General features: G+C 41.8%; 4 protein-coding genes and 1 long non-coding RNA gene across 33 annotated transcripts; 3 read left to right on the top strand and 2 right to left on the bottom strand.

Annotated features, from left to right (window-relative positions):
- Positions 1-20,246: 20,246 nt before the first annotated feature.
- Positions 20,247-43,150, top strand: atp1a3b (ATPase Na+/K+ transporting subunit alpha 3b). Of its 4 annotated transcripts, none has more exons than XM_044208882.1 (23): positions 20,247-20,465; positions 20,605-20,697; positions 31,152-31,226; positions 31,861-31,920; positions 32,180-32,383; positions 32,645-32,758; positions 33,275-33,409; positions 33,510-33,627; positions 33,891-34,159; positions 34,540-34,738; positions 34,854-35,098; positions 35,217-35,409; positions 36,249-36,424; positions 36,560-36,696; positions 36,776-36,926; positions 37,565-37,733; positions 38,019-38,173; positions 39,166-39,289; positions 39,540-39,685; positions 39,783-39,913; positions 40,672-40,773; positions 40,873-40,964; positions 41,581-43,150. In XM_044208882.1, the coding sequence occupies exons 2-23, from the start codon at positions 20,692-20,694 to the stop codon at positions 41,607-41,609; spliced, it is 3,030 nt and encodes a 1,009-aa protein (XP_044064817.1). In that variant the 5' UTR covers positions 20,247-20,465; positions 20,605-20,691; the 3' UTR covers positions 41,610-43,150. The 4 variants fall into 4 exon arrangements, with proteins under 4 accessions (XP_044064817.1, XP_044064816.1, XP_044064818.1 ...); XM_044208881.1 differs by having other exon boundaries at positions 31,113-31,226; XM_044208883.1 differs by having other exon boundaries at positions 20,247-20,697.
- A 1,866-nt stretch (positions 43,151-45,016) lies between these two features.
- rabac1 (Rab acceptor 1 (prenylated)) lies at positions 45,017-50,422 on the bottom strand. Its single transcript, XM_044209138.1, has 6 exons — positions 50,266-50,422; positions 48,885-49,020; positions 47,226-47,438; positions 46,903-47,000; positions 46,300-46,401; positions 45,017-46,026 (listed from the first exon to the last, which is right to left on the bottom strand). Exons 2-6 carry the CDS (start codon positions 49,004-49,006, stop codon positions 45,938-45,940), a joined length of 624 nt encoding a protein of 207 aa, XP_044065073.1. The 5' UTR covers positions 49,007-49,020; positions 50,266-50,422; the 3' UTR covers positions 45,017-45,937.
- A 317-nt stretch (positions 50,423-50,739) lies between these two features.
- On the top strand, positions 50,740-64,460 carry dedd1 (death effector domain-containing 1). 8 transcript variants are annotated; one of them, XM_044209051.1, is made up of 6 exons: positions 50,741-50,861; positions 51,902-52,409; positions 52,575-52,703; positions 53,143-53,292; positions 62,524-62,892; positions 63,191-64,460. In XM_044209051.1, the coding sequence occupies exons 2-6, from the start codon at positions 51,935-51,937 to the stop codon at positions 63,202-63,204; spliced, it is 1,137 nt and encodes a 378-aa protein (XP_044064986.1). In that variant the 5' UTR covers positions 50,741-50,861; positions 51,902-51,934; the 3' UTR covers positions 63,205-64,460. The 8 variants fall into 8 exon arrangements, with proteins under 8 accessions (XP_044064987.1, XP_044064988.1, XP_044064986.1 ...); XM_044209048.1 differs by adding an exon at positions 51,616-51,690 and having other exon boundaries at positions 50,797-50,861; positions 62,524-64,460; XM_044209050.1 differs by adding an exon at positions 51,178-51,267 and having other exon boundaries at positions 50,798-50,861; positions 62,524-64,460.
- Positions 64,461-70,330: 5,870 nt separating this feature from the next.
- Positions 70,331-136,489, top strand: pou2f2a (POU class 2 homeobox 2a). Of its 19 annotated transcripts, none has more exons than XM_044208899.1 (16): positions 90,595-92,000; positions 119,722-119,787; positions 119,955-119,989; positions 120,515-120,571; positions 121,501-121,614; positions 121,844-122,167; positions 122,512-122,617; positions 122,732-122,823; positions 122,949-123,098; positions 123,211-123,352; positions 123,497-123,645; positions 124,112-124,309; positions 124,439-124,641; positions 126,091-126,159; positions 126,528-126,601; positions 128,650-136,489. In XM_044208899.1, the coding sequence occupies exons 1-16, from the start codon at positions 91,901-91,903 to the stop codon at positions 128,976-128,978; spliced, it is 2,208 nt and encodes a 735-aa protein (XP_044064834.1). In that variant the 5' UTR covers positions 90,595-91,900; the 3' UTR covers positions 128,979-136,489. The 19 variants fall into 19 exon arrangements, with proteins under 19 accessions (XP_044064841.1, XP_044064837.1, XP_044064834.1 ...); XM_044208900.1 differs by having other exon boundaries at positions 90,596-92,000; positions 126,528-126,574; XM_044208901.1 differs by lacking the exon at positions 90,595-92,000 and adding an exon at positions 114,972-115,109.
- LOC122882115 lies at positions 87,576-88,765 on the bottom strand. The gene is made up of 2 exons (XR_006379284.1): positions 88,625-88,765; positions 87,576-88,518 (listed from the first exon to the last, which is right to left on the bottom strand). It is a non-coding gene; the product is annotated as an uncharacterized LOC122882115 (long non-coding RNA).
- Positions 136,490-140,485: the final 3,996 nt, after the last annotated feature.

Below are 140,485 nucleotides of genomic sequence, written 5' to 3'. Positions count from 1 at the left end.
CTGTGCAGTTCCAGCATTATGGGATTAACAGACTATGTGAATTGCCAGGTAATGAGTGAGGGAGAAGGCAGAGAATAAACCTCTCATGCCTTCAGTGCTGCTAAGCTGGTTAAAAATAGAGGCAGAAGAGAAGGATTGACAGAAAAGATGGGGGATGGAGGAAACAACTGATTTGACTCCCAGCAAAGTAGGTGAGGAGGGATTTACCAGGTGACCTTGACTGTCGAACAGTAGAACAAATGTGTGGCAACATATGTTAAAGACACACAAAGAAACATGCATTATGCATCCACGTTGGTCCTGAGTGCTCTCAGCAACCTGACCTGATGGACAGATCCTGCTCAGGCTCATCATGTGTATGACAATGATGAGCATGTTTGGCTGCATGCTGTTGGCTTGGTTGGTGAGTACACAGAGACACACACACATTTATAAATACAGGCCAGTTTTAGCCTGACAAGGCTGAGGACACCTTGAATGACCTTGAATATCTATTTTAAGAGCTGGGAAGAAAAGAGATTAAAGCAAACTAAAATTAAGCAGCAAGATGGATCATATTCTCTTCAAAGAGAATAAAGACAATTTGGTTCAGTGCTGCAGCACTCTTTACATGTAGATCTGAACCTTCAACAGCATATAAGAGGATGAAATTAAGACATGACTGGACTGGACTAGTAGTTGTTTAAGTAGATTATAATTTAGGAATCCATGATTGTAGCCTTGTTTTCCACTGTTTTTTCAGAAAGCAAACAAATGCTTCTCACCTGTTCAGCTTCATTTCTCTCCATCTCTCTCTTTTCTTTTTTCATTCCTTCTGCCATCATCTCTGAACGGGGTTAATTCTCTAAACACCAGGCCAGAAGGACACACTTTGTGAGAGGAGAGCAAGAGGACGAGGGAGGCATGAACACTGGCACCATGGTGAGTGACACTGTCGAGACGCCCTCGCAATAGGGAAGGCATGTGAGTCTGGAGAGGAATGGAAAGAGACAGGAACTGATAGAGCGGGTGGAGTTGATAAGGGGCACAGGCTGTGAAGGAGGCAGAGAGAGAGAGGCTTTGGGGATTAAAGAGGAGATGAAGGTGGAGGGCAGACAAGGCCAACTGACAGCTGGGAGAGGCCTGGCTCAGCTCAGATTGGTTGAAATTTGTATGGTACTTGTTTTCCAATGTTCTCACTTTGAAAACATACACATTGGGTCATTGAAATTGGTTAGTTACATGCTATGCTATGAAAACAGATATGTATGAAAACATGCGGAAAATAAGAAATGTATTTACCTAAACATAAACAATTCATATAAACACTTTTAAATGTAGAGTCAAGTAAGGCCATAAATATCTGTAAAAGGACTGTAAGTGTTGGAATGTTGAGATATCAAACTATCCAATTGGCCTATGTTGCTGTTCCACGCATGCTTTGTATCAGAAAAAATAACAGCCTTCTTAATGTGAAAACTTCACACAATTATACAGTCCTTGTTAAGTGTTGTATTTGATATTTAAACAAAACACAATTACGTACTATGACTGAAACAAAAAAACAGAAAAAACAGTGTCATCCAGCAGACACACTGATGTGATAATGGTCCTTCAGTGCTATTCAATATTACAGCACTTCACTCTCTACTTGCCTAAGGCAAGACCAGCACTGACAAATAGTGAATGCAGCTGCACTATGTTTTGTATTTCTCTACATAGTAATGTAACTCACAATGGTATTTACTGTATGATTATAAAATGATCTAATTTGTGATTAAAGCAAAGGTTTTCGAATTTTGTCACGAAGAGTTTTAACCCAAATTTAAACATTTGTGTCTAGGAAAAGGTGATGACACTGTTTACAAGATGATTGCTGTCATGAAAGAATAATGCTTATAGTAGCATAGATTAATTATAGTAACAATGTCAACATTTGAAATATGTTTTATAAGATATAATCATCTATGTCTCTGAAATATTGAGCAAAGATCAGGCAAATTATCTAAAAATGGACAGTTAAAGCGAAGCAATGTAAATTTTGCTGAACAGCGCCGCTGTGGCCGCTGCTGAAACATTATGTAACATAGCACAAGTAGTACAAAGATCAATCTATCTAATGTTTGCTAACATTAGCTAGCATTAGCCACCATAAGCTACTGGTCGTACCAGACCAAGTAAGGCTGTAACCAGTGTGTTTTATTGTTTATGAATTTACCTTTAATTTGTCAGAGGAAGAATGTGTCATTTCTTCTTTCAAAAGTTGCACAGTCACACTTGAAAATATTTTTTTTCAATGACAAAAAATAAGATTCTGAATGCTGAAATACCTGTAGAGAATATAGTCTATTATAACACATTTAATCCAGGTATCAATGCTGAGAGAATATACATTAAAAATAGTAAGTAAAAGACAAATTAAGCACAGTATTGCCTTTTGTAGGTGAACAGTGAGTGTGTTTGCATGGGTGCAACCGTATATGTGTGTGTGTGTGTGTGTGTGTGTGTGTGACATTTGCAGCTTGTTTCCCTGGGGCAGTTGTGATGCCAGTTGGTTTAAAATGATGGTTCATATTTAATTCTATCAGATCAGATTGCATCATTCTTCTGTACCTGCTGAGTGACTCCCTTTAACTGTATCAACATTTTCTCATTTTAAGGGATGGGATGTCCAACATGCCCTATAAATGTCTTCCTTGGTGAGCTCAGATCTCTTGAGCTCACAGCTAACCCACAAATCATGTGATCCACAATTGTAACTACTAACTCAGTTATTATCAGTAGAGGGCAGTTGGCTTGTGCAGGACAACATCCTTCCTGTGTTGAAATGTAAGTGTGTGAGAGGATAGTGTGACAGAGAGCGAGAGACAGAGAGGTGGCTGTTACATTACACATTCTTCGACTCAGTACTCTGCTGATCTGTGATGTCCTCTGCCTACAGTACTTTCTCGTAACACCTCTCAGTTTTGTCCCCACATTTTTCTCTCTTTTCATTTTTTCTTTATTTTTCTTTTTTTATGCTTGTGTTAAAAGAAACAATGGTCATTTTCAACAAGTCCAGCAACACGAGAGTCATCTTAATCCAATGCTGAGTCTCAGCTCTTGTCCATTCAAACAGGGGAGTGCCTTCTCTCTCCTTCAATCACAGCCATTAGGCCTTCACTGCAGATGCATGCAGTGGGCTGATGCACACAGATGTGGATGTTCGTGTTACATTGTTAACCAGGTGCTTCACCTGGACAGAATGAGGTAGAGAGACAGAGGAGACGGGGTTTTACGACCTTTATTATTTATTATTATCACTTATGAGCAGAGGAGAGATATGCTTCAATCAACAGAAAGAGATGGCAAATGATGCGGTCATAAACTACCCTTTAGGTTTTCATATTCTTGGTGGTAATTATTCCTTGTATGATGATCATCATTAGTCATGTGCAATTGAAACACACGTGATAATACCATAAACACAGCACTGATCCAGCATTAATAAGAGGATTCTGTATAAATCACAAGGTGTGGTACAATGGGTAACACTTTGTAGTGAGACACCCTTGGAGGTTCATTGTCTTTTGGGTTGCCAGTTTGTTAAACATCCTCCTGGTGTTTATCTTTTCTATTTAATAATAATAGAATTATCCAGGGGTGCCTCAGTAACCTAATGGTTAAGGCATATATCACATAACTGCAACATCTGGTTCGTTTCTGGCTGGGGGACCTTTTTGCATGTCATACCCCTACATCTCATAACCTCCACGTTTCCTGTCTAAACTGTCAACTGTCAGATAAAGCCAAAAATGACAAAAAGATCATCTAAAATATAAACATAACTATTGGTTATCCATTAATAAATGCTCATGGGTTTCTCACTTTTTTAATAAGCCATCAAGTTTGCAGTTAAAAATGTTGTCATTAATTAAAAGTTAAGTCTCCAGGTTTGCTGAAAAGTTCTTAATAAATGGACTTTTGTCCTGATGCTCTGCAGCTGTTTTCCAGAAGTTTCCTTGATGAACTAAAGAACTAATTTACAAATACAAAGCATGTCTTCTGCTGGAGGATGATATAAATCAGTCAAAGGGATGCGTTCTGCCTAAGTACATCCTGCATGTTCAGTTATTTTGCTCACTGAACGTTGGCCATCACCTGTCTCAACTTTTATTGAAGTATGCTTGTTGGCCATTTTGCATACCCTAACAAAACAGTAGTAGGTTATTAGGGTATGGAACATTGTTGGGATTCAATGGTTAACGGAGCACCAAATTGTGTAGGTGCAATCAATTACATTTGGCTATCAAGATGATCAAATATAATCATAAATAATAACTATAATGAATAAAGTCCTTGGGGGAACCACTCTTAAAGAGAAATGATAGCCAATTAATTGTCTCATACAATACACTAAACTATCAATTTGGAATTCAGACTAATAAAATTAAATTAACAAACTATAACCAAAACTACCATTGATAGCTAGTAGGTTTAAGGATTTGGAGTTGAGGTTGGCAAATTACTCACTTTTGTGAAACATTAAAGAGGCAAGCATAATTATACACAAGCATTTATTTAAAAGATAAACAAAGCAAAAACACAGAATATGAAGACTAACTCTAAATACACTAGACTACAGAACAAAGGTTGTGTGTGTGTGCGTGCGCAGGTCTGGGTTTGCGCCAAAAGGAATGTGTGTATGTTTCTTTGTTCTGCCTCCGTATGTCTCGCGTGCACGAGCATGAACCCACGTGGTCAGAAACAAAGGAACATGTGAAGCTGGAGCTTTAAAGTTACTCTCTGCTGTGTGTGTGCAGTTGTGTTTAAGTCAAATTAGAGGTGTATGTGTATGATCTGTTTAGGATAACGGTGCCAAGTTAAAAGGAGTACAAAGACTGTCTGTGTGGAGCAGAACATCACTAAGAACAACTTAGCATGTGGCTACCAAATTAACCTAACAGATAAACATGTCACAACAATAAAACCTCAGAAAAACACATCAGTACATGTACATCATTAACTAAACAGTCTTGTGCTTAGCCAAGTACACTATTACTCTATGCTATGCCTAGTTGTTACATTACCCGTCCATCGGGAGGGAAAGAGAGGTGGCTTTGGTGCTGCTATTAGCTGGTGGTCAGTCTGTTGTAGACGAGCCAAGTTGGGATGAATTGTGGTTCCGCTGTGGAAGCGTCTTTTGCTGTGCAGTGTCCGCTTGTAGAGATCGGAAGAAGCCGGTCGCTTGTCTTTGTTGTCCTCACAGAGTTAACAGCTGTGCTTTAACTTGCTTCTTGCTTCTTAAAGTTAGCTGGCAGGCTCTGTGCAATAGCCGTTAGCCCTAAACTTTATTGCAGAGATCTAACAGGCCTTCGCAGCACTGCTGTAGATCAGGAGAGTTCCGGTCTGCTGCGTGTTTCTGCTCCGAGCAGATTACACGGCGGTGGTAGAAGACGATGTCTGCTGCATGCTGGAGGCGAAGCCAAGAGGAAAGAGACAGTTGGGTGTCTGCTGTTGAGCAGGCCTAACTGAGCGGGAGACAGCCACTGCTGTCTGCCGCAGTGAAGGATTCCAGGAGAAAGAGAGAGAACAAATCATCGCTGACCTTTTTATTGACCTAGTGACATCTGGGTCAGAGGTCAGACTGGCAAATGCTAAACCATTCATGACCCTTCATTCTCTGTATGGAAGCATCTGATGTCATTACTGTATGTTTCTGCACTCATTTATTCATCCTTCAATTTGTCACCTGTCTGTAGCTACAGTAGATAAACAAATAATCAAAACAATCAAAACGACCAAAATCAACTTGTACACCTCATGTTATGATGGATAAATAAGTGCTGTTCATTCAAATAAAATGACACAAAACAGAGCATTTGTTTAATCAGGACTACTTATAATAGAGCTGCCCGTGTGCTAAGAGAGACAGCCTGGGTTACGCTATGCTTGATTGTAGGTGTTTGTGACTGAGTGAGTAAATGAGTAAAACCAGCCAGTCAAGGCCAACACACCACCACAGTGCCAGATGTTTAATTCCTCAGTGATGACACAACATTTGAACGACTGAGTGCCTCTTGGGTACTCATCCAAACTCCCTCCCCTTCATCGTCCCTTATTTCATTCAATCAAAAATCACATTTCTGGGCACACGTGCAACCTTGCCGTCTCATACACAAACACACACACACACTGTGAGATAGACACAGCAATACATTCAAATGGCTGCCAGGGATACATTTGAATAACAATGTGTTTTCACAGAGTAATGAATGGCCCGACTGATCGATCAGTCCAAGTTAACAAGCCTTGATTTAGTAGCACGACATGTTAGCATGTGCTAGCTAACATGGCATTCTCTAATGAATCCTGACTTATTTGTGGGTTAGAGCTACTCAAGTTAATGAGATGTGTGTGCTTGTGTGTGTGTGTTTGTGTGTGTGTGTGTGTGTGTTTGCCCCCGCCTATTAGCCTGCCAGGATGTGTCCAGATGTTTGTTTCAATTTGATCAAGCTTGCAGCCACACCCACAGTTCTCCATAATTCTCATGGAAACAGCATGCCAAGGTTTGAATTTGTCAATGAAATCTACAAGCACAGTCAGCTGATGTCACAAGAACACAAAGACGTCCATCCTAATTATATTCATGTCTGTTCCTCAGTGCTATTGTCACACAGATTGAGTTTAACTTCTTAACATTAGTGGTCCATTGTAGGTCAGCAGTATGTGATCTGGCAGAATTGAATCCTAATTGACCTCTGCAACTGCCAGCGTCCTCAGGCTGAATAATGTGGCTATTGCATTAGCATTAGTTAAACAGCTGGACAGAGCTAACAAGTAATGCTGCATTGTGGGTTGTCTGGCTGAACTAAGTGTTGCTAAGCATTCAATATGGGCTGTATGCATAGATCCATTCTTGAAAATATCATCTGATGTTTCTAATGCATAGCAAAAATACATAAAAAATAAAAATCCTAACTCAAGGTCCACTTACTAGATTTTTTCCTGTACCTTTCAATTGTGTCACATGGTCTTCATCAGTAGATGGAGTTTTCTCACTCATCATGGAGATGGCTCATGTTGTCATTTGTTCACAGTTGTCATTTGCGAACAAACTTTGTCCACTGATGAACACCATGAAATGTGGTTGAAGGTTCCAGGAAAAAAACCTGGAGTGGACCTTGAGTTAGGATTTTTATTTTAATTATTTGTCAAACGGCTATTTCTACAGTCAAAAATGAATTGATTCGATCGATTATTTGAATTGTTGTTGGTGATTTATTTTCTGTCAATTGATGTTTCAGCACTATTTTTGTTCAACACAAAACAAATACAAAAACCAGGTTTGCTTTCAAGAGCATCTGTTTATAGTTTAGCCATACTGTCCTCTATCTGTCTCTCACCTTGCTCTTCTGAGGATGTGAATGACCTGTGATTTACTGCTATAACGTGTCTGTAGCAGTTTAAATGGAAATGTGACAATCCTCCAGGCTTTGCCAAGGAGATGGCTCTGCTTCACTTGTCTGTGCCTTTATGTGTGTGTGTGTGTGTGTGTGTGCAGTTGTGTTGCGAGTTGCATGTTCCCCCATGTGTTGGCATGCATAACCTTGGGAGCTCTCCTTCCTCTAAGCAACATGGGATGGCTCAGAGGACAGGGTATTAGCCAATCAGCCGTTAGGGTCACCCCAGTCAAATGACCCTGGAGACTCTCTACCCCCCCGCCCTTCATGTCACTCCTCATCACATTACTCATCTGTTCACACATGCTGCACTCAAGATGGTCTATGTGAAAATGCATATGTAAGACGGAAATATCGAGGCCAAAAAATGTTGAGTGTAACTGACGTGTTACTGCTAAAATTAGACTCACCATTGAGTCCGCTCGCAAGGGAGAAAGAGGGAAAGGAGGAGAGGAAGAAGAGAGGGAGCCAAATGTGGGAGAGGGGTGAGGACAGAGGGAACAAATAGAAGTCTGTAGAGGACAAAAGATGGGGTGACATTCCTCAAGAGTAAAGTGCAAGTTGCAACTTATGCTATTTTCCCCCACAGCACTTGTAACTTCTGCCCAGTTGACATTCCTCCTGCATATAGCAAGTGACTCAATAATAATAATAATAATAATGATAATAATAATAAATATAATAATCAGCACAATAAATACAGAATTAAAAAAACAAAGCATGCCCTTGGAAGCAAGGGCATGCAGGATGAATTCAAAATAATAAAGAGCCTACCATAAATAATTGCTATTATAATAATGCTATTCATAGATGTGGGGAAGTTCACTTCAGAGGTTGGGATGCAGTAAAGCTTAATGTCTGATTTCCACTGGTCCAGAGCTCAATCAAGGGGGTGCAAAATGTCAAAAAAACATCTGATAAGGGGTTGGAAAATCAACAATCTCTCCTAGAAATTAGATATTTGGAAATAAAAATGTGAAGTATATAAACATAATTTATAAAGAGACAGGTAGGCAGGTGTATGTCTGTAGATACAGTACACTGATTGGTTGAAGGAGACAGGTATGTAGCCAGTAAAGTGTAACCAGTCTCATTAGTATCCAAGCAGCAGGCTGGAGGCACCTGGCAGGAATCCAAAGGTATAGTACATTGCAGTAATCCAGCCTTGAAGAGATGAATGGATCAGCTTCTCTGCTTCAGGGAGGGAAACATGGGATGTTTGGCAATGTTTTTGAAATGATTGAGAAAATTGTACAGAAATGTTTGTTGCAGTTTGCATACATCATCACATTTACTTCTTCCCTCTTTTTCCCTCTTTTTCCCTCTTTTTCCCTCTTTTTCCAATGCATGTGGAGTTATGGTGTGTTTAATTTTGGCTCTGACCCACTGAACGTTTAGTACATTACAGACTTGTATCCTACAAATGCCTCTGTACTCTGAACATCTTGTGTGGATGTGTGTGTGCCACATTTGTTACAGATAAGTAATGTGATGAAGATAGAAATAAAAGGGGGATGGGAGGGAGGAGGGCTGGTAGTTGCCAGGGCAACCTCCTCCACTCTCCAGGGTCACTTGACTTGGGTGACAGCCCTATTACTATTCAATACTACACCTTCTGTAGCTGTTGAATGATGAGTGCTTCAGTCACGGTCAATGTCATATTTACAGTACCTGCCAAACAGACGACATGGCTCTCACAGACCATCAGCTTACATTTGGGCTACAGCCTGTAACTGTACGTGTGAGTGCACACAGAGGGGACGAAGCAGTGGCCAATGGAGAGCCAATTACCCACTCACTTACATACGCTCACATACACTCCACACTCCCACTGCGGGAACAATGTCTGCGAGAGTCTTACAGTAACGAGCACACAGCAGCCTCTTTCTGTCAGAACAGAGCTCAGGATAAGGGCACGAATACACATCCGGCGGACAAGCCTAGGGGACAGAAGACACAGAAACAAGTACATGGACACACAAACACACACACACACACACACACACACACACAAAAGCTACTTATCCACACACAGCTGACACACACTTAGAAGACAAATGAGCTGCCAAAATTAGCAAGCAGAATAGAGGCATAATTCTTTTTCTGCAGTCTTTACCTTTTAGTTATATTTGTGTGTGTGTGTGTGTGTGTGTGTGTTAATGTGTGGATATATAAGTGTGCTTGTTACTTGAGACGTCCAGTAGACAGGGACTGTGGGACAGCGATAATGAAAACATTGCTGAGGTTGCCTAGCTAGCATAGCGTCTGGCTAGCACTCCATCACACTGACTCATTGGGCAAAGCAGCAGCAGGCCCCCAATCACACACACACACTACTAGTCCCACAGCTAGAGAACACATACAGACGCACATGGTGAATGCACAATTATGCTGACGCACACAGGCACCAACATATTAAGACACACCGTGCACCAGTCTTAGTGTCTTAGGTACTATCTCTCACTATCACACACAAAGGCAGACACACACACACACACACACACACACACACACACATGCAAACACACACAAACATACTCTCACTCTGTCATCTGGAACAGAATGGGGCCACACACGGCAACACATCTGGTGGGGCCACAACACTGCTGTGCCTGCTGCTGACACCACAGGGAGGAAGCCTGGAATCCTTACTTGGCAGTCTGCAAGTGAATGCATCATTAGGCTGTTGTCAGGATTAACTAGGTTATAATCAACTGCTGTTAAATACTGAATGAAAGAATGTGTTTAGAAGCGTAATCCCTCTTGTATCTCACTTAAGTTTAAAAAGTTCTGTCTAAATTATATTTTGGAAGGAATAGTTAGACATTTTGGAAATGCACTTATCTGTTTTCATGCCAAAAGTTACATGATAAAATCAATACTACTGTCATGTCTGTAGGGAACATATGAAGCTACAGCTAGGAGTCGTCAGCTTAGCTTACCATAAAGGCTGTAAACGGGGGGGGGGAAGCTAGCCTACCTCTCTCCAAAGCTAACAAAATCCTAGCTATGGCAGTTTTACAGTGGGGTTGTGTGCCAGACTATTTCTTCCTGAAGTCTTGTCGACTTCAAGTCACTGCTCCCGGCCAAGAAATAGTCTGGTAAATAAACCTTGTAAAACCAAAACCTGTCCTTTTTCAGTTTGGTTTTGTATGGATTAAAAAAATAAGATATTATGTGTGAGTGAGTTTTAGAGGTTCTGGTAGGTGGATTTTTTACCTTTGGACTGAGCCCGGCTATCTCTTTCCCCATTTCCAGTCTTTATGCTACCTGGCAAAAGAGTCTCAAGAAATCTCAAAACTCATTTATCTTCTTCCCCCAACTTCAACCACAATTTTTGTGCCCCCATTATTACCACCTCTAAATCTGAACCCTATTCTTATTCCTCTCTTTCATCCCTTTCAGAGAAATTCTTATGCAATGTAAGAGTGTGGCATGCTGTCAATTTAATCTGGACAGGATGACGTCTACATGTCTGCCACGGAGGGAGAGAGAAAGAGACAGAGAGGTAGTGTGAGTGAGGCAGAACTACGCAGCTGAACTTTTAATCCTCTTAGTGTCCTCAACTATCTATCTCTCATTCATCTGTCCGCTATCTGTCTGTATCTATCTATCTTATCCTATCCTTAATTGTATCCATCTGTCTGTTTCATGTAGTAGTAAATTTACCATTGTGGTAGAGAATACATTTTCCATCTTTCTTGCTGTGAATTTTCTCTCGCTCCCTACTTCATCCATCCTCCCTGCACTCTGAACCAACCCCTCTTTTACTCTCCTTTATCTGCCCCTGTGTGCTCTTCCCTCTCTACCCTCGCCATCCCTCGGCCCCCCCTGCAAGGTCATTCCCAAGGACGGCCTGCTCCCAGCATCCGCTGCCTGATTGGCTGATGGGTATTAAAGAGCCAGTACCCCTGCCGAACACATGGCTCGACTCCAGCTCTGCTACGACACTGTCATAATTCCCACCACTCCTAAGGCTGTTTACTGTACTTGCTGTCCACACATTCACACATATAACAGCTCACATGTTCATGCAGCAGTGAATCCAAAGACACACTCAGCTAACACAAGATGCTGACAAAATATCTGACATACTCACATTCATGGACTATCCTGTCTCTTAAATCAGGTTGGGGCTACTTGCTGCACTCTACATGACAGGTCACTTATCAGAGTGACAAAGGATGCTTGCTTGCAAATACGCCAACGCATGCAGGCTATGAAAAAAAACACTTGACCCATGCTTACAGACAGCCAGCACTGTCTGAACCAAGCAAACCTTTTCCTTTACAATAAGTGAGCGTGACACACTACAAGCTCAGCAGACCTGAAAAACACAAAGCAAACAGCTTCAAAGCAGTTAGAGCAGATAGACAGTCAGCAAAATGGCCACCACAGTGAACAAATTTAGCAAAATGTGCTGTCTGGAATGGAAATAGGATTTAAGGGTGATTGATAAAACATAGCAAGAGTACAATTTTGAAAAATAAAAGTATTTTTATAAGAGTCCATCACTCCCCTCTTCTGAATAGTCATAGTACTCAAAAGCCATTTCCCCTCATCCCAGTGACCTCAATTATAAAGAAATTTGACATTTGTATTAGATACAAATTACTTTAAGCATTTCAAGAATTTTGTCTCATTATGAACAATATTTTCATGTGAGAACAACTTGGCCAAACATAGAAATGGTTAGCTTAGCGCAAAAACTGGAAACAGAACAGGGGAAACTAGCCTGGGTCTGTCCTAAGGTTAAAAAAAAGTCTGACAACCACCAGCCCCTCTAAAGCACATTAGTTAACATGTTATATATCGTTGTTTAATCTGTACAAAAAGTATAAAAATGACACATTGTGTTTTTGTGCCGGGCAACTTCCTGGAGTCTTGTCGTAACCGTGAGGTTGCCAGCCAACTATCAGAGACTCCAGGAAGTTAATGTGCCTGGCCAAGCAATACTCTAGCACATAACCCCTGTAAGACCACAAATTGTCATTTTTACACTTTGCTTTTTGTATGGAATAAAGAAATGAGACATAATGTTTTAATTAGTAAGCTTTAACAGTGCTGGTAGACAGATTTTGTAACCTTTGGACAAGGCCAGGCCCTCTGTTTCGAGTCTTTATGCAAAGTTAAGCTGACCAGCTGCTGAATGTAGATTCATATTTACCATACAGACATGATATTGGTACAAATCTTCTCTTGTAATTAAGCAAGAAAGCAAATAGACGTATTTCCCAAAATCTCAAACTATTTCTTTAAAGCCCCTAAAGGTGTTTTCACTTATGTTGCTTAATTAGACGTCTTCTCAGGACTGTGTTGGTGTGTACAAACTGATACTTCCTTACATACTTGATTCACATCTTCCTCACTCTCCTGTTAGCTATGTTGCACTCTTTAGGGTGTGGTAATTACACATTTGTCATTTGTATTTAGTGCACAGTAGAGTTCGATGACATCATGTAATACCCTGCCTAGCACCCAACCTCAACTTGAGCAGAGGTCTCATCAGCCATGGTATCTGACAACACCTTTGTTGGTGTGCAGGACCTTTAATAAAATAATCAAAGGATTTTACTGTGAGAAATAAAGTGTTGAAAAGGCAGAGAATTAACAAATATTGAAAACATGTACAGTATGTTAGGTGAAAACCTGTGGCAGAGCATTACATTTCAGCTAATTAAAAATAAATAATGAACAGCTAACATTTTACTAAATAACCTTGAGATTTTTCTCAAATGCTCATCCCTTGGCTGAGAGGCTTCAGTGAAAAGAGACCTTATAGTTTATTTATTGCTGAAATCCTTATTAATGAATTAACAAATCTATCTTGAGCGCAGTTTGCAGTTCATTCCATTTAAAAGGTGCATAGTACCTAAAACTAGTTCTGCCAAGATTAGTGCATACATATGGAGTATCTAAGGTTACGTAGTTACTGGATCGTATACGATAGTTGCAAACTTTAAATAAGAGAAGAGATGTGAGGTAGTTTGGCAGCTTTAACAGTAGAGCTTTTTAGACAAATATCATGATCTTCTTGTCAGTAAGGAAGTCCATCCAACTTTGTGATACAGAGAGCAGTGATGATTAGATAAAACATAATGCACTATGATAAACAGGGTTTAGTTGCTGAAGTAATGATGGGGCAGCATGACAGTACAGAATATCTCCGTAATCAAGTGCAGATATTGAAGTTGACTGAACAATAGTTTTACCGTTAAGAAAAGGCACAGACAGCCTTTGATTGTATGCTTGTTTAACTTAAATTTTTGAGTCGAATATTGAACATGAATCTTGAATGTTGCTGTCAAGCCAGATTCCTAAGTATTTTCATGACTCAGAAAGAGTGATATGAGTACAATTAGTCTTAATGGCAGAATATTAGCATATTAGCGTTTATGAAGTCTTAATGGAAGTTTAAGTGTGCTTTAAGTGCATACTGAAAATAAATACCTACTAAAAGGCAGTCAAAATGGAAAACAAGAGGATGGATGTTTTCCTTCTAATGGCCTTGCAGACTGAGAAACTTCGTTAAATGCTCCTTTGTTTCAAGCGTAAGTCTTTCAATCATTACTCTGTGTTTCTAAAAAGATGTATTGAAACCACTGACTTGAGTGCAAGAAATTAGCTGCTGTTGATCTTTCAGGGAAATGTATCAATAAAACCGCCTGAAAGCAACACATTATTCAACAATCAAATCCACTTGAATCAGAAAGCATTTTTCGAAAGAGCACAGATAAACTGCAACTTAACATTAGGAGCATGGTTTTTCCAGTTCTTTGTTTGCTGTTTGCAAAGATTACTCAGACTGCATTGTAAGTGGTATTACGTAGCTAAGATGTAGGTGGAGTAGTAAAAAAAAAGAATACATGGTGAAAGGTAGAGTGGAGCAGGGTTTTGCTGCAGTGGTGGTGGTGAGTCTGAAAGGACAGCTACCAGAGGAGGAGGGGTCAGGGAGGACGGAGGGAGGAAATGCTATAGAACCAAGTGTACAGATGGAATGAGAGAGGAGGTGCCTGAAAATGATTTACAGTAGCGGCAAGTTGAAGTCATTTGTGTTGTTTCATCACATGAATTGCCGAATAACTCTAATATGTATATGTATGTGTGTCCATCTATGTGTGCACTCAGGTGTGTAAGTGTGTCCTGAAGAAGGTCCGGGATGTACCGAGAGCACTTTTTGTTTTTTTTTTAGACTTTACTTCTTGATGTCGATCAGCTCCCTCGAACAAAACTTTCTCTTCCTCCTTTATATGTTTCCTCAATTTGAATCTTTTACTGTCTCTTTCTCAAATTCAAATTCAAATGGGCCTTTTTCATGGCAGAAATTTTATCATGTCATAGCAGGAAAAGCACAGGTGTAATTAATAACATGATTAAAAGCTGCATTAGGTGTCCCAGGTGCAGGGCGCTGTGCATGCAGGTGCTTGATGGCATGGATTACTGGGACATTCAAATGGCTTGGAGCTATTGTTAATGTTATTAGTAACACCTGCTGCAAGTTTTCCTGCTATGACATGTTAAAATGTCTGCTGTGAAAAAGGTCTACTCAAATTCAGGTCAGATGCCAGTTTTTTTAAATACTGAAGTCATGAGTCTAAGTCTCTTAATGTACCCCACAAAGACACCAAAAAGTGTGTTTATTTAGATTTTTCATATTTTATTTATTCATTCAACATTTATATTTTCATTAAGGTCTAAATGCTGTTTCCAAGCCATCTCTACACTGCCAGAAATAAAATTCTGGTGGAGAAATATTGAATCTTTAAAGGCCCAGCCACACAGGTGATTTTCAATTCTTTTGGTTGATTAGATGTCCTGTCAGCACTGTGTGGGTGTGTATAAACAGTCCTTGATTGACATCTCCCTCATTCTATTGTTAGCTTACAGTATTGCCAAAGCACGTTGCACAAGGTTTATAATGTAAGTATAATATTTAGCTTTTTTAAGGAAAAAAAAGACAACAAAATGTTAGACACATTGCAATATAGTATACTGTAGTGAAAGAAAAAAGGACTATATATGTTAACATGAAATATAGTTCAACAACTGAATGTAATGTTAATGGTGAAAATAGAATAAAAATCAAAAAGAGCAGGCAGAGGCAGAGCTCAGTACAGTTTCATGTGTTGTTCCACTTGTTTTTCCTTTAAGTTGTGACTTCTGACATATTTTGTTGCTTTCACTGAATCTTCAGTTTTTTCTCCAAGTATATATTAATAGAAATGATAAATATAAATCTGTTTTCTCTTTCTTTCTAGCTGCCAATCATCTGCCTGTATTTTCACTCCTTCTGCACACATAAATTGATTTGAATTTCAGACACACCTGTATTCCATTATATTGACAGATTCCTGTTTTCAATTCTGCTTTTTTGCATTCCTTATCACATTTCTGATTACAGACTCTGCCCTACCCTCCATCTCTCCTCCCTTGCCCTTTACCACACATCTGCCATTTTATGATAACTGAACCTTCTCTGACAGCCCTGCATCACTCTTTCCACACTAAATCCCAGAGGAATTTTCCACCACCCACCTACCTCTTTCCTCCTTCATCTCTCTTATATCTCGTTCTCTTCAACCCTTTTCTTCTCTCCCTCCCTTCTCACGCCTCATTTCTGTCATCCTCCTTAACCCATCTGCCTTTCCATCATCTATCCCCTGCAATCTCAGCCCTCTCCTCTTTTTGTTCCTGTCACTCTTTCTCTCTCTCCTCTTCACTTCTCTCTGTCTCTGCCTCTTTTCCTCCTTTCTCCCTGTTCTGGACACTGTGAGTGGAACACAGATTATGTCAGACATTTATAAAAGCGGATTAGCTAGGATCACCTTCACACACACACACACATGCACACACACACACACACGCACACATTCACATGCATGCACACACACAAATACAAATGACTCCCCATTGAAACCCTAATGTTGATATATATATATATATATATATATATATACAAAAGTATATGGACACCCCTGTTTACATACTTTTATGTACTATTGGCCTGGTCCTGTTTTTTGTAGTTTGGGTTAGGTCTCTGAGTTCCAATAAAAAAAAAAAAATCTTAATGCTATAGCATGAAGTGATCCTAACATTGTACAGCAACAGTTTGGGTAAGGCCCTCTCCTTTTTCAACATGGCGATGCCCACATGCACAAAGCAAGGTCCATAAAGAAATGGTTTCTTCGGAATTTGGTGTGGAAAAACTTGACTTTCGTGCACAGAGCCCTGACTTTAACTGCATCCTACTCCTTTGGGATAAACTGGAATGCAAGCCAGGCCTTATCACCCAACATCAGTGCCCGAACTCACTTAATGCTTTTGTGGCTGGATAGGATCAAATCCCTGCAGCCAGGCTTCAAAATGTTGTGGAAAGATGTCCCAATATAGTGGAGACTGTTATAACAGCATATTAATGCCCATAGTTTTGGAATGAGTTGTTCAATCACATATGAATGTAATGTATGGTTGTCCACATTATTTTGGCCATGTAGTGTATGTATATATAGATACACTAACACATGCTGCATGCATACTCTATTTTAGTCTTGCTCACACATATTTTCCTAAACCATTCACACATAGCCCATTACACTAAAACCTCATGACATACAATATTCATCTGCAGCTCTGAACAAAATATGCTACACCTTAACATCATACTTTCCAAAATGACTGACTACGCATACTATCACACATGCACAGGGCTCTCTATCTCTCTTGGTTGCATGGATGGATACTCTTGAAGACACACAAATCAGCTTCATGTAAATTAGTATGACCATCACTGTGTACATGAGCAGCATCCACAGAGCCAGAATCAGTTAGAATAACAATAAGTACCATCTTTCTCTCTGTGTCATCTCTCTCTCCGTCTCTTTCTTTCTCCCTCCTATTCTTTCCTCCCTGCATCCCCCTCACCCATCCCTCCAATTCTGACTCAGCAGAACAAGTCGGAGACAAGGTCATCTGACTGCTGTTGCTGTGGAGACCGAGAATTGAGGGATTTTTCCCTCCCCTCCTTTCTTGTACTGCACGGTGGGGTGTGTGTGGGGTTGGGGTGGGGGGGGGGGGGAGTCATGAAGGTATGACAGAGGTTAAGAAAGGATACTACTGGCAGCCATTTTGGTAGAGATGAGATTGAAAATAACTTTATTAGCAACAGCACGGTGACAAAGTCACCCTCATGGGCAGCACTGTGGGCTTCAGGATCAAATTCTATCTAGTAATCCTTACTGTGTATACATGTCTCAACACTTCTGTGATGCAAGGATTTTGTAAAGCTATATAAATCAAAATGCATTAAGGAAATTCGTTGACAGTGACAGGAAAACAGTCACATTGTAGACAATAAGGTGGGCAAAACAACAGATTATTGATACAATAAATATCAAGTTCAAAGACATTTAATGGGATTTTTGTTTATGTTGCAGCCTTAAAACTGACCACCGAATTAAAACAAGACCACTTACAGTCACAAAAAAAACAAACATTATGAGCTTCACCAAACAGTTGTTCCTGAAAGGCTATTGAATTTCATTGGTGTTTCTGGTATTTTGTGCACCCCTCGTTTAGCTTAATTTAACCCTAACACCCACCCCCACATTTTTGGGGGTTGGTCCACATAAATGAAAACAAATTGACTATTTTATATTGCTAGAACCTTGCAATGAATTTGGAAATTACGTCTCCAAGAATTCATTACATTGTTGTACTGCCAAAGTGCTTTGAATTTAGGAAGCCACCAGATGTGTAATATTTCAGCTGTATACTATACTTTTACAACAAAGGCGTTCTTTTTGAAAGGGACCACAAGGACTGAAAATACAAGTACAAGTACAATACAAGAGTCTTATCTATTGATACATACTGCGTATTACATGTGCATAGTCATGTTATTTTTCATAGTATTAGCAGTGAAATTTCTACATAGTGTCTGCCTCTTGCAGACAGAACAGGGTGGTAAAAGGTTAACAACAAACACTAATCTAAATTTACTTGCAGTAGCCTGCCATTCATATAAGCTGTGCAAATAGTTTTTTAGAAACCAGACCTGGGTCAAACAGTAATGTACATAAAAGTGTAAACATTTGCTTTCACGTCCTAGGATTTGGGTCGGATTTGCCATAATGGAAACAGAATGTGTACTTGAAACGTTATCCCACCCATCTGGTAGTTCAAGAAGGTTACAAAACATAAACAAAAACACCAAATAACCACAAACATTATTACTCACTGCTAAATTAAATTTTTGCTATTTGCTAGTCATCTGCAGTATTTCAGATAGCTTACATAATAAAACCAATTGCACTATAGCAGCATGTTTGAAGACAGTTGTAGCTGACTGTCCTCTAACCCTGAGCTAACCCCATTCTGATGCTCTGGGGTTTCATGGTGCTGCTTGGTCATCGTCTGGGCCTGCAGCAAGGAAGGCAGTGAGGCATGGCAACAATCTGCTGGAGAGACAGCATGCGTGACTCTCAGCTTTCCCTTGCAAATCAGGCATGGCTTTATATGCATGCATGTGTGTCTTAGTGTGTGCATATACAACTCAGTGACTCTGCGTGTGCGCTCCCACTGCTGCATTGTCCCTTCAGTGAAAAGCACGGAAAAAAAACGTGACCAATTGCCAGCAATGGCAACTCACTGCTGCATATGGGCCAGTTTCCTCCTGCTCTTGCATGTCTTCTGTCTGTTTCTCTTTCACACTCTCTGTTTTTGAATCTCTTTGGCATTGGTACAGAAAAATAGATAATCTGTCCATCTACCCATTTTCTTTCCTGTCCTCATATTTTGTTCTCTTTGTGCACACTATCCTTGTCCTTGGTAAACCTCCCTCTCTGTTTTCTGCCATTTCCGTCCCTTTCTCTTCCTGATTGTCCAGTGTTTAAAGAATGCAGTCTGATTTGATAGACTAGTTCATTTCTCTCTCAGTTTGTGAATATTTGTAGAAAACATTTTTTATAACTGTGCTCATAAATTTCAAGCAGCTATACAGCTCCAGAGGCCCCAAACTTTGCTGAAACAAGACAGGTTTGATTATTTGCTTTATTTCCACTAAGGTACCCCCTTGTCAGTATTTTACCTTTGCCACTAAGTGCAAGTCTCTCCACATCAGCTAAAGCTGCTGACTCTGCACTGTCAAAACTGTTGACCTGCTGATGCATTGGCAGTGAAGTTGATGTCTGTAGCTGGCCATGCCCCTGATGTGCACTGATACACTGATGACTGAACTATGAAGTAATATGATCAAATATGATTCTGACTTCACCCTATTTCTTTTTATCTGCATTTCTCGCTCTCTCTCTCACACACACACCACACATTCACAACACTGACTGTATGGCTGTCTCCTCTGTCTGCTGCACCCTGGGTTCACTACTGAAGTGACATATGGGGGTGCACAACATGCTCATGACAGGACCAACACGACCGATGAGACATCCGAGGGTGCTTATCACATGCAATAATGCACACAAATCAACTATTTTATCTTACATAAATACATTACATGATGAACAGACACAACCACGACAACTACAATCTAACCTTGTGCGTCCATTTATACAAAATTTCAGCCTAGAGACTCGCGACGTTGCTGGCTGCAGGCCTCGGAATTCTGCAGTGAAGCAGGAGGGGCAGTATTGGCCTTCTATTGGCCCGCTTGGAGGCTGAGATGAAACCAATTGGTCAGCGATTTCTTCACCGCTGAGACGCTCCGAATTATGATTGGACAGCTGCGTGAGCGGTGGGCGGGTGTAATTGGCTTCTCGGTTCACCATTTGCTTGAGGCGGCGCTTCTTCCATTGGCGGAGTGTTGCGGTTAGAGGAGCGGTGTACTGCGGCAGCTGGCTGAGCCGCGGAGGAAGATCAAGTGCTGAAAAGGTAGCAGTGCGGCTCGTTAGATTCGCCGGTCTTTCACCGCAAGTATCAGAGAGCAAAGGAAGGAAGCGCATCCCCGCGTGATGCTCCGCTTGAGACCGCAATATTTCATTTGAAAGACGTCTCACGGGGGGAAAAGATTGTAGCCTAATCTTTTTGAAGGTTTGAGAGACCGTTTATTTAAGCCTAAGAAAAATCTTTTGTCAGACCTATTGATAACATCCCTGACGTCGTTTTCCTGCTCGTTTTTCATTAACAAGCAACCCTAAAAAACTGAGCATATTCTCTTTTATTTTTCAAGGCAAGGCATTTTGATATAATTCAACGTGAGGGGCTGACACCTCTCAAGCCGTGCATCACCTGAGAGGAGAAGAGTGACTGCGCCAACATGGGGGTAAGACTGACGATCCCAACTTCCTAACTGCGTTGTAGCCCACCTGAAGTGGCCTGGGAAGTGAGCGGTAGCCTGATACGCTATATTATTCCTGATGAGGAAGGGCTTCAAGCTGAGCCGTGATGTCATTATTTTTTCCTTTATGGAAATCCCGTTTGTCTGAGTGACATTGACTCTAATGCGGAACCTGTTTTACGCTGGTCTGCTAGACTGCGACAGACTGATGTAGCCAGAAGCTCATGTCTAACGCAGCAATAGAATGCAGCGGCATTTAACTGCTTTGATTAGCCTGGTTTTGACTTGAATAGAAAATCCTATTATTGGCTCGTGTCCTTTGCTCAGATTCACTCGGTCAATTTAAATAGGCCTCAAGATTGAATATCAATGAAAACTGATGCCAGTCTCATAAGAAGAGAAGGTCTGTGTGGTTTAGGGGTTGTCAGTGTGTCATATGTATTTCAGGTCTCTGATAGGCCTTAGGCTACTTTGACTATAACCTTGCCAGCCATGGTAGGCCTAATCGGTTTATTCTTACCGAGAGCTCTAGTGTGAGAGAGAGGGAGGGCGGGGGGAGGAGGGGGGGTGCACGTGTTAGAAACCTATTCTGTTCACCCATCATTAACCTGTGGTTTTAAAAAAACGGTGTTTTGTTACATTTGAAGGCACAAACGTACATAGTTATGCTCTATGACGTGATGAATGAACACGGTGTACTGTGCCCCCACCCCCCATGTCCTCTCCTGCTTTAAACCCTGTCACTGCCGTCTCTCCGGTCGGGTCCCACACAGAAGAAGCATCTGGCGATGAACCGGGGAGATGCTGAGCCCATCGCGTCCTTACAGTGGACGCTAGCAGCGGAGGAGTCTCATCATCAGCACCCTCAATGACCCATGCGTCATAATGCGGTTACTGGGAGTAAGCGCCTCAACAGCTTATTTCCCCTTTAATTTGTGACATAACAGGGACTCGATAAACGCCAACAGTGCCAACGCCAACACATTTACACACACTACAGATTAAAGAAACGATGCGTTCAGTACCGTAAGAGCACGACGATGTTCTCGATAGAATTTTTCACTGGCCTATGGCCTCAGAGAGTTCCCATCTGCTGTGCGCACCGTTAAACCATTGAAAACATCTGATCTGTTTCCGATTATCAAGAAGCAAATGAATAAGAGGAGGCTGGTGGAAAAACACAGCGACTGTCGATATGGGCTATTGCGCAATTTCTTCTCCATCATCATCCTGCGGGAGTAGCCTAGTTATAATTTTTAATCTCTGACCACGGTCTGTCTGCTGAATGATGCGGTGGTGTGACGCTGCGGAGACCATGCGGTACTGAGAGATATCTGCCGCTGTAGAGGCAGTGCAAACCGGTGTCATCGCAGTAACACCAGCTGATGTGACCCCCGCAACATCTGACATTTCTCTGCCGGGAGAGACGTTCAAAATGTAGGACTCGGGGGGTGGGAGAGAACCTCCGGTCCGTGTCGGAGTATTCATTTAGATGTGAAAGCCAACCCGGCAGCATTGGTGGGCACTGCGTCAAAAGGGATGAGAATGCAAAAAGTGCTTACGCATGTAGGCCTACTGCTGCTGTGTGGAAGGTAAAGCAGTGTGAGGGAGAGACGCTGAGTAGAAGTGGTGTATCATTTCGGAGGATGCCACGGCTCTCCAGATATTGCCATAATAAAAGAGAATATGAGCGCCCCTGGCGATCTGTGAAGGTTGTTTCCTTGACTTTCCCTCGCTGCGCACTAAGGTCACCCTGAATGGGAAATGGGATGGATAGATGGATGAAGGGATGGAGTGATGGATGGATAAGTGTACCGAGTATCTTGTTATCACGCTTATTACTCGACTACACTTCCTTCTCTCTCTTTCTGTCTTTCTTCCGCGAATTTCGCACTGGCGCACTGTGCGATGGCACTGCCAGCTGTCCTTTCCCAAGGCCGCAGGGGGGCATCTCTTGCGACGTACCTCGCTTGCAACGTGCATTCTGCGTCAAACCGGGGGCGGGGCCTCTGGTGTGGAAATTCCCTGTAAAGAGCTGCGATAGGCTAAATGTCTTAGAGGTCTTTTCACTCACACACCTTCTCATCTTGCTCATTGTCCTGCTCTTCACATTGATACAGCTACGATGCTGTGATGCTGATGAAACTGTAGGATGAAGGTAAAGCCAGATGTTGATGAAGGGCTGCTGGTTTTCACCTTCAGACACGTGACACTGATGGGGGGAGGGTGCCACTGCTGAGAGAGCAAGAGGGACAGAGAGAGAGAGGAAGGGCAGATAAGTAGTTACTGGTCTGCAGGTGAAGAGAGAAAGAGAGAGGGATTTAAAGCGACGGATGAGGTGTATGGAGGGGGAGAGCTGCTTGGCTATATATCCTGTTACAGGATAATGACCTGAGGCTCACATTACTATGGCTCTTGTTTCCTCTTGCTGCACCTTGTTTGATTGGTTATCAGGGGGACAGGAGGCAGATGGCATCGGGAGAGGATGGATGTGGTTGGGCGGATGATTTTCATAGGATATTGACTGAAGTGTGGTGATGGAGAGGTGTGGTGTAGGTGGGCTGGTGCCCCAGGAGAGATGGGGGAAGATAGATGAAGGTATAGTAGTTGCACTGAGGCATTGTCAGAAGGTCATACAGGCTGGTGACGAGGGGTGTGGTTGAGCTGCAGTATGGCTGAGGAGAAGCTCCTGTTAGTGTTGAGTTCCTTAAAAGACTTTGATTAGACTTACTAATTACCTGTCGTGATATAAAGCTTTGCAGGACAGTGTGTACTTTTATATTGGCACTAGTGTGAAGTTAGAAGGTGTTAGTGGATGGTAGTTCAGGATGTGTGTGGCCTCTGCAGAGGCCCAGCCCTCAGTTTGGTGCAGAGTGCTGCACATCCCTCCCCACTGCACCTGCTGCCTGATGCTGATAGGCTGCACTGTACCTCAACTGATCTGTCCCACGCGTTGCAGGGACCAATAGAAAAACATGTCCATACAGGATTTGATGCCGCATGATCTCTCTGACCGCACAGCCAGCTGGCATCTTTTAGCCCTGTGGCCTAGGGGTCAATTTAGGTCAATATGGTGGACCTTTAAAATGCTCCTCCATTGTCCCTTTCAAGCCTCTTGAGGGTCTCTGATCAATAGATATCCACTGGTATGAGGACAATGTCCTTAGTGAGAATACTGCTGAAGGACATAGTCCAGATTTCTCTAGTGCCTCAGCCAAAAAAACCTGGAGTTAGCCTCCTCGCTAGTGTGAGACTAACAGGACAAAGCCTGAGCTGTGAGCTCAGTAGCAGTTTGTGTAATGCTAATAAAATCTAAAGGTCAGTGCTGTCTCCTTCATACATTGCTTTAAAACAAGATTACAGTGGACATAGTGATTGCTAACAGTTTTCCAACATTAACGTGTTGATGGTCTCCCATAATGAGAGCGATTCAGAGGGATTAGGTTGCCTAACTACAACGACATGACTAATTCAGGGTGTTGTCCTGGAGATGTGTGTGTGTGTTTGTGAACTGTGTGTGATTGTAAATGTGTGTGTCCCTGTGTGAATAGACCAAAGCAAAGTGTAACACTGGGCGGCCACAATGGACAAAGGCTTGTTAGAATCAAAAATAGATCATTTTACATGTTGCTGCATTTGATTTGTATTTTGTTACCGCATTCTTCAAGTAGTTTTAAGATTTACAGTAATTATTCTCCTGAATAGTGAATGGTGAATGATTTCCATTCATTCAGACATACTGAACATAACAGATCCTGGTATGTAAATGGGTATTTGGTTTAGCTGGTTTGGTTGTGCAGTCAGCAGCTGTGTCTATGGATGATCTGCACAGCTGCTCTGTGCGACCAGCTGCCTGCTGAGGAGCTCTAAGGTGCCCTCTCTCACACCATGGCGAGATGCCATGTTTGCTATGGCAAGATTTACAATGCTAATCTAGACCAGGCCACATTCACACACACACCAAGACACACAAACTACACTGCAAGTAAATATATCCCTCAGAGCTCACAGGGGTGGACTGTGCCTTATATAGAACTAAAGCTACACAGTTACGCTATTGTCTCTGTGGGATGGACATATTAAGATGATGACAGGACAGACAGATGGACAGGAGGGAACAGAGTATGGGTGGGTGTGTGTGTGTGTGCGGGGGGTGTCAACTTAAATTGGGATTTTCAGTTTGGGTTGTTTTTAGGTTTTGGAGAGAGCACAACACAGATTATATGAGAGCTAAAGAGAGTTAATCTCTCTCTGTCTCTTTGTGTTTATGTGGTTTAGAGATTAAGATTTTCTCTTACTGCTCTTAAACGGCCGCAACCTTTTCATTGTACATCTATTTACGTATACTATTCCATCGGATCAATCTATTACATGTACTTGTACATGTAGTGTTTAATTTTAACTGCCACTTTAGAAACAGAATGTCCCCTGGGACTGTTGTAGTCACTGTCTATTTCTTTCAGAAACGCTGAATGCCATCTTTTCCCTTTCCTCTTCATGTCTGATATCTGGAATCTCCCCCTTTTGAAGTCTATCCACTTTGTTGAATAGGAAGATAAGGAACCTTCATATCACTCTCAAGGCTGATACAGATAATCGAAACAAATATCTCTTTTACAAGGGATTCAAATCCTAATCATCTGTTAAAAGTAATCATCTAATTCACTTAGTACTGTTAGAAGCCATTCACCAAATTATTTGGCACCCAGACCTAATGATAAATGTGGAGAGTACATTTATGCGTTTGATTTTCCTGAGAGAGAATGGAAGAGAAAGAAGAGAGAAAGAGAGAGAGAGAGAGAGAGAGAGAGAGAGAGAGAGAGAGAGAGAGACAAAGAGACAAAGAGAGGAAGAGGCACAGTGGGCTAATCGAGTGTAGTAATCAGACAAGCTAATCCCAACAGTTATGTCCCTTGGTCCCTGGCCTGAGCTCGCCCACTGTGACCCTGCCATCCTGCTGCAAGAAACAGCAGATGGCCCATTGACCTTGCAAGGTCACACAGACACGCACACACACGCACACACCACACTCATAGTAGCAAGTCTACAGATGCAGAAATAAAAGTACAAACAAGCACCCATTTTAACATGAAGTTCTCAAATATATATATTAAAATTGTGTGTGTTCGTACCTTTTATACCTTTTTGCATTTTCATAAAAGTGTCTTTTGTTGTTTGAGAGGGACAGCGAAGAGTGGTGGAGATCAAGTTTTAATAAACTGAGTCTCAAGGATGTTTTAATAATGCAAATGCAAATAATAATAATAATAAAAAACATAACATGCAACATACAACTATTTATAATAATTTCATTGTGAATGTGCATCCAGTTCCCATGTGCCCAGAGCACATGTGAAACGACCCTGTGTAAGACAGCTGTACATTCTACAGTCATCGTCATAGTGACAAACACGCAATGAGGCCATGATGTAGTTCTCACATGGTCAGTGCAAAGGAGCTGATGTGATCCTTGCATCTGGCTGTTCCATTCAAAGAGGAAGTGAAGACTCATATGTAGGTATGATGAATACTGTGGTGTTCTTTGCCCTACCAACCACTTCCTCATGTGAGTTACTCAAAAAGGGAAATATAATTGCCCAAAAACAGCATTCCTGCCTTTTGCATTTGTGTATATATGCGCATCAGTTCCTCTTGTTGCAGGAGTCTGTATGCATGCGATTAAAGGGGAAGAAAAAAATGCTACACAGACAAACTCACCATCAGTGGGCATGCCTCGACCTGTTGTCTTTAACGTGCTTGACATAGTTCTTTCCTAACTTGAACATTTCACTTAGTGGGTACACAGATGTGCCAAAACCATGTCTGCCAAAAGAGACTACAATTGTCTAGTTTTATGGTACGTAAGAAATCCAAATATGCCTTGAACATGCCCAGTGCTCATTCAAGTTAGAAAATACACTGTTAACTGCCTTGCTACATTTTGAGAAGATTTTGACAAGCTCTTTCCTTCTAAGAGCTCTCTGACTATAAGTTTTAAGTTGTGTCTCATCTTTGTGTCTAATCATATTATTTCACAATCACTAGGTCTCTCTCTCTCTCTCATTCACTCCCTCACTCTCGCTGCCGCAATGCATGCAGACGCTGCTCATACGGACTGTAGCCAACATAATGACTCACTTCTGCTCACACAGACCCAAGCACACACGAACACACACCAGTTCCTTGAATCAATTGCCTGTTTGTGTTATACAGCAGTGAATACAGTGTCCAGTTACATATGCATCAGTATTACTCATCCCGGATCACATCAGGGGATTCTAGGAGTACTTGGCCACTGCTGAGTTTCGTCACCATGTCAATGGCCGTGCCGGTCACCACTCATTCGTCAGAGTTGTTCATATGAGGACAAAATTCAAGGTTTAGTCTGGTTAGCCAGAGTAGGCCTGCAGGATAATTTATGATTAAATCAAACACACAACCAGATATGTGAAGCATTGGCTTTATTGAATTATTGATTTTTTAAGCAGAATTTTATAAGCCAATATGTAACTGATGTGAGTGGTTGCACTATGTAATCCATAGAGGAGCATCCGATGTTTCCATTTCCTGATGATGTCAGAGATATGTCTGTCCATCAGTCTGTTCGTCTGTGTGCTTGTGGGAGAGTGGGTGTCTGTAATTCTAGCCACGAGTCTCTGTTTCCTTCCTCTGAACAGAGGGGGCTCATTACATTACCCAGAGCTGTGTGAGACAGCTGGGCACCCACACAGACACACACAAGCAGGGGCAATTTGACATTTTCTGCAAATGAAAAGATACTCAGATTGTATAAGCACACAATATGGACTTCATCGTTCTCTGCTGAATAATTAAACAATAATTAAACAATAATTAAACAATCAAGATGCAGATAACAGAGATGGATATATATATATAAAGTATTTCTGATTCTGATATATACAGATGAGTAACAACTAAATAATACAATAAAAACAGACTTAAAAGTAGACAGACGTATAGTTTAAAGGCTTTTACTTGTTTCACATTTTTGCAAAAATGTTAGCAACCTACTGTAGGTGCAATGTGGTGCAAGACACAACGTATCAGGTAGCAGGGTGTGTATAAAGGGGGAAAGGAGAAAATAAATGATTGAGTGGCAAGCACACTCACACACACAAAGCAGGTATGCACTTAACATACTCAACATACTGTAAACACAGACCAAAGATAAATTAACAACCTGTCTTTTCTCTCTGAGTCATGCTGATAACTACTCATTCATATCCGCAAACGTACTATATACACTTAAGGACAAACACGGACACCCAGAGTGAGAATATAATCTAGTAGCATATGAGAACACATACTCAAAGTGACACACACACACTCTAAGTGAGGTTGTGCAATCTAATAGAGTGGGGTCACTGCGGGTCAAACGACACAGAGCCAGCAGACAAAGAATGCTGGTCTATATCTAATTAGAAGCATGAGAGAGGGGTGACAACAGCTCTTCTCTCTTTCACTCTCAGTCCCTTTCTCCACCTGCCTCTCTCGCTCTTTATCAATTCCCCATTCTCACCTCCCACTGATGTCTCCCTTTCCATGTGCCCAATCCTGTCATCCACCCCCTTAACATCCATCTCTCCGTATCTCTACTTTCACCACATATCGCTTTGTTTGGCACTCCTCTCTACCTCCCTACCTATTGTCTGGGCATTGGTGTGTGTGTGTGTGTGTGTGTGTGTGTGTGTGTGTGTGTGTGTGTGTGTGATAGGGAGAGATAGAGAAAGAACTGTGTGTGTACATATTTATATTATTAATTTCAGTGTGCATATGCTCAGAAGAGCAGGTGTGCTGTGGAGCTGACAATGCTCCCTAAATGTGTATTTGCAGCGTTCCTCGTTGCCTGTGGAAAAACTAGACACTACAACAATATTATACCTGCAAACGCATACTTACACACCTGCCAGTCTGTCATCTTTAAGATTATGGTGCCTATTTGACACCTGATTAGAAGGTAAATCTGTAACTTTCCATGTTATTCAACACTTTTGATCTCTAAATAGAGATATGAAGCCTTCATGTGTTCAGTTAATCTCCAGTGAATAATACATACATGTATGTGCCAACACACCCTCTTTCTCAATCACAGACACACACACACACACACACGCACACACACACACACACACACATATATACTGGGTCTGTCTCAAGAGGGGATGTGCAGCAGTACTTTTCCACTGCATCAGTCTCTGCTTTATGCAGCCTCTGCCTCGTCAGGCCTGCCTGGTCTTGCTACGGCAAGATATTTGCTCACATGCTCTTTTGTTGCAGAACTCTGCATATGTACGTGTGTTTGTATGCATTTGTGTGTGTGTGTGTGTGTGTGTGTGTGTGTGTGTGTGTGTGTGTGTGTGTGTGTGTGTGTGTTTGTGTGTGTGTATTCGCAGTCAGGTCAAAGAGCTCCCTCCCACTGACATGCTACTCTCTGCCTGACATGCTTGAATGAATGGTTTCATTGTTTGCTTTGAATTCAGAAGCGGTCATTGAGCAGCCCGTGCTCCACTATTAAGTGAGTGAGTGAGTGAGTGAGAGTTGTCATCCACATGTTGTTTCACAAAGCCTTTTTTTTTATGACGACAAACCAGAAACACAGGTCTTTGTAACCACATACAAGAGTTTCACGCAACAGCTAAATTACAGCTCAAGAGGGAAGTGGTGTTTTGAACTTTGGTAGTCACATTTTGTCACACTGCAGGTGTGTGTGTTTTGGTGTGGTTTGGTTTTGTGAGTTTGTCAATGGAGATGTGTGGAGGACTTGGGATCTCAATTCATACGTCCTCCCTGGTGCCTTTGTAAATATGTACGTTTGATTAGTGAATTTTAACCGTTTACTTTTAAAGTAAACATGCTTTTAAGCATTATATCAAAGGGCAGATCATTTTGCTTCTTTGTAGTTCATATCTGTATTATAATATCAGATGCAAACAGTATTCAAGCAAAGTATTCAAGCAGCAGTTTCTTGCACTCCTGAAAATGTTACTACCTGGTTGTACCACTAGAGGGTGCATACTTTATTTCAGTGAATTTCAGCACACAGTTGGTTTTTACTATTACCTCTTATCTAATTTATCAGTGAAATCTTAACCTTTAACATAATCTTCTGATCTTTTGACACACATACCTTAATCTGAAATTTGGATTATTGTTGTCATTGAGTATCAGTTCATAGGTATCAGTGTTTCTGTCTGATTCAGGGTAAATGATGTGGTTTCCATATCAGATGAGACCTTTACTTGACATGCTTGTAAACCCCTGCTTCGCATCATCAGTGTATATCTGATTATGTTGATCTGCCACCAAGGGCAGTTTCCTTGATCTGACCCATTCACACCTCCTGTGAGGGATTCTTGCCTCTGACCTTTGATGAGGGACATTTGTATTGATGCGGCCCAGCAATCAGGCTGCTCTCCATCCGGACAACAAGCTAGAGTTACAGTTATAGACCTAGAAGGAGTAGAATGTGCAGTGCTGGAGACAATCTGGGTTATTAATAGACCACTCATGTCTAGTTTAACAACATAAGCCAATTTCTGAGGGGACAATTATAGTAAGGAGGGTACCTGGAACAACAGGCAGTGCAGTAAAGTCGACATAAGAGGACAAGGACATCTGATATGTCTCTGATGTATAGTGTAGAACATACTAGAATCTAATCAGAAAGCCTTTGATGAATATAAACTCTGTTTGCCTGCTCTCTCTCATGTCCTTAATGCTTGCTGCTAGATAAATGAAAAAGACTAGGAAGCGATTAGTTAAAACCTGTAGGTTAAGCCATTTGCACTTGAGGATGTTTTGATGTGTCCATCAGGCTGCTGTGGACATCAGAGTGAGAATAATTTGATCAATGGAGATCAAATCGATATGGCAGAGCAGACAGCAGGCACATGCTTTAATGTGTGGTGATAGTGCACTCTTAATGTAGATGTTTTGTTGAGAAAAGCTACCAGGATAATGCATCTACCTTTGACGTCTTCAATAATTCTTATGATAACAGGTTTTTATATTAATGCTCTTCATCTAACATCTTCCTCATAAACTGAGAATAATTGGCGTTATTACTTTCTGAGTAATACAGGCTACCTCACAAGGCCACTTTACAAGGATACAACATTATTTACTGTATAGTGAAAGAGAGAAACATCAAGGTCAATTCAGTAAAGCCCACTGGCTTTATTTCTGTTGCCAGGCAAGACTTTTCTCTGAATAATTAAAGCATTTCATGCATTTTCAGAGAACAAAAAGTTTGGTTTTAGTTAATATAATGTACATGTACAAGCCCAGAGAACAGTTAAGATTATACACAAAGGCGTATGGGCTACTATCTCCTTTATCTAGTCCGAAGGCATGTATAAAACATGTGTGTGTGTCTGTAGTATGGGCGGTCAGACAGTTACCGCGTTGCCACCACACAGGACAAAAGTGACCGATCCCCCAAGAAGAAGAAGGGGACCAAGGACATGGATGACCTGAAGAAGGAAGTGCCCATTGTAAGTAAAACCTTCTCTTATCTCTGAATACTTGTGGAACTGAATGTTGACATAAAGTATGTTTGAAGCCAATTCACTTTTGATCCTGTCAGTCAAAAGCTGATTAATTTGATACTTAAATTCCCTAATTGTTTCAAAAGATTTATATACCATTCATGCATTTTAACATGTGAGTAAATGATGTTCTACTTTTGAAGAACATCTCTCTTGGAGCTTATAGTAAATGAAAGTGAATTGACACCAACTCTGTTGGAGAGAAGGGAAATCTTTCTCATACAGGCCAAACATTTTTATTTTTGCTGGTAAGAGGGGTGACTTGTTGTCAGGAGGTGGTCACTTTGATCCCACATCCCAGCGCAAGAAACAGACACCTGGGACGCCATATCTGGCTGCCCTGATACTCTTATCTCTCAGGTGAACTGCATGCATGGAGTAAATTTCTAATTACCTTGTATGCTATTAAGTTATTGGATGTTCTAAAAATACTAAAAAGCTTAAAACTTTTTCATTGCATATTAGCATACTTCTACGACCGCTTTATACAAATTTTCCTTGCATGCAAAAAATGGCAACTACTAAACATACTGAACTACGCAGAGTACTCATTATCTCTGTATGTTTGGGTTTTTTTCAGACGGAACATAAGATGTCCATAGAGGAAGTATGCAGGAAATTCCAGACTGACATTGTCCAGGTGAGTTTATGATATTATGTTCTCTCAGTATGTACAGCTATGGTTTCAGACTGCTTTTCCAGTTGGCCACTAGGTGACATAAGGGTACTTGTCTTGGTTTATTACAGTTAATTGACAATCTAAGCCAAAACAGTCCCCTTAGACTCCAAAGTCATACTAAAGAAATATGAGAATGTTAATGTTTTTGTTGGCTTTGCATCAGTGCAGACTCGCCTTTCTCTGCTAACTCCACATCCCACTTCCTATGTGTTCTCTCCAGGGACTGACCAATGCCAAGGCAGCAGAATTTCTGATTAGGGATGGTCCCAATGCTCTCACCCCTCCTCCCACCACCCCGGAGTGGGTCAAGTTCTGTCGCCAGCTGTTCGGTGGATTCTCCATCCTGCTGTGGATCGGCGCCATCCTCTGCTTCCTGGCCTACGCCATCCAGGCAGCCACTGAGGACGAACCTGCAGGAGACAATGTGAGCAATCCACACACACATGCACACAAACAGTCACACAGATTTTGCACATGCACACATACACATATATTCACATCTGCACCATCTACACCTCATTAACACGTCCGTCACACTTCTGACTCTGAAGTACAGACTTAAATAACACCTCAGCAAAGCAATTTTAGCATCACACATACTGTACCCAATGCCTTCCCACAGCCCACACTCACATATGTTTGACTTTGCCTCTCTGTCTCTCTGTCTCTCTCTCTCTCTCTCCAGTTGTACCTTGGTATTGTGCTCACAGCTGTCGTCGTCATTACTGGTTGCTTCTCATACTTTCAAGAGGCCAAGAGCTCCAAAATCATGGAGTCTTTCAAGAACATGGTGCCTCAGGTAAATATGTGTTTTGTCAAAAGCAACCAACTTATATGTGAATGCTTATTTTGATTCCCCCTGGAAAAGGGACCTAGAAAGTGAATCTTTTTAGGATTTTTGGGAACAATTAGCAGACACCAGAAATTATAGGTCATAAATACCCAGTTAATGTGACTTTATGTATGTGGACACTGAGAAGCAGAAACACTGTTGCTTCTATTCATGTAAGTCTTCACTCTTTACCTATTTGCTTGCCACTGAAATAGAGGGTAAATACTGTATATTGCAAAATGAGGTGCCACAGGTGGTGGTTGCCACTCTCAGTTTGCAAATAGTTATGCATACTGTGTGTTTTCATTAAATTTGATGAATTCTTTGTTAACAGTGTGTTTAGTCAGACAGTTCTTTTCACATGAAGGGATGGAAAAGGTCTTTGCGTTCTGCTGTAACTCCCCATATTCTGAGAGACTTTGTTTCTCTAAATGATGTCCAATGAGTGTGTATTTTCTAACCATCCCTGATACCTCCCTGCAGCAAGCATTGGTGATCCGTGAGGGTGAGAAGGTACAGATCAACGCTGAAGAAGTGGTGGCCGGAGATCTGATTGAAGTGAAGGGAGGAGACAGGATCCCTGCTGACATCAGGGTGGTTTCTGCTCATGGCTGCAAGGTAAACACACAGACACACACACATACATATACACACACATTCAAAGTCTTGCTTCTTGTCGTATGCAACTACATGTTTTACTTTTTCTGTTTCTCATTAGGTTGATAACTCCTCACTAACAGGCGAGTCAGAACCTCAGAGCAGGTCACCTGACTGCACTCATGACAACCCCTTGGAGACCCGAAACGTTGCTTTCTTCTCCACCAACTGTGTGGAAGGTATGGTCACCATGGCAATAGTATTAATTCAATTCAGTTTTATTTTATTTATATAGCGGCAATTCATAACAGAAGTTATCTCATTACATGCTATTATTTTCACTTGTGTGTCTGTGGTTGGATTTTCTTTGCTCTTAGACTAAAATTTAATACATAATAATACATACATCTGATTTTAAATGAGAAAATGTGTTTATAGGACTAATCACACAGGAAATAATGATATTTTACAACATTATATTTCCGTCCTTTTTCCTAACCAGGCACAGCGCGTGGCCTTGTTATCTGCACTGGAGACCGCACAGTCATGGGTCGCATTGCTACTCTGACCTCTGGCCTGGAGACCGGCAAAACCCCCATCGCCAAAGAGATCGAGCACTTCATCCAGATCATCACAGGCGTGGCCGTCTTCCTGGGTGTCACGTTTTTTATCCTCGCTATCATCTTGGGTTACACCTGGCTGGAGGCTGTCATCTTCCTCATTGGTATCATTGTGGCTAACGTGCCAGAAGGGCTGCTGGCCACTGTCACTGTAAGTGGACACCTATATTAGCATACTTTGGTATCATACAGTATCTTTTTTACTATCTGTTGTTGTTGCTCATTAGTTTCTTTTGGACACATAACATTCTTTTATTTCTTTCCTTTATGTTTGTCTGATTTTAGTGCTAACCATGTCTATACTTCTTTTTGTTATTGTTTGTTCTTCCATTTCATTACATGTAGTATTATTGTATTTCTCATTCATTTTGAAAGATGCTATAAAAAATTTAAGTAAAAAGATTTACTTGGTTGCTTCTTATTTAATTGTACAGAGAAACAGAGAAATGCTGTTTTGGAGCTTCATAGTTGATACATCCAAACACAATGATAAGTAACATAGTTTAACATCATGAATGTATTTGCCTGCAGGTATGTCTGACCCTGACTGCCAAACGTATGGCTAAAAAGAACTGCCTGGTGAAGAACTTGGAAGCTGTGGAAACCCTGGGCTCCACCTCCACCATCTGCTCTGACAAGACAGGCACCCTGACCCAGAACAGGATGACTGTGGCCCACATGTGGTTTGACAACCAGATCCACGAGGCCGACACCACCGAGGACCAGTCTGGTTAGTGAGGAGAGGGCATACACCACTGATGAAATATGTTACCACTGTAATAGGGAAAAATTATTACTAGAAATCATGATGGTTAATAATACCCACTCTTATGTTCTTTCTGCAGGTGCCGCTTTTGACAAGAGCTCAGTGACATGGTTGTCTCTGGCTCGCATCGCTGGTCTGTGTAACCGCGCTCAGTTCAAAGCTGGACAAGACTCATTTCCCATCCTGAAGCGTGACGTGGCCGGCGATGCCTCAGAGTCCGCCCTGCTGAAATGTATCGAGCTTTCCTGTGGCTCAGTCAGGATGATGAGGGATAAGAACAAGAAGGTGGCTGAGATCCCCTTTAACTCCACCAACAAATACCAAGTAAGTAACGGGTTGGGTTGGATTATAGCTGTGTACAAAGATGAATACCTATGAATGATGACCTATATATGCACAAACACCCTATTCGCTACATCAAATTTCCATTCTCCTCCTCTAGCTCTCAGTGCATGAGACGGAGGATCCCAATGACAACCGCTACCTGCTGGTGATGAAGGGAGCCCCTGAGAGGATCCTAGACCGTTGCTCCACTATCATGATACAGGGCAAGGAGCAACCTATGGATGAGGAGTTGAAGGAAGCTTTCCAGAATGCCTACATGGAGCTGGGAGGATTGGGAGAGAGAGTACTGGGTAAGGACAGATAGAACTGGAAAGAGGTAAAGATGGATGGTCAAAGAAACAGAGGGAGAGAGAGCGACAGGGTAAGTACAGTATGACCATGAGGTTCAAAAGGAGAAAATAGGGATTAGAGACAAATCATTGGAAAATGTATTTGTTTAGTAATTCTTCATACCATATTACATTTACAAAAATTACAACATTCCATTAATTTTACTTTCAGAGGAACATTTTATTTTTGGTCATTACTTAATAGCTTATTTGAACCTTCTAGTGCCACTACTTTTCCTGTGAAAACCATGTATCTCAAAAACATCAACTTTTCATTGGCTAAGAAAAATGGCTCTGTTTTCAGCTTTGTGACAATGCCTTTTTCATATTGTCTAACAGGTTTTTAAATGGTTCCTGTAACATAAGAGGTAGAAGAATGTTCTCAACCCAAAGAGAAACATCTTTCAGTATGAAAAATCACTCAAAAATCACTCAAATCAAATTTGGAAATACATGGCTTTCATTGGACAGCGACGCTATGTAACTTAAAGGACATCAATTGCAGTATGTCTAATAGTGGTGTACTTTCATTGGCTCAAAACCCCATACTTGCATTAGAGGTGACTGCAATTAATTAATTTTGACAAATCCCAAAATTTGCATACAGGTCAATTCATACGCAAAGCATTTTTTTTCTCAACTTAAGATCTGTTGAAACAAGGTACTATTGAAATGTAATGTCTGAAGACTGACTATTGAAAGTTATGTCAGAGGTGAAGTAGGGATAGGGATAGAAGATCTGATTTGATTCTTAGACATCACAAATTAAACACTAAATTGCACTTTTCTTTTCCCTCCAGGTTTCTGCCACCAGATGCTGCCAGAAGACCAGTACCCCAAGGGCTTTGCCTTTGACACAGAGGATGTCAACTTCCAGACAGACAACCTTTGCTTTGTTGGCCTCATGTCCATGATCGACCCTCCTCGTGCTGCTGTGCCTGATGCTGTTGGCAAATGCCGATCTGCTGGTATCAAGGTGAGCTTTTTTAACATGCCTAATAATATGATCTCTATGTTCCTTACACTGTTTTATAGTACGGTTCTGTATAATAATAAGTACCTTTGAGATCACGTGATGAAATGTCATTTTTGTTGCTCTTGTTATTATTAGGTCATTATGGTCACTGGAGATCACCCAATCACAGCCAAGGCCATTGCCAAGGGAGTGGGCATCATCTCAGAGGGCAACGAGACAGTGGAGGACATTGCAGCTCGTCTCAACATACCTGTCAGCCAGGTCAACCCCAGGTAAAGACTGTTCACAGAAAAACAAGCACACAGTACTTGTCTAATTATGAGACCTGCATCAATGTGTGTCTGTTTTCAGGGATGCCAAGGCCTGTGTGATCCATGGTACAGACCTAAAAGATCTATCTCAGGATCAGATGGACGACATCCTGAGGAATCACACAGAGATTGTCTTTGCCAGGACCTCCCCACAACAGAAGCTCATCATTGTAGAGGGCTGCCAGAGACTGGTTGGGGCATTTTGAAATTGTTTTAATAAAATGCCCTATGCACAGTAAATGTGTGGAAATTACATTGGGCACATTCAGTGACTATACTTTTAAGTATCAGTATACTTTCACAACAGCAGATGGCGCTAGTGATCTGTTGAATGAGGATTCCCTGACTGATGCGTAAAACGTGTTTTTTTCCCCCACTGTGAAATGGTTAGATTGTATTTGAAATAACAAAAGGCTTTATTTTAATTTGATTAAAATTAAATTCACTAATTTTAAATGTGACAGTTTCATTTAAAAGATGAAAAAAATGGTGTATGGTGTTTTATTTAATGGATTATGCTCTAAGTCTTTATAAAAAATAGATTTGGCCTTTGACATCTGCTTTCCCAAATGCAGGTCTTGAAAATATTGAGGTTGTTCTGTGATCAGGGTTTTTTTAAAACACCATTACAATTTATTCATGAATTACTGACCCATTTAATGATGGCTTTGGCATAGATCATGCCAAAATCGGTCATAGATAGTTACAATAAGAAGGTCTCTCTTAAAATGAAGATACCTGGGTAGATGAGGGATACATACATTTAACAAATATAACTTCTTCTATGTATTTATGCTATATAACCTGATCCCTCCTTCTTCTCTCCCAGGGTGCCATTGTAGCTGTTACAGGTGATGGTGTGAATGACTCCCCTGCGCTGAAAAAGGCCGACATTGGTGTTGCCATGGGAATCTCAGGCTCAGATGTGTCCAAACAGGCTGCAGACATGATCTTGTTGGATGACAACTTTGCCTCTATTGTCACAGGAGTGGAAGAAGGTGAGAAGACCCAAAGGACAGGACCAGAAGATAGAGAACATTTAAAGCAATGAAGAGATTATAATGAGAGAATCTGTGAAAATATGTAAGAAGAAGTGAATGTAAAATAAGATTTTTTCCCTGCAGATTAACAAAAAAAAAAAATTCTGACACAAAATCAGTGCTCAGAACAGAAAAGTTGAGGTTCTAGAAAATGTGTCAGGTCTAACTCTCCAGTTTTTTGCCACAAGAGCCAAACAGTAGGACTTAGTACATGATGTGACCTGTCTGATTCTCTCTGTTCAGGCCGTTTGATCTTTGATAACCTTAAGAAGTCCATTGCCTACACCCTGACCAGCAACATCCCAGAGATCACCCCGTTCCTGTTTTTCATCATTGTCAACATTCCCCTGCCACTGGGAACCATCACCATCCTCTGTATTGACCTGGGAACTGACATGGTGAGAGGTTTTTTTTTTACAACAAATACAGCTTGCACTCGCACACAGGCATCAGCGAATACAGCTTTAGATTAGATTAGATTCAACTTTACTGTCGTTACACATGTACAAGTACAAGGCAACGAAATGCAGTTTAGGTCTAACCAGAAGTGTAAGAAGCAAGTGCAGGATATAAAGTATGTGCATAAATGCAGGATAGAGCAATATTATGAAAATATTTTACAAGTGGTACTATGGACATTATATACAGATGGCATTACTATAAACAGAAGTATACTGATGGATATGTACAATAATGAATTGGACTGGGCAGAACAGTAGTGCAATGAATATTAAGTAGTGCAAATTATGGACAGAAATAAGTAGATGAGTTATTGCAGTATTCAGTACATAGTACTGGAGTGCAAATGATGCAGTATATGTATAAATAAATAGTCCGGTAGCGCAAATGAACATGTGGTACATGTAGCAAAAACAATAAAGCAGCAGCAAAAACAATATAGCAGCATTTAAAGTTAAGGTATATGAGGGGACAGTGGAATCAGCGGGGGGCAGAGTTCAGTAGAAAGACAGCTCTTGGAAAAAAGCTGTTTCTCAGTCTGCTGGTACTTTCCCGGAGGCAGCTGAGGCGCCTGCCGGAAGGCAGTGAGAGGGGTCCTTAAGAATTCTGCAGGCTCAACGCAGACAGCGTTTCCTCTGGATGTCCTCAATGGCTGGAAGTGGAGTCCCCTGTGATTCGCTGGGCAGTTTTCACCACCCGCTCCAGTGCCTTGCGCTCTGCAGCAGAGCAGTTCCCATACCTGACTGTGACACAGTTGGTTAGGATGCTCTCTACTGTGCAGTGATAGAAGTTCACCAGGATAGCTGAGGACAGTTGGTTCTTCTTCAGTGTCCTCAGGAAGAAGAGGCGCTGGTGAGCCTTCTTGACCAGCTCCTGTTGATATGACACGTCATGCTGTACTAAAAGTTCACATTTCTTTCTCTTCCCCTAGGTGCCAGCTATCTCACTGGCTTATGAAACAGCTGAGAGCGACATCATGAAGCGTCAGCCCAGGAACCCATTCAGGGACAAGCTGGTGAATGAGAGGCTTATCAGCATTGCCTATGGACAAATTGGTAGGTGAAATGAAAATTGCTACTGCTGATCCAGGCTGTGAATTGTCTTTGATCTGGATTGAAGTTTTATCTTGGTTGCCTGAAAGTAATTTTGTGATAAAATCAACTTTATCCCCCTTTGTTGTTCACAAACAACAACAGCTGGATTATCTTTGAACCTATCTGCAATGTTTTTGTGAAAAATACATTAAGGAAGTTAGAAAACTTAAAAATCTGTAACTTATCTTTCTGTCTGTATGTTTTTCCTCAGGTATGATCCAGGCTCTGGGAGGCTTCTTCGCCTACTTTGTCATCTTGGCTGAAAATGGTTTCCTGCCCAGTCGACTAGTAGGCATCAGGCTCAAATGGGATGACCGCTCTGTCAACGACCTGGAGGACAGCTATGGGCAGCAATGGGTAAGTGTGTAGTTTTTGTGTGTTTAAGTGAACTTGTAGTGTGTTTCCATGTTTTGTTACTTTATCTTACTGTCTGTTTGTCCTCTCCTGCCCTCAGACATACGAGCAGAGGAAGATTGTGGAGTTCACATGCCACACCGCCTTCTTTGTTAGTATTGTAGTAGTGCAATGGGCTGATGTCATCATCTGCAAGACCAGACGTAACTCTGTGTTCCAGCAGGGCATGAGGTGAGTCCAGATGTGGAAGAAGTACTCAGATCCTTTAGTGAAGTAAAAGTACTAAAACCACAGTGTAGAAATACTCTGTTACAATTAAAAGTCCTGCATTCAATACTTTACTTAAGTAAAAGTACAAAAGTACTAGCATGAAAACTTAAAAGTACCAAAAGTAAAAGTATTCATTATGCAGAATGGCCCATTTCAGAATAATATATATTATATTATTGGATTATTATTATTAATGTATTACTGTGTTCATCACTTTAATGTTGCAGCTGGTAAAGGTGGAGCTCATTTTAATTACTTTATATACTGCTGGGTAGCTTGTGAATTTCCCCCTGAGGATCAATAAAGTTGTATCTTTATCTATAATAATACATCATCATTTATTTGATAATCTGAATCTGCAAACTAAAGTTATTAAATAAATGTAGTGGAGTAATTCCCCTCTGAGATGTAGTGGAGTAGAAATATAATCTAGCAGAAAATTGAAATACTCAAGTAAAGTACAAGTACCTCAAAATTGTCCTGAAGTACAGTACTTAAGTAAAGTTACTTTCCACCACTGGGTGAGTCCAACAGCTGTACTGTGTTACCAATATTCTTACATGTGTCTTTTCAGGTGCTGGGTTTCCAGAACCTATCTTGGCACTTAATTTATCTTTTTTGCCAACAATCATTAGCATTAAATGATCTAAATTAGGGTGAAACGTATCTCAATTTCTCCATCATCATTTCCCCAATATTTGTTGTGTTTCTCAACCCAGGAACAAGATCTTGATCTTCGGCCTGTTTGAAGAGACAGCCCTGGCTGCCTTCCTGTCCTACTGCCCAGGCATGGATGTGGCACTCAGGATGTACCCTCTAAAGTGAGTGCCATTATGCAGTCACTCTGATATGAAGACATATCGTGTTATCTGTTTACTTGATTATTTTTAATCCTTGTGGTTCTCTTGTCTTGCCCACAGACCTACCTGGTGGTTTTGTGCATTCCCCTATAGTTTTCTCATCTTTGTTTATGATGAAGTCCGAAAACTTCTCCTCCGCCGGAACCCTGGAGGTGAGTATATTTTTGTCTCAATAAAGTGCGTTACCTGTTAAGACCAAAGTTTCTTTAAAAGAATATTGCGACAACAACACGTTGTGATTTTACAGGGGTAATGTGCTGGACTATTTTTTGGCTTGGTGCGGTAACTTGCTGGAGTCTCCGCTGGTTGCCTGGCAAACTCACAGCGACGACAAGACTCGAGGAAGTCACTGCACCCAGCCAAGAAATTGTCTAGCACATAAACCCTGTGAAACCACAACATGTAGTTTTTACACTTCAGTTTTTGTACAGATTAAGCAAACAAGATATAACGTGTTAATTAGTGAGCTTTAGAGGTGCTGGTAGGCAGATTATGTTATCTTTAGACAGAGCTAGGCTTGCACTCCCCCTGTTTCCAGTATTTGTTGTAAGCTAAGCTTACTGACTGCTGGCTGTAGCCGCATATTTACCATTCAGACATTAAAGTGGTTTCAGTCTTTTCATCTAACTCTCTGCAAGAATAAGCATATTTCCCAAAATGTTGAACTAGTCCTTTAACTAATGCTCAGAAAATATGACTTGTAAAAAATTGTTAAACTAACTGTGAACTTTTCCTTTGTGTTTTTTTTCTCTCTCATTTACACTGCAGGTTGGGTGGAAAAGGAGACATACTATTGATCGATGGAGCATCTTTGCTCAAACCCCCTACATCTTTCACTTATTTCTCCCCTCTGTCACTCCATCCCTGGCAAGACACACCTCCAGATGCCCCACCCCCTTAAAGACAAAAACCGCTTTGAAGCAATTTTCATCACAACTGCCCCAAAGATTAAAAACAGCAAAAGCACCTTTACAACTTTCTACATTGACCCGCCCCACCCTTCTCCCCATCTCCTATGATACTCTTTGCATGTGTTCTCTCACTGCTGTGTACATAAACCAATATATCTACCAAACGGCAGCTGCATATTGTGTATGTAGATTTGAATGAGCTAAGGATACAAAGGGAGTGTCTATGCTCTGCAAAAAAGGGCCATCCAGCTCCTTCCCCTTCCCTGTTCTTCCCCTGCTCTCTCTTCCTCGTCTTTCTCTATGCCTTCGTTCCTCTCTCTTTTCCCTTTCTCGCGAACCCTTTGCTTGTCCTCCAATCATACACAGATATAAAGATCACACAGTGAGATCCCAACGCCGACACCACTTCGACTGCCACCTCTCGCCTCCGTCTCCTGTCTGTGGAGGACCAGCGGAGTGGTCATCTCCCTGCCGTTCTCCCTGTGTCCATTTTCCTTCCCTTCCGTTCTTGACGGCCACAGTGTTGTTGTTTTTTAATATGTGGGGTACGGGGGGGTTTCAATGATTTTACTTGTCTTTTTTATTTCTAAGGGGGGGGGTATGTGAGAGCTGCTTTCCCTCATTTAGGCCTAACAAAGCACACCCCATGGCGTCCTGTCCCTCCTCTCTCCCCCTCTGTCTCTCACACCCCTCCCTTCCCCTCCCTCCTGCTCCACGTTTGTCTCTGTTTGTGTGCACTGTGTGAACCATTGTCCTTGTTAATAACTATTACAGTACAACCCCCCAAGTTGGTAAATACAATTCAATCTTTCTGTGTGCTCTAGGAAATCTATATAATTCTATACTGAATTTAAATGAAACAATAAAAAAACACATGTTGAAAAACAGCTCAAGAGAGACATTCATGTAGAAGAACAACAACAATATTGGTGAAATAGGAAAAAGCAAGAGATATGTGTCTCTCTTTTTGTTTTTTGTTTGGTTTCAGTTATTTTTGCTGGATTTTCAGGAGGCTACTCTAAAACAGTAACAGCAGAGCAGGGTTTTAGGCTGTGTTTTTACCACAAGACACAAGACACCAACCAAGGCTTTCAGGTTCCTGTCACTGCAGGTGTGCCAGTATGATGTGGTACAGTGTGCTGTGATGTGGTGAGTGGTGATGATAAGTCCACATGCCTGGGGTCTCTAACCGGATAGGGTCCAGCTCTGGTTCAGTCTAGGTCCTGGTATAGCCCGGTCTGGTCCGGTCCGGGTCTGTGTGCATGTATGAGTTGGAGACCAGTGAAGGGCCAGCGGTCTCAGGCTGGATCTATCTCAGATGGCTGCAAGAGTTGAAATTCAAGAAGAAAAAAATACACGACTAGTAGAACATGTGTGTCAAATAAATGAAACCAACACCAATAAAACATCTAGAACATTTAATACAACCTAGACCTGTCTGTGTGTCTTTCTGTCTCTGTTTTTACTTGTGGAAAAGTACACTTCACTCTAATTTATCAGAGAATATAACAATTTTCTTATCTTTTATATCCCTCAGTCTTTCTTTCTTTACTGTTCTTTCTTGAAAATAGCATATAATATGCATCACTCATTAATGTTGCATATTATGACAAAATATACGCAGGAATTGTAATGTAATTTCTTACAATAGACCTGCAACAAATACTGCCTTCATGAAGCTTTGTTAAGACTGCACAAAAGAGGTGTTGATTCATCCCTATGGTAAAATTTAATTTATCATATTAGTTAGGCCTTGAAAAGTATTAATGATATTACTCTCTCACTCCATGTTTATGGGATAGCTTCCCATGTCAATTGAAACCTTAAAGTAATTATTTGTTGACTGCAATATCCTATATATCAGACTATTATTCCAACTCATACATATTCAAATATGAGATTAAACTATCTGACATTATTTCATCACACTTCTGAACTGATGCACATTGACAAAATGCGTATATATGTGATGTCAATTTGTTGATTTCAGTCTTCAGTGGTGTACAACACAGCAGAAACGATAAATTAGAAATATGAGGATGTGATGCCACCTAGTGTTGTGAATTCATATGAACTTCAACCTGCATACTGCATAATGTTAAAATGCCATAGGAGGAAGAGTTGGCAGAAGCCCAGGGTAATGCACCAAACCACTCTGTAAATGTGTCAGCTTTGTCTGACATCAACACTGATGAGCTACAGGATGAGAATCACTGTCAGCAGGAGAGTCTTACAAAGGGAACACTGTCCTACTATTTCCCTAAACTCATATTTCAAGACTATAAGAAATCAGAAACAGTACATCAGTGATGTGTTCAGGAAGGAAGAGCAACTTTGTGATTAATACAAGTTGTTACATTCCTGCAAATAAAAGCAAGGCAGTATATCTTTTGTCTTAAGGGAACAGACTGTAATTGTGCTACCTCTCTGTGCCACAAGGGTCATCTATTTTAAATGAACCTCTTACCTAGTACACAAATCAAATAAATTATACACAATATACAGCTCTATAATGTGAGTCATAAGGATTGGGTTTTCTGAGAGGCCACTTTGCCACATCCTGTGAAAATTTAGGACATGTCCCTTTGAGTGAGAGACACAAAAACTTTCTGGCACCGCTCGACTCCACTGTCCAGTGACAAATGCAGTGTCTTCCGCTCATACGTACACACACAAACACACATGCACACCCACTTTCTGTCACTCTCACTGACAAACACACTCATACTCTCTCCCTCTCTCTAATTTCCCCTGTGTCTCTGCAGTGAGCTCACTGCAGTGCGACTCTCCTCTCTCTCTCTCCCCCCTCGCCACCCTCCGTATAATAGAATATCGATCGCTCGCCTTTGCCGCAGTGTGTAAGTGAGTTTGTCTGTGGACGAGTGTGTCTGACTGGGGCCCTCCAAGGTCATTGCCATGGCAACCTGAGCATGGGGTCCTCTTGCTGTGCTGTCACAGAGCACAGGTCACAGGGGTCACATGAAAAGGGGGACAAGAGGGGGACGATAGGGGGGGCAAGAGGGGGTTGGTGAGTGCTGCAGTGTTTGGTGTACTAGAGATAAAGAAGAGGAGCCATGAGGGTTGGAACTGTCCTATTCCACCGTGTATTCAGGCCGGACCAGAATAATGAGAAAATATACAAACCAAGCCATTGCTAAGGGCCACTGAGTTCAGTACAACTCCTTTCATGGATGCACAAACAGGAGTCAACTGTAGTTGCATAGAAGAAACTACCTGAATTAAAAAAACAATGAACTGGACATCAAAAGCCTTAAGAAACCTGTGACAAGCTATCTTTGTGTCAGGGGTTTATTGCACTTCCAAAATGTAATTTAAATACAAACACACAGAGGCAACTTAGCATTGAAAAGTTAACAAAGGAATAATGAATTTCAAGAAAGACATATCAGGTTTATAGAATGACCTTCACATCTGAATGTTGTAAGTAGAACTGATAAATATGCATACAGACAGTCAGCAAAGTACCATATTATCCCCAGTACAAAACATCATTACTACAGAATGTATCAACCTTTTAAGATGTCTTCTCGTCAGCCTATCTATGTTAAGTACCATAAGCACTTTGCTTTATTGGAACATCGTCATTATAAGAGACATATTTTTAAAGCTTTAAATTGCACTTTGGAAAAGAAAAGAAAATATTTTTAGCAGTTCAGAATTGCAAACATTGCATTTACTGTAAACATTATCTTTCCATAAGAAATCGTCGATTTTGTCAGACACAGAAGCTATTTCTGAAGATATCTACAGCAGAGAGTATAGCACAGATAGTGCTAAGAGATTAATAAATTGAAAGATATGTCACTGTATAAGGGACATTGCAGGGAGGGAGAGGCTATTTGACACAAACCAGAGGCATCTAGGACATAACATATGTAGACCAAGGCATATATCCTGTATGACAATGTACTCATTAACAATTAGTAATTATTGTGCATATGGCAAGTCATGTGTATGAATGAGTTCCAAAAAGGCAATACAGTCTGTATGTAACAACAACTACTTCAAAAGGCAAGACAAGGTGCTTTCTTGGTACACTGGCATAGGTAAGATACAGGGAATATGGGATGTACACATAGATAAGGAACATATCTAAGAGCAGTTTTTCCTCAACCCCATGGGCTAACGTGATTACAGGGTCAAAGTGATGACTGATCCGTCAACCAGCACCTGCTGAGAGTTCAGCCTGTTCTTCACACAGACTCCATGAGGAGCTCTTCCATGTCAGATCCCTCCAGCTCCCGGAACGCAGCATGAGAGCCAATCACAAACAGTGTCGCTCCTGAGAGGAGACGTAAAGGGGAACGTGAAGGGAAAAATAATGAAGAAGAAGGTTTTTCTTAGACAGAGGGTGTCCATATGCATTAAAGTAATTTAGCTGACACTCTTACACAGAGACTTTCATTGAATGTAACAGTAGAATATGCTTTAATACATAAATAATATCACAAAAAACACATAAGAGTTAAAGCACCCAGATGAGGATTGCAACAAATATTTCTGCATGCCCAGAATAATAATTGATGGCAAGAACAACTAATGTGGTTTGGCTTACCCAGAACCCAAAAGACTGCAGCTCCAGCTCCGGCCAACCAGAACACAGGTAGAGAGACAGCTCCAGCCAGACTCATCTGGTGAGGGACAGTCAGCTCCCTGCCTGGTAGACAATAAAATTACAACACAAAAATATTGCCACTGATTAGAAATGTTTTTTGTGCTGCCTCTTGTAGATCTGGTTAAGTTGACTGGTAATAAATATAAAAAGCTCAAGGATATATTTTATTTTCTTATACTATACGCGGACATGCATTTAATCTATTCTTGAATAAATTAACTTGTTTCTTTACCTGTCAAAAATCACAGCGAGGTAACATGCAACCAATTTCATTTAAAGCAAATCAAATTTATTGTCACATACACAATCATACACAGTACAACGCATAGTGAAATTCGTTCTTCTTCGTCCCGTGTTAAGTAATGGGACCAACTCCAGTTCAAAGCAGGAGAATTAACCTAATATACATGTTTTGATGGTGGGGGAAACAGGAGCATATTACTTAGAATATGGTTCCGGTGTGCCTGGAGATTTTAAGAATTCCCTATATTTAGCAGGTACACAATTAATGGATTGCAAGGCATACCTGACAGCTTTACTCACCGAGGACAACAAGTTTGGACTCCAGTGACTTGAGGTGAATTATGTAGAAGGCACCAGCGAACACAGCCAAGGCAATCAGTAGCATTGGAGAGCTGATACTGAGAAGAAGAAACATCAACAGTCCAATCAATTTGGGGTAAATTACAGCAGCATTTTTGGATTTAGTTTAGTCTTAGTTTAAAGATTAAATTATTGTACATTTTAATCAAATCTCACGCAGATTGTTCTGCTTCTCCAAGAAATCCTGTGTTGCTGGGCAGCAGGAAGAGTAAACATTCCCACTGACAAAACAACACATATTATTTCCTGTTTGTTGGCCTTACATGCAGTAGAGGATGAGACCCAGGAAGATGAAGGTATAGTTGCTGTTGTAAATTTCCACGTTTTTCACCACCCTCTGACACATCTCTCCAAAGTTGCGGGGTTTTGAAAACTTGCGTTGGTCCACGAAGCTGGCCCAAGGTCGAATGGACACTCGACGCCTGTCGATCCACTCTTTAGCCATACTGGCTGAAAAGCCTTTGGGGAGCCAGAGCCTATGAAATAAGACAAAGACATTAAGAACTGAATACATAGAAAAGTATTAAGAAATTCAGAATTCAGAATCAGAATCAGAAATACTTTATTGATCCCCGAGGGGAAACTCTTTTGTTACAGCTGCTCACTATCACGTCAATGCACACAGAAATAGAAGTACTAAGCAAATCAAAATCTAATACACTATAATACAGGTAAAAGCTAAATTAAATACAAAGTGGATAGAAGTATCAAAGCTAAAATAAGTGTAAGTACCAAAGTGGATTTAGAGGTTGATAAGTATGTACGGTATAATAATACAATGTAATAATATAAGTAATAAGTAATAGTGCAATAAGTACTGTCAAGTTAAGTTAAGTCTAGCTTATTAAGATGATTATGAGACGGTGGATATTGCACAGCAGTAATAGAAGTATGAATAAATATCAATAAATAGGGAATTTTAAACTGAAAACAGTATATTTCACAGCAGTTTTAAACAGAGAATATTGCACAATTATTTCAAGTATTGCAGAGATGTTAATGGTCCAACGTCCAGTTTATCGACTTAAGGTCATATAGACTAACACTCAGAGGGAGGAGTTAAAGAGTTTGATGGCCACAGGCAGGAATGACTTCCTGTGGCGCTCTGTGGTGCTTTTTGGGGGAATGAGTCTTCCGCTGAAGGTACTCCTTTGTTTGACCAGCACGTCATGGCCAGCATCCTCCTCTCCAACACCACCGCCAGAGAGTCCAACTCCACCCCCACAATGTCACTGGCCTTACGGATCAGTTTGTTGAGCCTGTTAGTGTCCGCGACCCTCAACCTGCTGCCCCAGCATGCAACAGCATACAGGATAGCACTGGCCACCACAGACTCATAAAACATCCTCAGCATTGTCCGGCAGATGTTGAAGGACCTCAGCCTCCTCAGAAAATAGAGGCGGCTCTGGCCCTTCCTGTAGACAGCTTGAGTGTTCTTAGCCCTGTCCAGTTTATTGTTCATGTGTACTCCCAGGTACTTGTACTCCTCTACAATGTCCACACTGACCCCCTGGATGGAAACCAGGGTCACTGGTGCCTTGGTCCTTCGTAGATCCACAACCAGCTCCTTAGACTTCGTCGCATTGAGCTGCAGATGGTTCTGCTCACACCATGAGACAAAGTTCCCCACCACAGCCCTGTACTTAGTCTCATCAACACCGCAGATACATCCCACCACAGCAGAGTCATCAGAAAACTTCTAACCCTAACCTTGAAAACAAGCCAATAGAGACTATTTGCTCTGTTTATGTTAGCTATAATAAACAATAGTAGCAGATACTTCTATATATTTCCACAGGGTAGAAGGGAGGAAATTTGAGCAACACAGCATCACAAGCCCTCTTGATAATAGCATTATAATTACTATTGTGTAATGAATTTGGTGCACATCACACTAAAAATAAAAATATATAGGCCCTTACTTTGCCAAGATTCCAGCTCCACCTGTGCCAGTTGGATGAGCATCCTCAGCACTGAATAGATCTCCAGCCTTGCTGTCCATGTCTACAAGACAGTTCTCCCCCTTTGGAGCTCCAGATGGCATCTACAGACTGTCTACTGCAAGGCAATAGTAACAGCACAAACATAAAAATGAATACTATTTGAATATCATTTTCATTGCTAACACCATTTTCGTTTGGCTAGTCATTTTTTTTTGTCTACAGGGATAGGTAGGCATGTAGCAGATGCTTTTATCAGGCACCAACAAAGTACCAAGATAATTGTAGTGCTGACTAGTACTGGGTATCAACAAAGGCTTTTTATTCACAGCAAAATAAATTATTTTCTAAAGCACCATTTTGTTGGTATCAAACATTTCAAACAACCCCAGCGCTACTTCTGACACACCCGATAAATCAAGTCTTTATCAACAGATAATTCATCACTTCCAATTCAGATAAATAACTCAATTAAAGGTATTTAATAAATACAAAATATCAAACATTTGCTGGTTATAGCTTCACAAAGGTGAAGAGTTGATTTCTTTATTAATTCCATTCCATTATAAATTGTTTTTTTATTATTATTATTTTTGTTTAATTCTGGCAAAACTAAAAAAGCAATATAAAGACATTACTTTGAGATCCTGTAACTTGTGATGACTATTTGTTATTACTTTACATATTTCATAATAGACTAATTCATCCATCAATTTATTGAAATCTGTATTGATAAGAGTAATAGATTATGAATGATTATTAGGTGGAGTTGCAATTTTAAGTTTCTTGAAAAAGAGAGCGCCACAACATTTCACAAGAAAAGTAAAAATTGTACGCTAACTCAATAAGCAAGTGTTACTAGTTAGTGACTATTTTGCTCATAACAGTTAAATGTTCACAGTCACTACACTTCACAGTCATGCAGACTGAGAATACTAAAGAGACAAAGCTTAGCTACAGTGCAGTATTTGAGTAGTGGAACATTTTAGTCAACAAAGGGCTTGGTCGCTGCCACATCGCTAAACACACAGAATATTCAAGAAACTGCTGCCAGCAATCGCATACATCCATAAAGTATTCATGTATAAAGTAACTTAGATAGCGTTACTAAATTCTGTACATATGTACAGTTAAATAAAGATAATGTAACGTTAGAGCAAAGACAACTTTGCTGGCTGTCCTAAAGGTTGTCACAGCTAGCTTCTCTGCTAACGTTCATGTCCACCAACTGTAACAGGTCCAGGCAGATAGATACTTTTTAAAAGACTGTACACGCCGGCGGGTGGATGTTTCAAACAAACAGAAAGACGACCAGATCAGTTTGAACTGTCAAAACTGTAATCGTTTAACCAAATATACTCACAGCAGAACTTTGGTGGGACTGACTGAGACCTTTTGTTGCTCTCGTTTACGGATGTGATGTGGATGCTATTTAACTTCCTGCTGTTCAGGCGCAAAATACCGTCACCTAATGACAGCATCGGGGACTGCCCATCCTCTGCTGTTGCGGTGTTTAATGTCATGGTTTAATGTAAAAGGTGGCAACTAAAGGTGCTCCCAATCCTTTAATATTCTCTATGTTTTTGAAGAGATGTATATTTTCGTTATTCACAGTACCCAATGGTAGTGAATGGTAGAGTGGAAAGTGATATGTTATGGGAAGAAAACTGGGAGGACATTTTATTTTTTTAGCGATACAGCTGACACAATAGAATTAAAACAGCCGACTTGGGATCGGCTGTCTTTTTACAGTTGTGCCGACTCGAATAGAAGCTCGTAGTGAGAATCTGACTGCAGATCAGTGAAAATGTAACGTGACCTGACGTCATCGAGCAGGCGGAGGTCTGTGATTGGTCAGTATTGGTCTCTGTTGGTCTCTGTGTTGTTGTGTTGCTGTCAGTACCGCTGTGGGAGTTGTCAGAATATCCAACGCTAATAACTACGACCGTGAATTGTCAGGTACATTAAATGTTTAAGTATCGTTTTCAAAATGCATTGGTCACTTTTACACCCGTTTATTTTACGTTATCATCAAGATCACCCAGAGTCCGTCTTTATTAAGACCCGTGTATAGCTAACATCAGTTTACCACGTTCTTAGCTAGCAAGTAATATCCGTTAATATCCGTTATCGTTATTTTCTGTCCATAGTTAACGGACTAATTGTTATATAGTTATATCATATTACACCAGGTTTGCCACTCGTTTGTAATTTGTGTGTTGTTATTTAGCTAAACAACTGTTCGAAGTGCGATTTTTTTTATGCTTGTTGCTAGAGAAACGTGATTGCGTAACGAGTAATTTGCTCAACTGGTTGCTGCTGGGCGTCTGAAGAACGCCCTCTTTGGCTACAAGCTGCTTTAGCGGTTAGTAGATAACGTTATTCTTGGAAACGACAACACATTCACATTCACAGCTGATACTTTGCATTGCATGTTTCAAGACAGCGTCGAGTTGACACCGAAAATAGGTAGGATTGTAACATTGACAGGAACATTGTACACTAGAGAACGAGCGTAACGCTGAAATGTTACGATGACATCAGCTAGACTTTAACTAGCTATATTCTAAAACACAGACGGCTTGCTGATGGTTTCTGCTAACTAGTTTACGAAGAATGTAGCTTACTGGTTTTGCCTGCCGTTTGTCGAGGCATGTTATTTTCAAGCTTTTCAAGAAACCCATCTCTTAAACAACCTCTCTATACGGAATAGAATTTAGGAGTACACAATGGCAGGAAATGGAGGTCAACCCTATGATAATTAAGGATGTAGTCTCTACAGGAAAAAGCAAGTACAATTTAATTTACTTACAGTAGAGTACAGCATAATTGTATTTATATTGGTTGTTGGATACCTCATAATGCTAAGCGACTGGACACTAGAACTATATGCTGTTATTTCCTAACTTCACAGTTGGAGAGTTAGCGCTTTACCTGTCTGTTAAATGTAATGTTTGTATGTGTGGGGTTTTTTTTAATCTTGAACTGTCTTGACACAGGTGGGAAGGTGGAGAGGGGCTATAGGCAGACCCATGGCCGCAGTGCGTCACCCAGGTTACCCACTCAGGGACTCACTTTACTGGGATGAAACAGAATGCCTAAACTACTATGGGATGTTGTCTCTCCATGAGGTCTTTGACATAGTTGGTTCTCAGCTGTCAGAGACTGACATTGAGGTGTTATCATTCCTTCTGAATGAAACCTGTCCTGCATCACACCCTCTTGATCCAGCAGGCTGGACAGTTGAGCCCTGTGTGGGCGATCCAGATGACTCTGGCGTGTCCCCGAGTCCTGAGCTGCTAAAGGCCTGGAGGAAGTTAAAGCCTCAGAGCTCCCAGGGTCACTTAGTGGCCTCATATAAGCCCACAAGTGGCCTTGAGCTGTTGTTAGAGCTGGAGAGGCGAGGATACCTCAGTGATGGCAACCTGGAGCCACTACTGCAACTACTGAGAGTCCTCACTCGTCATGACCTACTGCCTTTAGTGTCCCACAAGAAAAGGAGGACAGGTAAGGATGAATCACAGGGATGCTCATTATCAGATTTTTATTAGAGATTATGTTGAGTGCTTTGGCTGTTGCCTCTCTCTACGATGGCCTGCTAGAAGGTATCAGCCATAACTGCATTCCTGTCCTAATAGTCATGATTACTAATCTATGTTTTATGGCTTTCAGTATCTCCAGAGAGAATTGAACAGAGTTATGGAATAGAGAGCAGGGAGTTTTTGTGCGCCTCTGGAATGCCACACAGCTGCAGACAGACAGAAATACCTCTTCCATCTTTCACACAGCAATTGAGAACCAGTAAGTGCACTGTAGTATAGTATTTAGCTCATTGGAAGTACAGGCTTCAGTGTTTCCACAAACCTTTTTGTCAGTCAAGGAGGTGGACTGTCCAAAATCAGTGTTTATCATGCCTTACTGCATGTAACATATTTACACTACACTTAATGCCAGTACCTAGTTTTTGGTGAAGAGGCACTGGCATTCTTTCTGACATGGACATTTTGTTTGCTCCATCATTGTGTTGTGCTAGGAATGTACATCGTTTAAGGTATTTCCCCAGGTCAAAATTACAATACACTCAGTTATAAAATTAAGTGTAATTTTGGTGCCTGGTTACATACACCATATGTTTATGGTGAACCTTCCATGGGGGGAAAAAAGGATGTTTTGATCAGATATCAGCAGAAACAGAAACATGGAGCAATTAACAGAACTAATTCCATGCGTGTTCTGTCAGGTAATTACCCTCCTATGCCTGGGCCATCCACTAGGAGGAGGAGGAAGAAGAGGGGAAATGGCTGGAGCCACAGGCCCAAGAAAACAAGCAGACAAGACCAGCCAATGCCTCCACCACCACCACCACCACCACCACATAAAGTGTCCTGCAGTAAGTGCAGCCCCTGCATTCTTAACCTGTCTCTCTTTTAGCTTTTCATCTCTTGCCTTCATATCTTCATCCCGCCATTTTCTCTCACAGATAATTCATAACGTTATAAACTCCAATTTAATTTCTAATCTATTAATATCTTCTCCTGCATCACCACATTACCTGTTTTGTCTCCTTATTTCTGATGTTGTTTGTCTATGCTGAACCTTAGCTTGAGTTAAGGAGTTTGCATATCAAGTACATTTTTTATTTATTTTTAATTTTTTTTCAAACCATCATCCCAAAAAATCTTAAGGGACAGAACCCTTGCACGTCCAATGTTTTTTTAACTCCTTGTGAAAATTTGCGTTAAAAAGTAAAGACTGTGTAAACTGTGTTTATTCGCCCTCTGTTGTGGAAAATGAAAAGTGTAAAGAACAGGGAGAAATTTTTACAAATTACTCACAATTCACCAGCCACACTAACACTGTTAGACAAGCATTCAATGAAGGGAGTTTGCCTACAAAATGTCAGCACACTTTGCACAGAATCAAAATGAAAGACACCTTTGCCAGGTGTGCCAGTGTTAAAGAAAAAATCCCAGTGTCACATTCACTGAAACACTAAATATTGGAGAACTTAACTATGAATTTGGTGATATCACCAGGGTATAAAATCTGTCTGCTACATAGGCCAAAACTGTGGTATTTTATTGTTGAATACAGTATGAGATTGTTGTGTAAGCACTTGTACCAAATGCTACAATTATGTTTTGGTCTGACAACTCAATTGAGTGTCTAATGGCACCAGAAATTCAACACCTCATTCACTGTCTTTGCAGCAGATGCTGACTTTACATCTCAAACACATCAAAAATTCAAGGGCTCTGTCTGATTTACAACTTCAGCGAAAAATGGTCAAAACATTTGATTCAGCTGTTGGACACAGAAAAAAAAAATGGCTTGCACTTCCCTTTCAGTTGACTGACATCTCCTTTATTACTGTTTCACATGGTATTCTCATGTCACACTGACTACATTTAGACTTACAGTATCTCCTTAACTGTCTCAATGGGAAAATTCTGCATTTTTTATGTGGATGTCCAGTCAGTGTTGATGGTAAATGTAGTCAAGTGAAGCAATAAATTCCAGTGAGTGCTACATTGACAGAGAAAACTGAGTTCGCCAAGTAGTTCTTCCTGCATCCAGCGCTGTCATTTGACAGGACAGTGACATAGTTGAAGGCAACGAAGAACTACAGGCTACTTCAGCTTGGATTTCTAGTCTCTGCCTGCAGTGGGGAAGTTTTTAGTTTAGAAGCGGTTATTGTGATATTCACGGTAGAAGTGCTGCTAGACCCGGTTAGCTTTGTTGTTATAAGAAAGACCGCTGGGTGAGTGTGGATGTCAGAAGCTTGCGTGCAATGCATCCTGGTGCGTGTAGGCACTTACAGTGCTGCTGAGGAAAACTCAGCTTTCTCGTCAACATAGCAAGCACTGAGAAATTTATTACTTAAATTGGCTACATTTACCATCAGCACTGACTGGACATCCACATAAAAATACAGAATTTTCCTTTTAATTAAACATGCAACATCAGGGAGATTTTGTTGCCCTATTAATTTCTCCATCTGGCCCTTCTTTACTTTCTTTTCCCCTCATTTCCCCTTTTCTCTAACCCACTGGACTATGTTCAACTGCTGCTATTGATAAGAGTGCAGACTGGTAGGTTGTCTCCTGTCCTTTTTGTCTACTCTATTTGAAGGAAGTTGTCCAGTCACCACTAGATGCAGCACTTGTTATGCTTTATTGTCAAGCTTGATACAAAGTTGTCACGAGTCAACTGTCAAACCTCACATATCTTCTTTGAAAAATTATTTGAACAGTTGTTTGAGACAATCTAACTCCACTGGAAAGCTGCACTATGTAATCCATTTTCAATGTTCTGTTCCACATTTCAACTCTTGTCTGCAATCAATGCTAGTTTCTCTCCGCACATTAAGATTGAGATAACACTAACAGTAATTGTCCTTTGTGTGAAGTTTGTTTAGTCATTCATGCAGAGCTTCTCAAACATTACTTTTGAACGCCCATCATTGCCTGTTGGTCAGAAATACTTATTACAACAAAGGACTGATGATTCTGACTCGAATAAAAAAAAAAATCATCTAACAATGGGGACAGCCCTTTTTAGCTATTCAAGATGAGTGATGTGCCTGTGACTATAAACCTGTTGCTGTCTTGACTCCACATTTGATTCCACCAGGTTGACTCAGGATTGTGACTCAGATCGAGTAACCTAAGACACAATGGATCATGGAGACAGAGGGGGAGACTGAGGAACAAAACAAAAAAGTCTGTCACTCCACTCAGTCCATACATACTGCAGTGTGTGTGATCAACTCAGTCATGCGCTCTCTCACAAGTCTGGGCCGATGCCTAAGGTAAAAGAGGCCCCCCCCCTGTTACAACAGGGGTTGGTGCTGCCACTTTGCTCTGTATTCGATGCTTATGTATCATAATGTAGCTGCCCTTTACCCTATCCCCCTCAGGAAACCTAATTTGCTCTCAGAAAATCATCCTGTAATGTTCTGTAGTGTTGTGCACTGTGGATAAGAAAGTTTGCTGTTTGAGATTCCCTATTTATCTATTTCTATTTCTAACAAGGGTTGTTGGTGTCAGTGTTTCACAGAACTGAGTCCTCAGCAGTAAGCCTCAAATATTTCCAAAAAGTTTTCAGCTGATGTTTGTTTGAGGAAAATGTGCCAAAGTAACAAAAATATCTGGACAACTCAAAGTTTATTTGATCTCATTAAAACCACAATGATGGGGATATTTAGAAAGTCTGTTTTAAATTCCTTGCTTTTCTCTGCAGATAAGGACCCTGGTGAACCTTTTTCACAAACATGGCCAACTGCTTCTGTATCTTAGCAGGGCTGTCGTGTTCTCGCTATAAATGTACGACACAGTACAGGTGTTGACATTGACACATATTTCTGTTCATTTTATCAGACAACTACATGACTATAAAATAATATGATGAAAGCCCAGCAATAATTGTCAGCCTTTTGTTATCCAGTTAGCATTTGAGATCCTAGATCAAAACACTTTTTGATCTAGGATCTTGTGCAGTCATATGACAATAATAACGCAAAAGTTGACATTATGACACAATGACATTATTTGTATTATTTTGTATACTATATTGAAAGGGAAAGTAAGTCTTAAATGTGTCTGATGTTACAGCAAATTGGCTGCTTAACATTGCTTATGATAATAATGAGAACCAATCTTTACCAGCCAGGTTAAGGGAGTCACAAGACTTGAACTGAGCAGCTAAGCGCTAAATGTTCCAGTGTACTATTTTCCAATTTGACTCTTGCATATTCTCCTATGCATTAAAATACTTGGCTGAGTGCAAATACACTCAATAGTAGCAGTATATGCACTGTGACCTGAGGTCTGCCCACATTAGAGGGTGGAGTTTGCAAGTTGTGTTAAAGGAGATGACACGATATTAGGGATGCCCAGATTGATTGGACGCCAATCGTTATCGTCCGATATTCAGTAAAAAATATGTAATCGGGAGATGGGAATTAATGCTTTCTAGTCGCCGATTGCAAAAAACGATCGAGTACGCACATTGTATTTGTTTACTAGCGGATCTTGACCTCTCCAATATGGCGACTGCACAGATGCATAGTGGTAACATACAGCAGCCTCCCTTTCAGTCGAGATGGTGGCGAAGCTAATGAAAACGGGGATTTGTTAATCTCGTATGGTGTCTAACTGTAGTGGATCATAATATATCGGGTATGGAATTTACCTGCAGATGTTTGCAAGTTGAGACCAAGTTAGTTTTTGAGCAATGACAAAGCCAAAATGTGGCCTACAACAGAGTAGGTAAGCCTTGTTTTTAGCCTAGCAGTTGTTGATCGCTTGCGGCCCCAACCAGCCGGTTACGGAGTGAGGAGTAAAATAAAACAGACCAGTTAAAAGCCAATCGCTAGAAACATCGATTTCCAGCCATGCTGGATTCCATTTATACTTCACTGGCATATTTAGTTTTTGGTAACAGGCTCATCAACGCAAGGAAAAAAGGAAAGGGAGAGCCGGTGACAAGTCTGAATAAAAACATTTATAAAAAAACAAATCTGAGCGATTTCTAATTCTGAGCAATTTAATTATAATGATGAACAAAACTTTGGTCAAATGTAAGACAGTGTTATGGGGTACATTTCAATTTGAAGGACTTTTTAAGCACTTTGTTAAAAAAGGGGCTATACCAGCTGCTATAAAACAACAAAAACGATCGTTATCAGCCTATATGGCTCATAGATAATCGGAAATTGATATCGGCGTGAAAAAAACGTGATCGGGGCATTCCTACACAATATACAATCACGGTGGTGAAATTGGAGAGAAAGTCAGCACAATCTTTGGCTGTGTTCAAAGTTGCAATAGTAATACAAGAGTAGGAACGTCATTTAGGACTGGTTCTGATAGCATTTACAGTAACAAAAAAACTCTAATTTGATGGTATAGTTGTTCTGTAAACCAAACAAGAAGACAACAATCAGTTAGTTTTGTCTAGTTTTATGTTAGCTGTGGTTAATGTTTGAATTAGCTTCATGGTTAGGGTTTGGGTCTAGGTGAAGGACACTGATTTAATACACTGAAGAGCTGAACTCGGCGCACTAAAGCCAGTCTATAACCTGCACAGACAAAACTAAAATATGTTGGACATGTTTGTGAAAGTGGCAGTGTTTGCCGCATGTGGGGAACCTTTTGGGGCCATGCTTTCCTCTCACACCATCTTCATTACAAGTGGCTGTAAACATCTGCCTTAAGATTCAATAAAATACTGGCTAACCAAAGCTTCACATAAGCCAGCTCTGGATTCTCAAGTTATAAAAACACTTATTTGGCACAGATACTCGTCCTTTCTTAAGGACCGGCCCCGTATTCAATTTCAGAGAATCTAAAATGGCTGCCAACAGACAGCTGTAAAAGAATGCCGCAACCTTTTACTCAAGCAGTTCTGAGGAAAATAACCCAACAGTACTCTGCTGAAGGAAGCTCCTGCTGTATCTTATCTCTGTGCCCTATGTGAGCCCTGGGTGTGAATTTGTCAAGAGGGAGCAGAGATAGATAGGGCGGTTCAGTCCAATGCTGGCTCCTAGCATTTAAACAGACCTCAAATACTCTTTCTTGTCATGATTCATCTCTCAGATCATTCTCAGTGAAGTGTCTCAATTACATTCTGACAATGACAACTGCTGTTACAAATGCCCATAAGGTCTTTGTACCTTCAGCTCAGTAGTGGTTTTGTGCTATCTAAATGGGGTGCTTGTGAAGGCCTTTACTTGGTTTAATGGACATATCTGATTAATGTTACGGTTGGAGCTTAAATAATGGGTTGGTGAAGGTGAGGGTAAGGGGATTGTTCAAGGTAAGAGTAGTCCGAAGCATCCCACTTAGACACTACCATGTAATATTGTAGATCTACAGTAAAGGCATTTCTGAGCTGATTAACTTGTCAATACCAACTATTGCCCTGACCCTGTGCCATGCCTGCTTGATGTTAAAAAAAACAACCCAGTCGACAGATATCCAACCCACTTGTGCTTGTCTCTTTCTCTCTTTCTCTCCTTTCTCTGTGTTCACAGTTCTAAACAGACCAACCTGTGTGTCAGGAAAACAGTATCCTTACACACAATGAGAGGGAGAGAACGAACACTAAATGCTCAAACTACGCAAAATGGTACAGAGAGTGATTTTTGTCTATGGGGAAAAGAGAGTTCTGTCTGCCCGTCTCTCAGTACTCCCCTAACTCTACACTCTCTTGGTCAGTCATTCAGCAGAAAAACGGATCGATAAAGAGTTGAAGCTCTCCGTGCCAAGTGACTCCTCGTAAATGGGTACTTAAACTTTTTTTTTTTTTTTTTTTTTTTTTTGGTGGGGATAAGATGGAGGAAGCCAAACAGGCATGGTGTTTAAAGTGAGAAAATGAAAGCTGTGCTTCCTAATGTCCTGTCTAAGTGGATGTCTCTGTGTCTGATGAAGCGTGAAGTGCTCTGTAACCCTAACAAAATGACTATCATTGTGTTCCTGTGGTTTTAAATGGCCTTCTCCTCAGTGCCACTATCTCTACCTCCATCCTGCTCAGTATGAAATGGGAAGGCAGAAATGGAGGCCATCCATAAATACAGTAATTGCATGAAGGGCAGGTGTTTATCATAGCTACAGCCCTCACACAGTGTAATGATCCAAAAGGTCGAACTGTTAACAGCGCTTTAACTTAATATTTCACTGAGGCTATACTGAATATTGTATAAGAGTGCAAAAAGTTAGGTGATATGAAGTTTTCTGCCCCCCTTTTAAGATACTGTAGACGCCCCATTTGGCATTTTGTGATAAATCAGAATACTGAAATGCTAAAACACATCCTGCCACTGCTGAAAATGCTTGCAAGGATATTATACTGTACAACGAAATGTACTGTATACTGTACAACCCCCCCAGTTTGGACATTGTTTTAATGTTTTGCAACATTGAATCACAGTGGATGTCTTTTTGACACTGATTAGCAGATAGACTTTGTCAAAGTGAAAACAAATCTGCACAAACTCATAGATTATTGTGCTGAAAAATACATCTGTGTCACAGTTCTCTTGCAGACTGCAGCAGGTCTTTCCTCCAGGATTTCTGTGTATTGTTCTGCATTCAGTTTACCCTCTACCTTCTCAAACAATGAATGGCATGCTGCAGAGAAGTATCCCCACAGCATCAATGCTGCCACCACCACACTTCGTAATGGGGATAAGTGTATTTCTGTTGGTGAGCGTGATTGGCTTATGCCAAACGTAGTAGTCAAATTCAATTTTGGCTTTGTGAGAACATAAAACCACTTTCGACTTTTGATTCAGAGATGTCTTGTAATTGCTTTTTCAATACTGACTTTCTCTGCACCTGCCTAACAGTTGTGAGCAGTGTCTCCTATCTCAGCTCAGAGTTTTCATAGGCCTCTTGGAGGCCTTCTTCACCAACGCTCAGTATTTAAGTACACATGCTCTAGGCAGATTAGTATATTTTTTCATGATTGATTGTACTGTAACTGAAGGCTATTGTTGCTTTGGAGCTTTTTTGTACCCTTCCCCTTACCAATTCTTTTGAGTGACCAATCAGTAACAGTTGCCAATTTGTTTGTAATGTTTGTCTTCATGAAGCAGTTTTTGCCATGAAATAGACGTACTGGCTGTTAGCAGTCCACTGTTTAATAAAAACAACAACAAAAAAACATTCAGAGGGCAGTCATGATCTGTGGTGTGACAAGGTTTTTCTAACCATAATGTATCAAATTTGTATCTATGTATTGTCAATGGATTGACCTGAAGAAAGGTTAATACAGACTAATATCAGTTATTTAAGACATTGTAATAGACAGGGTTTAATAATTTGTCAAATCACAATCAAATGTCTTATTCCTGTAAAATGTCAGTGTTTCACATTCTTGTACCACAATGCCTTCATGAAGAAAAACATTTTGCCTTCATTTTTTTGTGAGCAAACTAAAGTGTAAATTGAATGATCTCCATCCGCAAGTGGGTTTTCAAGTGAATCTTATTTCCAACCCTGCATATTTTACACATTTGTTAAACGTTATTGATTAAACGTCCCCTTTGATCCAGTCCTCTGTTTTTATAGTAATCTGATTACAGCCTTATGAAACATGAATGCAAAAGCCAGTGTTTGGTTATCGCTCTCCTACAAATGTTAAGACATGCAAAATCAATGCCTTAATTCAACATTTGCATTTCTAATGTTGGCATTTTCCAAACTTTATCCCTCTTGAGTCTTACGCCATTCCCCATCGCCCCAAACAAAATGTGAATGGAGCGAGGGTAAACGTGACTCTTTTTTGAAACATTTATCAGTGGAATCATACTGTATAATTAACTATGTACAGACCTTGAGGTGTTCAAGTCGGGTCCTTGGTGCTCTCTTCTAATGATTCTGTACCTTAACTGAGACTCTGGTCATTGTCTCCCTGGAAAAAGGTTTCTACGCACTCTTGCAATGAGACATTGATGAGAATGTTTCTTGTGAAGTGGATGTCATTGGTAGTAAATACTGTTTAGGGGTTTGAGTGGGAGGAGGGATGGATTTTTGTTGCAGCAAAAGTCATCAGCAGCTGGTTTCCACTCGAAGCTCTGGAAAATTGACATGGGGGACGATCTCAGCGGTGCTCTTGTTCAGTACAGTATGTATCCTCTGATATTTCTCGCTGTGCTGTTGCATGACCGCCAATCCTGTTACTGCGGAACTCCAGCAACTATCTGTTCTCAGCTTTAAACATGTTGATCAGAATGAATCTGGTGTTTTGAAACACTGGGCTGGAACAAAAAGCCACTCCAGGGCTTGACTCTGCTAAGTTGCTTTCATTACTGCCGCCACGATATGAACTCTATACCAATGATTTATGTAGACCACGCAGGTTGTCTTACTGAAAATTCTCATGCATCAGTTACTTCTGATTACTGGCTGTCATCTAGTTAACAGCTGAGATTAATACTTAAAATGATGAAATTGTACTACTGGTTCAGTTGCAGAGTATTTCTCTCCGTGCTCCAAAATGTAATTAATTTTCACCAAAACAAACTGAACGGGTTGCAGCAGTATTTAGCACAAAAAATGCACACAGTCGGGTTGGTCTAGCTCCAGTGCCCCACATAATTAACAGTTTGCTCTGTCCTGCTGCTCCATTATATTTGCTCTTTTGTCAGGCTTTTATCAAGAGAAATATTCTGAAGTATTTCAGTGGACAATTTCCAGTCCAATTAGTAGTCACCCTAGTGGGTCACAATCTCCTTTTGGGAACTCTGTGCTCTTGCACCCCTTTTTTAAATCCCTGCTTAATATAATGCACATAGATAAGCTAAATGAGCTTTTAATGATTTTGACTTGTCCCTATTTCTTTTCCCTTTGTTTTGACTTCATGACCCCTCCCTTTCTGTCTGCTATGTGGGCCTCTCCAATCTGACTGTTAACTTCTTTTAACTTTTTCTGTGACTTTTCCTCACCCTTCACTACTGTCTTCTTTTTCTCTCTTTCCTCCATCCTTTCCTCACTGTATCTTTGCCTTGCCCTCATTATTCACTTTCTTCCCTCTACTCTCCCTACCATAATTTCACCCCTCCACACTATCATCCCTATTTTCCACCCCTGCCTCCTCCTCCCTCTTCCATTATCAGATATCCGCCTGCGCGTCCGGGCCGAATACCTGGAGCATGAGTCGGCACTCCGTGACGGTGTCTCCTCAGACAAACAGCAGCCCCTGGAGCGGCAGTTTGAGTTGTTCAGCCAAGCCAACTCGCTTCTTCGTGCCAGAGACCTGGGTTCCATTGTCTGCGACATCAAGTTCACAGAGCTGGACAACCTTGAGGCCTTCTGGGGTGACTACCTGAGTGGAGCTCTGCTGGAGGCCCTGAAGGGAGTCTTCATCACTGACTCCCTAAGGATGGCAGCAGGCACGGAGGGCGTCCGCCTGCTGATCAGTGTTGACCAGGATGACTACGAGGAGGGGCGAAGGGTGCTTAGGAGAATGCGGTCATCCAATAATGGTGGGCGCACAGGGACTCACTGGGCTGTATAGGCTGATAAGACTCTGGGGTGTATTATATTAACTTTGAATAATGGAATAGTAGGGAATGCTATTGAAAGTTATGGTTTCAGGCAAATTTGGAAGTATTTTTAAGGCCTCCTTTTGTCGTGGCAATCCATTTAATAACCACTAGATGGCAGAACTTACCATTTGTTGTTTGTGTTCATAACAGGCCTTAGTTGAAACATTACCATTATTTGTGGAAGAAAAATGAATAATAACGGGTCAATGTGCTTTCCCTTTGGATTCATGCACAGGTGCTACTTTGTAGGACACCAGGATGAAACAGGATATATCAAGATTTTTCTTCTTAGTCTCAGTGAGATGGTAAGCCCCTCATAACATTGTATATCTTTAATAAATAAGGTTAAGACAACTGGGCTGCCACAAATGATAGACAGACAGACATACATTTACACTGACTAAATGGGTCACAATCAGACCAACCTCCTAATCGAGCATTTATCAACCATTTTGTCCAAGTGTATGCATAGACAGTGGGCATTCAGATTCCAACATGGCTCTTGGAATTGTCAAATACAAACAGACCACTATACCCAACAAATCATACTTCACCGTTAGACAGTCGCTTGGTTTTCATTTACATGTTGGACTTGAAGAATAACGATAATGCTAACTGACACTTATCTTTATTTATACTAATTTAAAGGACAACCCTGCCAAGAAAAGTTTCTGATCTTTAAAAATGTGTGAGAGAATTGAGCACAGTTGGAAAAGTTAGCTGCTCAGTAAAGATTGACCTTTTATGTCTAACTTTGGAGAGCCTAGTCCACCCATATACACCTAGATAACAAACACTGGGATTCTCAGCCCTGTGTGCCATGATAACCTGACTTGTGATTGCCGTGGTCAGTGGATACGGCAGTTGCCAGTAGATGACAGCAGTGATTAAGGCTAGGCCTCAGCAGACCATGGAAGATTCATCATCCCAAGCTTGTCAACAGCAACCCGGATAATGCAATGGTGGCTTGTGTCTGGGCTTCCAGCTAGGCCTCGGCAAGTGCTTCTCTTAGCAAGTAAAGCACAGGACAGTACATCGGTCAATAGAAGTGATGTTGGAGAGATCAAAATCAAAAGTGCACATCCTAGTTCCACTCAGCCCTGCTATGTAGGCCCAGTAGAATGGCTCATGGACAGCTGTCTACTCACCCTGCTGGAACTAATGCCTGGACTTCACTCATAGAAGACGATCAATAAGGCCCCTCCTCTAAGTCCCTTCATACAGGCACGACTTAAGCAGGCAGACTTGCTACTGTCTGAAGTGTAGGGCTCTGCGGGGCCGGGGAGAAGGAGGGACAATGGACATATTTCCATGTTTACTTTTGTGTGTTTTTGATAAATTAATTTGTTAATGTATGTATTGTTAATAGGAGGAAAACATTAACTAATTCAGGGGAACATTTTTGTTTTAAAAAAAAATTGCTTTTGGTATGGCAATTGTTTTTGTGGAAATCTTTATATATTAGACATTATTTCTGGTGAATAATAAAGGTTTGGTGGCCTAAAGCTGTTTGTGCACATTATTATTGACTTTTTGAAAAAATTTACAAAACAGCCTTTTTTGTACTAAAACTAAAATTGCCACAATTTTAATCTTTGCTGCCAATGTCACGCAAGAGAAGAAAATTGGAAACACACCAGTGTTTGTCTTGTAATTGCGTTACTCAGATTTCCCAAAAGTTGTTATCAAATCGTAAACAACATTTCATCGACAAGCTATTGTATACCTTTAAATGTTGAAACACAGACCGAACCAGACAGCCTAATACATGTAAATGGTGTTAATTTTAGGTTTAGAATGTTTACCGTTTAAAAATTATTGATGGCATAGATTTATTCTGTGCAGAATAGTGTGCATGTAAGTGTTTTTCACCTGTTGCGCCTGTAGGAAGTTTTAAAATGAGCCTTATACAAATCTCACTGAAACCTCTTAAATCTAGCACCACTTGCCATCTTGTGAAATCCCTCTGTCTTATCTTCAATGTCTTTGTCTCATGTTTTGTTATAGTTCTTGTTTTTGTTATTTTTCTCAGTTTCCTGAATTGTAATTTTTCCCGGTCCTCCACCCTCCGGACCTGTATTAGTGGGAGTGTGCCCTCTCCCTGCCCCCAAATGGTCTGAAGAGGTCCATCGAATGCAGGTCACCCTGGATCAGATCCTTAATTATTTCTCCTTGCTCTAAGCTGTCAGCATGATGAAACCTCAGAATGGTGTGTGCTTCAAACATCTTATCAAACTGCCCACCTTTGTGCTCTATTTTCTTCCTTGTACCACTCACTGGCTTGAAGGCCCAGCAATTACAGTGGACGTAATGACACGGCACTGCTGGTTTGCATGTTGAGTTGTATGATGTAAGACCCCTTTTTTTTTTTTCGCTAGAAAATGTGCCTTTGCTTTTGATCAATATCAAATGCTACACACTTACAATATGTAAAATATTTTCACTTAATTTTATCTATAGAATTATGAATGATGCTCACTGCAAGATAATCTCCTATAGATGGTAGCTACATTTTAATTTAAGAAAAAAGTTGTTTTTTTTTTAGACATTTAGCTGCCATTCTTATCCACAAAATAAGAGTGAAACTGCTCAAACTCCGGGATTCTGGTCCAGGATTCTGGTCCAGAGGACCAGAATCCTGCTGATGTTGGCAAGGATCCTTACCAAAACCAAAATTAGTGCATATAACACCTATATTAAAATCTATTTTGTGGCTTCTTCTAAGCTATTAAATGGATTTCTCATTTTGTTTTCAAATACCTTAATAGACTTGCTCTAGGTTACATTGCCTACATCCTTGTAGCTGAAGTCTAGTCCTGTGGATTTGAGATGTTGCACTTGTCTTTCAGCTTTTTAAAAGAAAATTGATATGCTTTTCTGTATGACATATTTCTCATTCATGTAGCTCTGTAGTACAAAGAGTATGACAAACTAAATCTATTCATGGAGGGCAAAAATAAATAAGGAGGATTTTATTCCTTGTGTCAACTTCTTTGTTTATATTAAAAAGGAATAACAGAGATTAGTCAGTAGGCCTAAATGTAGTTTGTTTCACTGTAACATTAAGATATGTTGATTTGTTATACACAAGTGTTTAATTCTTTATGATAGTGAATGGGGTCTTTGACTTTATCACTGGTCCTTCTTGGACATAATTAAGTCCTCTGATATAGACCAGCACAGTCCTCCAAGCACATGAATAAATAATGTAAATGTCGGCTAAAGGGCACTTTGAAGAGTTACCTCATTTCACTCTGAAATCTAAGCAAGCACTCTGCACTGGCACTGTGACAGGTTTTAGGAAATCTGTGACTCAAGGCTAGGTCAAACAGTATAGTGATACGTAATATAGAGATGTTTAAGTACCTCAAAAAAAATCCATCAAGAGACACAGGCAGCAAGTTAGATAATTAACGCTTTTAATTCAATAGTCCATCTGCCTAGATGATGGGTAATTTGCATTTAGTCTATTCACTTACAAACCAAACTAATGCGCACACCTCAAACAACTTCTTTTTGCAGCGGCCACGTGGTCAGAAACACTTATACGCCTGACTTTTTCTGAATAGGTCATAATGGCAAGGATGGTTAAGGATCCTCAAAAAGACACGGGAATAAACACATTTATTTATGATTAATAATTTGTTTTAATAACCAAAGTTTATAGGAAATGTATCTATTATATATATATAATATGTTGTTTTAATGTTTTAATAACCAAAGTTTATAGGAAATGTATCTTTTATTTATATATATATATATATATATATATATATATATATATATATATATATATTTTTTTTTTTTTTTATTTATTTTTTTTTTTTTATTAATTGTCATTTTTATTGACATTTCAGGGCCCATTCTTGTTGGTTCAGTTTTCCTCTCAGATCTCGCTCATGTCCCTTTTGTTTTAAATATTTAGTGCACTGTTACTTCCTTGTCTCTTGCTGGCTTAAAGACACCTCCATTATAAGGTCGGTTAAGAGCACTCTGACCACACCTGCCCTTTTAAAAATGCTGCCGAGTGTACAAATTAAGTTTTATTATTGACTTGCCATCATGGAGAACAATAAGCGGGACCAGCCCTCAGGGAAAAACCTGATAGGGCCGTTTCTACCCTGTTCAGAGTATGCCTTGTTTGATGGCCAGCTAAACTGCCCCAGGCCTGCCTTGGGGAAAATTGAGATTTTTGAAAGCCCAGTTCTCACCACACCCAGCCTTAAAGCAAGACCAGCGATGTGATGCCCACAGGGAGACCCAGGCACTCTGTCTGAGAAGTCTGCAAAACTATAGAGATCCAACTCCAAGGATTCTGCCATGTTCCTCCTCTGAACAATGACTCCCTCTTGGATGACCCTGCCACTATGAGAGATTTGTTTGTCAAAGAAATTGGGGCGCATATCTAGAGCGCTCCAGAACATTATGCTCACAAATATCCAAGGACAAGACACAAGCAGAGCACCATCAACAAGTCCCACCCTTCTTTCCGTCAGGCTGCCCTTTCCCAGAGGAATCAGATGTCTGAAGTATAACTGGACTGCTATACCCTGGACCCAGCTCTACACCTACTGACTTTCCCAACCCTCTTATTTCATCTTAATGTAACACTTATAATCATGCTGAGGCTACTGCACCAGTTAGTATGGTAGATCTGTGCAGAAAGCGTTTCACAATCTCTCAATTAGTCTGGATGCTCAAAGGAATTATTTGACATTTTAGGAGCCGTTCCTTTTTGCTTCCTTGCCAAGAGAAAGATTGAGAAGATTGATATCACTGTCATATCTATTCGTTAAAGACTACAGCCAGCAGCCGGTTGGCTTAGCCACTGGAAACAGTGGAAAACAGCTAGCCTGGCTCTGTCCGAAGGTAACAAAATCCACCACCGGTTATATCGGGAACTATTTCTTGGCCGGGCACAGTGACTTCCTTAATTAGAGCGCTTTAAGGGTGCTGGTAGGTGGATTTTATTATCTTTGGACAGAGCATGTTAGCTGTTAACCCCTGTTTCCAGTCGTCATGCTAAGCTAAGATAACTGGCTGCTGGCTCTAACTTAATACCTACACACAGAGGGGTCTATACAGACAGACATGAGATTGGCATCGACCCTCTCATCTAACTCGATCGATCCTCTCATTTAACTCTCTGCAAGAAAGCAACTAAGCGTATTTCCTAAAATGTCAAACTATTGCTTTAAAGAACGCACTCATTGTCCAAAGCTACAGTAATCAAGGTAGAACAAGCCACAGCCGAGGGGTCGTTTTGAGTCTGAAATAGAGGGTTTGTGCCTGTCAGCCGTAGCGGACCCCAGGATCCTGCCATCTTCCCGGCCTGCTACTGATACTCGGAGCCCACACCCCATCACCACCACCACCACCACAGTCACCCCTCCTCTGCAGCTTCAGCACAGCAGCAGCTTTTAGCCAATAGGCTCCCTTGATGCCTCGCTGATCTACATCCAGGTCAAGGATTCCACAGACGGGGTCAAAGAACTCCCGTTGCTATGGTGACAGAACTGTGGCAGGACAGTGGCAGTCTTGTGATGCAGTTGGCTGGGGACCAAACAACCAGGGAAAGCCATGGCAAGAGAGAAACAGTGATGGAGCCCAAATTGCAAAAATAAAACCGTATTGTGTTTTTAATGAATCGATCAGTTTCAACATGTGTTTTCACTTTCTATTACCTGCAGTAGGGAATAACATGGAGTCAAATATATAAACCGGCCCTTTTTTTTTTTTTTTTTTTTTACACACAATAGCACACTCTGAACATTTGGTGAGGTGACTGTTCAGTTTATTGCCTAAAACACTTCATAGAGACATCAGAGGTGGGTTTGTGTTCCATGGTGCAAATTGTATTGGGTGCAAAAGCTAATGTAATGCTAGGTTGTGTGGCAGGACACTGGTCATCATCCTCCTGTAGACTTTATTCCACTGTCCGCAGGTGTTCTTCGCACCTCCTTGATTGGATGGAGACTCAAGTCATCTTGTGGTAGCTCAGGCCTAAATCAGTCTCTTATCAAAACGTGTCATCTAAAGCTGATAGACACTACAGCCTTCTGCCGGACCACTGCATACCCTGTATCACATGGTACATCTCTCTGATGCAGGAAATTCTATGGCTTTTATTGAGGAGAGAAAATTAGATTAGGTGATCTTCTCGAAAGCCTTCTTCCTTGGTTTACCTCTGCACTGTGTGTGGTTGTGAAGCTAGTAGTCAGTCACAACAGATTTCAAACAAGATTTTTAAAAGACATATAGCACATTTTTGCAAATGCATAAATGTGGGATGGAATTCATCAGGCCAGTTGCTTAATTTATAATTATTAAGCCAGAAAAATAGATATTTAAATTCAAATGTTAGTGGATGTGTTCCTTATTCGGTTATTCAAGAAATTATGAAACAGATAATTTTCCATTGCACAAAATCTGGTGTAACATACTTGATTAGGTTAAGCCAGACTCGTTGCATTGGTAAATCAAATACAACATCCAAGTCTATGAAGGAGCCATTGTGTTAGTGTGTGTGTGAGCAGAAGGAATTGCAGGTTTCTTTGCCATGCTGAGCAGGAAGGACTGTGTTGTCTATGGCCTACAGGTGGCAGCATATTGAGGAATCACCAATTTGAGGAGGCCTCACATTCAAAACAGCAGAGCTCCTGCTGAATATCCGCTGTGTCATGTAAGAAACATTTGTCATGTCATGAAGTTACAGAACTCCGAGTAAAACCTCCCATAACACAAACAGATTTTACATTTAAACTTGTGCATAGCTTACTTCATGGCATTATTATGCAGGCCACTCAGCAGCGGGGTCACACTGGGCCCTTTAAACATCTTGTACCTACAAAGTAAATCAGCACCATAAACATCACACTGGCAAACTGGTATCGTTAACAGAACATAGCAGGTTTGTGCAGTGATATTTAATCCTCGAAATGCCGAATGATTGCTAATTACCTCAGATGCCCTCCTTGCACTTCAAACGGCCGTCTCGCCTCGCTCCGTCCTTCCCTCTCTCATGCACGCGCCTCTTTCTCCTCAGCAGCAGCACCACAGCCACCGGGTCGCCATGGAAACCGTTGAGAGACACGCGTCGAGGGTGAGAGATGGAGAGAGAAAGAGGGACAACAAGGGACACGGAGAGAGAGCGAGAGAAAAGGGGGACATGAAAGGTTAGGGTGTTGCCATATGCCCCCAAATCTCCTAACACCCCACACACACACACACACACACACCTCTAACCCCTCCACCCCTCAGTTTAATGCTGAGCCCCCAACCCAGATCAACCGCCCCACACACTGGCCCCTCTTACACGCACCTCTGCCCGCCCCTCTACCTTCTCCCCCATCTTTTTGCTCTCCATCCCTCTCTTGTCCAGACAGGCTGCTCGAATGGCGGGGATGGAGACGTTCACCGATGGAAGCACTGGTAAATTTGACACACACACACAAAAAACAACAACAAGACAATGATTCTAGGGGCGACAGTGGCGGCTCAGATATGCATCCTGCAGGCTTAACTTCTTTTCCTCCATGTGTCTTTTCACCATTCCTCTCCTCAGCTGTACTATACACTCCCACCTTCCCCTTCTCAAATCACAGTCTTTCTGTTCTGTGTCAGTTCAAAAAACGAAAGATTTTAGTCCACTTGCAGGGGAGCCCGACATTCCTCATGGCAGCGTCCTGGGGAAAGGCAGTGGAGAGAGGGACTAGAGAAATATCGGTCCTAATGATTTTTTTTTTTTTGTGCGGGGATGGTCTTTTTCTTTTTTATTGATTAGATAGAAATTAATTCACGGGGGCAACCCTCGTGTTCTGACTCTCTCCCACTCCCTCTCTCTCTCTCTCTACCTCTCTCCCTCCTATCCTCCCTTGCTCCTTTGCTCCGTGGACGAATAGCGTTGTGTCTTCTTGCCTGCTATGCATGTTGTATTATCGCGGGAATATTTGATTCGGAATATGCTCTGTGTTATGCATATACGGAAGTCCCGCTCTGCACCTGCAATGCTTTCTCTGATCGCCTGCGAATATCATGCACATTATTTGCCTCAAATAAACGACGTGAGTGAATGTATGTGTGGTTGTTGTCGTTGTTGCTGAATGCAGTGTTTTTATTTTGCCGCTCACATTTGAATTCATGCACACCTGGCAGCATGTAAGTCTGGCTTGAAGGGAGAAATCGTGAATGTTGAAACAGAGACAGCTACAGCGATTTACACTAGACACAGACTCTATTGTTCCGTTGACTCCTCTTCGGTCGTTATCCTCTTTGTTGTTTAATTCCTAATTGTGAAAGGCCACGACTGATTTGAGAGCTCTTTACGCACAGGTGGGCGTGCAGGCCGGTGTGTTAATAGGCAACCTGTGTCTTAATTTGTGCATAATGTAGCCTGTAACACAGCGGTTTACGGCCAAAGTCACCCGCGCTGTGAGGTTTTTAATCACTGTGGTCGATATTTGTATCCCGATGCCCGCAGATAGCACAATAACACCCCGGCACGGTGAGGGCTGATACGCCGCCAAAGGGAAATCGATGGACAGACTGAGTTAATTATGAGAAAATCAATTAAAAGGAGGGGATCTATGGGCTTTATAAGGCTGAGCAGGGAGCTCGCACCGGCAGAGGAGAGGAGAGGAGGAGAGCGGACAGTGGACACATCCGAGCCGCTGCTTGCCTCTCTGCCTGGCCGCTGCGCTCCCGCTGTCCGCTGGCTGCCTGCACGGTGCTCGATGATGATCGGTGATCATTTAACAAACAGCTCTTCAGCGACAACGTCTAAATCGTGTAACAACCAAGTCATTTTAGCACCAGAATGTCGCTAAGACATATTTGAGATATCGTTGGTTCAGTGTGATGCTTTGATTTGCACACAGTCTTGCACTGATGGACACACACCTCAGTGGGGGCATTGACACCTGAATTATCACTGCTGTGGTTTGGTTCAGATGTGGTTTCCAAACACGCTTCTGTCCATTCCTGCTTGACCTTTGCTCTCCATTAAACTGATACACACTACAAGGTCATATAGGCTCACTAGTGCCTCATCTTACCTTAACAGGCAGAACCTCACACATGTTCAAAACAAAATGCGTTGATGGGAAACACTCTGACACAAGGCCTGAGTGTCCCAGGGTTGCATCTTGGATTATGGGAGGTATATACATAATCTACATGTTGGCCTATGTTATACTGACGGTTTTAGGGCAGGATTGTTGCACAGCACCACCTGAGCTTGTTTAAGTTTGTAGAGTAATTTGAAACAGTAATAGACCTACATTGTGCTATTGTGAGTGTGTATTTCGTCTCGTGGTTATGTAGATTAATGTAGTAGTGACCTTGTTTGAAAAACGCATGAAGCTGCAAGTGTGAACAGTTCAAAGTCATCATATTAAACAGCAGTCAAACATGTGAAGTGTGAACCACAGTGCACATATGACTTTAAACCCCACGAGACCGGGACACACGTTTTACTTAGCAGACACTTCTCCTGCAGCTCTGAAGAAAAGAAAAAGAGACCACTTTTGTTTTTATTGACCAGTCATCTATTTGGATCATTTATTTCCCCCCAATTTGCATTTATCGCAAAACTCTTATTTAGTAGAGGATGTCCCATTAAAAGTAATTCATTTGTTGCATGTGCATAGTTGTTGGTGCTTTCCACGTTATTAAGGGGAGAGCCATAAACTTACCTAGACCGCGGGGCTATATAATAATGGTAATAATAATGCATTTTTTATTTTATGTGTCCAAACGTTTTCTTAATAACGATGAAAATGTTTGATTTGATGTCTCTTTTGCGGCTCGTGTCCTGCACTATTACGAATAATATTGATCGTCAATAATTGGTGTTTTGAGTTGCCTTCTGTTTATCATACCTTATATTCGTAACTCTTATAACCATTCAGTATAATATTAATGCCAGAATGTGTATGTGCCAAATGCCAAATTGCGTGTGTGTGTGTGTGTGTGTGTGTGTTTTAATAGGCTACTTCAAATCATCTGCGTAATTCAACAGTAGCCTAAATATCCTTAATTTGTTATTTGCAAATGGCTTAAAATATTGCTTGAAATTCAATTAAAACCCAGAATTAAAAGCGAATTGAATCTGAATTGTGCTGCAGTTGTGATGAGAACTTTTAACACTGTTACTTTGCATATAGAAGTCTAAATCTCCAAATCGCTCCGTTATTGGCTGTTTGACAGAGGCATCCACTGCTGGACTCAAAGTTATTAATCATATCGAACTTCATTTGGCTTTTTAAATCGACAGACTACAAGTGTTAATGTTTACGTTTTGTCGGAGAATATGTAAATATGAATGCAGATTATTTTGCATAAAACCACTTTTCCGAGTTCCGATCGTTTTCAATGTTGCCTCTTATCCTGCAGATCTTGTTACGTTAAATACGTCTATTTATGGATGTATGCATATTATTTAAATAAAAACCCGTTACTTATCATTTCTGCAGTATTTCAGTCGGTATTTAGAGAGTGTTTATTTGAGAGAATAATCCACCGCCTACAGTCTAGGAGTGTTCAAGATTTCGATTTTAATTGGGAAGTTATTTAAAATCCTTTGCAAGAGAGTTTAGGAATCTTTCGAAATTAATTCCCATATTTAAACAGCAGGCCCCTTATTTCATCTGCACCTTAATGCGTGTTATTCGCTTTTAGTGGTCTAATCATTTCTTTGCATTACAAATTGTCAAGCTGTTATTTACAGGAGTAATTGATTAGAATTTCGCCTTCGTGCAAACATAAAACAGGTTAACTGGAAACAATGAAGCTGTTTGACTTGCAGTTTATCGCCTTGAAAGACAACAGAAACTCGTACGGACGCGTACATATCAGAAACATTTTAGACATTGGACTTTACAATATAGCTTGGGCTATTTCAAAAATATTTCGGTGTACGGAAAACGTTTCTTTTTCCTTTTTCGAGGAAAAATGTGAAAAGTGAAGAGGTAAAAAATGTTAAGTGCAAATGTAATCGCTTATAAATGTATCCTAAGTAAGGACGAGAATTGTAATACCTGCAGTTTTATAAAGTTTCTATAACAATGAGGGGATATTGAAAGGCTATTAATCAAGTGATGACACCTGCACATTTAGTAAAATACTGCATGAAACTGCAAGCTGACATCTCGACATCTTTATAAAATTGTCTTTTCAAAGGCTAATTCTGCATGGATTTTCAAAGCAGTGTGTTCAGGGAACATTATTATAATATTTTATAGATTATCCAAATGGGATTGAGATGAACGTTACAATGAAAAGCCTGTATATGAGCTGGGGCTGTTTTTGCAGGTCCTGCACCTTATCAACTTGAAACAGACCACACCGATACATTCAATTTTATGGTTTATGTTAAAGTCTGTGCAGCCTGTCCGAAAGCTCATTTCATAAACGGTTTATTGGCTCAGTTTCGGTGTTATAAAGCGAGGAAAAACAGGAACGATTCCTGTAGGCTTTGATGCAGGATTTACTATACATTTTTGTTACTGACCACTTCCAGTATCAAGCACCACAGGCCATACAAAATTAATCCATTTTCTGCGCACGACTCCCCTCCCAAATGGTGTGGCTGCTCTCCGCGGCCCGGTGCACAATGCGGTAATGACCCTCAGGTCAAAGGTCGCTTGGCCAGTTCCTCAATTAAGAAAGAAAGATTGCAGTTGCACAATGCATCGTTTTTGTGACAAGAAGGGGCCAGCAGTGACCGCTATACACGGAATATATTGATATAGGATTTGCCTGAATAGAAAACGTTCACCCCAAAATGATGCACAAATACCTTCCAAAGTGTACTGCATATGGTTTCAATAATTTCTGAAAGAATTTGTCTACCTACTGAACATTATTTTGAAAAAAAATGTGTTAAATAATAATATATAAAATGTCTTTATATTTTAGATGCAGGTTATGGTTGGTGTGCACTAACTCAGGTTTTATTTTAATTTAATTTATTGGATATATTTCACACAAAGACAGAGAAAATATCAAGGGTAACCAAAAAGTCTGACATATTGTCACTGTGGTGCTTGCTGTTAATAATATATTTCCAGTGAGGCTAGTTTACTATAGAAAAAATTAGAAATATGTGTGCGGGCTGTCCCGTGGAAGAACGTGTTTTTTTCCCCACATAGTCATGTATCAATTGTGGTTATTGAATATAATCAATGGGCAATTTGCGATCATCGCTACATCGATTAGCTGATAAATGGTGGTTAAATTAATCATCTGAAAAGATCCTGTTGTCGATGCCGTTGTCATTCTTAACCTGACCACTCAACCAGTGCAGCAGCCGTACAGACCAAGGCTTCACCAGCACAGACAGGACTTCAATAAGTGACAAAAGAGAAGTGATAAATTGATCAAAAATGACCACAATGAAACGGGCCTCTTGTGAGGCCACACATGTCCATTATGTGAGTGTGTCTGCGGGTTTGTGGTTGGAATACATCAAGGGCTCTGGGGTCAAAGTTCAGCTTCATCCCAGACTGATGACCCTGCAGACTGACTGACCTTTGGGGTCTAACAGCTGGGGGAGGAGGCTGTGTACTGGACCGGCCAGGGAGAGGAGAGAGGATGGAGAAAGGGGGAAAGATGGAATTAGAGGAGGTGAAATTTAGGACAGAAGGGAGGAAAGTATGAGCGAAGAGGACTCTAAAGAGGAAATCGGCAGGAGGAGAAACAGAGGTGGTTACCACAGTGGACCTTGAATATATCCTTGTGGTTTTTGTCGATCTATTCCGCTGCGGTCTCCCCTGGTTTTGGTACTTGGCTCTGGTTTGAAGCAGTAAATTAACACCTGACTCTGGCTTCTGACCCTACCCCCTTCCTCCAGCTACCCCCTCCAGATTAGCAAATATGTGCTATCTAGCCTGGACACGCACACACACATATATATATATATATATATATATATATATATATATATTTATACAGCAACACAGAATCACAATCACACATGTACACACATAACTACTTAATGTATAGAGAGTAAAAAAAGAACAATGCCATGCATGTACAATGTACACACCGCCTTTGCACATCCCATCTGACCACATCCCACCACATCTGTCCACCATCTAATTCCCCAGAGTGAAGCCTCAGTGTGTCACTGCTTGTCACCTTAACGGTCAGTCTGTAATGACTACCTCCCCGCACACAATGACCAGGGAGTCAGACTCTCCTCCCACACACTGACCCTCATCTATTTTACCTGCAGGACGTAGCCCAGCGTCGGCCCCACTGCCACAGCTTTGGACCCTGGACATGCTCCCAGCCTGGCACCCTGCCACACCCATGACCTACCTTTTGTTCATACCAGTTTACACCTGAACCCTTTTGATTTCTTACCCCTTAGAACGAAACCATATCATGTGTGCTTATGCAGAGTGGTGAGCACACTAATCAAATAATGTTTTCTCTTCCAAGGTAGTTTGATTTCAAGTGTCAGAGGAGGCCCGGAGTCTGGAAAGTATTTGGAATTTCACAAGAAAAAAACAAAACAAAATCATGGTAATCTCCGTCTTGTGTAACCACTGGTTTATAGTTGCCTAGCTGCAAGCAGTGATGGTGCGAGCTTGCCTTTCATGTAGGTACAAGCTATAGTTGTGATCTGTGTTGATTTAACCATGTTATAGGTTTAAAACTTCAAAAATAAAAAATGACCAGCATTTACCAGCTACAGTGGAAGACATTTCCAACTATTATGTGACAAAAAAATGCAGCAGATATATAAACAACATCTGGTTATCTGAAATTCAGTTTAGTAATATACCAGTTCACATTAAGAATCAGTACCACAGCAACATCAGTTTTATTTCTAAATCTGCTATAAAGCACCAGCACTGCAAATTAATTTCTTTACATTTCAGCTTTACAAATGGGCGGCTAATGTCTACATTCATTACTGAGTAATGATTTTTTTAAAAATTCAATCTAGACTTTAAAATGTCAAAAATAATGGCATAATACTAATCACAAGTTGCCAGACTCCAAAATGGTTTTACAATTGGTAACTTATTCTGATCAACTCCCAATAAAAATCTAATACACATTTTAGTGTATTAACAGTAACAGAAAGAAGGTAAATCTTTCACATTTGTGAAGATGTAACCAGCAAGTGTTTGGTATTTTTTCTTGTTAAATAATTAAAATAATTACATTTATTTTCATAACTAGAACTGATTTCCTTTTGATCAACTAATGCATTAATCAACCAAGTGTTTCAGTGCTATTGTATTGGTAAAGGCTATAAGAGTGGTTATTATGGTAATCATCATATGAGCCCTTTTTTTTAAACCAGTGTTACCAGATGCCAGGGCATTCTCTACATTGATGGTGAGGGATGCCAGGCATCCACAGTACCCACATATTTTTCTCACATGCCCTGCAGGAATCAAACTCCTAATTCGTTAGAGGCATGCATTACCCACTGAGCATCGCAGGACCACATCCCCTCTCCTCTCATCCCATCTCACCCAGCCTCCTCCAGGCTATTGTGCTAGATTGATGGCCGCTCCGGCCGATAGGTGAGGGGGGTCTCGGCTGGGCTGGTCAGCAGAATTTGTAGTGCCCACCCTCCGCCTGTGAGTGTCAGCAGAGAGCAGCCGGTGTGTCTGGCTCGATTAGGTTTCCTACCTATCTTCCCACTGTGTCAGACAGAGGAGGAAGGCAGCAGAGAGGGGAAGAGCAGCGGGAAGTTGCCCAGAGGAGAGGGAGGACAACAGAGGAAGCAGGAAAAATACATCTTTTTATCCCTGCTCTCTCCGTCAAAAGCCCTGTACAGTTCCTCTTTTTGTGTCTCTTGCTCTCCTGTTTTCTCCTCCTCTATCCCTCTCGCCTCTCACTTTGTCCTTTTCTCACCCAAACCCCTAATCCTCCTCCTTTTACCCCACACTCGTTCCTTAATCCTAAATCTCTTCTTCCCTCTCTACCAGCCTTTTTTCAATTGTTCTCCTTGTACCTCTCTGTTACCCACCTCCTCCCTCTTCTCCTTTCTGTCTATCGCATCTGAACATGCCACCTCTCAGCATAACCCTTTTACACACTCCAGATGACTGCAGCACACCTTATTTTCTCTCCTTCGTATCTTGAACCTTTTTTCTGTTTTTTCCCGTTGTTTTCTTTGTTATCATCCACACATCCTGTTTTTGCCATTTCACCTCTGCCCAGCCTCTCTTTTCATTATGTTGCTTGGTGTCCACTCTACTGCCTGATTTAAACGTCACTAATGTCACCATCACAATTAATGTCAGAATATGTTCATTAGAGCTTCTTCCAAAATCATTTTTCTATGTAGGAACAATTACTGTGCAGTTGTTGCATTGCACTTTCCAGAGATGTTTTTTTCTGTCCCGAGCAAGCTCAAGCTCACACCAATTTTAGTCACTGCGGCCATTTTGTTGGATGTGATCAATTTTCTGTGATTTGGCCTCAGTGATTTCCAGCCTGTCAGTTTCTTTGTTGTGTGAGGGTTCAGCAGTGTTGCCATGTATAGCTCAACGTTTTTAACCTTTCCTGTGGAATATGAAGTTTTGGTTGTGGATATTGGAGCGTAATCATAGACTGATTTTATCATAGAAAAAATGATATTTGTTATAGAATTATTCAACAAAATGACTGAATGTAATGAGCTCTTTTTCTTTGCAAGATGATAAATGAAAAAAAAAGCTAAATTGATGTTACAACCACAGTGAAAAACTACTTTAGCTTCCACGGTTCGACTTTTTTGTTGTGAGAGTGGGCTGTAATTTCATCCCTGAGTTTAACCACACAATGTTTCACAAATAGTGTTTCCGTGCCACCTCAGCACTGCTCATATTATTTAGATAACAAGAGAGCCACTGTCATGTCCTACAAAATAGGATATGTTTTCTTAATCTGTCAATGGCTCCGACCCTGAAAGACTTCATTTTGGCTGAGCAATGAAAGGCTCAAAAACATCAATATGGCTGAGCAGGATAAGAAGAAAGAGCCATATTCCAAGTCTGTATCGCATTCCCTCCATATCCTCCTATTTGTATGGTGCAGATATTGGGTCTCAAGCGAGAAATCAGGATTGCGTTCTCTCAGAATGGCAGCATCCGTCTGGTGAAATGGAATAGGAATGTTATACGGAACCAATGCATCTGGACTTGCCTGGACATCTCAACAATACCACTTCACACTTTCTCTCTCTCCCGCTCTATTCTTCTGTGTCTCTTGCTCAATAACTTTCTCGCTCACCATCTCCATCATACCCACAACAGTGTGGAGGACGAGGTGTGGATTAGGCCTTAAATGTAGAGTCATGTCGGCCAAGCCATGACTGCCTGCCTCTCATGCTGGGTCTACCATGGAAGACTTAATGTCTGTGAAGAGAAGAAAAGAAAAAACAAAATCCACTCCACTTCATACGCCTCTCACTTCCATTCTCTTTGTGTGTTTAACGTGTGAAAAAGGATTGCTGAAAGGATGTGAAGAAGCAAGAAGAAAGAGATAGGAAAAGAGACAGTTATCCTAGCTTTGCCTCGCCTGTCACACTACAATGTGCATGGTTGATAACTAATTCAAAAAACATGCATGGGCCGGGTTTAGCTTTTCAAATAGCTTGTACGTCTGAACACGATTTAAAGGATGTTTTTTATGCAGCTGCCTGTCGCTGATCAATTCTGTTCCTCTTGTCATGCTGTGAGAATATCACATTGGTATACAGTAATTCAGCACTGGGAAAAGGGGGCATTTTGCATTGTCTATGTTTATGGTTTGGTTTGTAGAGTGTGATGTATATGGATGGGGTTTGGGTCGGTATTGTAGTCCGTAACTGTCAGTGCAGAGAAGAGAACAGTCTCAGCACTGCAGACAGTGATTTCACCGATGTACAGTCGCTGCTTTTGCCTCCTGCCTTTTTCTCCCTCACTCATCCTATTTTCAGTCTTTCATTTTTTACACAAGGGGAAAATGAGGAAGAACAAAACCAACATATGAAAACTAAAACATGACAGAGAGGGGAGGGGTGGGGAGGTGGGGAAGGAAGAACAGAGGAAGGAGAGGCAATCTCAGAAAACAAGGGGGCTTTCAAAAGTAAGGGATGAAAGCTAGTCAGGCTGTTATTTTTGAAAAATGATCCTTGTGTAGTGCTCCTCTTAAGAGCCAGGTACATATTATTTTATCTTCCTGAGGAGACTCAGCGAGGTGTTTTGGCACAAAAAACTCAATGGTTTCTTTTAAGTTGCGCAATTTATTGTTCTTAATGTGATTTTTGACAGGCATATTTTAAATTACTTATCAGCTTCTTTGTGAAATATTTCTCAAATCAGCTCTGTAGATTATATTAAAAGGTAACGTTTGAATTCCTGAAATTTCAGCATGCGTCTGCTGTTTATTATTTTATATGTCAAATTTATACATTAGTCCGAACCTGCAGAGTGCCACCATGTTACAAGCAAACACACACTCTCCCTCTCTAACACATACTGCCTTTTTCCTTAACGGAGGCTGGTGCTGGCTGGCCAGTGGCTGAAACCTGAATTAGCGTGAAGCTGCCATCCACACAGAGTCATTTTGAGTCTCCCCTTTAACCCTTAAAGCCAGGGATCCCAGAGAAAAGATGAGGGACGTGATTTGATGTGATGTGATGTGATGTCGGACTGGAGAGGACAGAAAGAGGCTGAAAAAAAATCTAAATGGCTCCTGGCTGCGACTGAATCAGAGGACATTGTCGAAGTCGTTGGTCAGTCTAATTGTAAAACACCTCATCACTGCTGCTCGGAGTGATGCTTTCTAAATCACACCACCGGACAAGACATGTATAGAAGAAGCACAAAGAAGACTGTATTGTTTGGGAATATTTATAATTTTACATGATATTTTATTGCTATTTTATTTATTTATTGATTTACAATGAATGGTTTTGCTGTTTAAACACAGCTTAACCTTCAAAGAGCCCGTCAGTGTGTTTGGGTGTGTTCAGATCTGAAGGAATTTTGCTCGTCATTACAGCAGATGTTTGTATTGGAATGTGCCTCTGTATGTCTGTGTGTGTTCAACACGTGTGTCCCGTATCAATAGGTTAATAGCTGAGATGTCAGTTTCAGTGACTGGCTGATTAGTTGTGTGTTCACTAATCCACACTGGGGCGGGGAACTATTGGCTTTCCCATTGATTTTAGCGTGGTGAGCAGGCAGAAGATAGAGAGGGGAGATCTATTGATTGACCCCAAATTAGCCCCCCCACCACCCACCAACCCGTTCTGCCATTCCCGCACTCAGTCCCAGCTTCCTCATTGGGTGTCCGGGCTGACAAACATTCGGTGTGATTGGACGCTCCAACGGGGAGAAAAATGTCTCCTTTTTGATGTTGTTGATTTGGAAGTGTTGGTTGTTTGTGATTCGGCTGTCAGTTGATTGGCTGTCTGGCAAGAATGAGTGCTACACTGCACTGTGTCTGACCATATGGGAGCAGCTGGTTTGGATGTCTTTGATGAACCAAATAGTGCCACTTCCAGAGGGAGGGTATTACTTTTCTTTTTACGTTTCTGATCATAGACCGTAACCTTATTTGTAACCCTCAGCCCTGTTACAAGTTTCTTTTTCTTTCTGGAACAAACACCAGACTAATCATATGAAAAGTGTGGATGAAAAATCTGACTGTGTCCTTCCACCCACATCCTTCAGCTTTTCCTCTTCTCCTCTGTTGTCCTTCATGACTGTCACCCCACTGCATCATATTCTTCCTTTTTACTGTTCTTTATCTCCATTCCTGTCCCTCGCTCCCTGCCTTTCTCCGCCCCTCCCTCCAATTCTGCGTTCCTTGAGTCTAAGCTTTGAGCTTTCTCTCCTGAGCCTTTCCTTCCCATATATCACTCCATCTCATCCTTCTCTGTCTGCCTCTGATATTCCTCTTTAGGCCTCCTTCTCTCTGTCACTCTCTCCCCTGTGTCTATGTAAGCAAGAGAGAGGAGGTTGTTAAACATTTTTCTTCCCTCTTAATTGTTTTGACTGGGCCGATTGGCATCCCGATTAGGCCCATTGATTTCCTGGCGCTAAGTGCATTGATTTTTAAATTTCTTATTGATCCCCGCTCTAAATCTCCTGCACACTCACTCACAGAGTCTCACCGTTTGCAGGGGCAGAAATGGAGGAAAGGATTGAGAGGAGAGGAAGAGGGAAAAAAAAGAGATTGGTGTTAGGTAAATACACTGACCGGTGACAGTGTAGTGAATTAACAGAGTGAGAGAAGAAGAAGGAGAGCAGGAGGTGAGGAGGTAAAACAGAGTTATGAGCTGTGAGGGGAAGTCGACTAAAAAAGCTTCCCAACACAGCGCAGGTAGATACATGCAGAGAAAGAAACAAAAGAGCAAACAACACTGATAGATAAACTACTTTTAAATCATTACACCAAACCTGCAATGTATTGTCATGATTTAAGCCTTTTTATCTTGGACACGTCTGGCTGTATCTCAGCCGAAAAGCTGTAAAATGTAAAGAGAATCAATAATTTGGTAATTATAACAAGCAGGAGGGACTGGCAGTGAGTTGCCGGCCTGGTAGCCGCCCAGATGGAACATGTTCATCTGTGAAGAATGAGTCACTTTATGGATGAATAGAGGTTTATGAGGGATGGACAGATATTGGAAATGTCAGAGATGGAATGGAGTGTTTTGTCTTTGACTTGCTATTTCACATGTTCTGCAGAGCCTATTTGAGACTTGTGTGTGTTATTTCTGGCTTATGACTGTGTTAGGCTTTAGAGGCCCGCTGGACTCCGAATCTTACATGCCCACTGGTGTTTCTCTGAAGGTGGTGGACTTAATTGGCTGTATCCGACTCTGTGTGTGTGTGTGTGTGTGTGTGTGTGTGTGTGTGTGTGTGTGTGTGTGTGTGTGTGTGTGTGATAGACTAAATGCGAACTAAACTATGTCTCCTTTCATGTGTGCACAAGAAGATATACAGTATGTGTTTTTACATCTGTTTGTATATTTGTGTGTGTGCGTCTGTGTGTGCATTTGACCTTTTCTTGGCTTAAGTGTTGAGACTTTAATTCAGAGATTCAGTTGATAGCATTTTCTTTTTATAGCCTCTGTACTTGACCAAATTGTGCTAACCTTTCTAAAATCATTTGATGCTTTTCTCTCTCAGCGTGCAGTTGAGTGCCTTGCACAACACACAATATATGGACCATATGTAACATTACTGTGTTGCAATTACAATTTACTCTCCATAGATCCACTTAAGATAAGTGCTTTCAAATGGCAAGCAAGGAAAAGCAACTATTGTCAGCAACATGGAGAGGAAAAACTTCAATATCACTACCGTCGTCAGAGATAATGTAATGCTGCACTGCAGTGACATTAAATGTATGATGTTTTAAAGATTGCTCTTTAATAGCTGCATTATTATGGTGATGGTGAAGCTGGCAATGACAGTGATGATGATGACACTGACAGACGAGGCTGTTTTATTTAAGCTTTCAATGTTTACATTTTCTGCTGGCTGTAGAAAATGTAAAATAACATATTATTTCATAGCAGAGTGTGTGTTGGCTAGACAATGAGAGATAAAGTGTTTAAATGCATATGCTGGGCCAAGCTGCTGTTTGCTTTGTAGTGATGGGGCCTGTGTTTGCTCTGGTGATAGGGATGGCCTTACAGAAACAGCCTCTCACACGCACCACATGCTGGTTGGAAAACGCATCGATAAATGAAGAATACGTGTCTTTACTCATGTGAGATTACACATGTATAAACACACACACACACACACATGCAGGCTCCCGCAGACAATAAGGCTCCAACTGCCTGATGGTCACTCTTACTGACCGCTTTTTAAGATGAGAAATAGGAACCTGCAGACTCAGCACACACACAACCACATCTGACACACGGACATGGCTCTCTCAGCTCATGCACATATACACCTATGATCAAGAGACAGACAGACACACACACACACACACACACATACACATACACATACACACACACACACACAACAGTACAACAGCAATGCACTCGTACCCATACATTGTCCTTGGGCTCACAGGCACCTCTCACGCACTCACAGAGACAGACACACACTTTGTCCAATACACACTCAAAACATAACCTTGACCTGTCGTACTCCCAGCCTGCAGTCTCATACATACTTCATCTGTTCACTCAGGGATGTCACACACACTGAGATACACTTTTGAGCACATATTGATCACATGGATGTTAAAAAACAAATTTATATCAACGGTCATGTTAAGAGTTTTGTCAAAAAGTGTGAGATTTTAATGATGGCTAAGGATAGGATCATTTGAGCAGACTGGATCCTATGTATTTTTAGTTTGAAGTATTTGATAATGAATAATAAATAGGGCTGCAACAAACAATTATTTTCATTATTGATAATGATGTCTTATAGATCGGTTTGATCTACAAAATGTCAGAAAATGGTGTAAAATCTGTGTAATTTCTGAAAGTCCAAGGTGACGTCTTCAAACATCTTGTTTTGTCTGACCAACAGTTCAAAACTCAAATATATTCAGTTTACAAGGATATAAAACAGAGAAAAGCAGGAAATATTCACGTGAGAAGCATTTTTTATTAGGGAATGACTCAAAACAAAATTAATTATTATATTAATTATCGCAGAATAATTTTCTGTCAATTGACTAATCGATTTATCAATGTATTGATTAGTTGCGTCAATTGTTGCAGCTCTAATAATGAATTTTAGATTTTTTTCTCACAAAATGGAACCATGGCTCCTCGGATTCATCCAGTTGTGTCTATAGAATTAGAGCAGATACAGGCCTACTCAGTGATGAATTTCACTGTCAAAGACAAATTTGAAATAAATCTCTCGCCATGGACTTCCAGCATGTGTCGCACTCTGATAATTTCAACAATATCCTCTGCAACCCCCAGGGGCAGATTTTTTTTCCTGCTATTTCTCTCTCCATCTTCTCCTGTTTGTTTCTATCCCTGTAAAATGCTGGTTGCTTTGCTGAAATACTGCAGTGCTTTATCTGCCCTCTTTTTCCTCCCTTTAGCCCCCCTCCCACTCGTTTTCCTTCCCCCTCTGTCTTTCTCTCCCCTGGATGGGTTGGGTGTACTCTCCCCGGAGTTGTTGTTGTTGTTGAAGATGGTGTGGGGGTAAGGGTGGGTGGACGGGTGAGGCGGAGAAGGGAGGGGGTGGTAGCAGAAGCAGCCGGGACCCAATGACGTGGGTGCGACAAGTAACCGTGGCGCAGGAGAGGAAATCAATACATGAAAGGATGAGGAGCACTGGGGTGGATTACCGTCTGGGGCCCTGGCTACTGGAGGGATGGAGGGAGGTGGAGGGGGTGTAGATGAGGCCTGGGGGGGTTGGAGAGTGTGCGTATCTATGTGTGTGTATGTGGAGGAGGAGGAGGAAGCGGGGTGGAGGGCGAGAGGCCAGATTGTCCAGTCCCCTCTCTCCTGCATCCCCTCCCCTGACCAAGCGCTGTTTGAATCTTGACCCCTCCCATCAACCCTCCCTTGGCTTCTAAACACTGCTCAGCACCGGTAGGCTGCCATAGGTGAACATTCGGCTCTACACACACGCTCACACACACACACACAGGTGCAGTGGACTCTATAATGTTGAGTGAATACATAGACGGTTATAGCCACTGTGTGGTAACACTGCTGATAACCCTACACTATCTGTGTGGGGAATAATCGCCTGATATTACCAGTGTAAATTAAAGAGCCCCAGAGAGATTATGTGTATATGTGTGTTCTTGTGTGTGTGTGTGTGTGTGTGTGGGTTTATGTGTCTGTGTGGTGAGTTTGCCGGCATGTAAGTCTTCAGCAGGGTGCGTCCGCAGCACTGCCACAAACCCAGATAATAAATATCTATAATAAATATCATTATTATTGGGCCAATCTCCCCCAATAACAGCGCCTCAGTGAAAGATGGCACGTGGGACTGAGCTGTATATTGGCAATATATCAGCATTGATTATTGAGAGTGCTGACAGAGAGAGGGAGGCAAAGTTAATAAAAACTAATAAAAAAGACAAGGAATACAGAAAGAACAAGGGCTTTAGCTGGATCAGCTGCTTGTACGCTAAAGGAAAGGGAGGGAAGGGAAAGTGAAGGGATGCAGGGAGTGAAAGGAAGGAGATAGTGATGTACAGTCATGGTTTGTGTGTGTGTGTGTCTGTCTTGTTGTATTTTCTGTCTCAACATGTGTATCTGAGTTTGTGTGCGTGTATCTAAATTTAAGTTTTATCACTCTTGGTGTGCATGTGGGACTTTTGTGTGTGGCTGTGAATTGGCATTGACATCTACACACACACACACACGCATATGGCTCACTTTTTCTTCTTCCGCATGTGTGTCTTCTTGGATTGATTGAATCTTGGTTGGATCTGGGATTGGGATCCAAAGCCTGCACAAACTTGCCATTGGCACTAACCAAAATGCACAAACAATACTTACCCACTCACCCACACACACCCACACACACACACACACACACTGGCAAAGACACCAACAAACAAACCTCATAAAAGCCCATGCATCATATCCATATTATCTTGACAAATCTATACATCATGTCAGAGCATGGCTTTATGTGAATATTGCATTTTGCTGTGTGTTATTGGTGTGTGTGTGTACAGAGAGGATATGAGAAGAGTGCGTTGACACTTCGTGCTGCTGGTTGAGATGGGACGGGCCGACAGTGAGAGAGCGTTGTCCATTCTAATAGGGCCTTGTTAGGCCACTGACGGAGCCAGTAACGCCACTGTTGGCTGCTATTGATTCCCTACCTTCGCCGTTATTGATGAGTGAGAATTTAATTCAACTAGCTCGTTTGTCAACATGACATCACCATTTAACTACGACCATGACATGGATGCGAACACCCACGGATGAGCTGGGTCTCACACACACACACACACACACACACACACACACACACACAGAAAAACCCACCCACAGAAAGGTGCAAATGAAAGAACTGCACGAGCACACAGACACCAACACTTTTCACACACACACATGCAGTCTGATAGATACACACTGTTTCATGGAGGCAAAAGAACCATTTCTCAATTAGAACCTGCTGTTGCTTCTTCTGCAACAATAAAAATAATTTTGTTCAATATTCAAACACTGTATTTTCAACCAGACAAATCAATCATTCAAAATGAATAACAGGCAATTACCAAGAGTGCAATAAACTATATGACTAATGTATGGCCCATGTTATGACTAATGCATAGCCTAAAGATACTTCTGGCTCTTTCTGATTGGATAAATATTTCATGCCACATCCTGACCTACAGCACACGACATGGAAAACATGCTGTGGAGAGGAATTGAAAAAATTGTTTTCTATAAATAAATTTGTTTGTAACTAGTATTGGAGAGAAAAACCACGTCACCAAACCACCATCTGCAAATGAAGTACATTTTAACAAGCTAACATGACTTTTTTATTAATTAAAGCCATTACATTAATATTGTGCCTTTTCTTGGGAAGTGTAGTGTAATTGCATTTGATTGTTACAGAATAACAATAGTCAGCATAAAAGAAATATAAATTATAATAAATACGTTGTTATTAATTGTTCCCATTTGTCAACTATACAAAGAAGAGCAAAGAAAGGTTGCAACTTTTTATTAACTTCTTAATTTTGCATTTACATTTCATACATTAATGATCGCAGGAAGAATTGTAATAAAATACCAGGTAATGTAAAAGATGTCCATATATTAACAAATGGACAACAGATGAAAAGCACATTTGCCATCATGAGCAAATTCATAAATAGTATAGTCCCTACTCTAACAGTAATTTATACATTTTGCAGAAGATAAATATTGAAATTGTAACAATATGACAAATTTAAAAATGTATATGATTTTTAGTAAACATAGTAGAGCAGCATAGTACAGCATAGACAAAATGTAGAAAGTGCTCGAAATTGAATGCGTTAAAAGGCATATTCATTTTGTAATTTATAGAAAAACATTGTGACCATTCTTGTGTAGAAAGCCAATACAGATTTAAAGAGGGCCCTCCTTTAGAAATATAATTTTTTTAATTTCTGCAATGATAAAAAGTATATATTGTACACCAAATATACAATAATCTTCCTTGATTGCTGGACTTCACTGCTGGTATCCGGTATCCCATATTACATCCATTACAGTATTTCTCTTTCTGAAAAAATAGAGGCAAAGAGAGAAAGAGAGACAATTTTGGAAGAGCATTTTTCAATACAGCAGGGGGAAGATACAGCCTGGAAAACAATGGAACCAGCTATATATCTCTGTATGGATTGGGAGGCTTGATAGGGAGGGAGGTGGACAATCACGACCGTGTGGGCTCCCGATGAGAGCGGTCCAGCAGGGGTTATTGGCTGGAGCGCCCCCCCCAGGGGAGCTCTCTCTCTCTTTCTCTGTCTCTCTCTCTTTGGGCCCATGGGTCTCTCCATGTCCCTGGGGAGTGAAACTGTAGAGACTGACTCGCTGCAGGGGCCCTATAGGCACCAAGCAAGAAACACACTGAGGGGGGGCAAGCCGCTGAATTCAGGTGGTCGGTCCTAAACACAGACAGACAGATGGACAGAATCAAAGATAAACGAGATAGATGCCATCTCCAGGTATCATAGCCTTTGTATTCTGTGTGTTTGAGTGTGTGTATTTTACTTGTCTACTTGTCCACCTGTATGAGAGAGAAAAAGCCAGTTAGAGAAAGAAAAAAAAGAGTTTGTTTGTACTTTAAAAGTTTTTAGGTCCAACATCGACTGTAGGACAATGACATCCAAGCATCCTCTGCCTGTGTGTGAATTCATCTGAAATGCATGTCCAGGTGTTTTGGCGTCTTTTTAGTTGTGTTCATAGTTTTCTGTTATGCTGTCTTTTTTGTCAGATGGAGGAAAAAGAAGAGTTTGGTCAGGAGAGTGTGTGGAGGACGAATGGGGTGGATGCTGTAGGTGTTCGCATCCCTCCTCCTCCTCAGCTCCCCATCCTCCTCTACCCCTCCAACACCATCTTATTTTCCCCTCCTTCAATCTCACACACCCTCCCTCCTTTCCTCTCTTCCACAGACGCGCACAACCACACTACATTCTACAAGAAATAATTGCTTTTGTCTGGAAGGAGTATAGGGAGGAGGGAAAGGGGGCGCACATAGCTCCCTCTGTGGAGAAAAGGGGGTCTTTGAAGGACAACTAGTCACTTCTCCCTTCCCTCATTCTTTCTCCTCTCTCCTCTTCTTGCCTCACCTCCCTTCCTCTCCTCTCTCATTTGCTTCCCCACCTTACTCCTTAGTATTAGTTTTCCACCTCTCCTCTCCTTCCTTTCTTCCTTACTCTCCATCTCTCTCTCCTCTGTCTCCCTTCCTTCTCTCTCCTCTTCGTCTCCTCTCTGTCCTCCTCTTTCTCCCTTCCTCTCCTCTCCCTCATTGGACCTGTGGATGTCATCTGTCATACATGAAGCAGAGGGAGGACAATAAAACCTGGTTGTCTACTACAGAAGATGACACATTTTTCATAATTAAGAATATGCCAGTTTGCAGCACACATTTCTTGACAATATGGTTGTCTGATGATGACTGTGAAAATGACAAGTCTGGTGATGATAGCAAAATAATTTATTTTATGTGCAATTTCTATTAAAACAGGCCTAATCACCCGCAGCATTAAGTGAGCAGGTATAAACATTCCTGCGGGATGGGGCTTTCAGGCCCTACAGGACCAAGAGCTCACTCATTCCTATTGATTTGCCCGTATTGACTGCGATGTTTAAGGTATAGATTTTTCTATTTAAAAATCTATATCGACAATAATCTGGTGTGTAAGCGCCCGGCGTTGACTGATGCTGGCCTGTAATTGACAGCGTGTAACATGTCGGTGCCGGGGAGGGAGAGGGCAGGAGGGGAAGAGAGGCATGCTGGGGAGGCCGACATGCGTGGCCCGGACGGAGGAAACAAGATGCGGGAGCAGGAGGGAGGTGGAGGTGGAGGTGGTGATCACCTCTATCATGGAGGAGCTCATCCTCTGACACCCAGACTCCCATATGTATTTTTATTTGTAAATTGTGTACATTTTAAGCACGTATTTAAAATGCAAGCATGAAAATTGTTCATGCATATGTTGCATTTATCTCACCTAGTTTACATTGGTTAAAAATCCGCCTATATGTACTTTCAGGCTGCAAACCAGCTTCATATTTCTCATGCTCGGAACAGCAGTGGTCGCTCTTGTCTTTATATCCGAATAATCTAATGATACACCCTCGTCCGCTCAGGGGGGCTTATTAAAAGCAGCAGTGATGAGATAACTTAATTGTGTGCATGCTGGGTATAGTAGTAGGTATTAGCCTTAAGCACCAATAGGTATCCATGGATTCTCTTATCGGGTCTTCATCCCTTCCCAAGCAGGCCGGTAGTAATGCACTGATCACCATTGGCATCATTATAGCCGGTATTATTAAGAGGGGGGAAAAAATCCAGAAATCAATACAGGATACCTTTTGCAGCGGTAGTGAAAACGAGGGAGATGGGGGTGGGTGGGAGGGAGGAGGGAGGGGATGGAGGGAGGGAGGTGCGGGGGTGGGGTGGTGATGTGTGAGTAGTAGCGGGTCCTCTCTCGCCTCAATGTTGCGGCCAGCCTAGTGGCAGATCGCTACAATCCTGGAGGGAGCCGGGTCGAATGAGCTATTGGGGTTCCCAAATAATAACGGGGACAAACAGACAGACAAAAAAGACACACAGACGGATGGACGGAGATAGGCAAGTGTTCCGATAAAACGGGAGACCATAACCGGATAATATACGCTTTCTGATTTCCGTTGTTTTGTGTTGTAGTATTTTTAATAATTTATTTATTCGTTGTATTTATTTATTTATTTATCTATCGATTGATTGCGTTTTAATTACTGAGTTGTGACAGAGAGCGAGGGAGGAGGAGCGTCAGGGCCAAGCGCGCGCGTTGTGTTTGTGTGTGTGTGTGTCTGTGTGTGTGTCTCTGTGTGTGTGTGTGTGTGTGTGTGTGTGTGTGTGTGTGTGCCCGTGCAGCCTTTTCCCCACTTGTTTATTTATTTGTTGATGATAGCCTTTAAAGAAGCTGTTTCAAATGTGCTCGCGACGTGATCCGCTGCTATGCGCGAGCGGATGAATGTCTTACATGTAGCCTTCATGCAAAGGAGAGAGGAGAAGGAGCGCGTGCAGCTAGAGACCAAATACAATAGATCAAACCAAATACTACAGAAATCCAAATAAGACTTTATAACTCTGCTGGCCTTTTACACTGTCTTGTCCGTTTCTATGATTCATCATTTACTGTGGTGTTTTAAATTGCAAAGCGAATACCAAAGCTAAGCCCGGCCGGGGATGCTACAGGAGAAGGCTAGCGACTGTTCTCATGCCTTTTCACACCAATAGGAAACATTTCTGGTGAGGAGTAAGAGGATAAAATAAGCTCCCGGGCCTCTATGTTTACTCAAGGAGAACGCTTTAGCAGTGCAAAGGTAACAGAGAGACGCAGGTGCATCAACGACAGGCAGGTGACACATAGCCTTTTATTATAAAACTACTACAAGAGGCCTGTAATTGTAACACAACTTTTCCTGTAGCCTGTAGAAGTGAGGTCTGATCTCCTGTCTATCCGTCTGTGTGTTAGTCTGGGCTGTAAGCTAACTGCTGCACTCAAGGGACCATCCTACATATATGTTCTATGCACATTTACACCAAAACTAATGCCGGCCACCAGTCGACATCCACAAATGTAAATAAAAGTGCGCAGCTGGGCTACATGTGTACACACCTAACGGCGAATGTTGTGAGCTCTCCATACCAAATATTTCCCCAAAGCTGTCTACCAGAGAAACGGACGAAGATACAGAAGCTTTAGAAGAGGACAGATCTTATTACAGCTCTTCTGTCAGATTATCTGAATCAAAACAAGAAGCCGGAGGAAGACCATGTTTGTTCCCTTGCCGGTGCCGTTCGTGTTTCAGAGAACTGCCCCTGACCTCAACGCCTGGCGTCTCAAGTCCCCTCTGGCTCCCCGCTCCAACTCCGGTAAGACATTTTTTTCTCTTCTCCTTGCTACACATCCTCCATGTCGGTCAGACTCAGCCATGCAGACCCGCCCCGCCTTGCTCGGTACCGATGCACTTGCAGCGGGGAGAGCAGTCGGCGCACACACCCACTTACACACGCACACACACTCCTTCGGCTCCTTTTGTGGGCTTAAACAGAGTCCTTTACACTCGCGGGGCGGTTGTTCAAATCAAAGAAGCTTTCTCGAGCGCACTGGAGTGTCCAGACTGATTGAAAATAAATTGCGTAAAATGTCCGTTTTTGCTGTCCATTCTGTGGAACGATGCGCCACTGTTCCACCGGTGTGCTGGTTCATTTCCACGCCGCCAATGTTCCTTTCTTCGCGTATTTTTCCCTCCTGTCTCCGTCCCCATCATTCCCCTCTCCTCCACTGCCTGCGCCTGAGCCTCAGCCTCCGTCTCTCCCCAACTAGACTCTCGGCAGGCAGGGAATATTCATGCCAACTTATCGATCCTGCGGAGATCGATTCCTGGGCCGGTGGAAGCAGGGAGAGGGGGAGATAGAAGGAGAGAGTAGGTGCATGGAGGAGTATGAACGTACGAGAGGAGAGAGAGAAAACACCGTTTTCTCTCGTTTTTATTTCATATTGTTTTGCGATTGTGCTTTATTCATGTAGATCATTTGTTAGTGACTCGGCTTTGAGCATGCCAACCATCTCTGATTCGCTGTGGTGACTGGTTTTGCTCTGACTTGCATGCTGGTTAGGGGACAAGGCTCGCATCTTTGTAAACACCGCTAGAAATAGACTTCCAGTGACTACATCTCTGTGTCCCATTGCTGCTTGGCTGCTGCACGGTTGAAAGCCGAGGAGCAGAGGGAGTGCGGAGTCAGGGAGGGAGGAGGGTGCCGGTTGGGGCTGGGGCGCCGTCTGCGTTTCGTCTGCGCTGAAGCGGAATAAAAGGACGCATGGTGGGAGCAGCCAGGCTGGCTTTAGTGTGTCACTGACTGAGCTGCAGCCCAGTCCAGCTTCGACTGTTTCTCAGACATGCAACAGCTGCTCAGCCCTTTCCCCCCCGACTACATCTTTGGAGAGGGGAAGATGCACTGGCTCTTAGGTGTTTTCTGTCCTGTATGAGCACACTGAAGGACTGCAGAGTATATGGAAGTGAGGGAAAATACCATATGAGGCCAATGGGCTTTTATTTCCAGCTTATTTCAGTACTGAAGCTATTCACTAATGCATATACATACAGCAACTTGCTTTTCAGAGGTAATGGTGCTTAAATGTGGCTGGTGTGCACCTTAGCCAGTTAATGGGCTCTTAAAGGGCCAGACATCCCCACCCTAGTGCACAGCTCCCCTCTCATTTCCAGATCAGTTCAAGCCCATTTGATTTCAGAGATGCCAGGTGATAGGTGATAGAGGGGGAGAGAAAAGATTGTAGAGGGATGAGAGGGACCTGTTACCCACCATATCTCTAGAGATATACACACAGATGAGAGGGAAGAGGGGTTGGATGGAGGACGAGAGGAAGGAGAGGGGACCGGGGAGGAGGAGTTTTCACGCGCCATACGTTGAAAAATGGCGAATGTCAGAATGAGATAAAAAAAAAATGTGGAAAGAGAAAGCGGGAGAGAGAGGGAAGTGGGTGAAAGTAAGAGTAGATGACAGAGTGAAAAACGAGGAGGGAGAGGAAAACCCAGTTTGAGCTTGAGAGGTGAGAGTAAACCACGGATGAGCCATTATGTTGCAGTGTGCCGGGCCAGGGACAGCATCTGAATAAGCAGGGAAACTGATGGGATGTGTACACAGGCTGCTGGATTCCTTAGATGGTGTGATAACAGTGATTCACAATGCTATGCTGATTTTATTCCGTTCTGATAACACAGTACAAGGTGCTGTCCTTTTCAAAGGTTTGTCCCTAAAAGGTACAGGGTCTAACATCTCATAGCTGAAACAGGACTGCGCTGTTGTTTCTTCAAGGATTGTGCATTGGCAAACAACAAGGGACGGCATCACATGAACGTTTTTACTCACAGAAACACCAAGATAGAGTCGACAAACCACAGAGGTGTCTTCAGTAACTTGTTGTCCAGTTCAGGTGTTGTGCCCCAGAGCTCTAATCTGTGCTTTCCCAACCTCCACTGGTAGTTCACACAGAACATTTTAACACAGACACACACACACACACACACACACACACACACACTGGTTTTCCAGGGAGTTGTAGGGCTCTTGTCTCGAGCTCTCAGGTAACTTGTCTCTTTAACTGATAGCGGCTCCTTGACTCCTTTGAGTTGGAGCTCTGTGCGGGGTCAGAGGTCACAGCAGGAGTGTTTGACTCAGCCCCATCTGACCCTTCTCTGCCTCCTGTGTTTTCATTCTCTTTCATGTTACAACAGGCCTCGAGCACTCATGCACAACCCCTGTGGGGGCTCACACTCACACACACACACACAGACACACATTGTCATGAAACATCATATAGCATAAAACAAGCATGTTAAACCGTTTTCCACCTGGATAGCGAACTGCTCTAACTGATCCAGGTTTTGTTCCATTTTTAATGGCATAGTGTCTGTGAAGGTACAGGTCAGGGCCGCTGCTATGGGAACTATTTGTGTGTACTTGTGTGTACGTGTAGTAAAGTAGTTTGTGAAGCCATCAGCATTAACTGGTGTATGAAAGTTTAATGGGACATAGAAGAGAAACCGCAGGTTTCCCACACTGCGCAGGGCTTGATATGATATGATGGGACATCAAGGAGACTGGAGACTGCTTTCTCTCTCTCTCTCTCACACACACACACACACACACACACACACACACACACACAAACACCTAGATTCAGTTCATCTCAGCTATGCACCTTCTTTCACACACCATTAACCACCATCTTCTACAATATGCCGTCTAACACTCTCTCTCTCTCTCTCTCTCTCTCTCTCTCTCTCTCTCTCTCTCTCTCACACACACACACACACACACACACACCTGAGACTTTAGAGTTGCTTTATTTCTGTTTCTGAATTTAAGACAGAGTAACATACACCATACAGTTATTAATATTTGAATTCCTCATAAATTTTCTTGGTCATGTAAGGCCAATCTGATGTTTTTATTTCAAGTAGCGTGTTCCAATAAAATGTTCAGCCTTAATCCATTAATCACCATGTCTACACTTCTGTGTCTGTGCTTCCTGGCTACTTTCAAGACATTTCTACATGTGTATTGGGCGATGGCACATGTCTTTGATGGCGCCATGATATGAGACCATGCATGTGCTTACCCATTTGCAGAAAGAGAGAGAGAGAGTGTGTTTATATGTGTGTGTGCACAAGCTTGAGCACATGTGCAAACTAGTGTGTGTAGGTATAGATCGGTTTGTGGAGGGGAACGTGCAAGTCGCAGTGTTAACATGATTGCAAATGACAAAATGTCAACCTGGGTTTGTTAGCAACATAATGGGGAATCAATAGACACGAGAAAGATGTCAATACTACATGCTTTATTGCATTAAGCTACCTCTCTCCTTCTCTGTAGCCCTCTCTCTCCTCTTCTTTTCCCTTTCCCTCCCACTCCCTCCTGCTCTCTGTCACAATACAATTCTCTCTCCCTCCGCTCCTCTCCCTGTGGTAGTAGAATTAGATTGCAGTATATGAGCCAGTCACAGGGTCCTGAATGTAGCAGGCTGATGGCAGAATGCTTCAGAAGCTAATGGGTTTGGCTATTTACTTATATTAGGCTCACGTAGATGCCCCTGACACAGTTTGACAATGTGACTGGGCCCAAAGTAGCCACAGCAGTGACGTCTTACGTTTAACTGACAGCATTTGAAAACCTGCTTCAAGAAAATTGTTAAAAATAATCATAGGATATTAATAAAATCATCTGGCAACAGAAAAGACTTGTTTTTGACAATATAGCCTCATTTCTGAGCATGTAATCACCTGCTCTGGTTGTTATGTACTTATGGTGATAATATTCTGTGTAAACTGATACATAGCATTTGGGAATCAAATGTGTTACATGGTTTTGGATTAATCCAAACAAATCCAGTCCAGTCAAGTGTGTAATGATAACACTGTGTTATTTGTGTTATAGCAAGGTTTGAAAATTCCTTTTAATCCTATTAACTGTTTACCTTTTTTACAGATTTACACAGGTGTGCATATGCGCCAGTAGGTTGTATTTATATATAGTATGTGGATGTGTGTGTGTGTGTGCATTGATGCGTATGTTGGTTGAGACTAATGTAGTATTAATGCTGATGAGGTCCCACAGCTCATTAGCAACAGTGAGTGGTATTGAGTGCCTCCCGGGGAACAGGACAGACCAGGACACACACACATATACAGTACATCCTCATCAGCCATTAGCGTATTAATAACCATTACCACACACACACATATTAACACACTCAAACACACGCTCTCTCAACGAACAATGACCTTTACATATATGCTTTTAAATATGCATACTCCAACAAAGACACTTTGCAAATGCAAACGTATTCATCCAAAGAGCTTGATGAAGAGTATTTACAGGCCATCCATTATTCTTGAATGTGTTCGCTACACACTTTATCATTGGATTGGCACACACACATACGCAGACTCACACTCGGGGGAATCATTTTGTGCACTTGGTAAGTTGTGTCCAGTGAAATACAGCCCAGCATTAGTCCTAATCAGAGGCCGGGTGAGCAGACCACTTAATCAGACGTATCACCTGGAGAACACATACAGAGAGAGATAGACGGAGTGTGTGTGCATGTGTGGGTGTGTGTGCGGGCAGTTAATCAACACATCAGCAGAAATAAACATACAAACCACCTGACTCCATTGTGGGTATTGATTTATACCTCTTTCTGTGTTTCTCGGTGCCTCTCTCTCTCTCTCTCTCTCTCTTTCAGTAACAAACAGATGATGTATATACTGAGAACTCAAGCATACTTGACCTCTACATGGGGGACATCCCGTTGTACTCTGAGTGTGTGCATGGATGCTCGGTCAGTGGTGGCCTGGCTTTGATCAGGGTTGGAGTGGGCTTCGCCACATGCTGCCAGTTACCCACATCAGACTTGAACTCCCGCTGACCATATTGAACACTTGATTAGCTGATTTTAGTGCTGTTTTCCACTCAAGAATCTCTGATTTTTTCAAACATCAGAGCATTCCCCTGGTCAGCGGGACCAAAGCTTCATGCATTTCTTCGTAGCAAAATATGCAACGTCTGGACAGTCTATTTGCTGAGATGACTGTGGTCTCATAAACACACTAACAATGTGTTTTCGCCAGCCGCTGTCTTTTTTTGTTGTTGATTGCCACAGGCTGTCACCTCTGCCACCCCACTCATGTGCCCGTACATTTAGATAATAAAAAATACCAATAAAACTCAGGGGTTTGATTGGGTGTCTCCCCTTAGCCCAGCAGAGCAGGCGACTAAATCAGGGGTCCTTCTGTCCATTTCATTTAGCTGATAAGATTTATGATAATGAAGGGGTCCTATTAACCTTTGGGGTTCCACTGCTGTCCTTCAGAGTAAGGGTGTATGAAAGTGCTTACCCATCGGGTTTTGAGGCGAAGGCAGCGAATATGTCTGCTATAAGCAATGTCACATCATCATAAATGCACCCTCTGGAGTGCGTGCGCACACACAGCTCACACACACGTACACAACAGGGACTCTCCAAAAGCAGCTCAGCCCTTAGAGAGAGTTGAATGCATGTTTAATCTCCCTCCTCTCTTTCTCTTCTCTGCATTTTCCCCTTTCTTTATCCCCTCTATTCTTCCTGCTCTCCATCCTTCTCTCGGCAGGAGCGCCCTGTTCTGAAATTAATCTGTTGTACTCCACCACCTCTTCTCCCTCTCATTCCCTTGTGCAATCTCTCTTACACTGCCTTTCTTTTACAAGTGCATAGTCCCACTCTTTTTCTCATTGCTTGTGAAAGCAAGTGCCAGGATATTAAAAAGAGTTAAGAAAAAATAACATATGATTGATTTTAAAACTTTTTAAAAAAGCATATTCCAATAGACTTTTTTCCTGTCAAAAATTAACATTTTAACCATGTGTTGCTAATTACCCCAGCTGTGCTCCCTTTCTACCTGCATCTATCCATACCAACAATATTCATTGGTTGTCTATAAATATTAGGGGGCAAAGAGAAAGGGGGGATGATAGAGGGAGGCGTAAACCCCTCCTTTATCTGTACAAGGGCTGCACCCCTCTGTCCCTTTGTCTGCTTGTAAAGGGAACGAGGGAGGAGGCACAGAGCGGGGGGTGCCGAAGGAGTGACTAAGTGACCTCTCTCTCCCCTTTCTTTTGATGCTTCCATGTTCTGTCCATTTTGTTGTGCATGTCCCTCTCCCTCCCTCCTCTTTCATCCTCTTTCATTCCCCCTTTTTTCAGCCTGGTTAAGTCGCCATGGCTGTTGGCCTCATATGTCCCGTCCTCTCTCTCCCTCTTTCTTTCTCTCTCTCTCTCTCTCTCTCTCTGCCCGCATCTTTGGCAGCAGCCTGGTTGCCAAAGTGTCTGTAGGACACATTAAGGCCCATAAAAGCCTAGTCTGCGGCCGCACTCTTAACCACCAGTCAGAGGTAGTGTACAAAAGTGACTTTAAATGAGTCTGTGATTACCCTGGAACATGGAGAGATACTGAAGTGGCCAAGAGAGTGTGAGACAAGGCGGGAGCGTCGGAAATAGGGGACGAAAGAGCGGCTTTTTGGTGTTTCTTGAGTCTCTTAAGGAAAATTGAACCAAAACGAATATTTGTTTCTCCTAAAGCTAAGAGCTAAAAAAGCTACCTGAGTGGAACACGAGATGAAAAGTTGTAACCCAAATTTCCTGCCGCCCACCCCCTACATCACAACCTGCTCGCCCCTCCCCAGCATCCCTCTTCCTAATTGGCCACATGCTGCCTTGAGTGACAAGTGTAATCATCAGTCAAATTATGATGGGGGGAGAAGGTGGAGGCCAGGGGAGGTGGAGGAGGAAGAGAGGAACAGCAGAAGGTGGTGGGGGGGTTGAAAGGAAGTGCTTTGATCGGAGATAGAGAGGGGGTGAGCGGGAAAACAGACAGAGGACATGGAAAACTGCTGTCCACACACCTGCTGCTTCATAAATGGGCAACATTAGCACCCTCAGACCGCAGTGTACTATAGAACACCACAGACAACCTTTCTAACAGCCCTCTGTAACCACAGTTAATGGGAAAAAAATGTGTATTGATTACCGTTACAATGTAAATAGTTTTGTACTTGGACTTGTATCTTTTCCTCTGCTTTTCATTTAAACCCGAATAGCAACAAACCTCCTCTGTTTTCATTACAATTTCAACACAGACTAGAACAATGAAATCACTGGGTGTGGTAACAGCACGGTCTTTGAATCTTGGGCACACCAAGCCAGGTCCGTGTTATATTTGGATGTACTTTGTTAGTGAGAGCAGATGTTAGCTCTCCAGCCAGCTAACGAGGTTTACAGTAATTAGGAGTGCTGATGAAGCGCTTTGATTCTCCGGCTGTGGCTGCCCTCTCATTAGCGGCTAGCTAGCTAGCGCTGCAGCAGGCGCTCCAGTCACATCCTATTAGGCGGCTCAATGTACACTCTGAATTAGGAGCAGGAGATTAAGTGGAGATGAAAACTGTCTGCGTACACACACAGATAAATGCACACACATGCGTGCACATGTGAACACACACATGCATTCAGACTGTTTTAAAAAGACCAGCAAAGTCCACATACACTCCCTGTTATAATGAGGTTAGAAGAAAATTCCTCCTCTGGAACTAACCAAAAATACTAAGTGGAGCTGGTGTTGCACTGAACATGAAGCATCCCTCAAACTTATGCATGTGCCAAGTGCCAAGTTGTGATAAAATAGGCTTGTGTGAGAGTGCTGATTAGAGAAAAGGACAAATGCAACAAAGGAACAGAATCAGAAATTTTAAGACATAAGACAAGTTTGTTCATCTGTGTATGCATGAATCACCCAGTGTCAAAACCAGGCGGTGGAATATTCCCCCGTGTTTTCTACAAATTAAAAGAAAACAAAAAGACAACCTTGAAAATACTATGACACCCATTTTTCCCTTCTGTTCTTCTCCTCGCTATTTGTCAATACTCTCTACATGCTCCTCTCCACTCTCTCTCTCTCTCTCTCTCTCTCTCTCTCTCATCGTCTTTTATGTGATGGAGTGATTATTGAGGACGTGGCTCCTGTGTTTAACGCTGGTTGATGAAGTCTGCCTTTGTCTGTCTGTGCTAACCTGTCGCAAACGGGACACCGCTTATAGCAAAATCAATACACAGAGTCGAAGAGAGAGAGGCCTGGTAAGGGAGGTAGAGAAAAGAGAGAAGAGGGATGGGGTGGAGGGGCGTTCGAAGGTAGATGAATGAAAGGAGAGAGATGAGCAAAGATAGAGCAGGAAGTTGTTGGAAAGAAAAAAGTGAAGACTGAAGGAAATGTAAATACTTGACTCCGCCTCTGCTGAAATGTGGTGACGGTTAATGGCTGGTGTCACTCATAGTGCCTGTGTGTGTTTATGTGTGTGTAAATCAGGGCGTTTATATGTATATGTTTGTCTCACCTGTGTGTGGCCTTGACCGAGGGTCGGTTATATCACTTGTAGTGTGTGCCTGTGATTGTTTAAGTGCGTGTACACTAGCAGGATGGGACAGCCCCTATCTGTGTGTGACGATCGGTGTGTGTATGCGTGTGTGTGTGTGTGTGTGTGAGAGAGAGCTTCGTTTGCTTCCACTCTCCAGAATTGAAGCTGGTGTGAAGAGGAGAGGGGAGCGACAGAGAGACGAGGAGAAGGACGTCGGAGGAGAGAAGCATTGGATTGGGGGGGTGGGGTGGGGGGTGGAGGGTGGTGGTTGGGGGGGGGGGGAGTTGTGTGAGAGAGGCACAGCTGGGAAATGAGTAATGCAACCCCCCTCCCCATATACCACCACCTTACACTCACACATACGGCACATACACACACACGATCCCCATCTCTTTATCCTCCCCTCAGGAAAGAAGGGGGGGTGGGGGGTGAAGGGAAGGGAGACGGCAGGGGGATAGGAAGAGATGGAGAAGGGGACAGATAGGGGCATTAAAATTCATGGCCTTTTTTTATTTTCTCTGCTGAAAATCAATAGTGTTTACTATGAATGAGTGGAACAGTGGACAACAGTGGTGCCGGGGGGACAGAGAGAGACAGAGAGGAGGAGGAGGAAGAGGAGCAGAAAGAAGGGGGGGCAGTAAAGAGGAGGAGGGGTGACTTTATTGCGATAGGCAGAAGCACCATAGGCCAAGGTTAAAGACCAGCAGGGGCAGAGAGACAGAGAGAGATAGAAGCACTAAGTAAATTCAGTTGTCTTTTAAAACAGACATACTACCCTGTAAATGCATATTTACTATTGGCTATCATAAGAATGTAATGTAATGTAAATCACAATCTGCTCTGCTGCAATATCAACTGTTTATCAACTGTCTATACTTTTCTAGCTTTCCATTCCTCATTCCTCGCTTCAGCTGACTCTACCTTTCAAAAACTGTATGTGTTAATTGGCAGCCCACAAACACCACTGACATGGCCTCTCACAAACAAACAGCAGACCCATACACATGCACAAACATGCCGTCACACACAAAAACACACACAAACTCCAGACCAGTTCACACTGAGTTGTTCAGCAACCCTGACCCTGCTTCCTGCTGCTGAAAGCCTAGAAGTTCAGGATGGCTTACCAGTGTTTTGATTAAGCACTGCCTGTGTTTCTCACACCACTTGATCAAAGAAGAAAAACAGTGTGTTTTTATCAGTTTTTTGTGTGTGTGTGTTTACTGGATGTGGCCCCTATATGTTTCATAGCAATCAAAGTTTTTAAAAATGTTGTGTCGTTTTTCTGCCGGCAAAATTCTGTCAGTAAATTGAAACAGATCATTTAAGGTTGCCAAACGCTACTTCTAAATTACAGAAAAGTTTTTTTTGTCTCTTTTTTCTTTCTTTCAGACAAAATGGGCAGTTTTTTTTCTTGCTGTATTTCTTTCTTTTCTACATGTATAGTATCAGATTCTCACCATGGAGTCGGAGTCTTCGGGTTGTTTTGTGTTCAGCTGTGGTGGACTGCGTGTGTGTGTGTGTGTGTGTGTGTATGTGCACGTGCATATGTGCCAGCATGTAGGTGTGCATGGCTATCTTGTGCGTATAAGCCATTCTCATTGTGCACACACTGGTGTGTTCCTGCATTATTGTGCATGTGGAAGTATGTGTGTGTGTGAGTGAGCTGTGCAGTGGGTGATATATATTCAGGCAGCTCATGCATTATGGAGAGTGCAGGTGAGAGCGTCTAAATGTGAACTGCTGGTATGTGTAGGGTTCAGGGCCAATCTCACTGAAGCCTTTTGTATTCGCATAGCATCTCCATTTCAAATCGGCCTGTCAAAAGCCAGCAGCATGTTTTATTCAGCAACAGATATTGATCACACATTATGCATACATACCAAATCTATATTGCATACCAAATCTAAGCCTTTGATATGTATATGATACTGCTTAGCGAATATACTGCATGCAGAATGTAGGTGTTTGTTATGTGCATAAACTCTGCAATGGTTTGGTGATGCAAAATATATTTTTGTTTTTGTTTTGCAGCTGCAGTTATTGATGTGGTGATAGTATGCAGTAATGTTGATCAGGCATTAAAGTTGAGAGCTGAGAATGACTTGTTTACTGGTCAAAGGAGAGGACAGAGGCAGGCAAAGTGCATCCATTCAGCTGCTGTGTGTGTGTGGACACTGCAACGTCTGCAGGGATGAGGAGAGTTTGCCGAGGTCAGAATGGCACGTTGGTTCTTTCCTGTGGGCTTCGGTGTGTGTTTATTACTCTGACGCCTCAAAAGACCAAAGTGGATGTTGTGTGCTAACTTCAATTTCTCAATCCACTTACCGAGCTTCTAGCTTCTTGGTCGAAATGACCTCCAAGCACCCATATACATTAACAGCCAACATTTCACTATACCAGCTTCTCTTTGTCCATCAACATGTTTTTCCATCAATAATTCTCCATGTGTTAAACCGGAGACCCGAGGCCATCTCTGCCTCTCTATCATGTGCTGGTTTTTTACCATCATGCTGCACCGGTGTTGCACTAAATCTCCCTTCTCTAAATGACTGGAGTGGATGAGAGGTCACAGTATATGGGGGAGGAGGACAATGCAGGCTTTAGCTCTGATGGAGCTTGCTTTTTCACCCTTTACAAGCAGAGGTGACCCATTTGCTCAACGGAACATGAGAAAGGTAAATGCTAGTTTGTTAGGGAATGAACATTTTGAACACCACATGACTTTTCTTTTTTCCCCCCAATTTTCTTACTGAGGTTTAATTCAATATGTCATTAGATGTCTGTCTTATACCTCTTGAATTTTTTTTCAACCATCTTGTCCACCAATCTCTCTCTCTCTCTTTCTCTCAGTACTCTGTTCCCTTAGCGACCGTTTCCAAGGTGCCCATTCCCAAGGGCTGGAGGAGGGGTCCAGTGATGTCATGCATGCATAACTCTACACCTGTAATTTATGTCCTGTTCTCCCTTCCTCTCTGTCTTAGTCACATTTTTCTTTCCTTACTGCTTCCTTCTCATTTGCTGTTTTTTTTCTTCACATTTTATATCATTGTTATCTGTTTCACCCCATCTCAAATGCTTTTGTACACTTTCCCCCTCTGTTTTTGTTCCTTTCTCTGTGGCTTTATTACACATCCAAAACTGTGTTTCCACCTTCTTCCCGCTAGAATAAAATTCACTTTTTAGGAATCGCTTTGGTTTATTCCAGATTTTGATTTAAACTTGTAGTACTGTGTTTTATTTTAACAGTATGGAACAGTGACGCTTATGTTTTCACTAGCTGTTAAGAGACAGACAGTTGAGCTGCCCTCTGTCCACAGTGTACATGACTCTCTACATCTGCTCCATGTTTAAAAGGTCATTTGTCAAACCTGACATTTTCTGCCCTTACCAAAGGTTTCCTCAACATCCAGCCCAGCTCCCCCATTCAGAGTTTATGTTTTTTCATCTATTTGTTTGCTTTTGTATAAACCTTTTCTGACAATACGTTGCTTTTCGGTGTCAAAAGATATCAGGAGAATAGGAGGCTGAATTCTATCATCTTGTAATGTCCAAAAAACTAAGGAATGACAGATGCGGTAGCCTGTGTTGGTCTGTTTGTTCATGCATGTGTGGGTTTGTGGTGTGGGTCTGGGTTGCCTGGGTAATGGGGCCAAGGATTTCATGAAATGTGAGTTGCAACCGGAAGTGTAGTGACTGGGGACTTGCTCAATGGGGTCTGATTAGGGATTAATGCACGTGCATGTGTGTGTGTGTGTGTGTGTGTGTGTGTGTGTGTGCGCGCGTGTATGTGTGTATGTCAGCAGGATGTTTTTACTCAGCACAGGTTGTCACACTCCTGTTTCCCCCCGTGTGCCTTTTGTTCCACCCCTATTCCACCATTTTGGTTTTTGTCCAGGACAAAAAGAGGCCCCACAGCAAGGCCCCCTACCTGAACACCGCCTACCTCCTGATATTTTTCTAAGCTCCCCATCCACCACACACTCTCCCCCTCTCTCATCTCAAATCCTTTCTCTCTTCACCTCTCTTTCTCTCAAATTCAAATTAGCTTCATTGGCATGGCCATAATAAAGCGCAGTATTACCAAAGCATGTTGTACAATGTAAGTAAAAAGAAAAACAAATGGTTTGCACATTACTACACTATAAAACACACACTATACAACTACATTATTATATAGTATACTATAATGAAATAAAAGCAAATAATTGCAATTGCAAAAATAATATGTATGATAAGATTTAACAACAGAAGAAAATTGATAAAATCAAAACAAGGAGGTTTCATGTGTTGTTTCGTTTCGTTTTGTATTTTGCTGCATCGACATTGGCATTATCAATTTTTTTTTTTCCGAAGTAAATATTGAAATTTGTCTTGGTCTGAACTTTTGGTATTTTGGAAACCCTTTTAGTTTTATTTTCGTAAATTATTTGGTTCTTATGTCTGTATACAGGCTGCAGCATAGCTGGAAGTGTTGTCTGAACTGTCTCCATTAAGCCCTCAGGAACAGCGTGGGACTATTTCGGTGTAGTGGCCACACTCTGTATTGTAAGTCACATGACAAACTGGCCCAAAAAGACTTTTTCTCATTCACAATTGGATTCATGTGTGCAGGGAGCCAACAGGAAGTAAGCCAAGAAAGTCTCGAACATGCATGCTCTTAAAGGACTCTAATGTGCATGCTCTGTGGGGGCAAAATCGCGGAAGTTAAAGGAAGCCTGAAAAACTTTTTCAGCATATGCCCTGTGAGCAACTTACTTTGGAATAAATGGTGCACCAGCTTGGACATGGTATCCAGTTTTCTTAATACGGCCATGGTCTCTACATTTTGTTGTTGGTAGTGACTGAGTTTTCTGAGTCAGTTTTCTCTGGGTTGCCAGGTTTGCTTGTGTCCACCATTCTCAGTGGTCAGGTTGTGGTCACTCAGTGTGTATTTAGTTAATGTCTTTTTCAGTCTCTCTCCCTCTGTCTCTGCTTAGCTGTGTGCTGTGGTGATGGGAGGGCTCTGGTGGGCTTGTTGAATGAACTCTGTGGTTGTGCTGACAAATCAATGATAAAGAGTAATGACATCAACAATGTAATGTATCTCCTTGTGTTTTCATTGACTCTCCCTGTCTCCCCCCAACTCCCCTCTTACCGTTTATGCCACCTTGGGTCTTTGACTTTGCTTTGCACGATAAACTATGTTTCTATCACTTTATGTTTGTCATTATATGTATCTTTTATCTCTGTCGTTTATTTCTCTCTATTGGTCTGTCTATCGTCTAACTCCCTCTCTCTCTCCCTCTCTCTATATTGATCCAGTCATAGTTTTCTCAGTCTTCACAGTACTGGGCCGCTCTAATCAATACAGATAATTGTCTGCTCTCTCTCGATGCCAAACATAGTCTCCCCTTCTCCCCTCTCCCTCCCTTTTTATCAATGAACCCCAGTCTTTCCTCACCCCTCCTCACCCGCCCCACCCTCTCCCCCTCCAGTCGGGGATTCCCCCTCCCCTAATGACGGGAGATAACCTGCTTTCTTTACCGATTTTTTCCCACCCGCCTCCCCCCACACATCCCTGCCTCGCCCGCTACCTCCCTTTCCTCCCTCGTTCATCGATTACCGTGAGAGTCGGGGCCCGGCCCGCCCGCACTACAGTTGTAAACACACACAGCGCTTGTGTTTGTGGTTTAGTTGCTGTTCGACTGCTCCTCTTGTGCGGGCCTTTTGGTTAATCAGTAGGATCCAGTGATTTTCGCCTGGTTACGCCTGGTTTTTATGATGACTGGGACAAGTGATCGTCGGGAGGATGACGTTATACATTCACCATCTGGCCTGTGGCCTGTCATCTCCAAAATGTGATCTCTCATCACACTAATTTGTGACGTCAAGGCAGACATCCTTGACCAGTGGAAGGCCCCAATCGATGTTCTAATTTATCAATTTTTTTCCATACAGATTTTATCTGGTGTTGATGGAAACACCAAAAGCTGCTGTCACTACAGTTTGTATTATTGACAAGTAAAAAAAAAAAGAAGTAGAGCCTTTAATAAAGCACCACAAGTCAAGTCGAGTCAATTTATTTATACAACTCAAAATCAGAAATTTGTCTCAGAGGGCTTTAAAATCTTCTCAACACCCCGTTTCCTTAGATCCTCGATTTGTGTAAGGAAAACCTTCACAAAACAAACCTTTAACTGGAACAACAACAGATGAGGGATTTCTCTTCCAGGATGGACAGACATGCAATAAGTGCTGTGTATACAGAGAAAACAAAAGTAGCAGTATTAGAATTACCATATGGTGAAACAGAATGACAATATTAAGTAAATAAAGTACATAATGTATAAAGTAAACATTCAGTGTAATAAGTTAAAGAGTTTCAAGAAAAATGTAAAAGAGAGAAGGCTGGAGCGAACAAACAAATGTACACAGTTGGACCCAGTGCAGCATTCATATTCTGTTTTCTACATATGAAATCCTGCGTGTTTAATAATGCATCCACCCATCCAGCCAACAAGGCAGGTTACAGGCCTGCAGGTTATTGTACTGTGAGTGTGAGTGTGTGTGTGTGTGTGTGCGTGCAGGTACGTGCATGCGTGTGTATCCTTCTCTGAATCAGACATGTAGCATCCAGCAGAAGTCTCTGATGAATACTCTATCACTGAACTCAATCTGGGGCTGCACGTAAACCACACAAGCAATATCAATGACAATATATATACAGTATATGTATCCAATGTTTACACAAATATCTCATATCCACTCACATCTGCTGCAACTGATAGCTGAGGCAATGCCATGTTTCTGTTTGGTCTTTACCACAAGAGGAGTAAGTGAGATGGAGTTGGAAAAGGGAAGAAACCGTTTCAATCATGATGTAGGTCGAAAATAAAATGACTTGCTGTAATGTGGGAAAACAGAAGATAGCAAGAGCAAATCATTTGTATTTGAATTGTAAGAGTGTATCAGAGTCTTATGAATATGTTTGTGCATCGGTGAGTTATCTGAATGATTGCATGTGAATGTGTGTGTGTTTATTTATGAGCAGGCCAGCGTGTGCGCATGCATGTGGACATCTTAGACAAATAGAAAGAGTCTGGAGGCTAGGCCCAGGTTTACATGTGTGTGATCAGACTAAGCAGGGCTTAAAAGGGCCAGCAGCGGGATGGAGAAGAGAAAAGAAGGGTGGAAGGAGGTGAAGCAGGGGGGTTATATTGTCCTGGAGGAGGTTTTCGGGGAGTGGTTTGGGGTCGGACGGGAGACAGCAGGGATCCTCCTCGCCCCCTGGGAGTTGAACCTACAACCCCCTAACCTTCCTCTAGCCCTCTGGTCATGGACTTGAACCCTGTAACCCCCTGATGGACAATCTGTTCTTCTCCCCAACCGCACTGCAGCACTGTGCATGCCATTAACGGATAAATAGGCTGTGTGTGTGTGTGTGTACACATGGACACTTCCAAGTGTTTGGTCAGTTGGCCATGGCTTTGACGTTGGGTCTTTCCCCCCTTTTTTTTAATGCTTGTCAAACAGAAGAGGTGAAAAAAGAAGCCTGAAGCACGGTTGTTATTTTAACTCCCTGATTTTTGTCTCTGCTTTGTTGAGATTTTGCAAGCATGTGTGAGAGATGATTTTTTTTTATTTATTTTGCACTCATTGAAATAGTTAAATAGAGTATTCAGTGTGATCCACATGGGCTCTTTCTGTCTCTTGTGGATCCCAGCTCTCCTAGTGTCCCTCTAACGTGGACAGAAGCAGGGAGGTTTATGCATGCTCGGACCCAGCTCATTCTTCACCTGTCAACAAAATCATTCTCACTTCGGAAAAAAAATGGAGAGGAGGACGGGGCGGGGGACAGTTGGTGAGAGGGTAAAGGAGATGGAAAGATGAGGAAGAAAAGAGGACAGGGCTGATATATTCCTCTTATCCATTTTTTTGCTCTCCTTTATTGCTCTATTTCTTCCCTTGTTTGTGTTTGTGGGCTCTGCTTATCAGATCTCAGCACCATTCAGGGCCTCAGTCAGGGGAAGAAGCCAGACGCCTCCATCTCTCTTTCATTCAATCTCTCTCTCTCATTCTCGTGCTCTCCCTCTCCTAACCTTTGAGAATAAGAGCCTTGAATTTGAATTTCAGAGCGAGCTAGCGAGCAAGAGAAGGGGTTGGAAGGAGGGGGGTTAGCAGGAGAGGAGGGGAGGCTTTGGGCTGGGGCGGGGGGGTTGTTGGAGCCGCGGTCGTTGAGAAAGGGCCTGCTCAGCCCGTCCCCCAGCCTCCCCCCTTAGAAGGGCCCCGATCGATACAAACTCAGAGCAATAAAGCTTTCCCCCTGTCATCTCTGCAGAATACAAAGCAGAATAGAGAGAGGGAGAGAGAAAGAGAGGGGTAGAGAGAAAAAGAGAGGGAGAGAGGTGAAAAGCTGTTCCGCTAGCCAGACCAATTTCCTAACCCCCCTCCTCCTCTCTCTCTTTACCACACCTCCCCAACACACCATCACCACCACCTCTATCACCCCTTTTCCATACCTCTTTCTTTTTATCTATCTTTCACCTCTTTCCCCAAATGCACAATATATCCCCCTGACTGTATAGCTGAAGAGCTATCTCTCCATAATAAATACAGCATGAATAAAGTATACAATAGATTCCCCGTTTCCCCAACTATCAGAGAGAAAGGTAGAAAGGGGGAGATGAGGGAGGAAAAGTGTCAAAAATGGGGGGGTGGTATACAGCCAGGGAGTAGGATGGATGGAAAACAGGAAGGAAGGATAGTTAAATCTGGTAAGAAAGTGTGTCAGTGTGTGTGTGGAGGGGGAGAATAGGGATAAGGTAGAGAAAAGGGAGGGAGGGATGGGGAGAGAAAGATGGATGTAGCGATACAGGTAGAGAGGAGGTGGAGGAATATTGATGAGGAGGAGGAGGGTAGGTAGAAGAAGAGGCAAAATGTGTGGGGATGGGTGAGGGAGCGAGAGAGAGAGAGAATAGAGAGAGAGGTGAGGGGGTCAAACAGCAATCCCTTGAATTGAGAGCCAATTACTGTAATTATAATCTGGATTCAAAGCATAAAGACAGCAGTGACAGGCTCACGCAGGCAACCCGCGGACACACACATGCACGCCCAAAACAGACAAAAGACAGTATGTCTGTGTGTGTGTGTGTGTGTCTCTACATCTCTACATGTTGTGTTGATTGTTCGGTGAAACTGCAGATGTGCATGCATTTTGTGTGTGTGTGTGTGTGTGTGTGTGAGTCCTTGTCTCCATTATTCTCCACTGAATGGCAGTGCAGGAGTCAGCCTGCCAATCAGCTATTGTACTCTTGTCAATTTAATAATATTTCTGAGCGCTGACCTCCACAGTGCTACAGCCATCGCTCTATATGTGTGTGTGTGTGTGTGTTCCTATATATTTCTCTGTCTCTCCCTCTTTCACCTCAGTCTAACCCCCACCCCTCCCTCCCTCCCCCTCCATCTCCCTCCTCCGGTCCCTGTCTCTCATTCTCTCCTTTATTAGAAGAAGATAGCGCGAATCCTTCATCTCTCCTCCACTAATTTTCCCTGTTATTGTCCCTCCGTTCGGCCCTCCGTCTCTCTCTGCACTCCTTCACTTGTGTCCTCCTTTCTTTTCCCGTCATGATCTATATTGCTAGCCTTTTTTCCCTTCTTCCTGTCCTTTCCTGTTATGCTTCAGCTTTCTCTCATTCTTTCTTTCACTCTAACACCTCACACAGATGTCACATCCCTACCTTTTCTGCTCTCTTTTCTCCCTCAGACCTCATTCATCCCTCTATCACCTTATCTTCGTCGCTCTCACCTTCTTTTCCTTTTCTGCGCCGCTGATGTCCCTTTTCCAGGACAACTCTTCCCGTCTCATTTTCAGCATCGTCCCTTTTTGCTTTTTCATCATCATAGGCTCATTTTGTCAACTCTATGCCCCCATCTCATTCCTCACCCTCCCTCCATCCTTCCTTCCTTCCTTCCTCATCCTTCTCTCCCTCCCTCCACCCTGTTCGTTCCCTGGGGAGGTCAGTAATAATGGTAGTGATGGAGTGAGAGAGGGAGGTGCGATTATTGTCTTGTCGGGAGTCAGAAGAATCGATCGGCCCAGAAATATGAGGCGCGAGAAAGAGCCGCTGTGTCAGATACAATAACCACCCGCTCCCGGGGGCTTACACACATACATATACACACACACACACATTTAGACACACACACAACATACAGACACATACCCGTATTTGACACAAACATATACATTTGTTTCGACGCAAGCGCAGACACTGACACGCACGCACACTCCTACCATCTTTCTTTTTCATTAACGCAATGCACACACATTCCTCTTCTTCTGTGGCAGAGGAGAGTGGCGAAGCAGCCCAATCATCTACATGCTTTGATCTGAGATAAAGCATAGAAGTAGATCTGTTCTGATCATTCTTCATGCACAGATAAAGGGCAAGGCGAGGAAAATCGCTCACACACCTTTCACTCACGTAGCTATAAACAGACATAAACACACACATACACGCACACGCCACACTCTCGCTCACACTGAGACCTTTCACTGCTGTTGCCTGGCAACGTGGCCGAGTGTCCAATCCGAGTGGAGAACAGTGGCCAGTGATGTCACAGCTGCTGCTGACCAGCAGGTCTGAGAGAGAAAGAGAGACAGAGGAGGAGAAGAGAAAGTTTGAATTGGAGATAGAAAAGGGGGAAGGTCGCAAAAAAGAGTGGGATGATGAGAGGGTTTGAAGGAAAAAAGACAGCAGGTGAAGAACAGGCCGAGGTGAAAGAGGAGACGGGTGGGCAGAAAGAGTGCGAAAAGCCGATGGTTGCCATAACTAAAGTACTCCCATTTCTTGTATTTTAATTGGGAGAATATGACTTTGTCAGTGTAAGTGAACAGTTTGGTCTAAAGTGGCCTCAAAGCTCCTTGAGCCAGCGATGAAGGCCTCCAGTCCCTCCCAGTAGACCCTACGCTCTTGTGCCAGGAGAGTAAGAAGAAGAAGAAGAAGAAGAAGAAGAAGAAGAAGAAGAAGAAGAAGAAGAAGAAGAAGAAGAAGAAGAAGAGGGGGTGAGAGGAGCGAAGAAAAAGATTTGAGCTTCAACCTTGGTAGCGCCGTGGGAGAGAGTGGTGTCTGTCTAGACAAGCTCCCTATGGGCTGCCGAGATGATATAGAGAAGAGGGGAATGGTGTGAGAGAGGGATGGAGGGGCGGAGGGGCCAGAGGAAAAGGAGCGATTGAGAAGTATTAGGACAGGAGAGGAATAGGTGTTGTAAACGTGTAGGCGGCGTATGTGTGTGTGAGATGGCGCAGGTCCCATGGTAGCCAACAGTGTGAGTGTGTTTTAGCCCCTGCTGCTTCTCATACAAAACCTCAACCTCTGTAGTCTCCACACTGCCAGACCTACTCTTTATAATCCTGCTACTCCTCATGGGGCTACACCTGCACACACACACACATACACACCTATACACCAGACTGGATTTTAAATCTCTCACCTTGTAGAATAGAATCTTGCTGTTGGACTGTGCATAGGACTTGGTTTGTCCATCACTGAGCCATGCTCTGTCCCCTCTATAAGATCAGGGAATATGATGGATTATATGAATTAGAGCCAGTGTGTGCTCCAGGCCTGAGGCTGCACTAGATATAGAAGGACCGAGCCGTAGAGGGATACTGAACTGGTTTGGAGACCTCAGAATTGTCCCTGCAATGACCCATTATACACACAGTCTCCTCCCAGTTAGCTGGGGGTGAGAAGTTCTTTTTATTCCTGTCTCTCACCATCACTCTTTCCCTTCTCCTTCATTCCCTTCCTTATTTTTTTACTTTACTACTCCTCTTTTTCTCTCTCTTAGTAACCCCCAATTTTCCCTCCCTGCCTCTCCCTCTCTCTCTGACAGTGGAGTGATTGATGGCGCTCTAGAGGCCTCAGCCCCCCATCCTCCTCCCTGGAGTCCCACTATCACATTGTGTATGTGTGTATAAATGTGTGTGTTGGTGTGTGTGATTATTATCTTACGAACATAACTTCTGGTGGTGACCAAAACATGCAAAAATAGCTCATTTTCACTTTTTTTGTTATGTAGTATGTGTTAATATGTCAACTTCAATTGAGACCATTTGCCATTGGCCCCATATCCATACCCATATAAATGGTAAGGCTGGAGTGTTGCGAGGCCTGGTAACCAAGGCTTAAACCTCCTTGGGGCAGGAAGGCCCCCCATGGCCATGAACTGTACAACACACATACATGCACACACAGAACACACTTAAATTTATCCGGTGCTATTGGAGCACCTCAAACAAATATGCACACACAGACATACAGTTATGTGGGTAGATTGGAGTTTGAACAAAGGTCACGGCCAAAGCCAGGCTGCCCAGACGACCTCTGACCCAAAGAGACGCCCCCTCCCCAACGTGCAGTCTGTCACTATCCTCGGACAGGCCTGGCCAACGGGTTCACTCATACACACATCCACAAACACACTCTCTCGCTCTCTGCTGATTACTTACAGGAAGACAAACAAATCTGTCGTTCATGCCCCGATGAAGGGTAAAACATTATCACGAAAGTGATGTGGCCAAATAAATTGGTGAAACTGAAGATTTGTCTCAGGACTTAAGTCTGTTTGGTGTCCAGCTTGCAGGTGTTGCTGTGATATTAGTTGTTTGTTTGACTAGCACCACAAAAAAAGAAAGAACTTGGGGAAGCAAATCCTGCTAGAGCTGTAACTAATGATTATTTTCATTATCGGTTAATCTGCCAATTATTTTCTAGATTAATCAATGAAACCAATGAGTCCAAGGTGGCATCCTCAAATTCCTGGTTTTATCCAATCAAACCCAAAGAGATTCACTTTACTATTATATATGACAAAGCAGCAAATCCTCACATTTGAGAAGTTAGGCATTTGGAAAAATTACCAAAATGATTAATCAATTATCAAAATAGTTGGTTGACTAATCATTAATCAACTAATCGTTTCAGCTCTAAATCTGAATATTGTGCATTTGTCAGAAAGCTCTGTACCCATCGCACCAAAGTTTCAATTCTGATATTGTCTTAAAATATATATTTACATGTGTCAGAACATCAGTATTTTGTGTGTATTTGAGGACAGATTTTAAAAAGATGTATAACTGAGGGCACCTCCAATGCAGTGCTGTATGCACTTCTCAGTGAGCATCTATCCAGCAGTACATTGGGTTGTCGTAAATCACCACATAAAGTATTTATAAGGTTAAACTTGGGAACTCTGCTGCCGTTAGCTTTTGAATTAGTGAACTCGGACCAAGGGAGAAGGGGGGGGGGAATCAGTGGTCTGCCTCATCTCCTCCTCCATAGATGGAGCCTGTTTGTTCATCAGGATTAGAGAATCAAGAGTGCCACCTTGTGGTCTGCTCGACCTACTGTCAGAGCAGCACATCGACACTTTCAGATTTAAAAATTTTGTATTTCTGCTGAAACATGCTATTCTGCTTCATTGAGATCATCCCCCGACTTCAGATTTTCACTTATTTAGCAGCTTCTTAGTCTGTTAATCCTCGTGGGCGGTACTGATAGAGGCTCACATGTAGTTTATCTGCAATGTTCCACTTTCTTGCCACATCTACGTGCCACATGTACTGATTCATGGTGTGGCTTTCTGTGGTGTAACACTGTGCAGCCCACAGTGTGGGGTGGTCAGTGGTACAGTGAGTGAGTTTTTCCTTCCGCTTGGGTTAGAGTGGAGCTGTGGCTGGTAAACTTAGCTGAGGATGTCTCACATCTTCTCTTGTTGGTGCCGACCTCCCTTGGAAGACCACCTTACACCCACTGATGTACTCGCTAACAACAACCCCACAGCCAGACATAGACACAGATATGACCGAGGAGAGATGGTCATGATTCATGGTAGACAAAACAGGCTACGAGAGCTTGTTAAAATAGCTTAGAATTGAAGAAAAACTCTGAGCAGTTGAGGTTTGGATAGGTTTTGAAGGTACACCGGGTCATATATCGTGCAAATGTATCATACACTCTTCGGTCAGAATGTCGAGCTTGCTGTTTTTCTCTTGTGTGAGTGAGCGTGTGTGTGTGAGTGGCTGTTTCCAGCCGCGCCATCACTTTCCGTCGGTACCCGTCATCCCCCTCTTTTTCACCTTGTCTATCTCTTCGATCTCCTCGCTCACTCACTCTCTCCCACTCTCTAACCTCTTGCGTGTCCCCCTTTCTTTCTTTCTTTTTTGTATTTTTCTCTCCTCTGTGCCAAGTTCCTACTCTTTTGAGGCTTACTTCCTGTTGTGTTGCAGGATGTGGGGAGGGGGTGGGGCTTGGGGGTGTGGACTGTCATGTGTGTGTGAAAGACACAGAAAGAGAGGGAGGGAGAGAGTGATTCTCTCAACCATATGATTTAATACACTCCTCCTTTTTGGTTAGACAGAGACAGACGGGGAGAGTGAGAGTTTTTCTTTACGTAGCACACAGACACACAGATATGACCAAGACAGCAGCTATAGCAGCAAAGGACTTCTCCAGTATGTGGTTGCCAGGTGAGTGACTGTCTGTGCAGCCTTCTCTCTGCTGGCCTTCATTTACCAAGACCAATTAAGCTTTGCGTGAGAGAGAGGGCACTGTGTGTGTGTATGTGTGTGTGAGAGAGAAAGAGAACTGTTTCCACGCTGTTGATTAATGCCACTGGGTCTAACAAGCTGAGCTAATTAGAGAACATCAAAGAGAGAGAGGTGGTACGAAGAGAAAGATGTGGATGGATGGATGGGTGAGTGGACGGCTGTCGCAGGCAGAGGGAAAGGTCAGACACCTCGCCAGCCCATAGCATGCCTCTGTGTGTGTGTTAGTGTTTGTGTTTATACTTAATACTAAATGCTCAAAAAGCTTGAGGAAAATATAGTAAAAAAGTTTTTTTTTTTTAAATGTTTTTGAAACACACTTGTAATGAAAAACCAGTGTTGCAGCTTGCATGTCTCGCCAGTATTTTTCTACATTGTGATTGTTTTTCATTTGTCATCATAAAACACCTTTTCTTTTTAATGTCCTGCACTACTGCAGTTTACATTTGTGTTATAGTTTATAGATATTTAGATAATACGGTTTGCTCCCGTGCAACTTTGAAACCGGTTTAAACTTTCTGTGTGTTTCTGTCAATTCATTCAAACCACATTTTTAAAAGCACTCAGATACAAAGATACTTTGTCTACGATATGTCACACAACACTTGAAAGGGGAATTGCCTGAAATAATTGTCATCCTCAGTATTTTAAAATTGGTATGAAAACAAAGCAGAACAAAATGAGACTTCTCGCCCTACGGCCTGTTTTGGTGGTCCTCTCAGGCAGTCACAGTCTCAGTTGACTGACGGCGAGTCTTAGAGAAAAGCACAGCAGGCTGTTAACTGACTCACCAATTACCAGAAATTAATTTTTAAATGTCATTTAGCTCATATTGCTCAGTCTTTGGTGTGCTGATATGATTCTAAAAAATTTCTCTAACGATGTGTGTTGTTTATCAATGAGTGATTCATTGGTAAAAAAATCACAGGCACTTCTTAACCTGTTGTGGTCACTGTTGTGACCTTTGATAAGTTATTCTGACCAGAGTGGCACAACCTGAGCTCCAAACTGCAACAAACAAGAATACACCACATTGGATCACAATGCAAATACAAACAAAGGTCCATATTAGTGTTTATTTATTGTTTAGAAGATTAATGCAAAAACATGGTCAGACAAAATGGAATAATTAATTTTGCTTAGTTAAAAATGATGAGGCATTTTGTACAATTATTTTCACATCTTACTATGTGAGTCACGTTAAGGTTAATTAAACAGCAGTTTTGCTAATTTGTGCCAGAATTATAAATGAATAAATGAGGAATATTAAGTGTTGGCTTTGGCGTCAAAAAGGCATTTCCCCAATTTTAATTAATAGTATGGTCAATAAAGTCTTCTCGCCTCCTGCATATACAACCTTACTCACCTGCTCAAAGTGCATCAATGCATTAAGTGAAAAAAAATGTCTTTATCTTCTGAAAAATTTACATAATTCTACATACAGTTTAAACCGTCAGGGAGCTTCTCATTGACAAAGGCCTGCCACCGTGACATATGCCTATGTTCCAGCGGCATTTGCTTATATTCATAAGGTGTTTTATGAGCTCATATTTAGCATTTTAAGTCTTGGTAACACTGATAAAACAATGTCAGCAGACTCTAAATGAAGTGTCTGCTGCTGTGACATCTCAGGTTTTCCTTTAGCTTTTTACTTTAATGGTAGATTTTCCTCTCCAGTTCCTTTCTTTATTCTTAAAAATTCTGTCTTCATCTACTTATTCATTCTTAATTTTTTATGTTCAGTTCCTTATTTTGTTCTCAAATTCTGACATCAACTTATTTATTCGCAATCAAAATCGGCACCCCTCAGTGCTGCTTGGTTTTTGAAATCCGTAGTTAGTAGGTGTGATGATTCCAGTTCCCAGACACCCCCCTTGGTGATGGGGTTGTGTCCTGAATCAGGAAGTGGGGTGTTTGGGGTGGTTGCAGCGGAGTTTCATCTCAGCCAAAATACCCAGAGGAGAATAACAGAAACAGTCCAGTCTGAGCACAGACACTGTTGTTCCTTGTTCCTTTCTATTGCATCATTTATTCATGACACAGGATTATACAGCATTAGATTTGGTCTGTTTAAGATACAGTGAGCATGGTCTAGCTCTCTGGTCTCACTGGGTCAAGATTAACCCTGAGCTTTGTTGTAAGATTAGCATACGCTGTAATAGCTTAATGATGGATGAAATAGACAGTAATTTAACCTTGTACTTGGAAAAATGCTTCTTAACTCTACTGTAAATTACGTTTTAACCCCATATACAAAAATGAACTAGGAGACACTGTTAAAAGATGCTGCCTCTTATTCTCATACTAATTTAGACAAATTCACTAAAATTGTAAAACTGTTAATAACACGCAACTCTGCTCTGTGTCAAGTAAAATTATTTGTGTGTTTGTATGTGCAGCAATGAGTTGTAAAAGAGAGGGAGGTTTTTAAAATAAAGAGTGAAAAAGAGTGAGAGAGAGAGAGAGAGCAGGCTAATATTAATAGCCTCACTGACAGTAAGTGTTGGGTTCAGCACTCTGCGTTCAACCCGGTACAAGGGGAAGTCGGGAGGGGAAGTGAGAAACACAGTATCTTGATATACTGTCCCACCACTGTATTACTGACCACATTATCCCCCATGCTACTGTCTGTAGGCCATTTTGAACCATGAATCAATACACACCTTCCCTAGGTTTCCTGCGAGCAGGCAGTACAGCACAAGAGGCAGCACTTTGGGAACTTCACATTGCACCTGTTTTATGAGCTGGACAATCATTTTATATGGTGGATTTGGCTTTGGTATTGTACACTGCACATATTGATGATTTGAGCACACAATAGTCCAATGTAATACAATTGACACATATTATTAATTCTGTTTTGCATTACAATTTGTTTTAGAAGTTGGCAAGTTTGAAATGTGTGCATCTTGAAAGGAAGACATTACATTTTGGTGCAGATTCAGTGGTTGTTCACTAGATGTTGAGCAACATTGGACAGTTTTAGCCATGCCATATAATACCAAAACAGGAGGAGGAAGATGTATTGCTGGAATAACCACAATTTACCCTAATAATAGATTAACCAGATGTTTGCATCTACATGGTTGGTGACCAAATTAGCTTTTTGCAGAAGTCCATTTATTTGAAGGAAATCCTGCGGTCAGTGTTTGTGTGTTCTCTGATCCCGGGTTTTAGCCAGTATGGCAGCAGAGTGGAGCTTTTCTAGCTGATCGCCACTTCCCCCTTCCCCCTTCCCTTAAAGACACTGCATGCACTGCAAAGTCCACTGTTCTCTGTTCCACTGAAACAAATGTGTTTCTGCCACTGAAGTTCTTGCCTTTATAATTGTTGCACTGGACTGATGGTTTGTTATTTAAAATTGGCATCAGGTCAGTGGTGGTCAGTGGAGCAGGTTTGTCATCTTCTTCATATGTCACTGCTGCCCCCCAATGGTGAAAACCATGCTTGACCACCTGCTTGTTGGCATTGAAGAAAGTCAAATAAGAGTATTCTCTGTATTGCGTTGATAAAAGCACAGCAATAAGCTGATGTGAAAATTACCCTTTGCCATAGTGTCAGTGCTCTCTCATCTGCAACATGAGAAGCAACAGGATGAAGAGAGGAGAGATGAAGTGGAGAGGAGGGGGTGAAAGGAGAGAGAGAAAAAGGAGGAGGGAGACTGAGAGTTTATTATGCAGGTGGCAGATATAATTAGTTGGTCGTTGGGCAGATTTGCATGTTTTCACAAAAGGGAAGTAGCTGTGTGTGTGTGTGTGCGCGCACTTGTCAGGGAGAGAGAGAACAAGAGAGAAAAAAGTTTCAAATGGACAGAACAAAAAGTTGTCTTACAGTTTCAGACATTTGTAGTTTCAGACAAATAAAAAGGCTTATAGTGAGATGATACCATTGGATGATTAACAAAACAAAACTACTACACACAAAGAGGTATACAGACATGTACACAACCACACACATTCTCTCAAATCTCTACACAAATCTTCCTTTTTCACATCTTTTCTACAGTCTGCTGCCAAAATGCCCATTCCTTTTGTAATAAACACAATTAAAGACTTCAATATCTTCCCTCCCTCCCGTCACTGCTGTTGCCATAGGGACTGTCCCAATACATTATCAACCCAGGAAGTGATGTGGTCTTGTCATGAATGACACATGAGACATTTTAGTGCTGAGCTGCTCCCACGTAAACACCTTGAGTTAAATTTAGAATGAGCAAACACCTTGGGTCGACCTACTCTTATGTTAAACCACTGATTGGAAAGAATGAAATAATGTGGGCTAGATTCAACTTGTGAATGATTCAGCCACATTGTTTGTTGTACAGTGTGTAGGCCCGGTCTGTGACCTGAAAACACTCAACCCTAACCTGTTTCAGATCAACTCCCTGGCCATCCTCTTTCCCCTTCCGTCATCGAGATTCTGATCGCCTGCTTCACAAATGTCTATTATTCTGCTTCTGTCAGCATTTTCTGTCTGACACAGATTTAAGAATCAACCTTGCTGACTTATTTATCTGTGTGTCTTCCTGTTACAGATATCAGGATGTCAAAGGCACTAGAGGTGGAGAAAGTAGGGGCTGACTCACCATTGGAGGGCACAGGTAAGATGTGCTGCTGTTAGTGGTAGCAAATATACAAGGTATATACAGTATGTATATTGTATATAAAAAGTTGTACATACGTAATACCATATATCTCAGTTGTCTGTGTGTTCTGTGTGCTCTAACATGTGATCAATTTCTCACTTTTTCCTTTCCCTCCCACGTAGATTCAGAGCGGAATGGACCTGAATCAAATCACCAGGTACATCTGTCTCCTGTGATCACTGTGTTTTTTTGTCACCTTCTTCACCAACATAAGTGATGCACCACAAAAGATAACAGATATGACAGAAATTTGTATGGCTAATTATTTCCATTATCGATTAATTTGTCGAATCTTTTTAGTCCTTTAGTCTGTATGATGTGATAAAATAGTGAAAAATGCACGTCACAGTTTCTCAGAGGCGAAGATGACATCTTGAGTTTCTTGTTTTGTTCGATTAACAGTGCAAAATCGGAACATATTCGGTTGACAATTAAATAAAACAGAGAAAAGCAGCAAATCCTCACATTTAAGCAGTTGGAAGCAGTGAGTGTTTGGTATTTTTGCTTGATAAATCACTAAAACAATTGTTTAAAAAGAAATAAAATTGCTAAAAATTCGTTTTCTGTTGCTAAATCAACTATTTGTTGTAGCAAAGAAAATAGAAAAATAACAAATCAAATACATTTAAAATCATTTTTGGCAGTCATTTCTGATATGAAGTTTCTTATTCTCCTCCTGTAGGCTCAGTCAATGAAAGTCAATCCCTTTCCTCTTTCACCAACCCTGAGCAGCAGCAAAGTGAGTGTGACTGTGTGTGTGTGTGTGTGTGTGTGTGTGTCCATAGTTACTGAACTGTCTGTGCATGTCTTTGCATATGTCTGGGTCTATGTTTGTACATCTTTTGTGTTTTAGCGTCACACAATAGGATTATTGACAACATAGCTGCCTCAGCTTTGTATTCATTGCTATGCTTTCAATTGCTCTTTTGTCGTGTTAGACGTTGAGGTCCATAATGTGTCGACTCTCCACCCAGCCTTGAATGTAAACAAATTTACTGAGAGGAGAGAGTATGATGGCACTCTCCCTTCACAAAGCACACTCAGTAGTGAAATAAATCTATAATGCTACAACTCACCAAAAGGTAAAATTGTCCTAATTTGCATACCACTGGAGATATGCAAATCAGTAAAATGGAAGAGTCCCCCTCTTTCCAGTTCAAACATGCCTGATCCTGGGAGAAAAGATCCTTCATCCCTTTGTGCAAGAAAAAGAGAGACTAGTGGACTCTCAGTCCCTGAGAAAGACTACAGACACATTTTTGATAATCTGATCCGAAGCAGTTTTTAGCATTATCAGAAATCATTCATAAAATTTAAATAATCAACGCTGCCTATCATGATCTTAAATAGCCAGGTAGGCTTATGTATTTGTAGTTGTACATTTCTAATTGGCCTTTTTGACCAGTTCTAAGTTCTGGGAAGTTGTTATGTTTTTGATATTTGCTCTCTTTTTCTCCAATTGTGTTTTAAATGCAGGCATGCATTTTACAGTTTCTTGCTACCATTTATGTTTGAAAGGAGCAGTGTAATTACTCTTTTCAGCAATAGGTTAATGGGAATGTTCTGGGGGAATAAAGCTCATTTTGGGATTTATGTTTTGGATACATGTATGTTTTTTTAATTAATGTTTCTCTACATTTAGTCCTATTTTTTCTGTCTTCTACACAGAATAAGATGGAGGAGTGTGGTGAGATGTCCCCGGCCCTCTCTCACGGCCCGACCCCCTCACAGACGGCCCTGCAACATACACAGCTCATGCTTACCGGCTCCCAACTAGCAGGGGTAAGACAGACTTACAACTTATGCACACAGACACACACTTTGCTTTGCTTTTGCCTTGCTTGCTTCTCTTGTGCTGCTTTTTGAACACTTTGTTTCCTTCTGTCTCCCCCTGTCAATTTCCTTCTTTTCTTCTTTATCTTAATTCTCTCCTCTCCTCTCCTCTCCTCTCCTCTCCTCTCCTCTCCTCTCCTCTCCTCTCCTTTCCTCTGCTACTCTTTCTCTTCACCAGTTGACAGCTCTGTTGCCAGCACAGCAGCAGTTGTTGCTGCAGCAGGCTCAGGCGCAGCTCCTGGCTGCAGCTGTGCAGCAGTCCAGTGCAGCCCACGCCGCTCATGCTGCCCACGCAGCCGCCCAAGCCAATCAGCAAGCTCAGGCAGCCGCAGCAGCGAATCAGCAAGCCCAGCAGCAGCAGACGGGACAAACAGGGCAGCAGGCCCAGTCGCAGTCCCAGAGACAGGGACAGAGCACACAGGAACAGACAGCCCAAAGTGTTCCTGTCCCACCTCCTCCACCCCAGCTCACCCTCTCCCAGCCAATCCAGCTCACCGCCCAGGTACTGACTACCAATCAAAGCCACTTCCTGATGAGCGGCTTGATTGAGGAACCAGCCATGGAACGATTCTTCTTACGTGTCTATTGTACAGTATATTTCATGATTCACAGTTTCCACCTTGCGTGAATGCACGCTTTTTCCATTTCTTTTCTCTTACGTTATACAATGACAATGTTTTCCTCCTACTTCTATGTTTTCTGTACGTCCAAATCTGCTCCTCCCCTCAGCTAGAGATAGATAACATACTAACAAATTTTTTGTGTGACTGAGCCCTCTTTCTATCCTGATGAATTTATACATTTTCATTATCCCTCTGATCTGTCCATCCTCTCTTGATTGAACAGGACATCCAGCAGTTGCTGCAGCTTCAGCAGTTGGTGTTGGTGCCCGGCCACCCGCTCCCATCTCCTGCCCAGTTCCTCCTCCCACAGGCACAGCAGGGCCAGCAAGGTGGGCTGGCCTCTTACTGGAATACTTTTTTGGGTTTTTGGGTTTGTTAACACAAAATCCGCTTTTTTTTTGTTGTTGTCATAATTATAGTTTTTAATGTGCTTTCTTTTTCAGGACTCCTATCGACACCAAATCTTATTCCGCTACCTCAGCAAAACCAAGGGAGCCTGCTGTCCGCTCCAACTAGAATGGGACTCCAAGCACAGGTATGAGGAAACGTTCAAGCTTTAGTCAGTGGAAAAGGAAAACCCAGTCTCTGCACCAGTGATAAACAAACACTTCTCTCTTTCCCTTTCGTTCTGTCATTCCTCTTACGTCGTACCTGCTACAGCGAGATAAGAGTATGGAGGTGAGCGGTGGTGGAGGCATGACCACAGTGTCCTCAGTGACCTCTCACCCCGAAGAGCCCAGTGACCTGGAGGAACTGGAACAATTTGCCCGCACTTTCAAACAGAGACGCATCAAACTGGGCTTCACACAGGTAAGGAGAGACACCTACTGTGTATGTGTGAGTGTGCAAATAACATCATTATTGAATGTTTTGTGTTTTGACTTGTCTAAAACTGTAGTTCCTTCTTTTATCCCTCCGCCAGGGAGATGTTGGCTTGGCCATGGGGAAGCTGTATGGCAATGACTTCAGTCAGACCACAATCTCCCGCTTTGAAGCCCTCAACCTGAGCTTTAAGAACATGTGCAAGCTGAAGCCACTGCTGGAGAAGTGGCTCAATGATGCAGGTGAGCTCTCATCAAAGTAACAGTACTTTACATTCAGACTATCATATGTGTAAAGTACGTGCTTAGAGAGTATGGCAAGTATAATTAGTCTGACATTCGGTCTGTTTTTATGTTTTATGTTTTATGTTTGTTTTCCTTCATCAGAGACCATGTCCATAGACAGTACCCTGCCCAGCCCCAGCTCCCTGTCCTCCTCCTCTCTGGGCTTCGACGGCGTTCCTGGTCGCCGCAGAAAGAAGAGAACCAGCATTGAGACAAATGTACGTGTGGCCCTGGAACGCGCATTCATGACGGTAAGATGATTAACCTTATTATTTAATGAAGAAATTTAAATTCATTAGAAATTTGAAAAAGATGATTAAAGATTATAATTCACTCTAAAATTAATTAATTTGCTTTTCTTGGATTTTTGCCTGGCCCAAGTACTAAACTGAGGCGGATTCATTTAATAATAACTGATCTCAGCCTGCTTGATAATGTTTTTACAGAGTTGATATATTTAAATGAATTATAGTGATTTTGTAACAGAAAATGCTGTAATGACCACAGGACTTTTTAAAAGATTTTTAAGCATCCTCTTAATACTGGACAGTCATTTGTTAAATTGTTATTTTTCCGCAGAGCTTTTAAATGTCAGATTCTGCTCTTTGTGTAAATACAAATGATTTATGTCTTGGTGTTTTTAATGTTTTGAATCATGTGGCTGAAATAATGCACTGCTGAAATGATCTGAATTCCTGCCTCGCTCCTTTCTTGCAGAACCAGAAGCCTACCTCAGAAGAGATCCTGCTGATCGCCGAGCAGCTCAATATGGAGAAGGAGGTGATCCGGGTCTGGTTCTGCAACCGCCGGCAGAAAGAGAAACGCATCAATCCCTCCAGTGCCACCCCTCCCCTGCCCAGCCAGCCCCCCACTGCCCCGCCAACGCACAAACAGCCCTGCTACAGCCCTCACATGGTAAATATCCAACCTCAACATCACTGTTACACTTGTTAGTTTAATAGACACAATAGTTGGTAATGAACCTTGTGATTCAGCTGTCTGTAGTTTCAGAAACCTGAATCTATCTCTCTTTTTCTCTGCCAGATGTCTAGCCAGCTGTCCCAGGCCGTGACCAGTCTCAGCACAACAGTGACCACCATGTCCCCTGTCTGCCCTCTGACTTCCAGCCTCACCTCCACCCACCCCTCCCTCAGCTCCGCACCCTCCCCAGTGACTCCTCCTCCTCCCCCCCGCAGCACAGCCAGCCCAGCCACTCCCAGCCACAGCACACTCAACCTTAACACAGGGTAAGAGACTATACCCTAATCAGTAACTTCACAGCGGTTATGGTCAGGGCAAATGTGGGGTTTTAAAGCATCACTTCACCCAAATTATGAAAAGAAAACACATTTTCCACTTACCTTTAGCCATTCAGATAGTTTTCGTTTCATTTGGCCAGGTTTTAAGATTTATGTCTGTAAATGGGCACAGTATGCTTCAACAGAAGTGCTTGCCAGGTGGTCAAACAGCTTCTGAAACCTCCTCCCCCCACACCTTTCTGACTTTGGAATGAGGTTGCAGCGTTTGACAATATCTATAGCTTTCTGAAACTGACAATCCAATGTTCACGCCCACTTCATGCAGCCATTGACCAGGTGTGAGGAGGTGAGAAAGTTGGCAGGGTTTCAACTTTCCCTGAAGCCCTCTTTTTTCATTCTTTGCACAACTACTGCCATTTTGTGTATAAACGATTGCAGCACTATGAATGCCTTCCAGGAGAGGCTGTGTGAAAATGTGCACCATTATCCCCATATTTAAACAATTATCTTCCCTCTCTACTCTATTTTCACCCCACTTTCAAGTGTGACTACTCATTAGTCCTCCAACCTGGTTACTGTACTGTTACTACTGTAAGGACAAGAGTTCTTTTCAATCAAACCTGGCTTCGAGATTTCTGCCTCCACCCCAATACAGTGCAGGTGAATGGAATTTTGTTTGTGGTTTGAAATATTACATTTTAAAAATTTAAGAGCAACATCTCTCTGTCCCTGTTAGTCTGGATAATGTACAGAATACACACAGTTTTTACTGGAACTACTTTCTACTGAAGAAATAGTCTCAATTAATACTGTTAACAGTGTGTTCTAGAAATTATCCAGAGTAACTAATACAATATGTATTGCTGTTACATATGATTATATTATTATTATTATATAGTTTTTCACTGCTGTGAGTCCCACAGACAAAAGTCCATTTATCTCCAATGTATTGGTTTGGCAGCAACAAGATGTATATTGTAAAATCTGAATAAATTAAACCTAACCCACAGTATCTGCCTGGATAGATATCTGTTTTTTTATGATTTGGGTGAATTGACCCTTTATGTATTACAGCTATGTTTGGTTTTCTTTTGAGGTAAAATTCATCTGAATCATAATATTTATTGAAAGATTTGTTTCTCTGTCTGTGGTGGCAACCGCAACTGAAAACATTTAGACAAAACATTTAAACACACATAACAAACACTGCAACTACAGATAACCACACATTTCCATAAACATGCTCACCATGAATACTGCACTGCACCATGCTCGGTTCACCTGCAGTTTGTAGTTAAATGGTTGATACACACACACAATGATTGTTGGTGCACACACACTGATGTCTCAACATGCCATTGGGCGCCACTGCTTCCCCTGTGCAGCAGTGCTTTATAACCCTGTGTGTGTTTGTGTGTGCGGTTCTTGTGTTCACAGCTTATGGCGTATGGGTAAAAAGAACGGTGACGTGTCTAACTACATCACCGATTTTGCTGCAAACTTGAGGTGAATGCGAGACACACAATTAACTACAATACACTTTTGTTTAGTGCAGAAGGCTCTATGTTCTTGTATTGAATCACTTCTATCCTTTAACATAAATGCATAGTTAATGCGAGTTTAGGTGTTTTATAACATCTTCCAAGATGTTCTGTTTCTTTCTGCATTTCTAACCTCTTGTTTACACCTGTACAGCCAACTGTCAGCAAACTACTGCTCTTTATATGTGCTGGGCTCAATTTGCCCTCTGCTTGTCCTTGCTGCTAAACCTGCTTTTTTTCTCACCTTTTTCTCCTCTGCCTGTCTGTGTCCGTATATATGCTCGCATATGCGTGGTGCTGCCTGTGTGTGTGTGTGTGCGCGTGACAAAACAGGAACACTGTGATGGGAGTTAACACAGGGATGAACCAAGCCCTCCTAGGTAACAATCCCTTGGCCACTATCCAAGGTGTGTGTGTGTGTGTGTGTGTGTGTGTGTGTGTGTGTGTGTGTGTGTGGGAGAGACGGAGAGAGAGAGAGAGAGAGAGAGAGAGAGAGAGAGAGAGAGAGAGAGATACACTGAAATGGGTTTATTTCAGTAGAGTGAAACTTAGCATCAGCACCACTGATAAACAGAATATAATTTAGAGGTCAAGGCTGAGGTGGAGGTTATTATTTCATTACTGGAAAAATTCTAGAGTCACAGAATACATGAAAATAGCCAGAGAGTTTTTGTGTTCAGCACACTGACAATACATTTCCCTCCTCTCAAACACATACACAAACCTTTGTCTCCCGTACACGCCTACACGCACATAAATGCTCAAACTCAGCCACATACTGTGCACGACACATCCCCTCTCACACACCTTCCTACACTTGAGAACAATACAAGAATAGCACAGGAGGAAAAAAAAGTGTACAATCCTGCAAAAATGACCACAAAACAGTACCGACCGTTGTCAGCAGAGCTAATTTTTAATCATACTTTGTGGTGTGAGGGTGAGCAGGGGGAGAAAGATGTATTAAAAAGAGAAGTGTGATGATGAGTAATACGGTTATGCATGGTAGGTGAATCAAATCGCACTGGTAGACTACAGACTGGAGACATGGATGAATAGACAGAGTGTTTTTGCTCATCCACAGTATGAAGCAGGTGAGACAGAGAGAGAGGAAGAATGGACTTATTTCTCATATGTTGCCATTGACATCCATTAATCCATCCCATCAAGTGTCTAAGTGTGAGTGACAATGGTTACGTTAATGTGTGAGCTAAGTTTTTGCATGTGTGTCTGTGCTGTCTCAATCATCTTTAGCCTTTCATCTCTTCGTCATTGGTCAAGTCAAATTCATCATAAAACACTTTAACGCAGATAAAAACGCTGTTGTTGGGGATGTTTCTTGCACCTCATATAGTTGTTTATTTTTATGTGAATATGTACACCAGTAATGGACATGATGACTTAAATGTTTAAACCATCAACTTTAAAAATCAAGTTTTGGAGTCACAGAGCAAGAGCAAAATTTTGAACTCACCATTTCACACCGCTTTCATGCTCAGCACTCACACACCAAGAGATCGATCGCTGAGGAGGCAGAAATAACAGTTTCTTCACAAAAAGTAGCCTCAACAAACCATAATGCAGTGCACCCACAAGACATTTTGAGCCTTTGAGTAGTAGGGGTGCTTAATACCTTATATCCAATGAAAAAAAAATCTGTTTTGCTGTTGCAATAATAAACATGCGTTCACATGTAGCATTTTGTGTGTGAAAGAAGCGCTGCATGAAGTGCTGTTCACAGCCAATCATCAACCTTGTTTCCATAACAACAGACCACTCATGTCACCTTACCTGTTACTGTGCTCTATCACGCATTAGTTATTAGTTTAGCTTGCTACAGATATTAGACAATATTCAGTTATTACAATGAGCGTTTATTCCTATTGACACAATGTTGAAATTGAGGTTTTTTTGGAAAAGTTAAACATTTCCCAAACGTTCCCAAACATCCCCCCACCCACCCACACCAAAAAAAACAGACAGGTGCGTGCAGCACTTTTTACCTTATGGCCGCTCCTTGTGATTTCCATTCAAAAGAGGTGGTGACAGTTATTCGCCACCTACTTCTGCTGAATGCAATAAGTTCAGGCACTTTCTGTGGCTTGGCTGTGTTCTGTAGGAAATGATTAACTTGAGTAGTGGTAGATGAGGAAGCCTGAGTTGATAGACCAAAAACATAAATTAAAACACTTTATAACAGCAAGGACAACAAGTAGTGGAGGACTGCGTTTGTTTTTCTTTTTGAAGGCTCTGAAGGAAGAGGAGAAGGGAGGATAAGTTTAAACCAAACATTTACCTAAGAAGGAGACGGAGGAGGAATACACAATGCCAAAAAATACTATGCCAAAAATGCCAAATAATACCAAAAAACTAAAATTAAAATAAAGCTGATTCTGGAATACTGTAAAAGTGGAATATACCTTTAACATTTTTCTCTTCTTTCTCCCTCCCTCAGCCCTAGCAGCCAGTGGTGGCCAGCTGCCTCTTTCCAGTCTTGAGGGGGGCAGTAAGGTGATGCTGGGGGCCTCTGGGTGCCAGGGAGGGGGCCTCCCCTCCTCCCTCTTCCTCAACCACCCCGCCCTCCTCCACATGGGCCAGAACCCCGGCGCTGGACTGATCAGCGCCGCCATAGCCAAAGCCTCCCAGCCCTCCCCCTTCCCCTTGGCCAGCAGCATCAGCCCCACCCCCTGCTCCCCCTCCCCCTGCTCCAGCCCCGCCTCTTCCTGCTCCTCCAGCGAAATGGCACACAGCCCGCCCTCTCTGGGCGGAGCCAAGATTGAGTGACCGCGCCAAGGGCCAATCAGAGAGGAGCAGGAAGGAGGAAACAAGAACTTCGCCTTTCACACCAAAGCTATCTCTTTCTTTCTCTTGCGCTCTTCTTCCGTTATTTTTTTCGCAATGGCTCTCTCGCTCTCTTTCTCTCCCAGTCTTTCGATGCCAAAAATACACAGAATGAAAGAGGAGAGAGGGAGGGAAAGAAGTGAAAGAGGGGAGAAGGGGGGAAAGGGGAAGATTGAAACCAAAAATCTTTATCTATCCAAACAGATGGGGAGGAGGCAACGTGGGACCTTTTTGTTAATAATGCGTGATATCGACATGACGCCTCTCCACTCTTTCTCTCTGAAGGAAAACAAACCAATGACTCTTTAACAAAGAGACGGAAGAGACGGCAGAGATGCATGTCGGAGTGCATAAACCAAAAATGACAAAAGATAACTTTACTATGTGACAAAGGAATGGCGGCAAGGACAAAAAATGGAGAGGAGGACTGTGCTTACGTTTTCCTTTTTTTTTCTTTTTTCGAAAAGCTGCGGGTCTGAAGGAAGAGGAGTAGGGCGGATAAGTTTAAACCAAAAATTTACCTGAGGAGGAGGCGGAGGAGGAATACACAATGACAAAAAAAAAAAAACGACAACCATACCAAAATCCCAAATACCAAAAACCAAAAATACGGAGAGAAAAGCTTTATTCAAAGGACGTGTAAATACTGAAGCTATCCAGGACCAGGACTCTACTGCTACTGCTACTCACACACATACAAACACACACACACATCAAGAGCCAATCCATCCTGCCATTGACTCATCTCGTCTGTGTCAGCTCATGTGTCTCCTATAGGTTTTCATGCTAGATATTTTGGATAATTTTGTAAACGATTGTTACTGAACGGGTGAAGAGGTCATGTATAAATGATTGTCAGTACTACTGTACCTTCATGTTTTAGTCTCTTTACCTACCTCTGGTTCTAAGAGCATAGAATAGCTTTCCTCTCCCCTTTTCATTTCAGATTTCCTTGACAGAGGCCTGTTTTTTGGACTTTGAGAAATACAGTTGAGATTTGTTTTTTGATTATTTATTAGTGTCATTTTACAATCCAGCTCCTATTTATTGTTGCAGCTTTTTTTAGTGTTAGATTTTGGGGTTTGAATTATCATCAGTGTCATCATCATTGTCTTCATCATCTGCATTTATGTTGTAAACGTGCATTGTTTTTGTTTTTAATGTGACTATTCTGCAAGAACAGAGATGACGATGGTGTCTTCAGTCCTCACCAAGTGCCATAGATCCAAAATAGAGTTGGCACACTGCGAGTTGATTTCAAGGTGTGAATGAATTTATTAAGACCTAAACATGTGACATTTTGTGCTCTTAATCAGACCACTCTTTCCTCACTTTTAAAGATAACCCATTATTGGTGACTCCGTGGCTAAATGAACATGCCCTGGAAACTTCACACACTGAAAATTACGTTTGTTAAGAGTGTCGACCACTTTGAAAGTATGAAATAGAGCTGTGATTGGAGATTTAAAGTAATAACCGTTGAGACTGAAGGCTAAGTCAATAAAGCCTAGTTTAGTCACAGCCGGCTCTCATTCCTGTCTCGTCAATCGGTATAGACGCTCCGACACCTGTCTGTCTAGACATGTTTACTGATATTTGTCTGTTTCCATCATCACTCCATCAATCACATTTCACTGTCATTTTCCACCTTAGACTGCCATTAATTCTCAAATGGAAACCAAAGCATTCTCGAGGCTGTCTCAAGCTCTTCTTAAAGAGCCTCAGCCAAGACATATGAATACAATAAAAACACATAGGGGGGCTGAGAAAACGACGTCATCAACTGGAAGCCCCCTGATGTAATCCCCTCCACCTGGCCCGTCCAGAAACCCACGGGGGAAGCTTTATTTAGGGAACTGATCCTTTTCTCCGAACCCCCAGAAAGAAGGGTACACTGAGACAGGCGAAGGAGGGACACACTGTAGTGAGAGGAGCAGGCGTCACACTTTTTGTAAGAGGATACCAAAAATAAACCCAAACCAAAAAAAAAAAACACAACCCAAGGAATGACAGAAGCAAACCAAAAAGAACCCTAACCAAATGTGGCTGGAGGGAGGAGGGGAGGAGGACAAAGTGCAGGTGTTGAAGGAAGTGAAGCCGTCGCATCACTCTGTCTGTCTGTCTGTCTGTCTGTTAGCTTTAGGGCTGAAGCATTCGCCCCACTCTGAAACTGTGTAGCATGGATGGAGGGATGGATAGACAGGCAGATAGACAGGCGAGCAAAAGAAGGACAGACAATTCCTCCCCTCCCCTGCCTCTCACTCTCTCCAGCTCAGCTCTCTGGTCCTGGATGGAGCTAAACGCAAATGACCTCACTGAACTGAAATCTTCTAAAAATTTGTTTTTATTTTTCTGTTGGTTGGTTCTGATTGTTTTATCTCTGCTGTGTCTCTTGATGCCGTTTTATGTACTGTACTTTAGTGCTTATTACTCATTTGGAATAACGTACTCGCTTACTTACTACAAGAGCTCCTTATTTTTTTCGTAGTCGTGCTAGAGATTTTTATCAGGTGGTTGGAAAAAATACTGTGAAAATTTAGCTTCCAGATTTTTATTAGATAAAAGAAACAGACTGTCTTGGCCGAAAAAAAGACACACAAAAAGCCAAAAACAAAGAGTTAAATAGCAAACCTTAAAAATGCCAAACCAAATACTGAACCAAACCAAACACAGTAGAGAGGAACAGGAACTGCCTTCTCTGCATGAGGGCACAGAAATGGGTTAAAGTCAATTTGTCTGAGGTGAAACTGCATTTTTCTGTATGTAAGTGTTAATGTGAGGCCAAATGGTAAAAAAAAAGAAGAATTAATAGGGTCTGCAGTGATGTCTTGTCATTAATTTGGACCCCAGCAACATAATTAACACTTCAGATACAGAACAATACACACAGCAGCGGCCTCAGTCAAGTTGACAGTTTGAGTTGGACGTAAACATATCCAAAGAATATTTGGTTTGATCCACACGAGAAAAACAGTCGACACACAAGAATCGTTTCACAAACCAAACTTTAGATGTGGGGTTTGCACCATAAAGGTGAAACCTTTTCTCCACATTGACTCTTAGACGGAATGTATCTGTTAGTGCTTCTATAGATTTTGTAGAAAAAAAGATCTATGTTCTACTGCTTACTTATCGCTAATGTATTAAAAAGAAAAAACCTACAAAAAAGACTTTGAGAAAAAAAGATCCTAAAAAACGTTGATGATAATAACTTGATTTTAGACCAAAAATTTTAACTATCTCTCTTTGGACTTTTTATTTATCCTTATTAATAATGATTTAGACTTTTGATTGTACTATTTATTCAGGGTAGGGTTGATTAATTTGCTTGTTATCTTTTTTGCCTTGCTATTTATTTGTTAATTTATTTCTAGAGGTGCTTTTTTCATATTCTGGGATGTATTTGTGGTGGATTTTTTTGCCCCCTGCTGAAGTTCTTTCTTACTTCTTTAAACCAAATAATACCAGAAATGCAACCACGGGTCCTGTAGGGACTTAATAAGAGAATATGGCTGATTGGACGGTCAGCCATAAAGATGTTCTCTTCCTCACTGAGACGGCTCTCCTTTTAAAGGGGGAGTGTAGTGAGAGGCAGCACTGTGTCGATGAAAACCTCATAATTTACAGGACTTTTCAGGGGACACAAATTAATTTGGTATAGGCTTTCTGGACAGACACATGCCTTTGTGTCTCCTGATAATAGGGCAAAAAAAGGCAAGTTGAAATTCTGTTTCGGTGGAGAAAGCATAAATATGATTTATGTGTGAAAAACTGCATGAGGTTTTCTTCTGAGACACGGTGCTGCTCCTGTTCTCTATATTTTCTCCACAGGGAGAACACACTGAAAGCTTTACAGCTACACAACCAAAAACACAAAAGAAGAAGATCAACTGGGGCAAAGGCTAAAGTTTATTACATGATAGAGAGGAAAGAAGGAGGCAAGAGAGAAGAGGGTGATTTTGGATTCCCAGCGGTAAATCGCCCTCTAACTTCTCACTTAGTGTTTGTCTCTTCTTCAGTTGTTTGTCTCTTTTTGTTTCCACTTTTCTATGTTAGTTTAAACTTTTTTCTTCATCCACTGTAGGATGTAAAAGAGAGATAGTTCATCATATACCTCATATTCTTTGATGATAAACCAAATAGATGAATGCTTTAAAATGCGGGGTTCAAGTGGGGATCAGGGTACCGGGATGGTACATGTGGACAGTGTGTTCATGTGGAGCAGACACAGGCTAGGTCAAAGGTCAAAGGTTGTTGTCCTAATGGAGATAAACATAGAGGTTTGGGATTGATCTGTGAAGTAACAGATCATTGAATAGATTGCAGTTTTTCTCCATGGGATTCAGAAGGTGCCATTTAAGGTCAAAGGGCCGCACTGGTTCATGCTCCGGTCTACACACACACACACACCTTGTCCCCCTGGAAAACACCTCCCCCGCTGTCTGTGTTGAGCTTTGAACACAGCCCTCTCCTCATATCTGACCCTCACTGCTTCCTCCATGTCAGACACGGACTGTGAGCTTAAAGCTGCTCTTTGGCACAGATCTAGGATCAAATCTGGATCAATTTTTGGCTTAAAAAAGCGTCGTGCCTCAGAGCAACTTTATCACAAAGGTCGCCGAGCCCTCTCTCGCCTTTAGGTCTTCATTGCCTGATGAGGGGACATATTGACCAGCTGAAGTCCATGTGCATGAGGGAGTGCCGTGGGGCAGGTAACTGGGGAACGGCTGAGACCAGGGTTGCTAGGTGACACATACAGACACTTCTCATGACTCAGTGTGTGTTGAGACGTTGGAAGTTGGAAGGAGAGGTGTGCATTTGATCAAACCGAGAGTCCATCTTCTTGTTTTGCTCTCTCTGTCTCTTCGTGTATTCAGAGGAAATGGAAGCAGAGCCGCGTCACTCTGCTGAGTTTCTGACGAGGCACTTTTTTGTGAACCTTAGGGTTTGAGGGACCGGGTGTAAAGTGTAGATCAATGTGGTGGGGATACCCCCCTTAGTGAATGATACCAAAGTCAATGCCCTGCCATGGGATCCTGCACGATGTACACGCTCCCTAAAATCCTGCGGTCCACCCGAGTGTTCAGAAACTCCACTTTCCTCCATATGGCTCAAGCGCCGGTAGATTCATTAGTATTTCTCTCTCCACACAATCACATAGACTCGATGGGCATTCCAGCACCTAACTCCCCATACAACCACAAATTGTGGTTTTTACAATTATATTTTTGTACAGTGTAAACAAACTATGTAACATCTCAATTACTAAGCTTTAGGGTGCTGGTACAGGCGTTTTTCATTACCTGTGGACTGTAGTGGTGTTCAATGAATTTATCTTTAACACCATATTCAAACTAAACTGACTATATCGAATCAGTAGCTTTTAGCTGTGGAGCTCCCCTCACTGGTGATTGAGAGCGCTGTTTTTTAGCTCAGCCTTGATTCACAGTAAGTTACTGCCTGGTTAAAGTCTTACTGAAAGACACTGAAAGCCACATAAAAGATTGTGATGTGATAACACTGTTGCAAAGAAGTGTTTGCTGAGCTATTAACCTTAAAAACAGAGCAGAACTATAGGCCTAGTCTTGTGCTAAACTGGAAGTAACAACTTTAACCAGCAAAAGACAGAACTTAGTACTGCAAATGCATTTGCTTAGCTTAGAAAAAAGTTAACATCAGTCAATGACTACGTATCTTTGAACTGAACTGAACAAAACAATTTGAATCAGCAAAGTGATTCATAATTTCCACCCATTTGGACAGAGCGAGGTTCCCCGCATTTCCACTCTTTATGCTAAGCTAAGCTAACAATCTCCTGGCTGTAGCTTCATATTTACTGTACAGATGTGAGAGTGGTATCAATCTTCTCATCTGACTCTTGATAAGAAAGCAAATAAACATCTTTCCCAAAATGTCAAACTATTTCTTTAAAGTGCAAGAATCAAGGTTTGAAATTGACTGAAACCGTGTCAAGATAAGAAAAAAAAATCAGTCTAAAAGCAAATATCTCTGGATAGAAGGCATGAGAGATGTAATGTCACGAGAGACACCACGAGCAGAGCAAAGAAAACAACAACAAGCAAACAGCTTCTTCTTCCTCCACCCACTCTCATCCACACATACAAGCTTCTTCCTCTCCTTCATCCCTTTTTTCTTCTTTCTTTCTCTCCTCTACAATACAGCTTTAGTCCAAAGGTCTCTCCAGCAACACAAACAAAGTGAGTCAGATGTAAAAGAATAAAACCAAAGAGCTCTAACTTGACCTTCTCTTCAACACAAAGCCTCCACTGCATCTCACCTCTCTCTGTCCATCCCTTCCTGTCTGCTCTCCTTTAACTCTTCTGGCACCTAGCGAGCCGGTCTTTGAAGCATTAACCTCAACTATCCAAAGGAGAATAATAATAATGATAATAATGATGATAATTAAGATGATGATGAAATGTATATTTTTAAGTATTTGTCATTGGAAAAATAATCTTAAGCTTCTCATAATTATGATGATCATGATGATGAAGATGACAACGATGATGATGATAATGAAGTTTTTCTTGGTATCTTTGTAGCTGTTCTGATCCTTCTTAAGTTCTTGTCCTTTCTGCTCGTGCTGCCAGAGAGTACTGCTTAACTCCCACCACCCCCCCCTCCCCCACCCCTCCCCCCCCCCCCTCCCCTTTTCATTTGCTCATTTGGATGTTTGTCTATGCCCGTATGTGTGTGTGTGTGTGTGTGTGTGTGTGTGTGTTTGTGAGAGAGAGAGAAAGTGTGAGCTGTCAAACATTGACAAGGGGAAGTTTAAGATTTTCTCTGGAAGAGGGGAGGGCTTCAGTCTATTACATTTCCACCTGTGAGCAAGCGCATGTGTGTGTGTGTGTGTGTGTGTGTGTGTGTGTGTGTGCGTACGTGACGGGGTTGGGTGGGTAGTTTGTTGCCGGAAAGCGGGACAGGTGTGGTTTGCTGCAGCAATTTGCAAAAAAGACTAAATGATTCCTTGTTCTTTGGACAACAACAAGCCCCCACACATGACCTCTCAACTGTAACGTACGGTTTGCCAACTTCCTAGTACATGTAGCTTTAATTCCCCCTCACAACAGTCAGCTTGTTTCCTTATTGTGTGTGTGTGTGTGTGTGTGTGTGTGTGTGTGTGTGTGTGTGTGTGTGTGTGTGTGTGTGTGTGTGTGCAGGTATGGTTGTATTGCCATCACTCCTCCCTTTGTGTCTTCCATCCTATGAGCAGCCCCCCCTCCCAATCCCCCATTTCCCTTTCTGTCTCCCCCCTTCTTCTCCCTTGTGGTAGCAAGTTAGCCTTTTAGTGTATTTATCTTGAAAACCCAAAAAAAAAAGAAGAAAAATAACTCTACTTGTTCATTGTACAGTGTTGTTCATTTTAAGTCATTTTTGTAACTGAAAGTGTTTCATTCATCCAATAAAACAGGAGACAAAAACTGTACAGATGATCCACCCTTCTGCCTCTTGTCTTCTTTTTAGCATTTTCTACCGAGCTCTATTCTGTATATCCATTTTCATTTTGAACCACAGGTTTCACTTGGTTTGGAGAAACGTCATCTCCATGTCATGCTGCTTTTTAACCAGAAGAGGATGCTGTTAGACTTATCTTTCCCAACAGAGGCCAGATCAACCTCCATTCATGGCCGATGTCTCTGTTACTCTTTGACACCGCTCAGTTATGGAGGACCACAAGTGTCATTCAAATAGTTCAAATAATATAAAGCATTCATTAACTGATATGTAATTGGACAATAAAAACAGTAATTAATGATGGATTTTAGAAAATTAATTAATCCATAAATAAATAGACTAAATTTCAATTACAATTTAATTTAATTAATTGATATTTAAATGAGTTGTAGAATTTCTTCAACTCTTTTCTTGCAGTCTGAGCCGGGACACCACAGAGTTCTCAATGATAATGGAGAGTTCATGGATGGGACATGCCTTCCCTGGCAGGAAGAGCAGCTCAGTCTTGTCAATATTGAGCTTCAGGTGGTGTGCAGACATCCACTGAGAGATGTCAGCCAAACATGCAGCGATTCATGCTGCCACCTGGGTTTCAGACTGGGGAAAAGACAGAATTATTTGTGTGTCATCTGCATAGCTGTGGTAGGAAAAGCCATGCGAGTGAATAACAGAGCCAAGTGACTTGGTGTAAAGAAAAATAAGGAGGGGACCCAGAACAGAACCCAGAGGGACCCCAGTAGTGAGGTTATAAGGTTCAGACACAGATTCTCTCCAAGTTACCCAATAAGTGTGACCCTTGAGGTAGGATGTGAACAGAGAGAGTGCAGAGACTCCTAGTTCTTGGAGGATGGCGAGGAGTATCTGGTGGTTCACTGTGTCAAACACTGCTGAAAGGTCCAGCAGGATGACGAGACGGCAGTCTCAATTGAGTGTCTTGAAACCAGACTGGTAGGGGTCATGAAGGTTGTTCTGGTGGAGAAAGTTGACTTGAGACAGCATGCTCAAGTGTTTTAGAAAGAAATGGAAGAAGAGAGATAGTTATAATCAGTTTATCATTTAGGTCATTGTTCGAGCAAAAATGCAAAACACTTGCAGCTTCAAAAATGTGAGAATGTGTTGCTTTTCCTTGTCTTGCATCGTAATAAATTATCTTTGTGTTTTGGACTGTTGGTCGGACAAAACAAGATGTTTGATGATGTGACTTTGGGTTCTAGGAAATTGTGATTGTTTTTGTTTTTTTTACTGTAAAAAGTAACCAACAGATTAATTGATAATGAAAATGATTGTTAGTTACAGTCCTAATATGGTTGCAAACTGTTATAATGTACTCTAGTTCTTTTTAAACTTACATATCAGTATTTGTTACTGATTCTTAATAATGTTTTTGTTTATGTCTTTGCATTTTTGAATGTCATACACACATTGTGTTGTACAACTAACAATACATTTGTGAGAGTTTTAAGGTATAACTTGAGCTTGTGTCAAAATGTATCTGCACAACAATTTCTAAAAGATCTATTTTATCTTAACACTAACACTGGGTCAAAACAACCCACTGTCTTGGGTTTGATTGGTGACCTCAGTGGTTTTCTACCCATGGGTAGATAGTTAACTCAGTATTGCATCAACTCTATATTGACCCAAACTGGATCAATTTTAACACAGTGATTATAGATACTTGGAGTGAGAGGAACTCATGTAGGCGAGCGCTGCAAAGTGTCATCTTTTGTCCCCACACCCTGCATATAAGTTGTCACCCAGCAGACTTCTTGGTGGGGAGTCAGGTCATCTTCATCTCTCCCTCCATTTATTTTCTTTCAGCTGAGTCAGGGGACATCTGCTAATTAACAAACAGCATTGCATACATTTGGTCTTCTCTTCTCATCCAGAAGTGTATCTTTGTCTCTCTGTCTGACTGTTTTTGTTGTCTCCTTCCACATTCTCCTTCTCCTCCTCCTCCTCCTCCTCCTTCTACTCCGGCTCATCGCCCTCCCTCTTTTGTTAACTGCCTCTCCTTCGGTCTGTCTCCCTCTCCCGCTCTCCTGCTCCCCCCTGCTGTGTGGCACAGTAGGTGGATGATTAGGTAGGATGCTGGAGTGTGTAAGTGTGACAGCTTTCAGACACCCACCTCCGAGTTGAGTCACGGATGGCGGTGGTGAGCATGTGATCCTATCACCAGGGTGACTCGGATAGATCTGTGTTGCTGTGTTGTTGCATCGATATGTAATATTTGTTCTTTTCCAAAAATGTAGCCATTTTGTGAGATATCTGCCGTTAATATTGATATATCTCTAAAATCCAAACTGTAACTTTGATTTAAATTGTTCCTATTGTTCATCACATTTACTCAATGGTGGAATGTAACTAAGTACATTTACTCAAGTACTTAAGCACACATTTGAAGTACTTGTACTTTACTTCCATTTTGTGTTACTTTATACTTGTAATCAATTACATTTCAGAGGGAAATATTGTACTTTTTACTCCACTACATTTATTTAACAAGTTACTACCCAACAGTATATACAATAATTAGAATTAGCTCCACTTCAACCCACAGCAACAACAAAATACAAATTACATATTAATGCATCAGTATTAATAATCCATTAATATAACACTCACAGGGGGCAGTTTGCTGCATAATGAGTACTTATACTTTTGATACTCAAAGTACATTTAGCTGTTAGTACATATGTATTTTTACTTATGTAAGATTTTGAGTGCAGCAGGACTTTACCTGTAATAGAGTGTTTTTACATTGAAATATTGTTTGTTTTACTTAAGGAAAAGTTCTGAGCAGAGCCAGGGTTTTAGAAATACTGAGGTCATGAGTCCAAAATTCCCCCAATGTACCCACCACCCCAACCACCACCAGACACCATAAAGAATTAGGATTTTTCATATTTTATATTTAAATTTAAAAATAACCCAAAACAACCACTATGTATACGTTTTTATTTGTAAACTCCCCTCAGGTTGAGCTTTAAGGTTAATTCTTGACCTTGGAAATAGTAAATTCTTAACTTAACTTCTCCACTTACTAGATTTCTTTCTTTCAGCCACATAGAACTTCTTCCATCACTGTACACACTTTAATTTATGTTGATGGTTTCTTTTAAGTAAGATGCATCATACTCTCCAAATAGTTTTTTTTTTTCCATCCAAAATTAGATAACCCCAAGAGCTTTTCTTTGATCAAAAGTTGTTGCTATGTAACAGTCAAAGTCAAAATGTCATAGTATCTCCAGATAGTTATTATAGGAGGGAGCAAATTATTTGCTGTGGCACTGATGAGCATCATTATTTTCTGCATGTCATTGTTGCAGCACTAAAGGTTTGACATCATCTTAGAAATGATGCCCGTAAAGTCACTCTCCATGACTGTAAAACCACACTATGGCATGAAGCGGGTAACTGGAGAGCAACATATCTGGTTAGGTGAGGAGTCAGTTAACACAGTAGTAATTCTATTGGCTTTGGAATAAGCCCAGTAAAGGTGGAATTGGGTAGGAATAAGGCATCACTGTGTCAGTGGTACGAGACAACAGAGTGCCAGCTGTCAGTTTAACCAGGAACATTGCCAGTGTGTGTGTGTGTGTGTGTGTGTGTTGGTGCCAGTGAGAGACAGTGCCAGCGGTGAAGTGCCACTAGACAGATCTGGTTTCTCTCCCAGAGCAGCAGTGTGTGTGTGTGTGTGTGTGTGTGTGTGTGTGTGTGTGTGTGTGTGTGTGTTTTTGTTGTGTAAGTTACAATGTTGTTGCCTCACCCGTCGACCTCCTGCCCTTTACCAAATCCACACATAGATAGCGTGTTGGTGTTAAAGTGCTTACTGAGAAAATTGTTCAGGTAGGACTATCTCACTGAAAAAAAAAAATCATTTTCATTTTTTGAATGATTGGGATTTTAGTATGGTACCTGCAAATAATTTGGCTGGTAAAAAATGCCTCATCCTGGTCAACTAACAAGTTAAC

Source organism: Siniperca chuatsi, linkage group LG9 (genome assembly GCF_020085105.1).
Source record: "Siniperca chuatsi isolate FFG_IHB_CAS linkage group LG9, ASM2008510v1, whole genome shotgun sequence".
NCBI lineage: Eukaryota > Metazoa > Chordata > Actinopteri > Centrarchiformes > Sinipercidae > Siniperca > Siniperca chuatsi.
Note: the sequence above shows the minus strand (reverse complement) of the source record. Positions and strands in the feature narration are given on the sequence as shown.

What these genes read in the sequence shown, in the direction of transcription:
- atp1a3b (XM_044208881.1), top strand. An exon ending in CATTGCCTATGGACAAATTG is followed by an intron (nt 39,290 to 39,539) that starts GTAGGTGAAATG and finishes GTTTTTCCTCAG; the next exon opens with GTATGATCCAGGCTCTGGGA. An exon ending in CTCAGGATGTACCCTCTAAA is followed by an intron (nt 40,774 to 40,872) that starts GTGAGTGCCATT and finishes TCTTGCCCACAG; the next exon opens with ACCTACCTGGTGGTTTTGTG.
- rabac1 (XM_044209138.1), bottom strand. Translation starts at nt 49,006, where the DNA reads ATGCCATCTGGAGCTCCAAAGGGGGAGAACTGTCTTGTAGACATGGAC. An exon ending in GGAGCTGGAATCTTGGCAAA is followed by an intron (nt 47,439 to 48,884) that starts GTAAGGGCCTAT and finishes CTTATTTCATAG; the next exon opens with GCTCTGGCTCCCCAAAGGCT. An exon ending in GTCCAAACTTGTTGTCCTCG is followed by an intron (nt 46,402 to 46,902) that starts GTGAGTAAAGCT and finishes ATTGTCTACCAG; the next exon opens with GCAGGGAGCTGACTGTCCCT.
- dedd1 (XM_044209047.1), top strand. Translation starts at nt 51,935, where the DNA reads ATGGCCGCAGTGCGTCACCCAGGTTACCCACTCAGGGACTCACTTTAC. An exon ending in CCACAAGAAAAGGAGGACAG is followed by an intron (nt 52,410 to 52,574) that starts GTAAGGATGAAT and finishes TATGGCTTTCAG; the next exon opens with TATCTCCAGAGAGAATTGAA. An exon ending in CACACAGCAATTGAGAACCA is followed by an intron (nt 52,704 to 53,142) that starts GTAAGTGCACTG and finishes GTGTTCTGTCAG; the next exon opens with GTAATTACCCTCCTATGCCT.
- pou2f2a (XM_044208899.1), top strand. Translation starts at nt 91,901, where the DNA reads ATGTTTGTTCCCTTGCCGGTGCCGTTCGTGTTTCAGAGAACTGCCCCT. An exon ending in CAACCCTGAGCAGCAGCAAA is followed by an intron (nt 120,572 to 121,500) that starts GTGAGTGTGACT and finishes TCTTCTACACAG; the next exon opens with AATAAGATGGAGGAGTGTGG. An exon ending in TCAAACTGGGCTTCACACAG is followed by an intron (nt 123,099 to 123,210) that starts GTAAGGAGAGAC and finishes TCCCTCCGCCAG; the next exon opens with GGAGATGTTGGCTTGGCCAT.